The sequence below is a fragment of the Talpa occidentalis genome, unplaced genomic scaffold (assembly GCF_014898055.3).
Source record: "Talpa occidentalis isolate TD23 unplaced genomic scaffold, MPIMG_talOcc4v2.1 talOcc4.15, whole genome shotgun sequence".
Classification (NCBI taxonomy): Eukaryota; Metazoa; Chordata; class Mammalia; order Eulipotyphla; family Talpidae; genus Talpa; species Talpa occidentalis.
Window position 1 is genome coordinate 56659428 of NW_023601543.1, and position 132271 is coordinate 56791698.

At 41.9% G+C, this 132271-nt stretch overlaps 1 protein-coding gene and 1 pseudogene across 1 annotated transcript; one reads left to right on the plus strand and one right to left on the minus strand.

Moving 5' to 3' along the window:
* Window positions 1–28185: 28185 nt before the first annotated feature.
* On the minus strand, window positions 28186–32849 carry PAGE4 (PAGE family member 4). The gene is made up of 5 exons (XM_037513062.2): window positions 32730–32849; window positions 31699–31778; window positions 31093–31213; window positions 29463–29585; window positions 28186–28313 (listed from the first exon to the last, which is right to left on the minus strand). The coding sequence occupies exons 2-5, from the start codon at window positions 31768–31770 to the stop codon at window positions 28297–28299; spliced, it is 333 nt and encodes a 110-aa protein (XP_037368959.1). The 5' UTR covers window positions 31771–31778; window positions 32730–32849; the 3' UTR covers window positions 28186–28296.
* Window positions 32850–47175: 14326 nt separating this feature from the next.
* On the plus strand, window positions 47176–119183 carry LOC119245668 (splicing factor, proline- and glutamine-rich-like; annotated as a pseudogene).
* Window positions 119184–132271: the final 13088 nt, after the last annotated feature.

Genomic DNA, 132271 nt, shown 5'->3' on the forward strand with positions numbered 1-132271 from the left:
GACAACTGAACTTTAACTCATACATGTGCCAATCAAACTAAAGCTTTTCCTCGAAGAACCTCTCAACTATGAATACAAGCCAGGGGGCCTTTCAGACAACTCCCAGCAGTTTGTTCTTATTTTTAGGAGCCTCATAAAGGTATGTCTCTTCCATAAAGTCTGTCTCTCTCACCATTCACAAACCCTAGACCGGTGACCAAACAAAAGCCATCTGTCACAGGCTGGTGAAGGAACCCCTTTCCCTGGGCCATTAGAACCCCTTCTCAATGAAATTTGCTTTTACTTTGTCTCAGAATAAATTGACCAGATAGGAAAATGTCTCAGTCTTTTGCTTAGGACCCAGACACCAGAGGCTTAGGTTCAAAAAGGGAGGAGATGAGAGAAGAGTAGGGTCTGCAGACCACCTATCACAGGGCATCAAAATAAAAAGTTAGAACCGTAATTTTCATGGGCTCTGGGTGTGGGAACAGGACAGGCAGTCTCCGCCCATCCCACTGGGGCCTCCTGGATATGCGCCCGAAAGAATCAGCCTGCTGAGCACCATTGGGGTGACCGAGGCAGCCTGCGCACCAGCCCTGCTGCCTGCTTGCCACGCGTTCTCAGGCCCCCAGAGTGTGTCGCATCAGTCTGAGAATGGGGAAGACACACTCTTCTCTGGTATGCTTGTATGTGCAATATTTCCAGATGTTAGCTAAAGGTTCAGTGGGTTGTGAGGGCCCTGGGCAGCCCAAAGACAAGTATACTGAAGGTGCCAAGTCATGCAGATGATAACAATTGGTACTTTACCAAATGAGGTCCTAGCCAGCCCTTCTCCACCTCTGCATTCATATCATTCCTGCCACTTTGCTACTTTACATTCTGTCTTTTTAAGCTTTGTTTGTCCAAGCTGATACCCCTATATAACTTACACTCTGAGTTTTCTACCATTTCCTAGACTCCTACTAACTAACTACCTGTGAGGGCTCTGTCTTTTCCAACAGATACATTTCTAAACACCCCGCTTTGGAGTCCAGACCTGGGTCCTCTAGTCTGTCCTTTCCAGGTGCACAGCCCTGATGGGACCTGACCCAGTTTAGACTGAGGGCTTACTAAAGGTTAGCCACCCACCACCACCACAGGCATCATTTTTGTATGCTTTTCTGACATCTTTCAAAGTTGGAGGGCTTGGAAAGGCAGAGTGTATCCCAAGGTTGGGCTCTGTGTACAAGATTAAAGACTGGAGAGAACCCTGGTAGCCTGCTCGAGTGGTTAAGGTAATGCTAGCCACCGTAACAAATAACCCCTGGAACAATTGCAGTGGCTTAACACAACAGAAGTTTAATTCCTGCTCCATAAACCCAATGGTATTCTTACCTGGTGGTGGCCTCCTTCTATCTCGGGATCTTACTCTTCTCCAGGGTCCCAGTGTTCCCTCCATTTACCGGGCAGATGGGGGGACAGTGGAGAAGGCACACACAGCCCATCATTTGGCTACATAGCAAGTCTCCTATCCCACTAGCAAGTGCAGGATACCTGGATGGAGTTGGGGTAAGGGACATTAATAACAGTGATTCCCAACTGGGCAGTGGCCTCCTGTGCAATTCCACACCATGGAAAGAGAGCCTGAATGTTCAGCGACCTCTGAGCCATCTCGGCCACATGCCCCTTGTTCCTTTTCAAACAGTTAGCTCCTAAATAAACCACAGCTCAAAATAAAATTGTATATTTCATCAAAAGGCAATGAGGCAAATGCCCTGAAAATAAAGAAATAAATGAAACACTGTTAGTATCTGAGCTAAAACCTTTTAGTATCTGAAAATTGGCCCCAAATGTAAACACACCTGAAAAGTTTTAAGACTTTTTTGATGGGGCATAAAAAAAAATTGCAACCTCACTCTTTATGACATTTAATCAATTGGGCACAAAGGCTGAAAGGGAAAAAACATTATTCAGAATAAAAATCCCCAGGGCCTCCCTGGTGGCGCAGCGGTTGAGCGCTGGGTTGAGAAGCTGCCCGCAGCCTCTGCTGCGCCGGTTCGATCCCCGGCTGTTCCCCGGCCACCGGAGGAGGGTCCCACATGGTGCACAGACCTCTCCTGCCGCCCGCTGCTCCCCTCAGCAGTGTACTTCGGTCCTTCTGCCTGCTCTGCTCCCTGCTCTGGCTCTGGTGAATTCTCTCACCCTCCCGTGCTTCTGACTGTACCCAGTGCATGTATAAAAACAAAAACAAAAACAAACAAACAAACAAACAAATAAAAACATGCCTCTAAAAAAATTAATTAATTTAAAAAAAAAAGAATAAAAATCCCCAAACTCCTTCTTGATGTACACATTTTTCAAATATTGGGAAAACATTGGAAATGAAATAATTTTTGAGTGTGTGTGTGTGTGTGTGTGTGTGTGTGTGTTTTAGATGATGCATGCTTACTTCTGCTTATAAACTGCTCTTCTGGATCTGGCAAGACTTCCCAGCAGGGGTCTGCACCTCCCAGGTAGCATCTTTGGGGAACATGAAGCCGAAGCCTGTTCCTGAGGGGCCAGCTCAAGGCGGAGTTCCAGGAGCCTGTAGGCAGCATTCAGGAAGACTCCATGCCGGTCCTCCCCGTGTCTCTCCAGCATGTGGTCCCCCAGCTAGCACAGTAAATACCCTCCACCTCAGCCTCACCAGGGAGTGGTAAACACTAGATCTTTTCATGCAAAGATATGCCTTCATTCACACAAGTATACACACCACCGTGTGCTCTCCTGCTCCAGAGCGCTGTTTCCTCCATATGTAAATCTTGAAATGAGATTTTTGTTTATATTCACTGTACAGAATCCATTGCCATCAAATAGTGAGCATTGTAGAATTAAATGACTATTTCCTGGGCAGGGGGTAAGTCTAGGGGGTTGCGCCACAGAATTTAAATGGAAAATAAGTTCCCATCAGACATGTGGCTTTTTTTTCTACTTCTTTCATTTCAGTCTGGAGCAATCAGATCTCTGTCCTCCCTGATGGCTATCTACAGCTTCTCCCAAATGTCCATTTGCCCCGGCCCCCTTCTCTCCCTCGGGTGTCTTGCCCAGATCCTCTCAATCTCTGCTTGCTCTTTTGGAGAAATTGAAGCGTCTCCTAGCTTATCCCTCCAAATGTGTACACCACATCACCCTTTACTGAAACCTCCCTTCAGATCTGTGATAGCCCATTAATAAGATCGAGGTTGATGACTTTCTACCTAACTGCTCCCTCCTCCAAAAAAAATCTGTTAATAGTGCCGAACTTCCTTAGGATGATATGGGATATAACAACTAATTATCTCCTCTGCTACCTGTCCAACAGAAACATCCTGGTATTTTCAGCTGACTTTTAGGGGAGGCACTATGTTTGGGGGATTGTATCTGCAGAAGCCAATCGATTGCTCATGGTCAGACACTGAGTGGGGAGGAAATACAAGTTATGGAGCAAGTGAAATGTAAAACGCATAATGCAGTTTCTCAAAGGTTGGTCAATGTGCTTACCATTGTGAATGAAGATCAGTGACTAACCCTTGAAACTGATCAATCCACCAGGCAATTCAATCCCCCACAGTGGTCTGCTTACTCCAGCTATGGGAGTCAGACCGCGAGTGTGAATTCATTTTAAGACTGGTTGGTGATTAATATAAAACCAAGGTCATATACATTGTAGAACTGACTGAGAATATTGAAAGACTATGACAAGGGCAGCATATTTCAGTTGGGGTATGTAAAAAAAAGAAAATGTTGAAAGAAGATGTGACCTTAAATAGGACATTCACCTGGGTGAATCCTAGCTCCTGGGTCTCCTCTAGATTCTGTGACAGGCACACAATCCTGTTCCTGTGGCAGAAAGGGCCCCGGAGTCAGCCTATAAAGGTGTGAACCAGGCCTGCACAGCAGAGATTTCCTGGGCTCCATCCTTCTGGCTTGAGCTTGAAACAAAAGAGCTTGCTGGGAATGACACTAATGAGAAGCAAAACAAACTGAACAGGAAAATAAAGCTCCCGTAGGGAAGGGGCAATTCTGGGCTAGAGCAGGCACCAAAGGGCTCCTGAGAGCAGACTGTATTGCAGGCAGATCTTCCCAACTTCACATTCCACTCAAAGGCTCTTGGTTACTTAAATCAGCCATAGGTGGAGGATTTACACCAGGGAAGTAGGCAAATGCCACAAATCAGGGTTTTTCTTTCCCGAGAGCTGCTTTACCAGCACACCTCTGCCTGTGAGTATGTGTCTAGGGGAGAGAGGGGCCTCCCCCAGGCAATCCCTTTGCAGCCACTACCTGGAGTGGACTTGTGTTGATGCATCCCTGCTTATTTTCTTTGTGATTGTAACACCCCCTGTTCTTTTCCTTGGCCCTGATTATTTATACATTCTTATTTTATTCTCTGGGTTTGGATTGGGCTCACTCATTCTGAGACATAGCTGTACAATCTAAATCCAAACTGGCTAGCACATCAGAGCATTTTGCTACAGAACAAGGAAAACTGTGGTTCCACCACCTCCCATCACCCTTTTGAATATAGGTCACACCTACTGTGTGCAGGTGCTTTAGATGGATTTTCTCCCTCAGTCCACAAAACCACTCTAGATACTGGGTATTAGCATCACCCACTTTACATATGGGAACACTGAGACTGGAGTTTCTAAGAGAAGGCCACACCAAGCCAGATCCTCAGCCAGGATTTGAACAGCTCTGTCTGCATCACTCTAATTTCCATGTTCATAATTACCCCATCACTTTGCTCTCAACACTTTTATCAATCATCGTGGTAAAGCACTGTGGGGGGAAATAGAGAGTGTTCAGGGACCGCCACCCTCCTTTGCCCAGCCTCGGTCTCATTATACTTCAGACAGTGTGTGGCGAGAGTGCTGAGGAAAAAGAGCCAGCTGACGCGTGGGATTGCCAAGCAACAGCTTATGAAACGAACTCAAACCATGGCAACCAAACACTGAGGCCCCAGCAATAGCCTCATTTCATTTACAAGAGTAAGAGGAGGGCTTTGTCAACAACTGATGAGATAAATGAGAAGACTACCTGCTACGCAAGTACAAGGAATTGTCGTTATCATCATCGCTATTTTTAAAGCACACAACACCAAATAATCTATAAAAACAATTCCCTGGAAAAAATACAGGTTTAAACTCATCGTTGCCTCACATAGGAACCATGTACACCCATTTTTTTTAAAAATGTTTATCTCTGATATCCAAAAATCTCAAATGAGTGTCCTTTATTTTATAGAGCTATTCATTTTGGGGTGGAAAGAAGGGCTAACCCATGAATACCCCTCATTTAAAAATCAATTTATTTACAAAGTGCCTTCTAATTAATTCCTCACAATCACTCTGTGTGCTCGTTATTATTTTTCCCTCTCCACAGGCAGGAGAAGCATGATGAGGGGATTGTAAATGAGTTTTCGTAGGGTGCACAGATAATAAGGCACAGATCCAGGGTACAATCCTGCAAAAATGTTGTAAGTCTAGGAACCCTCTGAGAATCTGCTCATATCTACACCCCCCTCCCTTGAACAATGTGCAAAAAGCATCTCATCCACTACAGTTTGCCTGGAATTCGGCAGTACTCATGTTTCTCCCTGATGTACATCCAGACAATCTAGCTGGAGGAACAAAATTCATTTGTTTTTCACCACGATACACAGTGTTCTTGGTGCATTTTTATTTGTTTCTTCAGTGGTTACGTGAATCCTCCTCCCGATTCAGAGGGTTGTTAAGCTGGAAGCCACGGAGAGTTAGTAAGTGTGGCGGAGGAGAGTGGCCATCACAGAGCTGTTAGTGATTTCAATCTGCCCCAATTTTGGTCTTTCCAAATTCTATCCTGACATCATCCTTCGCTCTCTCCTTGAGCAGGCACTCAACGGGGAGCAACTGTCTCTGCCTGGGAGTGTTGGTTCATTTTGTTCACCTGTGGTGACCTGGACATTGTCAACTTGCTGTCAGGACACTTCACGACTCTTCTAGTAATGGGAGGAATGGGGTCTTCACTGGCTGGTGACTGCCAAGCCCACAAGGTAGTGTCTTTTCTCAGGGAAACGGAAGTGCTTTACCCACACCAGGAAAAACTCTTAAGTCTTTAATAATACAGGTCTTTGGCTTCAAACCCTTGCTAGTTGGTGCTGGACCTTCTAGAAACACTGTAGACTCATTGCTTTGCTCAACCCTAAGGTCCAGACTAAAATCTAATTTAGTGCCCTTCTGATCCTCCAGGTCATAGCAGGGTGATATTTGTAAATGACAGGGGACCAAATCCACTGTGGGTGGTAAGTGAGAGGGAGATGAGGGGTGGGGGTGGGGAGAACGTGGAGGAGAGAGAAAGGCCTGGAATGTCAGTATCTCTCTGCCTCCCTCTCAGCCCTCCCTTCAGCTGGTGGGTTCTTTATCTGTTCTGAGATGAATAAAAGTCCTTCGGACAGACCACATATTCTTGTGTGCCCTAGACAGGCCACGTCCTTATCTCTTGGTTTTCAAAGGACTTAAGCTCCTACAACTCAAAAGGCCTTTCTTTCAATTTTGCTGTAAATTTTCTGAAATCTCTTCTAAAACCCAAAAGCTAATCTTTCACTCTTTGATTCTATTTGCAGTTCTGCTAAAATAACTCTACCCTGGGGCAGAAGCCTTGGACCTGCCCTGTCTTAGGCAGAGCCAGGAGTACAAGGACAAGCTGAAGCCGGGGGGTGAAAAAACAAACGTTAATAATTGACAATGTCACACCTTCACAGAAAGAAGGAGAAATAGGTTTGTCATAAAGAGGTAAGGGTTCAAGAGAACAGAAAACCAAATTAGAGCCTAAAAGTGAACCTCTACCTCTTATTTCTCTACAAGGAAGCGCCATGTGGAAATAGGAGATTTTAATCTAGTTTTTGCTCCCACTGGGTGTTCCATCTCCGGGCACACCATTATGATCTAGAAGATATTGTCTTACACATACATTATGTGCATTCTCTCATCTAAACCTGTGAGATAATGCTGGTCTGTTTATAGCAGACGAAAAAGTGAGAATCAGAGATAAGAAGTAACTTGCTACTCACACATAGCTAAGAATTGAAACTGGAATTTACTTTCTGTTAGACCAATGCTAATAATCTTCTTAACAGTTTTTTTGATCTAGGTTTCTACCAGGGTTGAAGGGGGTAAGAGACAGTCCTGTTCAGTCCTGCATGCTCAGTATATGTGTCATACTGGAATCTGGAGCATAAGTCCTGTTGGTGGGCTGAGCCCTGAATCTAGTTTTCTACAAAGTCAAAGACATTACAAGCACAAGAGGGGTCACATGCTATTGGAAGGTGGTGTCGCCTTCCTTTAGGTATTCAGGGATATGTTAAAAAAAAAAAAAAAAAGCTAATAGAGCGGCCCCGAAACTATAGTCTTTAGAAAGGATGGCCTTTGGTTGGCATTTGGAAACTTGGCACTTGTAAGCAGAATACTGGCTGCCTAAAGATATCCACATCCTGAGCCCTGGAGCCAAGGAATATGTGAGTTTACATAGCAAAAGCGATACTGACGACGTGATTACGGTTAAGGGCTTTTAGATGGGGACATGATCCTAGATTTTCTAAGTGAGCCAAATCTCATTACATGAGTCCTTCAAAATGGAGACCCTTTCCTAGTTGTGGCCAGAAAGAGACAATGGAAGAGGAGCCCAAAAGATGTGACTTGAGAAGGGTTTGACTCACTACAGCTTTGTAGACAGAGGAAGGGTTCAAAAGCTAAGGAATGCAGAGGCCTCTAGAAGCTGAGAATGGCCTTTAGTTTACAACCCACAATGGAACAGGGACCTCTGAACTGACTTCAGTCAACAACCTGTTTGAGCGGGAAACGGATCCTCCCCCAGAGCCTCCAGAAAGGAATGCAGACCTGCCGGCACCTTGGTTTTAGCCGGGTGAGACCTGTGCTGGAATTCTGACCTCCGAACTCTAAGATAGTAAATTTGTAGAGAGTAAACCTCTAAGCTTGTGGAAATTTGTCACGGCAGCATTAGAAAACAAATATAGCATTTGACCTGTTCCCTAATTGATAAGGGTGGCTCTCCGTGCCAAACCTGTTTGTCCCAACACAGTGCTTTTCCTTTTGAGAGTCTGGAGTTTGAGTGCGTGCTAGGCAGAGAGTACTTAGTGAGCATCCCCCAATTAAAAAAAAAAAAGAATCTGTGGGCATTGAGTGAGCTTCCTTGGGCGAAAACAATGCCCACATACAGTTCACTTCTACTCCCAGGTGAGGGTGGGCTTAGCGTACTTCCTCACAAGTTGGGGAGCGCTCAGGGAGGCCTGGGCAGGGACTTGTCCCCACCCATCCCTGTGCTTTCCTCCCTTACTGATCTGACTGTAGGCCTTGTTGCTGTAATAATCCCTGGCCGTGAGCACAATTATATACTGAGTCCCTTGAGTCCTTCTAGCAAATTCACTGACTCTGTAGGGGGGGCTTGGGGACTCCCCTGAAATGATGAGGGATGACAGACCATATTTTCAGTGGCCGGTGACTTCCAAAATGCTACGGTAGATGTAATTGAAAGGTAGGCCTGTGTATCCCATGTCAGTGACTAGTAGGGGCATGGGGCCCTGCGTGACTGGCATCCCTGTTGCTGAGCAACAATGCTATTTTCCAGAGCCAGGAGGGAGGCTGGGGTCCAACAGGAAGTGTCCCATGCACCCCAGCGGAGGCACACCTGCTCCCTCTGGTGGTCTATGCCTTTCAACAGTTGCAACTGTAGGTGGGAACTTACAGTTACCAGGATAGAGCAAATGACTAGAAGCTGCTGTTTGGAAAAATCCAATTCCAATAAGCATTCAGACCCAGCACTCTTGACAACATGGTGGGAAATTTTGCATTCCCTCTAGCGATATGTTCTGAGCACAGAAATGTTGCAAGAAGGCATCTGGTTGAACAGTACGCTCACCTGAGCGCTTGACTGTCATTTCCCTCCAAATGGAGACACTGAATGCGTTTGCTCAGGCAGAACCCTTTTAGAGACGAGTCAGGAATCCTTTGTGAAGTTGCAGTCTGGGATGGGTGGAGGCTGTTCTCTTTCTCTTATCCCCCTTTTCTAACAAGACTTGCCCCAAACCACATATTTTAGGCTTCTCTTGAGATAAGGGCCCTAAGCGCCCGTGAAAATTTACAACTACATGAGAGAAGTGGTTAGATTCATTTGTTCGTTCATTCCATCATTCCTTCATTCATGTGTTGAGCTAGCTGCTGGGGAATCCAGTGGGAAAACAGACAGACATGACCCCTGTCCCTGTGGCATGCCCAGCCTGAAAGGACCCTCCCAACCTGACATCGCCATGGTCTGCCTCTGGCTAATCAACAAGGAATCTGACCACAGAAACAGACAGACCCAGATCCCCAATAGTACCCAAGCCACATCCAGAGCCAATTGCTAGACAGGAAGGGACGTGAGATTCTGAAGCACACAGGGTCACTATCCTCTCCCTGAGACAGAGCTCTACCCAGCTCCACTCCCTGCTCTCCCCAGCCCCTTCTGAGCAGCCTCTCCAAATTTTCAGAATCCCGCAGGTTAATAGTCCTGCCTCCCTAGGGTGGTAATCAAAACTCAAGCTAGAGTCAGGTGTTCCCATCGAGATTTAGGGGCAGGAGAGAAAAATAAGTGTGAAGACAATCGTCCAGTGGAATCCATGCCTGGTGAATTAGTAGAGCATGACCCAGAGGTTCCGAGCTTTCACAGACAGAGTTGGCTGTGCCAGCAGCATGGTCCTGGGTTCAGCCCAGGACCTGTTCAGCAGTGCCTGTCTCCAGAGCAGGTGCCATTGCTGGCTATGTCTAGCACCCAAGTCGTTTCTCTCACCTGTTGGATACTTCCTTGAGCTCTACCTAACAACTGTTCTTTTTCAAATTCCTTTTATGCTTAAAGAAGCTAGAATGGGTTTTGTTACTTGCAAGAAGGTTTATAGGTGAAGAGAGACCTGATAACCAACAGGAGCCAGTCAATTGCTGTTTCTCTTTGACACTGTCAGAGCTGAGGGTCTAGGAGCAAAGGTGACTAAAGAGCAGGGGACTTTAATTCTTATTGATATCTATCGATCTCTCTTTCTGTCTATCTATTTAACACCTATACATTTTATTTTATTTATCTTACTTTTTTATTATTTTTAAATTTTACATATATTTTTACATAATTTTTCATTTTTGCACAATGTATGCATTTTCATATTGGTTATAGTTCCCATACAATTCCCACCACTCCTTGTTTTGATCCTGCTCCCTCCTCCCCCACCCCTGTAGTGTGTCTCTGGTTTATAGTTGCTTGTTGATTTTGATTTTTATTAGTCTTTTTCCTGGTTCCTTATTTAGGTTTTCTAGATTCCTGCTATGAGTGAAACCATCCAGTATTTTTCTTTTTCTTTCTGGCTTATTTCGCTGAGCATGATCCCTTCCAGCTCCATCCATGTTGCTGCAAACTGCATGTGTTTATCATTTTTGAATGCTGAGTAATATTCCATGGTGTATATGTACCTCATCTTCTTGATCCAGTCATCTATTTTTGGGCATATGGGTTGTTTCCATAGCTTAGCTATTGTAAACAGTGCCGCTATAAATGTAGGGGTGCAGGTGCTCTTTGGAATTAATGTTTCTGTGTCCTTTGGGTAAATCCCTAGGAGTGGAATTGCTGGATCATATGGAAGCTCTATGTTTAGTAGGTCAAGAAATCTCCACACAGCTCTCCATAGTGGTTGGACCAGTTTGCACTCCCACCAGCAGTGCAGGAGAGTTCCTTTTTCTCCACAACCTCACCAACTTTTGTTGTTGCTAGTTTTTTTAATATGTGCCATTCTCACTGGTGTAAGATGGTATCACATTGTAGTTTTGATTTGCATTTCCCTGATTACAAGTGATGTTGAACATTTTTTCATATGCCTGTTGGCCATTTGCATTTCCTCTTCAGAGAAGTTTCTTTTTAGCTCTTCTGCCCATTTTTTGACTGGATTATTTACTTTATTTTTGTTGAGTCATCAGCTCTTTGTAGATTTTTGTGATCAGTCCTTTATCATTACTGTTGTGTGCAAAAATTTTCTCCCAATCGGTGGGACACCTATAAATTTTAAAAGTCATAGGTCTGCCACCCATCCAAGGCCTGAACTCGTGTATTCCCCTAGGAAGAGGACTGAAAAATAAGCTTATTGCATAGATGTTCTTGCGTGGCATATACTGACCACAAGATGGCGAGAAAGGTCATCACATCAGGCCAGTCCTCTTCCACACCATCATCACTCTAAAGAAAATTATTTATTGAGCACCTGCTGTGTGAATATTTATTGAACACCATCATTACACTAAAGAGAATATTTATTGAACACCTACTGCTCCAAGGGCCGGAATGTGTTCAGTCATTTAATCTCCACAATAATCCTTGGAACAGGTGTCATTTCATCTGTGAAGAAACTGGCATGAAGAAAGCTCTCCGGGTGTCTCTGCCTGTCTCTAGCTGGTCTCTTGTCTATTTAGATGTCATTCACGGTGTCTATTTTCTATCAGTCATCTATATCTACATATCACTTTCTCACCTATAGCTTTTGCTTTAAATGCTTCTTTGTTATAAAAGTAATTCATCATTATGGTAAAAATATTAAAATGATGATTGGTAAAAATCTTAAAAAGTCCTTTCCTCCCTGCCCATCATCATACTTCCACCACCTAATGACAATCACAATTAACAGTTCTTGTGTGTGCGTCCATAAATATTCATAGGAAATGAATATTCAAGCCTATTTTATATGTGTACCTTTTTCACATATATCTACATATCCTACACCCTCACTACGCTATAGCTTGCTGCTCTGCTTCACATTTCATCTCAGACGTCAGATGGAGGCTGGGACCACTCTTACCAGAGGAAGTCATTTACAATCTTGGGTAGGATGCTGACTGCACCCCTCTGTGCTCGAGAGAGCAAATAGGGTAGGCTGGTGTGCTGGAGCCCAGGGTGACAGTGAGTGTTGGAGAGGAAGGTGGGTGACGGGTTTCAGGGAAATGTGACGGGGAATGAAGTAAGTCTGTGAATGGTTCTCAGGTAGCCGGCTCTCATCTCCTGTCTACTCTGGCCTCTAGCCCTGATCCCAGTGAAAACTCAGATTTGGATACAACCAACATTCACTGTGCCTTGGGATGGTCCTAGCTCTTACTTTGCACCTGCCTTTTTTTAATTTTACTGATTTGCCATTTGTTTATATAACTATGTAATTTGGAGAGTACAACTTCACGCCTCAGCATGGGCACATGCTTCTCTCACCCTCCACCAAAGCCCCACAGTCAGCACCCTATCACCTTCCTTCACTCCATCCCCTATGATCTACACAGAATTCCTGCAAGGTAGGAATTATCTCCAGTTTACTAACAACAAAGCTAAGGATCAAAGAAGATCACCCACGGGCTAGAAGTAGACATGTAGCTTTTAAGTGGTAGAACCAAGAGTCAGCTCAGTTCTTTTATTCTCCACTTTCCTGGGGTGCAGTAGGCCTGGCCCCATCCCTGCCCCAGGCTCCCCTCCCATCCCAGGTTCTGCCCTTCCCGATCAGGATGGAGCCCCACCTCCACTGGGAGGCAGGCCTGTGCCCCACAGGGGCAGAGCTCCCCAAGCCACTGGGCCTGGAGACATACGTCCCTGTGCCCATCTTGTTGGTGCTCTGCGGAGACTGCCTGCCCCTCATTGCTTCTCAGGCGGCCAAGGCCCCTGCCAGGTTGAGGCTATGGCAGCCGGCCTTTCGGCCAAGCAGAGCATGAGCAGCCCTGGGGTGGCGGTCAGTGGCAGGGGCAAGGCCCAAGTCAGCCATGCCTACAGTGATACCTCCCCCAAGGCTGGTGGAGCAGCCTGGACTGCAGGACACCATCCCAAGACCCTCACACCCTAGCACAGACCCTGCTCAGGCAGCAGGTGGGACAGGGAGGAGGCGGCTTCTGTCTGTGGAGCTGCCAGCAGGGCCTGGGGCAGGCGTGGGGCTGAGGGCCTCTGGGAGCTCCTGTGCTGACAGTGGCTGGCTGTGGGTAGCAGCACCACAGGCCGGGAACACAGAGTCCAGAACAAGGGGCTCACCTGGGCAGAGCTGGGGCAGGTTGGGAAGGAACTGCAGGTGCGGTTCCAGGGAGGGCAGCCCGGAGCAGAGCAGGCATGAGGACAGACAGGGCTCAGCTGGAGGAGCAGCCAGCCAGGCCCCGGGGTCAGAGAGAGTGTGTTGCGGGACTGGAGATGACTGGCCCGGGCTAGTACACACTGTCGGCTTGAGGGGCTGTGCTGCCTCATTATACCCTAGCAGAGGTCTCCTGCGTCAGCACCAGACATCACCTCTCCACCTACCCCCTCCTCCTGGGGTCCTGGGGACATGCCTAGGCCTCCTGGGATTAGCAGCAGGTGTTGGTTGTCAGGAATCAGGAGCCCTCGAGGAGGGCAGGGTGCCTGGCTCCCATGGGGTTCCTCTGTGCTGTTTCTCCCAGGGTTCAGGGAGGGCTGCTGCCCCTCAGGTGAAGTAGGCAGACAGGGGACGTGGGGGACTGTCATAGTCTCCATGCCCTGGGTTTTATTCCATACACCAGGAACGATGGGTGGCAGGAGGGACAGAACTAGTGGGGCTGAGGTCTCAGCAGCCCTGGGGCCAGTTCTTGCTTTGGTTCCTTGAAGCACCCCAGCATCCTTCCAATAAATCCCTGCCCTTCATGGCCTGTGAAAAAACACCGAAATTGATACCTGTTGTCGTGAGTACCCAGCTGAAGGGGCCCTTCTCATCCATCTCTCCTACACTCAGATGACAGAGGTGGATACTGAGCGGAGCGTGGTGTCCAGGTCGTCCTGGAATCCTTGCACCCACAGCAACCCAGGTACCAGTGATGGACTGGGAGGGGTAGGTTCCCCTGATTGCCCACCAAGCAAGTGGTCACCAGGATGGAAGGGGCCCCTGGTAATGCGAAAGATTTTGATATATAAATTTGACATTCAAAGAAACAACAAAATGAACATGATGGAAAAAATAGAAAAACGTAACCACCGATTTTCATCATGAAATACACATAGCCGATGGGAAGGGGCATTCGTAAACTTTTCAAGAGTCACAGCATCTAATCTCTCAATGCAGCCCTGGACTGAATGTCTGTTCATGTCTGAATGTCTGTTCATGGTCAAGGAGCAGAATCCCACGAGGTGCTGCCTCTCTGGATGGACACTCACGGGCACCTCTGAAGTCAAGATGGCTGCATAGTAAGTGACCACAAGCTTTTCTTTAAAAAATACTTAAAAATTTTCATAACAAGTGTTTACTATTTTAGAAAAACACATATAACATGGTCCAAATTAAAAAACATGAAGAGTGTAAAGGGAAGATTTGCCCTCCTGTTCGCTTTCTAATCTCACCCATTCTTCTACGCAGAAATAGAAATTTCCCCTTGAGCCCTGCAGCCTGCCCACATATTACCATGGAAAGGGGTCCCTGCTCCTATCCACGGTCAGTCCCTCACCTGTTCTCAGAACGCACAGCCTTAACTAGGTCTTCCATCCTCCATGGGGCCATTCTCACCAGCACACAGATATGTCTTAATATCACTTACTCAAAAATAATGCCCCCTGGAAATCATGCCATCCCCCATAAAAAATTTCCATTTCTTTTTTCACATTAAACCCATTAAAAAATGTTTCTATAATCACTATCTCTACTTGCTCACTTCCTGTTCTCACCTTCATCCTCTTTATTTAGGCTTTCCTCTCCATAACTATTAAAGTGTCTCTTATGAAAGTCTCTGGTGACAAACTACAGTCAATGTCCTGTGCCTTTCTTGCATAACCTCTCACTAGCATTTGAAATTGTTGGCCGCTTATTATTTCTTTAAACATTGTATTTCCTTTAGATATTCTTGACACCGCAACTGAGTTTCTTCTTGTCTCTCTGGTAGTCCTTTTTCTTCAATCCTATATAGATTCTTCCTCTTGTAAAGTGGGGTCTGTCCATGCCTTTCTTCCCTACATTGACCTATGGCTTCAAATACATCTATAAACTTAATAAATTTCAAATTTATAACTCTCTCTCTCTCACCATCGCAAATGCCTGCGATGGTGCAGGACTATGGTGAGTGCTTTGGCGGTGGGAGAGCTACAGTGACTGCACCTGAGGGGGGAAATCCTGTACTGTCAAAACACTAGCAAGGTTGTAAAATGGTGCTTCAATAACAATACATAAAAATAAAAATAAAGGTGGGCCTCGCTAGTGGTGCAGTGTGTTGAGTGCAGCTTTGTGAAGCTATCCACAGCCTCTGCAGTGCCGGTTTGATCACCAGCCGGCCAGGGAGCAACCCACATGGCACAGCAGACCTCTCCTGTCTCGCCCACTACTCCCCTCAGCAGTGTATTTCAGTCAATTTGCCTTTTCTGCTCCCCAATCTGCTCTGGTGAAACCTTTCACCCCCTACACCTCTGGCCTGTATCCCAGTACTTGTATAAATAAATAAATCTTTAAAAAATAAAATAAAATAAAAATAAAAATAAAGGGGCCTCCCTGGTAGAGCAAGGGGTTAAGACATAGCAGTATGATGCCATCTGCAGCCTCACAGCATGAGTTCAATCCCCGCCAGGGAGCTACCCACATGGCGCAGGAGACCTCTCCTGTCTCACCCACTGCTCCCCTCAGCATTGTATTTCAGTCAATCCACCTGTTCTGTTCCCCACTCTGTCTCTGGTGAATACTCTCATCCCCCACACCTCTGGCCTGTACCTCTGTTCTTGTAAACATAAATAAAGAAATCTTTAAAAAAATAAGATAAATGCCTAGTGAAAATAGGGCAATAAAAAGAAAATAAGTCCACATTTTATTTTTTATTTTTCTAAAAGCTTGAGATATATTTTATTTTAATAACTTTTATTTTCTTGCATCGTTTATTTTTGTATAATATTTGATTTCTCCACTCACGTGTAGTCCCCATAAATCTCCCACCACCACATTACCCGCGAGCGATCACCACAGTCCCTTTTGCTCTTCACACCTGTTTTGATCCCTCTTCCTCCCCTTCCCCTGCTGGATGCCTCAGATCTTTTTTTTTTTTTTTTGACCCTTTGTTCGGTTTCCCTATATGCCTCCTGTAAGTAAAACCATCTGATATTTTACTTTTTCCTTCTGACTTATTTCACTGAGCATACTTGCTTCTAGTTTCATCCATTTTTGCTGTGAATGGCAGCAGTTTATCCTTTTTTGATCTGTTTCCATGTCTTAGCTGTTGTAAATAGTGCTGCAATAAACATAGTAAGCCCATATTTTAAAGGGATGTATTACCTCATCTAACCAATCTATATGAAATCAAGTCTAACCAGGCAAAATAATTCAAGATTAGAAGTTTGAAAACTCCTTGAAGAAGTGTTCATTAAAAATAAAATACCTAAGGGCTTCCCTGGTGGTGCAAGGGGTTAAGGCAGCACTATGAAGCTATCCACAGCCTCTGCAGCACGAGTTCCATCCCTGGCCAGACAGGGAGCAACCCACATGGCGCAGCAGACCTCTCCTGTCTCGCCCACTGCTCCCCTCAGCAGTGTATTTTGGTCCGTCTGCCCGTTCAGTTCCCGGCTCTGTCTCTGGTGAATCCTCTCACCCCCCTACAACTCTGGCCTGTACCCCAGTTCTTGTATGTATAAATAAATATTTAAAAAATAATAAAAAAAATACCTAAGTTGTGAGTTGTCAACTTTGTGGAAGCTGGAGGGAATACTATGTTACCCAACGCATTTGAATCATTTGGTTTCCCTTGAAAGACTCTTGGAATATGTTTAAGAAGAGAAGGTTGGCGTCTGACCAGCTATATGCTCACTGAGCTATAGCAAAGTAGAGATCCATTTCCAGTGTTGCAACCAGAGTGCCGTATGATGACCAAGATTTAGAGCTTGAACTCTATCCCTTGGAGACTGGTGCCTGTTTTTTGCGTGGAGAAGTTGCAAAGAGAAAGGCCTGTAGGGCAGAACGTGACAGCTAGAAGGAACCACAGCAGAGACACGTGCTCCACTACCACTGTGTGGCAGGGCAAGAATGAATATGTTGGGAGGAGCCAGAGGTGAGCTGGGAAGTTCGCCCACACCAGGCCCCTTCTGGCCTGCAGTCCGAGCCCAGAAGGGGAGCGGGAACCCACTGCCAGGGCAGACCTTGCAGGGAGTGCGTCCCCACATCGCCACTTTAGAACAGGGGAATTTCTTTGGTAAAGACTGCTTGAAACCGGCAGAAGGCTCCTGGAGGAGCCAGAGGTGAGCTGAGAAGGTCGCCCACGCCAGGCCCCCTCTGGCCTGCAGTCTGAGCCCAGAGGGGGAGTGGGAACCCACCGCCGAGGCAGACCAGGCACGCAGGGAGTGCATCCCCACATCGCCACTTTAGAACAGGGATATTTCTTCAGTAAAGCCTGCTTGAAACCAGCAGAAATGGCTACTGGAAGAGCCAGAGGTGAGCTGGGAAGTTCGCCCAAGTTGCTGGCCAGTACTAGCAACACAGTGTCCCAATGCATATGGCAATAGAAAACAGACAGTAGGGAGTAGAAAAACCACACGCAACCCAGCAACTCCTCAGGAAAAAAAGCACACCACAAAAAGAAAACCACCCCCCAGATTGCAACGACAGTAACTTGGAAGAACTTCTGAGCCTTCCAGAAAGAGAATTTAAAATTGCCGTGATTAAAAAACTGACAGAAGTCATAAAGGAAAACAATAATAAGGGAAAAATAATCAACTATCAGAAGAATGAAATTGAGTCCCTAAAGAGGGAAGTAAAAGAAATGCAGGAGATCAAAGAATTAATGGAGGAACTAAAGAACTCTGGGAAAAGCAATGAAACAGAATAGATGAAATGGAAGAACAAATAAGTACTCTTGAAGACACAGAAATAAAAAGAACCAAAACAGAAAAGGAAAGAGAAGTACGAAGGAAAAAGAACGAAGAAAGACTTCGGGAACTATCTGACTCCATGTGGAAAGGAAATATAAGAGTTATAGGAATTCCAGAAGGAGAGGAGAGAGATGTAGGAACAGAGATAATATTCCAGGAGATAATTGAAGAGAACTTCCCAAATGTGAAGAAGGAGCTGAAAATTGATATACAAGAAGCAAGAAGAACACCAAACTTCCACGACGAAAGGAAAAATACAGCAAGACACATAATAGTAAAGCTCCCAAGAATCCAGGACAAGGAAAAAATAATGACGCTGGCAAGAGGGAAGAAACAGATAACATTCAAAGGAAAACCAATCAGGCTGACATCAGACTTCTCTGAAGAAACACTACGGGCAAGGAGGGAGTGGAGGGACATAGTCAACAGACTCCAAGAAAACAGATGCCAACCAAGAATACTCTATCCCGCAAAGCTCTCCTTCCTCTATGAAGAAAGAATATGGACCTTCCCAGACAAACAGAAACTCTGGAATTTCATTATGGCTAAACCCCCACTGCAAAAAATACTACAAGGAGTCCTAAAGCCAGAACCTCAGAGGGATGAATAACAATGAAAGAAGGCAAAAAAAAGTTATTAAAAGAATAAATAAATAAAATCAAAGGAAAGACAAACACAATGGCAAATACAGATGCTAACATATCAATATTAACTCTAAATGTAAATAGACTAAATTCTTCAATAAAAAGACACAGAGTTGCAGGCTAGATTAAGAAACAAAACCCAACCTTTTGCTGTCTCCAGGAAACACATTTAGCTACAAAAGATAAAAATAGACTCAAAGTTAAAGGATAGAAAACAATCCTACCAGCAAATGGACCAAAAAAGAAAGCAGGAACAGCTATAATTATATCAGATAAAACAGATTTCAAAGTCAAAAAGATAAAAAGAGACCCCAATGCACTACATTATGATCAAGGGGACAATAATTCATGAAGAAATAACACTCACTAACTTATATTCACCAAACAAAGGAGCACCAAAATATATCAGACAACTATTGTCATCTCTGAAAACAGACATCAGAGAAAACACATACGTAGAGGGAGACTTCAACACACCACTATCAACAATGGATAGATCAACGAGACAAAAAATAAGTAAAGACACTAAAGCTCTAAAAAAGGATCTAGAACGCTTGGGCTTAACAGACATCTATAGAACACTAAACCCAAAAAAATCTGAGTACACATTTTTCTCAGACGCACACGGATCATTCTCCAGGATCGATCACATACTGGGACACAAGACAAACATCAACAGATACACCAAGATGGAAATCATACCAACCATCTTTTCTGACCATGAAGGCATCAAACTAGAAATAAACCATAAAAAGAAGGCAAGGAACTCTCCTACCTCATGGAGATTGAAAACCACACTTCTGGAAGACCACTGGACTAACGAGGAGATCAAAGAAGAAATTAAAAAATTCTTTGAATTGAATGACAAGGAGAACACCAATTTCCTAGATGTATGGGATGCAGCAAAATCAGTAATAAGAGGAAAATATATAGCAATAGAGGCTCACATCAAGAAACAAGAAAGAACTCAAAGAAACAACCGAATCTCGAAGCTCAAAGATCTAGAAAAAGAATAACAAAAAAACCCCAAAACCAGTAGAAGAAAAGAAATAATAAAAACTAGAGCAGATATAGGGCCTCCCCGGTGGCGCAGCGGTTGAGCGCTGGGTTGCGAGGCTGCCCGCGACCTCTGCAGTGCCGGTTCGATCCCCTGCTGCTCCCCGGCCACCAGAGGAGGGTCCCACATGGCGCGCAGACCTCTCCTGCCGCCCGCTGCTCCCCTCAGCAGTGTACTTCGGTCCTTCTGCCTGCTCTGCTCCCTGCTCTGGCTCTGGTGAATTCTCTCACCCTCCGGCGCTTCTGACTGTACTCAGTGCATGCATAAACAAAACAAAAAACAAACAAATAAATAAATAAAAACATGCCTCTATAAAAAAAATAAAAAAAAAACAACTAGATCAGATATAAATGAAATTGAAACTAAAAAAGCAATCTAAAAGATCAATGAAACCAAGAGCTGATTCTTCTAAAAAATCAATAAAATAGACAACCCCCTAGCCAGGCTCACAAAGGAAAAAAGGGAGAAAGCACAAATAAACAGGATCATAAATGAAAGAGGAGAAATCACAACGGACACAGCAGAAATCAAAAGAATAATCAGTAACTACTGTGAACAGTTATATGGAAACAAATTCAACAATCTAGAGGAGATGGACAAATTCCTACAACTCTACAATCACCCAAAGCTAGATAAACAAGAAATAGAACACCTAAACAGACCAATTACAAGCAGCGAAATTGAAATGGTAATCAAAAACCTCCCCAAAAACAAAAGCCCAGGACCTGATGGATTTACAAATGAAATCTACCAAACATTCAGAGACGAATTAGTGCCTATCCTTCACAAACTCTTCCAAGAAATTGAGAAGGAAGGGACAATACCAAACACTTTTTATGAAGCCAACATTACACTAATTCCAAAACTGAACAAGGACAACACAAAAAAAAGAAAACTACAGGCCAATCTCCCTAATGAACACTGAAGCAAAAATCCTCAATAAAATTTTAGCTATCAGAATCCAATAATGTATCCATAAGATAATTCACCACGACCAAGTACGATTCATTCCAGGGACACAAGGATGGTTCAACATCCGAAAATCAATCAATGTTATCCAACACATCAACAAAAAGAAATATAAAAACCACATGATAATATCAATAAATGCTGAGAAAGCTTTCAACAAAGTGCAACACCCATTCATGATAAAAGCCCTTGAAATTCTTGGGATACAAGGAACATACCTCAACATCATAAAGGCAATATATGACAAGCCAACAGCCAGTATCATTCTCAATGGTGAAAAGCTGAAAGCATTTCCATTAAGATCTGGAACAAGACAAGGATGTCCACTCTCATCACTGCTTTTCAATATAATACTGGAAGTCCTAGCCAGAGCAATAAGACAAGAGAAAGACATACAAGGAATCCAAATAGGAAAAGAAGAAGTCAAACTATCACTATTTGCAGATGATATGATAATATACATAGAGAACCCCAAAAACTCCACAGAAAAACTAATTCAACTCATCAATCAGTTCAGTAAAGTGGCAGGATACAAAATCAACACGCAAAAGTCAGTAGCTTTCCTATACACAAACAATAAATCTGAAGAAGAAGAAATAAAAAAAAATCCCTTTTATTATCAAAACAAAAAAATTCAAATACTTGGGAATAAATCTAACAAAAGAGGTAAAGGACCTATACAAAGAAAACTATAAAACACTGTTAAAAGAAATAGAAGAAGACACAAAGAAATGGAAAGACATCCCCTGCTCATGGATTGGAAGAATAAACATTATTAAAATGGCCATCCTACAAAAGCAATATACAGATTCAATGCTATTCCAATCAAAATTTCAATGTCATTCTTCAAAGAAATAGAACAATTATTGATGAAATTCATATGGAATCACCAAAAACCCTGAATAACCAAAGCTCTCCTGAAAAAAAAAAAGAAGGGAATGGAGGCATCACACTCCCAGACTTCAAACTATACTACAAAGCTATAATCATCAAAACTGCATGGTATTGGAACCAGAACAGACACACAGACCAATGGAATCGAATAGAAAATCCAGAAATAAACCCACAGATTTATGGTCAACTAATCTTTGACAAAGGAACAAAGACTATGCATTGGAGCAAAGAAAGTTTGTTCAATAAATGGTGCTGGGGAAACTGGGTCACTACATGCTAAAGAATGAAGCTTGACTACTACCTCACACCATGCACAAAAACCAACTCAAAATGGATTAAAGAACCAGACATAAGACCTGAAACCTTAAAATACATAGAAGGAAATATAGGTGAAACACTATGTGATATGCACATCAAAGACATCTTTACAGACACATCACCCAAAGCAGTGATAGTGAAGGCAAAGATAAACAGCTGGGACTACAACAAATTAAAGAGCTTCTGCACAGCAAGAGAGACAATAACAAAAACAAAGAGAAACCCCACCAACTGGGAGAACATTTTTGCACCCAACACTAATGTTAAAGGACTGATCACAAAAATCTGCAAAGAGCTGATGAGACTCAACAACAACAAAGAAAATAATCCAGTCAAAAAATGGGCAGAAGAGCTAAAAAGAAACTTCTCTGAAGAGGAAATGCAAATGGCCAACAGGCATATGAAAAAATGTTCAGCATCACTTGTAATCAGGGAAATGCAAATCAAAACTACCAAGAGATACCATCTTACACCAGTGAGAATGGCACATATTAAAAAAACTAGCAACAACAAATGCTGGCGAGGATGTGAAGAAAAAGGAACTCTCCTTTACTGCTGGTGGGAGTGAAAACTGGTCCAACCACTATGGAAAGCTGTGTGGAGATTTCTGGACCTACTAAACATAGAGCTTCCATATGATCCAGCAATTCCACTCCTAGGGATTTACCCAAAGGACACAGAAACATCAATTCCAAAGAGCACCTGCACCCTATGTTTATAGCAGCACTGTTTACAATAGCTAAGCTTTGGAAACAATCCAAATGCCCAAAAATAGATGACTGGATCAAGCAGATGTGGTACATATACACCATGGAATATTACTCAGCATTCAAAAAAGATAAACACATGCAATTTGAAGCAACATGGATGGCGCTGGAAGGGATCATGCTCAGCAAAATAAGCCAGAAAGAAAAAGAAAAATACCGGATGGTCTCACTCATAGCAGGAATCTAGAAAACTTAAATAAGGGACCAGGAAAAAGAATAACTATAAGAATGTAAAAGTCAAAATCAACAAATAACTATGAACCAAAGACACTCTATGGGGGGTGGGGGACGGGGAGGGGAGGGATTAGGGTCAAAATAAGGGGGTCTCAATTGTATGGGGAATATAAAATTTAAAAAAATAAAAGAATGAATGTTTTTCCTATGGGTCCCATGGATGCTGATGGAGGCAGCAGGATGTGAGACATTGCTAGAGTCCTGGCCTTGTCAGGGCAAGGAGATCATGGCACTAAAATCTTATGAAAAAATATAAAATCTCATGAGGTATAAGTTCAGTATAAGAATACAAAATTAGGCAAAGTACATCAGACATTCAACTAAGTACACATTCTTTTCAAGCACTTAAGGAATTTTTTACCAAAATTGATGACACACTGGGCCATAAAACACTTCTCAACAAATTTCAAAGAACTGAAATATACAACATAAGTTCTCTGACTAAATAATTGCGCTGAAAAGAATATGGTTTCAGTCGTTGAACAGAGTTGTACGTACCTCCATGAGAAAATATTTGTTAATCATGATGTGCAAATCTTACTTTTTCTTACAGATTTTGGTCTGCTCATTCTGTTACTTTCTGTAGTTCTATTTTCCCATTACATTTTGAAGTCATGTTAAGTTCATATATAAAATTGTTAATTCTCCCTGATGAATTTTTTATAATTATCCCTTGTTTCTAGTAATAATTGTTTATAATAAAGCTATTTTGTGCAGAATATTTTTTATCCTGCTTTTCACTTTCAGCTTTTCTGAATTCTTCTGTTTTAGATGTTTCTTATAAACACATGTGTCAGTTATCTGTGTGGCATAACCAAAAGACAGTTACAAAATGCTCAAATGTTTGGAAGTTGAAAAATACTTATTTCACTTAGCATAATCCCCTCAAGTTCCATCCATGTTGTAAAGATGTGTCAGGACAAGAAGTATAACTTCACTCCTATGTGGAATGAAGAAACAAAGCAAAAATAAACCTTTGGGGGCCTCCCTGGTGGCCTAGGGGGTTAAGTCTCAGTGCTATCACTGTTACAGCCCGAGTTCTGTCCCTGGCCAGGGAGCTACCCACACGGCACAGCAGACTTCTCCTGCCTTGCCCGCTGCTCCCCTCAGCAGTGTATTTCAGTAGATCTGCCTGTTCTGCTCCCTGCTCTGTCTCTGGTGAACCCTTTCACCCCCACACCTCTGGCCCATATTCCAGTTCCATGCAAAAAAATAAACAAAAAACTCTTTTGATTCTGTCAACAGGATGGTGGTTACCAGCAGGGAAGGAAGTGTGGAATGGGCAGGGATCTATTAGGTGGTGGTGCATGGCAACAAGACCTTTAGATGTGGGATGGTGTGGTATCACATTTGTCCAGATGTGAAGCTATACTCCTGAAACTTATATAGTGTTTTAAACCAATGATACTACAATAGAAGGATGAAAAAGGAAGTGCTTAGAAGTAATCCATATTTCAAAGATATCAGAATGAGAATTAGAAAATACTGAGTTTAATAATAAAAATACTATATATCAAAACTTGAGATGAAGTTAAAGCCCTATTTTAAAAGTTGTAACTTAAAAGCATATATTGAAAGGCTGAAAACTCAAGAGACAGTAACCAAAATGAAGATACACCTTACTGAATGGGAGAAAATATTTGCATTCCATACGACCCATAAGGGACTGATATCAAAGATCTATAAAGAGCTTACACAACTCAACAAAAACAAATCAAACAACCCAATCAAAAAAATGGGCAAAAGAGTTATATAGACACTTCTCCAAAGAATGGCCAACAGGCATATGAAAAAATGTTCATAATCGCTTATCATCAGGAAAGTGCACTCAATGGTGTAACACTCTTACCATTGGTGGGAAGGTATACTGTTCCAGCCACTGGAAAGCTGTGTGGCGGTTCCTCAAAACACTAAAAATGGATCTGCCATACAACCCAGCTATTCCACTCTTAGAAATCTTCCCAAAGAACATAAAAACTACTTTGAAAGAAACCTACGACCCTGTGTTCGTATCAGCACTATTTACAATAGCGAAGATATGGAAAACAACCTAACTGCCCCAAAAAAGACGAGTGGGTCAAGATGTGGTATATATACACAATGGAAAACTACTCAGTGATCAAAAAAGATCTCATGCCATTTGCAGCAACGTGGATGGAGTTGAAAGGAATTACGCTAAGCAAAATAAGAAGGAAAATGTTAACTATTGGACAACTTCACTTGTATGTGGAACCTGGAGAAAGCAAACAAAGGGTCAAAGACAAGCCTTGAAGGCTGACCAGATATGAGCCAGCCAGGACGGGAGGGGCAGGGGTGAAAGTGGGGGTGGGGAAGAGCACAAGGGAATATGGTAAAGGACTATGGGTGATTTGGTGATGGGAGAACTATGGTGACCACACCTGAGAGGAAAATTATATATTGTCCAAAACTAAGAAAAAAGTAATTCAGGGGCTTCCCTGGTGGCACAGGCGATTGAGTGCAGTGCTGTGAAGCTGTCCGCAGCCTCTGCAGCATGGGTTCGATCCAAGCCAGCGGTGGTGATACCCACATGGCAAGGCAGACCTCTCCTGTCTTGCCTGCTGCTCCCCTGTGCAGTGTGTTTCAGTCAGTCTGCCTGTTCTGTGCCCTGCTCTGTCTCTGGTGAATCCTCTCACCCTCCCGCACATCTGGCCTCTACGCAGGTCCTTGTATGCATGAATAATCTTTAAAAGAAGAAGAAAAAAGTAAATCATTTAAAAATTTTTAAAAAAATGGGCCTCCCCTGGTGGCGCAGCGTTTGAGCACTGGGCTGCGAGGCTGCCCGCAGCCTCTGCAACACCGGTTCATTTCCCGGGCGCCGGCGGGGGTCCCACACACACACAAAAAAAAAATTTAAAAAAAAAAACTAAAAAGGCTGAAAACTAATGAGCTAAACTTCTACCTCAAGGAGTTAGAAAAAAACACCAGATTAAACAGAGAAAAGAAATGGAGGTGAGAAATAAAATTAACAAAATATAAAACAAAAATACAATAAAATCAGCATAGCCAAAAGTTGGATTATTTTGAAAAAAAACTAGTAAAATTGGCAAACCTCTGGCTAAATTAAGAATGCAAGAAAGAACGCATAAATGATAGCACTAAGAATGAAAACAGCAGTATGATTGTAAGTCTGCAAACATTAAGAGGACAATGAGAGTATATTATGGACTTTGTATAGTGAAAACTAGAGGGCCTCCCCGGTGGCGCAGCGGTTGAGCGCTGGGTTGCGAAGCTGCCCGCGGCCTCTGCAGCGCCGGTTCGATCCCCGGCTGCTCCCCGGCCACCGGAGGAGGGTCCCACATGGCGCGCAGACCTCTCCTGCCGCCCGCTGCTCCCCTCAGCAGTGTACTTGGGTCCTTCTGCCTGCTCTGCTCCCCGCTCTGGCTCTGGTGAATTCTCTCACCCTCCCGCGCTTCTGACTGTACCCAGTGCTTGTATAAACAAACAAACAAATAAATAAAACATGCCTCTATTTAAAAAAAAAAAAAAAGAAAACTAGAGAAGGTGGCCAAAGTCCTATAAAAATAAAATACCAAACTGACTGAAACAGAAAATAAGAAATTAACATCATTAATAAAATATTTGCCTGAAAAGAGAACTGTAGGCCTAGATGGCTTCATTGGCAAATACTATCCAACACTTAAGAAATAATTCCTGGGCCTCCCCTGGTGACGCAGTGGTTGAGCGCTGGGCTGTGAAGCTGCCCGCAGCCTCTGCAGTGCCGGTTCGATCCCCGGCTGCCAGTAAAGGTCCCACATGGCGCGACAGACCTCTCCTGCCACGCCCACTGCTCCCCTCAGCAGTGTATTTCATCAGTCTGCCTGTTCTGTTTCCCGCTCTGTCTCTGGTGAATCCTCTCACCCTCCTGCAAATCTGGCCTGTACCCCGGTTCTTGTATAAATAAATAAATCTTTAAAAAAGAGAAAAAGAAAAAAAGAAATAATTCCTATGTTAGATGAACTTTACCAGGAAATAAAAAAACAGGATATAAACCTCAATTAATTTTATAAAGTCTTTGCTATCAAAGCATACATAAAAAATTATAGGCCAGGGCCTCCCTGGTGGCACAGGGGTTAAAGTCTCAGGGTTATCAAGCTGTCGCCAGCTACTGCAGCCTGAGCTCAATGCCCTGCCAAGGAGCTGACCCACATGGTGTAGCAAACCTCTGGTCTCACCCACTGCTCCCCTCAGCAGTGTATTTCAGTAGATCCACCTGTCCTGCCCCCCCCCCACTTTGTCTCTGGTGAATCCTCTAACCCCCTGTACCTCTGGCCTACACCCCAGTTCTTGTATGCATAAGTAAATAAATCTTTAAAAAAATTATAGGCCAGGGGCCTCCCCGGTGGCACAAGGGGTTAAACATCAGCACTATGAAACAAACTGCAGCTACTGCAGCACGAGTTTGGTTCCCGGCCGAGGTGACCCACATGGCGCAGCAGAACTGTCCTGTCTTGCCCGCTGCTCCCCTCAGCAGTGTATTTCAGTCAGTCTGCCTGTTCTGCTCCCCACTCTGTCTCTGGTGAATCCTCTCACCACCATCCCCACCTCTGACCTGTACCCCAGTTCTTGTATGCATAATCTTAAAAAAAATTATAGGCCAATTTCACTCATGCTCAAATTATGCAAAACTTAGGGAAAAGCATCCAGTAATACATAAAAAAGACAATCTATCATGACTTCAATTGGGTTTATTCTAGGAATGCCACATTACCAAGACAATGGAGAAATAACAGATGATCTGTCACCAACAGATGCAGTACAAGTGTTTGGTAAAATCCTACAAAAATCCACTGGAAGCACTCTCAGCAAACTAGAAATAAAAAAAAAGGAACTTCCTTCATCTAGCAAAAAATATCTTATTAAGGGGCCTCCCCTGGTGGCGCTGCGGTTGAGCGCTGGGCTGCAAAGCTGCCCACAGCCTCTGCAGTGCCGGTTCATTCCCCGGCCGCCGGCAAGGGTCCCACCAAAAAAATAAAAAATCTAAGAAAAACTAGTATACATCCTAGTGTTCAATGTTTTCCCTTTGAGATCAGGAATGGAACAAGGATGTCCACTATCATCACATTTTTAATTTAGATTGTTTTTTACTGAGGTAACATTGGCATACAACACTATATGACTCAGATGTAGAAGTTCACATCTCTTCAGATCGATACTATCATCACTCCTAGCCAACACTGTACTGAAAGATCTGGCTGGTATCATAATGACAAAAATAAAAGGGATAAATATTCACAGGAAAGAAATAAAACTCATTATATGTGCATATGTAGAAAACCCAACAGGATGTAGAGATGAAGGATTAGAATAGGTTTAGCACAGTTGCTGGAGGAAAAAAATTATACAAAAATCAACAGCACTTCTACCTACCAGCTCTAGACAGAAGGCAGGGGTTTTAAGATACCATTTACAACAATATCAAGTTCCTAGGAACAGTTTTAACAAAAGCAGCATGACTTCTGAATAAGATGCAGAGCTTTATTGAGATAATGAGACAAGTCAATGTATCAATATAACAACAACATGGCTTGTTTCGGCTTGTCTTCTTTTAAACTTACTGCTGTTCATCACCTAAAACATAAAAATAATCATTGGAGTACATTCGAACTTTACTTAAATGACCATAAACATACACAAAGGACACCACATTTTTGGTTTTATGAGATGGAATGAAAACCAAAACCCTAACCACTGCATAGACTTCTATGCTAATGGACATTTTCAGGCATACAGATACTAACTGTGTCAATTAGCATCACTCTTTTTGGCAGTATAAAAAATTAGATTTCTCGAGCCCATAACAGATTAAATTCTATTAGCTCGTTTAAAGACAATTTTAAGTAGAGAGTAGAATTTGCCAGTGATTTCAGTTAGATAAAATCAATCAAAAACTTCAAGAAACAGACAAACCCTGTTATTTAAATGCACTGATTTGAAACATTTTTCTAATTATATATACTAACTAAAATACTAATATCTTACTTAGAAGTGTTTAAAGGGAAGGCATAAAAAATAACATTCCTTTTGGTTTGTCTCTTTTGTGCAAAAATATTTCATTCATCTAGTTGAATGTTTATATGGCCTATACATATTAAGGATGCCATTCATTCCTTTTGTGCCTGTTGGCCTGCTATAGACAGTCAAAGCTCTCCCTTCAACTCTCAAGTGTCCCAGTGTAGATAGTAAAACCATACTAGTTTTAAGTCACTACCACAAAGATAACATTAAAATGTAAGGGGACAATACTACCATTTCCCAGACAGGTTCACAGTTCTAAAAGAACAACCAACCAACCAGAAAAGCCAAAACATTCAGATCCATTATTATTCTTTGGTGTCTAAAAGAAAACATGATTTTTGAAAAATGTGATTTTTTTCTGGCACATTACAAGAAAAAAAAAAGAAATCAATACTACTGTGTTGTTTAGACATCCAATCAGTAGTGGGGTATGTTAAGTAGTTTATGTGCTTTAAAAGGTATTTGATGATGTGCATTGGGTCTTAAAGAACTTATACTACAAAATAATAATGCTTGCATGTTTTAAACTCAACAATATGGCTTTGACTTGGTTCATTTTTAACCTGACACTGTCTTTAAATGAAGCATTTGGTGTCTGTTCTACCTTTCAAACAATCTTTGTATGTGCTATTTGTTACTAGAGTATAATCATATTGTGGAAAAGATCAACCCCATGACTTGCATTCTTAATTGCTAACATACCTGTTTCTGAAACTTTAGGTTTCGGATCAGGTGGAGTCTTCTCCTCCACCTCAGGGCCGTCTCCGTGCTCCTCCTCAGTCTTCTTCAGATCCACTTTCTGGTCACCAGTCTCCACATCAGTTTCTTATATAAATAGAGAGTTAATCTAAGCAGTACATCATAACTTAATGTTATTAAACAAGCTCTGTCAGTTAGTATTGTAATGTGATACATAAGAATGCAGTGAGCATTAAAGTTGTGTTTCTTATATATTACCTCCTCTATGAAGTATTTCTTTTTCTAATGATGTTTAAGGTAACTTAGTCATCATCTTTGTAACCTGTATATACTTCTACTGTTGCACTGATCTCAATAGGTCAACTGTTTAGATGAATTTCTCTGACAAAATTGTGAGTTCAAGAGAGAAATTATTTTACTATTTATGTCTTCAAGGTCTAGTATATTATCTGCCATGAAGCAGGCCCCAATAATAAGTGAAAAAAGCCTCTAAATGTGACAAATCTAAACTTAGGAACATAGATAAAACAATTGTTTTGGATTCCAAAAACAAGTCAATCATTTAAGCTAAGCAAAATAAATCAGAAAGTGAAAGGCAGTTATTCAATGGTTTCTCTCCTATGTGGAATACAAATAACCAAAACTAAAGACCTAACAAATCACAACAAGAATAACTTAGACTGCATGAAAAACAGAGTGGTTACCAGAGCGGGGGTTGGGGGGGATGAGGGAAGGGTAAAGGGTGTGAACCTGAGAGGGGGAAGGCCACTGGAATTGTGGTGGGGGGTGAGGCTTATACACACAGAGGTTAAGATGTACCCCCAAAATTTGTCATTTACTAGATCGATAATTTTTTTTTTTAATTTTTAAAAAATCATGAAAGACAAAATAAAACTGAGGAACAGATCCAGATTAGAAAGATGACAACTAAATGCAATGGTGGCCTTGGATTGGATCCTAGATCAGGAAAAAAACAGTGCTATAAAGTGTATTGCTAGGCCAACTAACTATTCAAGAATAATTTCCTGAATTTTATCATTGTGTTGGGGTTGTATAAGAAAACATCCTTGTTTTTAGGAGATATATATGGAATTACTCAGGGAGTAAAGTGGTATTATAAATCTTTTCTAGGTTAAAGTTATTTTAAGAGTATGTGACAACTACATTATAGTTCAGGAAGCTAAAAACACTGAAGACTTTAACAGCAACTAGGAAAGGCTATCACATCTGCATTCTCTGTATCATGAAATTTTTTTACATTTACAATCTAAGAGCTAAACATAATATAGCTAGGTTTGCTTAAATCTTTGATGCAATGACTTAAGCAGCTCAGAAAATAACAATCTAGTGAGACTAAATTTAACTAATGAATTAGTATAGAATTTTGTCTGAATCAAATGCTTTTTCCTTTGATTTGTTAATATACAGCCTGGACAAGGGCTTATTTTTCAAGCATGCCAAATAATTTTAAATATGGATGGACAGAATGCAGAAAGAGTAAAAACAGAGAGAGAGAGAACAAACTCTGCTGTTCCCTTACCAACTAGGTTTCCAGCCTATTTTCAGGGAACATTTTATTTACTCCTGTTACTAGGGCTACATCAGAAATAAAATACAAAATGTTCCTCCATACCCTGGTCACTCTGAACAGCAACTGCTTCTTTCTTCTCTTGTTCAGGTTTAATAGTTGGAATCACAGTTGGTGGCTTCTTGCGCTGAGATTTTTTATTGCCTGCTCTCTTGGAGGCAGAGCCCTGTAAATAAAAAGTACTGCATTTAATACTCTGATGATAGAAAGCACAAATATACATACTACACGGACATAGTGTCACCACCTAATCACAAATCTGAGGAGGTTTTTCCTGTACTCTTCTCTATAAGTAGTCTATTTAATAAAGTTACTCTTCCTATACAGAAAATACTCTTAAAAATTATCTTCAAGGATTAATAATTCCAGAAACCATTATGACATTTTCTGGACTGTGTGTTATTTGTTTAATAATAAACACAATAAGGAAGTCAATGAGATGATTTCTAGGTGCATATCAATATACATGTCTAAGCAATACCAGGACCTAAGTTTCTTTGCTCAATGTCTCATTTGTGAGGTTCATTTTCCAACTATTTTCAGCAAGGAAGCTCTTTATGCAGCATATCTACCTTGGTTGATCAATTTTTTTTCAATTTTTTCCAGAAACACTAATTTTTGCCAATGGAAGTAAGAGGTTAAAGCACTCACAACCACACGTGCATCAGGATTAGTCTCTCGACGCACTCTTCCTCTAGATCTAGATCTTGATCTTGCACTCATCTTTCACACTGAAAATAGAAAATCAGGAATTGGAGAATGTCATAAAAAAGAATTACTAGTCCCTCTTTATCCACAAGGGACAAGTTCCAAAACCCCCAGCAGATTTCTGAAATTGCATATAGTACTGAACTCTATATACTGTTTTTTTCCCAGACATACATACCTATGATAAAGTTTAATTTGTAAATTAGGTTACCATTAATTATTAATAAAATAGAACAATTTTAGCAATGTTCTGCAATAAAAGTTACATGGATATGCTCTCTAAAGATCTTACTTTAGGTGGTATTTTTCAACCATGGATAACCCCAAGTAAGTGAAACGGAGATTGGGGGCAGGGGTGCAGCTACAATACTGGACAATTTCCATGGCCAACTGCTGATTCTAAATTCTTTCCCACATAGGATGAGAGCTCCAAAATAAGTCTTGAATTAATAACCACCTGTTTTCCAACCACATCACATAAAGCCATCTTCAAATTATTTTAATAACCACCTGTTTTCCAACCACATCACATAAAGCCATCTTCAAATTATTTTTTCAAGGCCAATTTGGCAGATAAGAGACTTTCAACAACTCAAAAATATATTACGACTTTCCTAAAGAGATTTAGTTTCACAATTGTACTTTCCCATACGAGACTGTCTAATGCACTGCCACTTGCGGCTCCCCACCGAGGAGTCCGAATTTGTGCGCTGTTGGTAGTTCCTGGTGCTTCCAAGTCTCAGATACATCAAATAACACCCCCAAGACTTGCCCCAAGATTCCTCCCGGCTGCAGCCCACCATCTTTGTCCTCCTTTGTCCTGGCCCCAAAGCGACGACAACCAAGATGGAGGCTACCACACCTGTGTGAAAGCCGGCCTCGAGGGCCTGCTTCCTCAGAGGCTACAAATCTCACCACTGTGACCCGCTCACATTCACTCACACACTCTCAAAAGGACTGATTTGTGAACCTACCCACTGAGTTTCAGTCAGCGAGAAAGAACAAAGAAACCAAGACTCCACACCGACAGCTCTCAACCGAAAGCCGCGATCACACCGGATATCGGTGATCACACCGGAAACCGCAATCGCCCCACCCCCTGACCACGCCAACCGGAAGTTGTGTAACACCGGGCATGCGCACTGTGTCAGGCATGCGCACTGTGTCAGGCATGCACGCTGTGTCAGGCATGCGCACTGTGTCACACCTATGCCACCAGCGGGATATCTGGCCACCTCCCCCAGAGCCCCACATAGGACTTTAGAACCTGCTCCCATCGGCGGATCCCAGGAATTGCCCACTTTCCTCTCTTGCCCCAGCCCTGCTATGTCAGTAAGGGGAATGGTGGTGGTATCTTCTGTGAGAAGGATGAGGACCTTGAGTACCTTACATGAATGAACCATGCATTGAAAACCTGTTGGCTCCCCTCCAAATACATAACCGTAAGAGTTGCACATTCTGTAACCCAGCATTTCTACTTCTAGGACTTTATGTGATGTGAACAAAGAGTTAAATACTTGCTACTTACAAAGCAGCTTAATTTATAAAAGCTTGGGCATGAACTTGTTAAATAGGTAAAATGCAGTGCCTTTAATAATGAGGTATAGTTGCTGGTCAAAACCAATGCTGAATAAATAAAAGTAAACAGACAACTATAAATCAGAGACATTCTGCAGCGGTGGGTGAGGGAGAGGAATCGAGAGCGGGGTTGAGAGGAGCACAGGGGACTATGGTGCAGGTGAAATGGTGGTGGAAATTCTATGGGGACTACACCTGAGAAAAGAAAGCAAACACTGTTAAAAAAAAATGAACAATGATGTAAAATATATATAAATTTAAAAAAATGCTGAATAATGTTTGCTATCATAGTGGTGTTGCTCACATTGAGTTATTAACCAAAACAGCTGGTTACCTAGCCCTGTGTTTGTGCATGGTGATCCCAAAAGAAGAGGGAGGCTTTGGGAAAGTTTACCAGCTCTACCACACCCTCAATCCTCTTCTGAGATAGTAAATATGTTTTGTTTCCCTCAAGCCAGCACATTTCAGGGCTCCAAAGACACATGCTTCTCCCAGGATAACCCAGCAGACAAAATGCAATCCTCAGGCTTGTCATCTCCTACATCTAGTGCACCTTGAAGGAATTCACCATCACCTAGGCAGCCAGAAAGGAGAGGGGTCAGGAGAGGTGTGGAAGAGGACAGCAGCCATTGCTGTGGCTTTCAGAATACAAAGGTAGGTGCGTACCTGCAGGGCAGAATGGAGTTTTCCTGCCTTTTCCTACCTCCACCTCCTGCCCCGACCAAAAAAAAGCTTTTCTGCCCTTCCATGTCCAGGATCCTTCTAAGACCCTGTAGGTTACCTTTAGAGAAGCACACATTCTTTGTGCATTGAAAAATTTCCCTTGTGGTAAAAGTAGAATCACCACATCTCACCCTCCCTTTCTCCCTCTGTAATACAGACAAGCTACAGAATCCATTAGGAGTCACATGTAAAGAATATATAATTTCTCTTTGATTTCACTAATCAGGGATAACCACTTTTAATATCAAATCAGGAGTTTCCTACAAAACAGATATTTATGTGTATGAAATAAAGATTTATTGAGAAGTACTGAGTTCTCACACTCTTCAGTCAGCATGGACTGTGGGCTCTGATCTCAGTCTCAGGTTTCTCCTCCAGTAAAGCTCTCTCATTGGCTCTTAGTCATTTCCTATTATCCCTTGGAAAGGCTATCTGCTGCCCAGATGTCTCCCTGATCTTGGTTGTTTGTCTGGTGGCAGCAGCTGTGTTCTCTCTGTAGCATCAAGTTTCTTGAGGACACTGTGAAGAAGTAGAGGATTCTTTCCGTGTGAGAGCTTGGAGTCTGAACTGAAAAAGAAACTTTGATTTTCCCACTGCCACGAGCCTTTGCAGGTAATTTCTTCCTTAGGCAGAGCAAGCAGTCCAACCAAAGACAATCAGGTACTACAAAACCCTTATTTGTATCATTGCAATTATTGTAGATATTATTTTTACTCATTTTATGGAATATTTGCTCCTTGCAAATAATTCAGTTACTACCTTGTCATTATTATTCAAATCCCAATGTAAGTCACCTAATTCTGGGTAGAAATAATACCTGGCAGTAATAGTATTGCTGCTAGGACCTCTGAGTGGAACCCCAAGTCTGCCCCTCCTGTTCCTCCTGTCTCTCACAATAGCAAAGAATAAAGAGACCCTTTGTTCACCCATTTGCCATGTTCAGAGGTGGTAATCAAGAATCAGACTGGTGACAGTCTGGAGAGGAGCAGGTATTAGATTGCACACTTGGCCAAGGCCCAGGTAGTGTGTGGCCAAAGGTGAGCTCTGTGCCAACTGTCCGGAATCCCAATAGGAGAAATGTGGGCAATGCTACCTGAGCCAGCTGTGAGTGAATGTGCAGACATGAGGCCGTGGTGAAGTTATGGTGAGGTGGTGTAACCAGAAAATCCTGGGGTCAGGCTGCCTGTCACTGCCAGAAGCCAATTGAACAGAGACAGAAATTGAATCTATAATGCACACTTCGTTGTCAGAAAGCCAGCGATCTGAGAGAACTTTTACCTCCAAAACCTGTTTTGACATCTCAAGCTGTCCTTTTCCTAGGGAACTAAACAAAGACAGCTAACCATAAGAGAAACTCCCACCACAACAGCCCATCACATGGTGTCCTGGTCTTTGTCATGTTCCCAGAGTTTGTTGTCACTTCCCTGGTCATCTTGACCCAGGTACACCCTGTTTTCCTAGACCTGGGAAAGCATCCTGTTTTCCTGATGGCTCCATGTCTGACACTTCTTCAGCCGCCACTGGGGTCGGACTCTCAGTTCAAAATAAGAGTTTTAGTTCAAAGAAAACATTATTAACCACACAGCGTGTGCCTGCAGCCTATGCCACGTGTCCACGCAGATTCCTACACTGGGCAGGTGCCCTTCCTTTCCTCCCTAGCCCCGGTCAGCGGCAAGTGTGACTGTGCCCATTTCCAACACCTGGGGGTTGGGGGAGATTCAGGGTCAATTGTTGACTGCAAGTGTGTGCTCCAGAGGGAGCACAGCACAATGATGGAGAGCACTCTGTTTTGCCCTGTCTGGCCTTTTTCTGTGGGTCTGGGGGTGGACCAGACCTAGGAGAGTTACTGCCCCGAGCCACCACCCTTGCCCACATTTGGGGGAAGTTCCAACAGCCAGTCCTGGAGAGAGAGGAATAGAAGTTACAGTTAGAGTGTGTGAAGGGTGTCTGTGTTGAACCCCAATAGTTTATGTAACCCATCTCCATGCCTTAAGAGGAAGGAGCAGCAAACAGGTTTAGGCGTTCATGAGGAACTAATACTCTCGGCATCTCTCAGTAGTGCACTGAGCATCCTTTCCCAGCAATCTCCCTTTTGGAATTCATCCTACAGGTATAATCATCCAAGTAGACTGCAGTATATAAACGACAGTTGCAAAAGTGAAAATTCAAAAGTCCTTGTGTGTTTAACAATGTACTTGCTCATAGAAATTACAGTAAAACTAGATAAGGACTGTGGTGCTTTGGTGGTGGGAGGGCTGCGGTGACTACACCTGAGGAGAGAAATCCTGTACTGTCAAAATATTAACAAGGATGTAAAATGGCACTTCACTTAAAAAGTTTTAAATAAAAAATACATTAAAAAACTCAATATTACCTATCATTATTTGGGGAAAAAATGAAAATTGGATTAATATATAAGTATCCTGGATTTTCCAACACGCAAAAGTCAGTAGCCTTCCTATACACAAACAATAAATCTGAAGAAGAAGAAATCAAAAAAACCATCCCTTTTATTATCGAAACAAAAAAAATCAAATATTTGGGAATAAATCTAACAAAAGAGGTAAAGGACCTATACAAAGAAAACTATAAAACACTGTTAAAAGAAATAGAAGAAGACACAAAGAAATGGAAAGACATCCCCTGCTCATGGATTGGAAGAATAAACATTATTAAAATGGCCATCCTACCAAAAGCAATACACAGATTCAATGCTATTCCAATCAAAATCTCAATGGCATTCTTCAAAGAAATAGAACAATTATTGATGAAATTCATATGGAATCACCAAAAACCCCGAATAGCCAAAGCTCTACTGAAAAAAAAAGAAGGAAATGGAGGCATCACACTCCCAGACTTCAAACTATACTACAAAGCCATAATCATCAAAACTGCATGGTATTGGAACAAGAACAGACATACAGACCAATGGAATCGAATAGAAAATCCAGAAATAAACCCACAGATTTATGGTCAACTAATCTTTGACAAAGGAGCAAAGACTATGCATTGGAGCAAAGAAAGTTTGTTCAATAGATGGTGCTGGGAAAACTGGGTCGCTACATGCAAAAGAATGAAGCTTGACCACTACCTCACACCATACACAAAAATCAACTCAAAATGGATTAAAGAACTAGACATAAGACCTGAAACCATAAAATACATAGAAGGAAATATAGGCGAAACACTACGGGATTTGCACATCAAAGACATCTTTACAGACACATCACCCAAAGCAGTGATAGTGAAGAGAAAGATAAACAGCTGGGACTACATCAAATTAAAGAGCTTCTGCACAGCAAAAGAGACAATAACAAAAACAAAGAGAAACCCCACCAACTGGGAGAACATTTTTGCACCCAACACTAATGATAAAGGACTGATCACAAAAATCTGCAAAGAGCTGATGAGACTCAGCAACAACAAAGAAAATAATCCAGTCAAAAAATGGGCAGAAGAGCTAAAAAGAAACTTCTCTGAAGAGGAAATGCAAATGGCCAACAGACATATGAAAAAATGTTCAACATCACTTGTAATCAGGGAAATGCAAATCAAAACTACCATGAGATACCATCTCACACCAGTGAGAATGGCACATATTAAAAAAACTAGCAACAACAAATGTTGGCGAGGATGTGGAGAAAAAGGAACTCTTGTGCACTGTTGGTGGGAGTGCAAACTGGTCCAACCACTATGGAGAGCTGTGTGGAGATTTCTGGACCTACTAAACATAGAGCTTCCATATGATCCAGCAATTCCACTCCTAGGTATTTACCCAAAGGACACAGAAACATCAATTCCAAAGAGCACCTGCACTCCTATGTTTATAGCAGCACTGTTTACAATAGCTAAGCTTTGGAAACAACCCAAATGCCCAAAAATAGATGACTGGATCAAGAAGATGTGGTACATATATACCATGGAATATTACTCAGCATTCAAAAAAGATAAACACATGCAATTTGCAGCAACATGGATGGCACTGGAAGGGATCATGCTCAGCGAAATAAGCCAAAAAGAAAAAAAAAAATACCGGATGGTCTCACTCATAGCAGGAATCTAGAAAACTTAAATAAGGGACCAGGAAAATGAATATAAGAAAGTGAAAATCAAAATCAACAAAAACTATGAACCAGAGACACTTTTGGGGGGTGGGGGGCGGGAGGGGAAGGATTGGGGTCAGAATGGGGCGTTTGCAATTGTATGGGGGAATATAAAAATAAAATTTAATATTTGAAAAAAAAAAAAAAAAGTATCCTGGATTTTCAAAAGTTTTCATTATACCATATCACTTTTACAAAAGACCGTTGTTACCTAAAAGAAATCCAAAAGATTTTCACTTTTATGGTGAAAATAACATTTAGCTCTTCTTCACTTTAAGCCATTTTCGTGTCACTGAAACCTTTAAGGAAAGGTTTCATAGGAATGCTCTACTTTCAGGTAGCAGAGGAAACCTGTCTATTGACATAGAATGATGTACATTCGGTAATATTTAATGCTACAAAAATGTTGTTAAACACTACAGTATGATCTTGTTTGTTTTAAACAGACGTGTATGTGCTCATGCGTGTGAGAGAAATATTCATGTTGATTGCTCATTGTCTTTTTACTATTATAAGTAAATTGGAATGAACATCTTATACTTGCACTGTAGCATGTTTTTCTCATATTTTCTTAGGCTGTATCCCTGGAAATTGAATTGCTGGGTAAAAGAAATGTGGAGGAGTTAAAGGTTTCTGTGTGTCTTGCTAGGTGGCTAAAATATAAGAAACCATTTACCCCTCAGATTATATACAAGAAAACCTGTTTTCTTCCCCCCTTGAAAATGTTGGGTGTTACATTCGTTCTTTCCCTGCTATTTTGATGAGAGAAAATACACTAGTATTTGAATTTGCATTTTGATAAATAATAAGGTTGAACATTATATCCAAGTAATTCATGCTCATAGCAAAAAAAATCATAAAATAAGGAAAATTGAGAAACAACCTTGGAATTCTAGGATTCATTAAAACTTCACAGCTATTTGTCATTTTAGTGTTTATATTTCCATCCATATGTCTTATATTTCCATCCATATGTCCTACACATTCATCCTAGAGTATTAGCCATACAGCAGTAAACATCTTCATGGATCGTTCTTGTCCCCTTCCTTCATTTTTTCTCAAGGAAAAGAATTTTCTATGTTAAAAAATAGGGACTTGAGAATACTTACAACTTGTACATTGTCGCACCCTCTGGCAAGGCATCCCAGAAATTAAAGCTCTGTCATTCTGATCCTACTGCCTTTTTTCACTATGAAATTGCTAAGTTTCCCTTTCCATTGTCTTTTCTTTTTTTTTATTTTTTTATAATAAATTTTATTTTTATATTCCCCATACAATTGCAACCTCCCCATTCTGACCCCAATCCCTCCCCTCCCGCCCCCCACCCCCCAAAAAGTGTCTCTGGTTCATAGTTTTTTGTTGATTTTGATTTTCACTTTCTTATAGTTATTCATTTTCCTGGTCCCTTATTTAAGTTTTCTAGATTCCTGCTATGAGTGAGACCATCCGGTATTTTTCTTTTTCTTTCTGGCTTATTTCGCTGAGCATGATCCCTTCCAGCGCCATCCATGTTGCTGCAAATTGCATGTGTTTATCTTTTTTGAATGCTGAGTTATATTCCATGGTGTATATGTACCACATCTTCTTGATCCAGTCATCTATTTTTGGGCATTTGGGTTGTTTCCAAAGCTTAGCTATTGTAAACAGTGCTGCTATAAACATAGGGGTGCAGGTGCTCTTTGGAATTGATGTTTCTGTGTCCTTTGGGTAAATACCTAGGAGTGGAATTGCCGGATCATATGGAAGCTCTATGTTTAGTAGGTCCAGAAATCTCCACACAGCTCTCCATAGTGGTTGGACCAGTTTGCACTCCCACCAACAGTGCAGGAGAGTTCCTTTTTCTCCACACCCTCGCCAACATTTGTTGTTGCTAGTTTTTTTAATATGTGCCATTCTCACTGGTGTGAGATGGTATCTCATGGTAGTTTTGATTTGCATTTCCCTGGTGACAAGTGATGTTGAACATTTTTTCATATGCCTGTTGGCCATCTGCATGTCCTCTCCAGAGAAGTGTCTTTAGCATATATCCACAGATTCTCTTACATGCTTTCCTCACCCTCCTCTTTTTGGGTGTGGGTTGGATTTCGTGATGTAGATCACGAAATCCAACCCACACCCAAAAAGAGGAGGGTGAGGAAAGCATGTAAGAGAATCTGTGGATATATGCTAAAATCATTAGAGTAACTAATACATGTTTGGGGGCAAATACTTTGAAGTTATGCAAATACCATTTTTCTCAAAGCTTAAGCCTCTGGTTTTCGTGTTCGTTGGTGCATCTCGCCTAAGCAACCATTACTGTGCTGTTCTAATAGTGATTTTCTTTTCACTCGTTCTTTGGAATTCTTCTGTAAGGAAGACTTGTCCCTTGTCTCCAATGTGTGTCATCATTCAATCTGTCTTTATGGATGGATTCGTGGATGGTTTTTGTGGGGAGGTGGTGTCTATTACAATTGTTTTATATTTTTTTGGTTCAAATTGTTCTAGTTTGGCCTTTGGGACTTCTTTCAGGCTGGATCATATGTACTTTTGACATGACCTCCATCTTTTGTTGTTTGAGTTTTTGTTTTTATTTTTTAGCTTTCCCTCCCTTTCTAGCATTACATGTTCACCTTTTTCCCCAGAATCAGTCATTTCCCCAGGGTTTCTGCTTCCTGTTAGTGAGAAGTGGTATTTAGAAACTAAGATCTGAGTGCTGTGCTATCTGATTTGGAGGATTATTATGAAGTGACAGTAATCAAGAAATAGATCAATGGGATAGACTAGAATCCAGAAATTTGGCCCACACAAATATGGCCAATTGTTTTTTGACAAGGTGCAAAGGTACCTTAATACACTGAGATGCTTTTGCACCTTTGTCAAAAGACAATGGAGACAGATGGATGGCAATATGCGACAAAAATGAATCTCTACTTAAACTTTACACTGTATACAAAAATTAGCACAAGATGGACAGTGTATCTCAGTGTAAAATGTAAAACTACTATAAAACTTTAACAAAATTAGGAAAACTTGGGTTTGTCAATGAATTCATAGACAGGATGCCAAAGGCACAATCCACACAAGAAAAAATTGATTAAAATAAATCTTCAAATAAATTTAAAATCTTTGCTGTTTTATTTATTAGAAAATTAGTGATATAGCACTGTATGTGATTCAGAGACATAGGATCACACCTCCTTGTCATGAGTAAGAACTGGGGTGTAGGTTAAAGGAGCAGGGGTGAAAGAATTCAACAGAGACACACTGGAGAACAGAAAAGGCAGATTTATTGAAATACACTGCTAAGGGAGCAGTGGGTGAGAAAGGAGAGGTATGCTGCACTAAAACCTTTGCTTTTTGAAAGGCGCTGTTTAAAAAATGAAAATGAAATCTTCTCTAACTGCAATATGGTATCCTGGACTAGAATGAAATCTGAATGAAGTCTGTATTTTAGTTAGTAGTAGTACAAGCATAGTACCAATGTTAATTTCTTAGCTTTGATGCAAATGAGCCATGGTTATATTAGATGTTAACATTAGGTGAATCTGGGTAAAGAATATATGGAGGGGCCTCCCTGGTGGCGCAAGGGATTAAGCACTGCACTATGAAGCAATCTGCAGCCTCTTCAGCACGAGTTCAATCCCTAGCTGGCCAGGGAGCCATCCACATGGTGCAGCAGACCTCTCCTGACTCTCCTGCTGCTCCCCTCAGCAGTGTATTTCAGTCCATCTGCCTTTTCTGATTCCCACTCTGTCTCTGGTGAATCCTTTCACCGCCTTACATCTCTGGCCTGTACCCAGCTCTTGTATGCATAAGTAAATAAGTCTTTTAAAAAAAGAGTATGTGGAAACTCTCTGTATTGTCGTTGCAACTGTTCTGTAAATCTAAAATAATTTCAAAATAAAAAATCTTTATTAAGCAAAAATCATAGCCAAACCTAATAATAAAAAATCAGAACTGTTGTGCTTGAAGTCAGAGAAGAGAGGCTCTCAGAGGCTCATCTTTGTCCCTGCACTGTCAATCTCTTAGGCAGCCTCTGGAGGAACCCTTTACAAAACAGGATTCCTTAGAGTGTGATTCCTAATAATCATGAATGCATGAATGATTATTAATGACTAATCCTTAATAAAACCACAGGATAAACGGAAGCCTAACTCAGGTCTGAATAAATGAAAATCTATGTTTCTCTTTATTTTTACAGTCTTTTGCTTTACATGGAAGATAATTAATTTGTTGTTGTTTTTTTTTCATGCTCAGCATCTCTGTCTTTATGCTGGGATCTGATCTGTACAAGTTGAGTTAATTTTTTTTTTTATTTTACATATTTTACATCATTTTTATTTTTGCACAATGTATGCATTTTCATCTTGTTATAGTCCCTATACAATTCCCACCCACCCCCCTTGTTTTGATCCTGCTCCCTCCTCCCCCACTTCTGTAGTGTGTCTCTGGTTTATAGTTGCTTGTTGATTTTTATTTTTACTTTATTATAATTAGTCTTTTTCCTGGTCCTTTATTTAGGTTTTCTAAATTCCTGCTATGAGTGAGACCATCCGGTATTTTTCTTTCTCTTTCTGGCTTATTTCACTGAGCATGATCCCTTCTGGCTCCATCCATGTTGCTGCAAATGGCATGAGTTTATCTCTTTTGATTGCTGAGTAATACTCCATTGTGTATATGTAACACATCTTCTTGATCCAGACATCTCTTTTTGGGCATTTGGGTTGTTTCCATAGTTTAGTTATTGTAAATTGTAAATAGTACCACTGTAAACATAGGGGTGTAGATGCCCTTTTGAATTAATGTTTCTGTGTCCTTTGGGTAAATACCTAGGAGTGGAATTGCTGGAGCATATGAAAGCTCCATCTTTAGCAGGTTGAGGAATCTCCACATAGCACTCCATAGTGGTTGGACCAGTTTGCACTCCCACCAGCAGTGCAGGAGAGTTCCTTTTTCTCCATATCCTCACCAAAACTTTTGTTGTTCCTAGTTTTTTTAATATGTGCCATTCTCACTGGTGTAAGATGGTATCTCATTGTAATTTTGATTTGCATTTCCCTGGTTACAAGTGATGTTGAACATCTTTTCATGAATGATGGCCATTTGCATTTCCTCTACAGACAAGTTTCTTTTTAGCTCTTCTGCCCATTTTTTGACTGGGTTATTGATTTTGTTTTTGTTGAGTTTTGTCAGGTCTTTGTAGATTTTTGTGATCAGTCCTTTATCATTTGTGCTGTGTGCAAAAATTTTCTCCCAGTCGGTGGGGTGTCTCTTTGTTTTGGTTACTGTCTCTTTTGCTCTACAGAAACTCTTTAATTTGATGTAGTCCCAACTGTTTATCTTTGCCTTCACTATCACTGCTTTGGGTGATGTGTCTTTAAAGATGTTACTGAGGTGTATGTCATGTAGTGTTTCACCTATATTTCCTTCTATATATTTTATGGTTTCAGGTCTTATGTTTTGTTCTTTAATCCATTTTGAGTTGGTTTTTGTGCATGGTGTGAGGTAGTAGTCAAGCTTCATTCTTTTGCATGTAGCAACCCAGTTTTCCCAGCACCATTTATTGAACATAATTTCTTTATTTCATTTCATATTTTTTGCTCCTTTGTCAAAGATTAGTTGACCGTAAATCTGTGGGTTTATTTCTGGATTTTCTATTCGGTTCCATTTGGTCCATGTGTCTGTTCTTGTTATGGCTTTGTAGTATAGTTTGAAGTCTGGGAGTGTGATACCTCCATTCCCTTCTTTTTTTTTTTTTTCAGGAGAGCTTTAGCTATTTGGGTTTTTGGTGGCTCCATATGAATTTCATCAATATTTGTTCTATTTCTTTGAAGAATGTCATTGAAATTTTTATTGGAATAGCATTGAATCTGTAAATTGCTTTGGTAGGATGGCCATTTTGATAATGTTAATTCTTCCAATCCATGAGCAGGGGATGTCTTTCCATTTCTTTGTATCTACTTCTATTTCTTTTAACAGTGTTTTATAGTTTTCTTTGTATGGGTCCTTTACCTCTTTTGTTAAGTTTATCCCCAAATATTTGATTTTTTGTTTCAATATAAAAGGGATGGTTTTCTTGATTTCTTCTTCTTCAGATTTATTGTTTGTGTATAGGAAGGCTACTGATTTTTGTGTGTTGATTTTGTATCCTGCTGCTCTACTAAACTGATTGATTAGCTTTTCTGTGGAGTTTTTGGGGTTCTCTATGTATATTATCATATCAGGAAGATAATTAATTTTAATTGATATGCTCTGCTCTCTGCAAAGTCAAAACTATTGCTGGCCAATATTCTGATCTTAGAATGTCAATGCACTCGATTCCTTATTCAAGGTATCTTAGAAGCGTCAAAGATAAGCAATTGGCTTATGATTAAACAATAGAAGAGAGGACTAGACTTTGATATTGAGGGTGTATGTGTGTATTATAAAATCCTACCTTATGTTTGAATTTCCATGAGAGATCGTCCATGTCCTTAAAATGATACAACAGTAAATTTTAAAAGTAGATAGCTACAGACAGAGAGAAAATATTTTTCAAATCATGTGTCTGAAAAAGTGCTTATTTCCAGAATATATAAAGTACTCTCTAAACTCAATAACAAGAAAAATAATGACTGTTACAAATTGGCATGTCAAAAAAGAAAAAAAAACAAAACAAATTGCCGTGTCATGGTCACTAAACCAAAGAGGGTATACAGATGGACACCATTGGCCACTTAGGAGATGCAAATTACTACCACAAGAGATATTATTATACACCTATTAAATGACTAAAAGAAAAAGGCACTGATAATACTGATAGCAGGCTAGGGAGGGAGGAGGTGGGGGGGGGCAAGGGCACCATGCCCAGTACAGGAATCTACACACGCGCACACACACACACACACACAGAGAGAGAGAGAGAGAGAGAGAGCACAGGCTGCCCGGTAACGCCCAAATGATTGCCTGACATTGATGACATCAGAAATGAACCAAGCTCAGCAGGCCAGGATGTACAGAGGTCAAGATAACCGGGAGACTGATAACAAACTCTGGGGGCTGAGTGTGACCAATATCAAGAACATCAACTGTCATGGGCTGTTCTGATAAACGGATTGACTCAGGACTGTTTTAGTTCAACTCACTGTTAAACAGCCAGCTAGAGATGAGATATCAGAATGGTTTCTTCAAGGTGATAGATCAATGGCCACAGTTCTCAGATCAATGGCCAGTGATCTGAAAAATAAAAGCACTTATAGATTTGATTCCTTTCTGTGGTGACAGGCAGCAGAACTCAAGCCTATTCCCCTAACAATACCAGGTACTGGTGAAGATGTGGAATTACTGAATTTCTCATTTGTTGCTAGTACAAATACAAAATCATACAAGCCACTCTGGAAAAAGGGTTTGGCAGCTTACTATAAAGTTAAAAATACACATACTGTGTAACCTAAAAGTTCAGTTCAGAGATGGAAAGCTGGAAAGCTGGAAAGATGTTGCCTATCCCATACAAGAAAAAAAAAAACTGGATTAACTGCAAATTAATTGCAAATTAATGACTTTTCTTGGACTCACCAGGGAACTAAGTTCATAGGGGAAATATAACCCCCAAATCTGGAGGGAGACACAAGACTAGAGAGCCAGTATGAAGATTAAACGAGAAATTTTGACGAATTCCTGGAACCGAATATGTGTTAGTGTGAGAATGTGAAGCTCGCAAGGGACTCAGCCAAATCTCTTTGGGTTTTTCCCTCCAGGCATACCACTAGGCTCACACAGAGAATTCAGAGGAAGTTCCCCTGTTGTGCTGGCAAGGGGTGAACAGCAACCACTGCCAAAACTGTCCCAGATCTATTTCCCCTACGTCTCTTACAGAACAATAGAGTTAATGTGCAGAGCTGGTAGAATTCTGCTGCAACTAGTGGAAGCAATGGAGGCCACCAAGGAAATACCACCCAGACCCATCTTCCTTATTTTATTTCAGGAACAAAAAAATTCACTCTTCAGGACCAAGAGCATCAAAGTTGTAGTAAAAGCACATGGGTGGGGTGTGTACAGATGGGAGAAAGGATGGGGAGGGGACAAGTATGCACCTGGAAGAAGGTTAGGAACCTTGTGAAGGCCACTCCACCAAGAAATACACCCACACTGCTTGCCTAAGAAGGAGGATTAATCAATACACCAGAGAAAAATCTCTGCCCATCTCCGATTCCATTAGAGCCTTTAACATGTTAACCAAAATTATTTTCGATTCTAAGAGTTTTATTATGTGTTATGTCTCCATTTTGTTATGATAATTATCTCTTCAGATTATCTGTTTCTTGCCTTTTTGTATGCATCATAATTCTACATTGAAAGTCTGACATGTTGTAAAAGACAGTGTATACTGAAGTAAATAGTTTGTATGTTTGGAGAAGAGTGGTTACTTCTAGGATTTTAGTATGGGTTCATCTAGGATTTAGTATTGATCTAGGATTTAGCTATTAAGAATTCAACTAAGTTTGAAGTTCTTTCTTGCTTTGGTTACTCTGTCTTTCAGTTACCACAGTCTTCAAATCTTTCTAGTGATGCCTTGTTTTCATCTCCCCACTTGGTTTTGGGTCTTCCCGTTGTGTTGTACCCTAGATAAAGCCTGTCTCTCACAACTTTCTTAGTCATATTCTATGTTCTCTTTTTATTCATGAGGTCTTAGCATGCTGAGAAGTGTGGAGGAGTGTTAACCACCAGATGTAGTGAGTCCTTGAGTTCCTTACTCAAGAAGGAGACGAGAACTCCCATCATGGTGAAGCTGAGAGTTATTGAAGCAATAGAGGGAAAGAATGCTCCATGGAGGCTTCAAGGGTGAGTCTCTGTGAGGAACAACATCTTCTCCTTTATATAGGTCACAAGGAGCCTAATACAAGGGATGACGTTATCTTCTATATGTGGGGACAGGGAAAGGGAAGAAGTGTTGGAGCTGCTTTGCGCAGCCGCAGTAAGAGAACATACTTCTTCAGGCATCACAAGTACAAAAAAAAGGAGGACAAATGCCACCTAGAGGCGGAGATCTTAGATCGTGATGAAAATAAGGTCTGAGCAAGTTCAGGGTTCTTCTCAAGACACGTGTGCCACCAACTGGGTCCGACTGGTCCTGTCCACCAGCCAGCAACGGTTCTGCTTTGTCGTCAATGGACTGCTAAGACTACTGACTAAAACAAAGAAGTTACTAGGGACAGAGTAAGGCATGATTTGCTGTTAATTGCTAAGCTATGCTTTTTATTTACCACTGTTAGAATTCTTGTTTTCAAGACAACAGGCAAGGAGAAAGAAGCAAGCACAACCAAGAAGTCCCCTGTCTCAGGAGTACATTCCCTGATGTTCTGAGTAAGCCTCAGTCTTACACCTGTGGCCTTCACAAGTCTTTCTGCCCCTCTTCCAGATGTGATGTTGAGTCTGGCACTTAGTACTCCAGCTAGAGAGGTCCTTTACCCTGTTTCCTTCTCCCAGCTGCAGTAAGTTGCCGCAGGTGTACCTGGGCAACAGTTTTTGTGTCCTTCCCCTGCAGATGGAGACTTTGTTACTTGGGAGAGATGCGGAAGGTGAGTCTGGGCAGAGTGCCGGGGTGTCCTCCATATTATCCCAAATGCAATGGGTTTCCACCTCTGCAAATTAGAGCTTTTGTTTTTGTATGGGAGATTGAGGTGACTGGTTTGGACAATGTTTCAGCAGTGACTACTTCCTTGGTATCCCCATCCTCAGTCTTCTCAAGGTTCTCTCCGACTTTCCCTGTGAGCGCCTGGAGGGACTCTAGAGTAAAACCTACCAGCAGGAGTGAAACTCCCGAGTCCGCAGCCCCTACAGGTCATGCTCTCACACTAGCCCCCATTCAGCCTTTACCCATTTGTTAGCATATGACATTCAGAGGCATCTGTTCAGATCATTGAATCCTCAGGTGCTGTGTCTCCATCTAGGTGACTGTCTCTCTAGATTTCAGTGAGCTGTTTTCCCAGGAAATTTATTTCATTGATAATTTTAAGGAAAAAAATATAATTTGCAGTTTTTCTCACTTTTTTTCTTTGTGAGGACAGAGGTGACGCTCTGTCCAGCAATCTGTATCTCTACCCCTAAATCAGCTGTCCTCCTACCTGTAGCCTACTTATTTCATTACATCTGCAGACAGCATGTAATTAGGTCATGGTTTTTAATTTTAACCATCTCTGTTGTTTAACTGATGTGCTTAGACAATTTCAATTTAGTGCATTATGGATATATTTAGGTTTAAACTTACCATTTTATTTTTCATTCCTATTTCATCTTACCTCCTATGTTTTGGGTCATTTGCAACATTGTGTATGCCAAACTTTTGTATATCTGTTGTGATTTTGACTATATCTTTATGTATGTCTTTTTAGTAGTTGCTCTAGGAATTACAAAATACATAACATTTCACTTTCTACTTGGAATCATTATTTCATCACTTCAGTTCAAATGTAGAAACTTTGCCACCTTTAGCGTCCCCGCTTATGCTATTATCTCGTAGGCATCTACATATATTAAAACTGCATCAGACAATGTTATAAATTTTACTTTGACATGCCAAATATATTTTGAATAAATGAGAAAAAGAATAGTTTATTATATTTATCCAGATATTTGCCATTTCTGGTCCCTAGGTTTGAATTTATGTAGGATCAGTGTTGAGAGTGTGAGACCTCAGAATACTTTATCTGCATTTGGGCTGTAAGAGCTCTCAAATCTTTGAGGTTAGATTTGTATGTTTTAAATGTGAGGTACACGGGGATTTGTATTCAAGATGTAAGGTCTCTGACATTTCCAAGGGTCTGTGTTCCAAGTTTAAGTTTGAGGTATTTGGAGCCTATGAACACTTAGAGAATTTTGTCTGAGGTTTGTGTTTGTGTTCAGAATGTGAGATCTCTTAACTCTTTGAGGTTTGTTTCCCAAGGATTGAACCTAAATAATAGAAAATAAATAAATAATAAATCTAAATAATGTTAATGTGAACATTATCTCTGAAATTTTGAAGATCAGTGTTGTGAGGTTTGAATCTGTAAGATGTAAAGTCTCTGAAATGTTAGAGGCTATCTCTTCCAAATTTGGGCCTGTGATCAAGGAGTGAAGCCTTGAAATTTTTAAGTGTTTGTTCCCCAGTTTTTTCATCTGCAGTGTTTAGAAGTCCATGTTCAAGAGTGATGTCTCTGACCACTTTGAGGAGCAAGATTCTACAATTTAAGTCTGACATACTTAGGAATTTGTGCTCAGGGGTGAGCTCTCTGGATTCTTTGAGGGTCTATCCCAAGGCTTGAACCTGAGGTCATTGTGGTCTCTGAATGCTTTAAGAGTCCGTGACTTATGGCCGGAATTAGCGATATTTGGGTGTCTATGTTGAGAGTGTGACATATCTGTGTTCTAAGCTTAGGTGGTTTCAAACTCTGATTAATGTGAGTGTTCAGGGTGGGAGGTCTTTGAGTATTTTGGGAGTCTGTATTCAAGATGTGAGGTCTCTAAAATTTTAGAGGGTCTGTGTCCCAGGTTTGGGTCTAAGATATTTGAGGCCTATTTTTTTTTAAGATTTATTTATTTATGCATACAAAGCCGGTATACAGGCCAGAGGTGTGGCGGGTGAGAGAGATCACCAGAGACAGAGTGGAGAGCAGGACAGGCGGATCTACTGAAATACACTGCTGAGGGGAGCAGCAGGTGAGATAGGAGAGGTCTGCTGCTCCATGTGGGTCACCTCCCTGGCCGGGGATCAAACTTGTGCTGCAGTGGCTATGGATTGCTTCACAGTGCTGAGACTTAACGCATTGTGCCACTAGGGAGGCCCCTGTCCCAGTGTGTCAGTAGGAGGCAGCTAGGAATCTGTACTAGGTGTAAGGCCCCTCCCTGAACTGTTTTGGGGTATGACTTGAGGTTTAATTTTGAGGCTTTTGGTGATCTCTGTTTAGCGAGAGATGTCTCTAAAATGGATGGAGGTCTGTTTCTGAAGGTGGAAGTCTGGTTTCAGCTTATTCAGAGTGCACAATCTCTGACCCTTCAGAGGGTGTCTGTGTCCCAAGTTGGAATGTGTGGTGTTTCAGGTCTGTTTTAAGAGTGTGAAGGCTCTGAAAATTTGAGTCTCTGTTTGGAGTTTGATTCTGAGGGGTTTGGAGGTTTGTGTTCTGGGTGTGAAGTCTTAGAATTTTTTTTTTAATTTCTGAATTTTCTAAGGTTTGTGCCCCAGGAATATTTGGTGGTCCTTTGCTCATAGTATGAGATCTCTGAAGTCTTTTGAGGATTTGTGTTGTAAGATTTGAATCAAGGTCATTGCAGGCCTGTGTTCAGGGTGTGGGGCCCCAAAACTTTTGGTATCTTTGTTTTAAAGTTTGAGTATAAGTTTTTGGAGGTTTCTTTCCAGGGTGAAAAGTCTCTGAACTCTATGGGGATCTGTTTCCAAGAGTTTAAGTTTCTTTTATTTGAAGTTCTGCGTTCAGGTTTGGAGGTTCTTGGAACACTTTGAAACTCTGAATTGCCAGGTTTTCCGCTGACATAACAGGGGATGTGGGTCCCTGCTTTAGACAACTGAAATTGTGGCACATTTCTGCTTCAGGCTTTTAGTCTGAAGTGTTTGGAGTCAGGGAGCAGGGTGTGAAATCTCTGAATAGTTTAAGAATTTCTGTTGCTATCGCTGGGCTTGTGGTATTAGGAGATTTGCACAGGGGATATGAAATCTCTGAAATCTTATACTGCCTGTGTTCGTGTTTGGAAGGAGGTATCAGGTGTCAGTGCTCAAGCTGTGAAGTGTCTGGAATTTTATGGGGTCTATTTCCTAAGTGTTAATCCTGAGATATTTGGAAGTCTGAGCTCAACATGTGAGGCCTCTGAAGTTTGACTGAGGGATGTTTATGGTCTGTTAAGTGTGAGGTTTGTGAAATATTTCATTGTATGTGTTCCAAAGCTGAAGCTGAAGAATTTGTGGTTCAGAATGGAGGCTATGATGTCTGTGATATAACTAAGGGTTTGTCTTCTATCGTTTAAGTATAAAGAATTTTGGACTGAATGTTCAACATACGAAGTCTCTGAACTCACTCATTAAAGGTCTATTTTTGTTTTCAAAAATTTTATAGATTTAATTTCAAGAAAATAGAAAATTCTACTATTAAAGACTAAGAAAAATATAAGCAACCTGAAAAACAATTTTTGGTGAATATATATTAACTTGTTAACATGGTTGACAAAAATTTCTACAAATCCAAAATCAGCAGTTGTGGCCCAAAGCTTGGGCATCACGAGAGATGTTCTTTCATCTCAGAACAATCATGGCAGTTCTACGTGCATAACTGCACCTGTTGGCAAGAAAGACAGGGGTCCAGTCTTCTAAACAGCAATTTCTTTCCTTATATAATTGACCCCCAAAATGTTCATAATCGTAGAAACTTGACATTGTCTGTTTAAGCTCATTGACACATTTATGCCTATCATCACATATACCACACCACATTGACAACCTCATAATAGGCTAATTATCGAAATGGACCAAGAACAGTACCCATTAGAAGAAACATGAATCTGAATCACATAATTATAAAACTATATTACAAATTCATTGTGTGTTAAGAAACCCTAAGCAGCTGTGTTTGGGAGAAAATAAAAATGAGAAACTTAATTATTTACCAGTACCTTTGTCTCTCTTGCTGAAATTTCTTATCAAAACATCTCATACTGGCTATTACACTCTTTTTGTTTTCTCTCAGACAACTATCATTATCAGGAATTATACTATAGACAAGGCATAAAATAATGAAAAAGGCATTATTTCTATCCACAAAATCTAATCTATTTAATTTGCAATCTAAAATTACCCATTTGTAATTACTACAAAATAAACTCACAGTATTGTCTCTGATCATCACAGCTATTTGACTGATATAATTATCTCCACTTAAAGACTAGGAGCTGAGGCTTAGAATGTTTAATTGCACCTCTTAAAACCCCACATTTATTTAGCTACAAAGTCTACAAAATATACCAAAAATCAATGAAAACTGCTTAGCTACAAAGTCTATGAAATCTATTTAAAAAGGCATCAAGTCTTCCTAATGTAGCACATTGTGTCTTCCTCTATCATTCTGACTTTCCTCAGGTCAAAAGTTTCATTCACCTCTCAGAAAGCTTCAAGAAAGGACAGATGATCAGGATACACTGCTGTTAACCTTCTGCAGAGAACTCAGGACAGAAGAATGGCTGCAAAGGCTCTGAACTAAAGAGATGACTGGGTATAGATGAAGGTATCATTTCTAACATCAAAAAATTTAATGTTTCCCATCTCAACAGCTAGAAAAATCCTTACATGGCTAAGGCCAGGCTTTGCAGGAATTCTGGTTTCTGGGATGGAGTGGGAATAAATGAAATATAAATCAGAAAGACTGTACAAAAGTTCAGTGATACTAAGAGTTGGTTCTTCAAGAAGATAAACAACATCAGTAAACTTCAAATTAAACTAATAATGAAAAAAGAAAATAATAATAAACAGAATTAGATATAAAAGGGGAAATTACTACAGACAGCATAGAAATATAGAGGTTCTTTAAGAGATTACTATGAACAGCTATATGCCAACAACTTCAACCATCTTGAAGAAATGGATACATTTTTAGAACAAAACTGTTTACCAAGATTGAACCAGGAAGAAACAGAACATGAATGGATTGGTCATAGGCATGGAAATTGAAGGAATAATTTAAAATCTCCCCCAAAAGAAAAGCCCAAGTGAATTTTAAAACTTTGTGTTTTTTTTGTGTGACATCTTAATGAGGGTGCCGTGGTAGCTGCTGCTCTCTGAGCTTTGCAGTGCCACCCAAGGATGATAAGAAGAAAGACGCCAGAAAGTCAGCCAAGAAAGACAAAGACCCAGTGAATAAATCTGGGGGCACATCCAAAAAGAAGAAGTGGTCCAAAGGCAAGTTCAGGACAAACTCAATAACCTACTCTTGTTTGACATCAAAGCCACACATGACAAACCCAGTAAGGAAGTTCCCACCTATAAGTTTATAACCCCAACTGTTGTGTCTGAGAGGCTGAAGTTTCATAGTTTCTTGGCCAGAGTGGTCCTTCAGGACCTCTTTAGTAAAGGATTTATCAAACTGTCTTCAAAACAGAGAGATAAAGTAATTTACACCAGAAACACCAAAGATAGAGCTACCCCACCTGCTGGTGAGCATGCATGAATGGTAAACTTGATTAAATTCATAAAAAGAATTTATAACATCAAACCCTCAAATCTTTTTAAAAATAACTTATGCCCATTTGACTCAATATATTGCAAAAGAAAAAATCCAAGAAGAGGGAATACTTCTTAAAACACTGTGTGATGCCAACATTACCTAGACACCAAAACCAGAGTAGGAATGAGAGAGAGGGAGAGAGAGGGAGAGAGGGAGAGAGAGAACACTATGGAACAAGATCTCTGATGAATATAGAAGCAAAAATTTTCAAGAAAATGCTAGCAAATCAAATTCAACAATACAATAATCATACACCATGGCCAAGTGGGATTTATTCTAAGGAGGCAAGAATAGCTTAACATATGCAAATCAGTATATGCAATACATTCCAGCAACAAAAGAAGGGTAAAAATCATATGATAGTATCAATAGATGCAGAGAAAGCATTTGACAAGATAAAACACATATTTATGACTAAAAATTCTTAACCAGGTGGGAATAGAAGGAACCTACCTCAACATAATAATGACCATGTATCACAGACCTACAGCCAATATTTTATTTAATGGTGAAATACTGAGAAAGTGTTTCCCTTAAGACCAAGAACAGGCAAGGATGTCCTCTATCACCACTTGTTTAATTTATTATTAGAAGTTTTAGCTAAAGCACTCAGAAAGAAAAAAAAAATAAAAGGAATCTAGATTGCAATAAAACCTAAGGATTCCACAAATAAACTACTAGAAACAATAAGTGAATACAATAAAGTGACTGTTACAAAATTAAAACACAAAAATCTACTGCATTTTTACATATAAATAATGAGTATGGAGACAAAAAAAAAAAAAAACCTGAGAAAAAATCCATTTATTACCACATCAAAAAGAATTAAATACCTAGGAATTAATTTGACCAGAGAGGTGGAAGGATTTATACAATAAAAATTATAAGACTATTAAAATATATAGAACAAGACAAAAAGAGATGGAAAGATATTCCATGTTCACAGATGGGAAGAATTAATATAATCAATATGACTATATTACGAAAAGCAATATATCAATTTAATGCAATCTCCATTAAAATTCCATTGATATTCTTCAAGGAAATAGAACAAAAAGTACTAAAATTTACGTGGAACCATAGAAGACCTCAAATAGCTAAAGCAATTCTGAGAAAAAGAGAAAATGGAGGCAGCATGGTGCTTGATTTTAAACTATATTACTACAAAGCAACAGTAATTAAAACAATACAGTATTGTTAAAGTGACTGTCTTACCCAAAGGAATATACAGATTTAATGCTATCCTTACCAAGATTCCAATGGTATTCTTTAAAGAAATAAGAGAAAACATTACTTAAATTTATATGAAACCACAAAGGCCCCCAAATACCCAAAGCAGTCCTGGCAGAATAAAGAAGAATGGAAGCATAATGCTCCCAGACTTCAAATTATACTACAAAACAATAGTAATTAAAATTGTATGGTATTGGAATAAAAATAAACACACAGATCAATAGAATGTAACTGAGAGCTCAAAAATAAACTTAGATGGAGAGTTAATTTATGACTTAGGATCCAAGAATATACAACAGAGAAAGGAAAGTTTATTCAATAAATGGTGTTGGGAAAATTGATCATCCACATGCAAATGAATAAAACTAGACCAGTACTTCACACCATACCCAAAAATAATTTAAAGTGGATCAAAGACTTGGATATAATACCTGAAGCCATAAAATACATAGAAAAAAGCATAGGCAAAATGCTTCTAGACATTGGCTTCAGTGATGTCTTTGGGACATCACTATAATAGGGAAACAAGGGAACAAAAACAAAAATAAACCAATGGGGCTATTAAAAGCTTCTGCACAGGAAAAAAAAAACTATCATTAAAACCAAAAGAAACTCTATGAAATGGGAGAAAATATCTGCCCATTATATATTCAACAAGGAGCTAAAAAATCAAAAATCTACAAAGAACTACAAAATATACAAAATCTACAAAGAACTCATACAACTCAACAACAACAAAAGCAGCCCATTTTTTAAAATGGGGACTATATTTGAACTTACAATTTTTCCAAAGAGAATATACAAAAGGCCTACAGATACATGAAAAAATGCTCATCATTACTTCTAATGAAATATCATCTCACACTTGTGAGAATGATATCAAAAAGACTTTCAACAAGTGTTGGAGAGGATGTGAATAAAGAAGAACCTTTGTACTTTGTTGGTGGAAATGTAAATTAGTGCAGTCATTTGGGAAAGTGACCTATCTTAAAATGCTAAAAAATGGAAATACCACATGATCCAGCAATCCCATTTTTGTGTATATATCTGAAGAATATGAAATCATCAACCCCTGGGGGCCTCCCTGGTGGCACAAGGGGTTAAGGGTCAGCACTAGGAAGCTATCTGCAGCATGAGTTCCATCCCTGGCCAGGGAGCTACCCACATGGCGCAGCAGACCTCTCCTGTCTCCCGCCTGCTCCCCTCAGCAGTGTGTTTCAGTCAGTCTGCCTGTTACAATAGCTAGGATATGGAAGCAATCTAAGTGCCCACTGATGGTGATTGGATAAAGAATCTGTGGTGTATTCAAACAGTGGGCTATTATTCACATATAAGCAAAGATGAAATGCTACCATCTGTAGCAAAATGGAAGGAACTCATGGGGATTATGTGAAGCAAAGTCAGTCCGAAAGATAAAGACAAATATTGGACAATTTCTCATGCATGAGTAATATAAGGAAACAAAGCAGAAAGTGATAAAGCAAAATAATTACAGACATTGCTAACTGAACTGAGGTTTCTGAGTTCAAGGGGGGAGAGAAAGGGTAAGGGAGTTTAGTGGGTAGTGGGAAAGAAAGAAAAGGGTGGGGGGAGAGAGGCAGAGAGACAGAGAGAAGGTGCGAGGGAGGGAGGGAGGGAGGGAGGGAGGAGGGTGGGTGGGAGGGAGGGAGGGAGATCTCTAAACTCCTTGAGTCTGTTTTTCAGTTTTAGTTGGAGGTATTTGGAAGTATTCAAATTAAGAGGTCTCTGAACCCTTTGAGGGTTTATGTCCTAAGTTTGCTTCCGTGTTACTTGGTGTGCTAGTTCGGGGATCTTTTTCGAGGTACTGAATCCTGAGATTTAAGTTGGAAGCGTTTGGAACTCTCTATAGAACATGATGTCTCCAAATGCACTAAGGGTCTGTGTCTTAAAATTTTAATCGATATATTTGGGGATCTGCATTTATCATGAGGGCTCTGAAACCACTGAAGATCTCTGGTACAGATTTTGAATCTGAGCTTCTGGGGTCTGTATTGAGGGCCTGAGGGTCCTGAACTCTTTGAGGATCTGTGTTGTCAGGTCTGAGTCTCAGGTGTTTGGTGGTGCCTGTTGAGAATATGAGGGACCTGGCTCTTTTTCGTAGGACTGAGTCTGAAGTATTTATAAATCTTTATTCCGAATGTAAGATCTTTGACATCTATGAGAGTCTATGACTTATGATTATTTGTTGTAATTTCCTGTCTGTGTTTAGAGTTTTAGTTTGTTGAAATATTTAAGTGCCTGTGCTCTCTAAGATTTGAGGTGTTTTATGTCTGTGTTCTGGTGTAAGCACTCACAAAACTTTTAGTGTCTGTGTTTTAATGTTTATATAACAGACATTGGTTATTTTTGAAAGGATTAACTTCTGAACTTGATGAAGGTCTGTGGCCTTAGGTTGTAATGCCAGGTGTTTGCCAGGCCGTGTGCTGAGTATGAGGTCTACGGCTTCATTGAGGACATGAGGACTGAGTTCCAATCATTGACCTGCCAGTATTTGGAGGTGTGTATCCAGGTCGTCATGACTCAGCATTGTCTCCCAGGGTTGGAGTGTGAGGTATCTGGTGTCTCTTATCAGGCTTGGAGATGCCTGACTTCTTTGAGAATTTGTTTCCTAAGTTTGCTTTGAGAGTTTGTTTGTTGTTGTTTTGTTGTCTAAATTCAGAGTGTGGCATCTCTAAACTTTAGAGGGTCAGTGCACCAAAATTTGTGTATGTGGCATTTGGGTATTTATGTCTGAACTCTTTGAGGGCTTGTGTTCTAACTTTTGAATCAGGTGTATTTGGGGATCCCTGAGCAGAATGAGAAGTCTCTGAACTAATTAGATGTGCTCCAAGGTTTGAATAGGAATTATGTAAGGGGGGAGGGGCGGGCTGTGCTCAGAGTATGAGATCGCTGACTTTTTGAACGCCTTTCTTCCTAGCGTTACATCTGAGATATTTGACGTTTTGCATTTAGAGTGTGAGGATTTTAACTCTTTGAGTGTTTGTGACATAAAAGTCTGAGTTTAATGTATTTGTGAGTCTTCGTTTAGGATTTTGATCTCTGAAATCATTGAGGATATGTGGTCCAAGATTTTTTAAGGTAACATTGATTTACAGCACTGTATATTATTTAGAGGTATAAGTTCATGCCTCTTCAGATGTAACCACACCCCACCACCATCAAAGCACCCATAGTCCTCCACCACAGTCTACTGGCCCCCTCCCCCTTGACTCCCTCCCCTCCCCCTTTATTAGTTTCAGTTCTGAGTCTGAGGTCTTCGAGGTCTGTATTGATAGTAAACAGTCACAAGTATTTTAAGGTCGGTGCTTTAATGTTTGAATAGGAGCCATGTAGATTCTGTGTTGGGAGTGTGAGATATCTGAATTGTTTGAAGGTTTGTGTCACAAAGTTTGTCTGAGGTGTTTGGAAATCTCTGTTCTGGTTGTGAGATCTACGAACTCAAGAAGGTCTATATTCCAAATGTACTGTGTCTGAGAAAAGTGGTGGTGTGCATTTAAGTTGCAAGGTAAAGTTTTCTTTAAGAGTGCATTCAAGCTTGGCATCTGAATTCTTTGGAAGTTTAAACTGTAAGGTCTCTGGACTCTTTTAGGGATTTTTATTCTCAGTTTGCTTTTGAGATTTAGTGTCTCATTCAGAGTATGAGGTCTCTGATTTCTTGGAGGATTTCTAATATTGGAGTATGTGGTTTTTGAGGATTTGGATTTAGATTTAGGATGTAAAGGTGACTTAGTCAAAGACCCATATTCCAAGGTTTGACTCTGATGTATTTTCGGGACCGTGTTCAGGGAATGTGAGGTGTGTGGACTTACTAGTGCCCACTGTTTGAGTGTGGCGTATTTAGGGGTCTGTGTTCCAAATAGGAAGCCTCAATTATTTAAAGGGCTTTTTTAATAATATTGAGTCTGAGGTATTTGTAGTCTGTTTGGAGTATAAAGTCTTTGAGCTCTTGGAGAGTCCATGTTCCTGAGTTTGAGTTGAAGATATTTGGGTCTGTATTCCTAACTTTCAGGGTCTGTGTTTTAATATTTGAATCTGAGGTGTATGGGTTCTGTGAGCAGGGGTGAGGTCTCTCAACTTGTTGAGGGACTGAGTAAGAAATTTAAATCTGAGTTATTTGTGGTCTGTATTAACTTGAGAAGTTTTCTGAATTCTTTCAGCCTTTGTGTTACAACATTTGAGTCTGAGGCATTTGGAAGTTCATGTACTGGCTCTGAGGTCTATGAACACTTGGAGAACTGAGTTCCAAATATTGAGTATGAGGATGAGGTATTTAGAGGCTGAGTGATCACAGCACTCTTTCGGGGATCTGTGTTCAATGCAAGGAGTCTGAGGTGCTTGGGTTGGTGTTCAAGGTGAGAGGGCTTTGAAATGTTTGTGAGTTTGTTTTCTAAGTTTCCTTCTGAGGTTTTTGGTGTCTATGTACAAGGTGTGAGTTTTCTAAATTCTTGAAGTTTCTATGTGCCAGGATTTGAGTTGGTGGCATTTGGGAACTTGTGTGAGGGTGAGAAATTTCACAATTCTTTGAAAGCCTGCCTTCTAGTCTTTGACTCACATATATTTATAGGTCTGTTTTCAGGGAGTGAGAGGTGTGTGAACTCACTGTCTATGTTTCAAGGTCTGAAGTATTTTTGGGTCTGTGGTCAGAATGAGAGCTCTCTGGCCTCTGTGAGAATATTTATCCCAAAGTTTGGGTATTTGGGGGTTTGTGCTCAGGGTCTGAAGTCTCTGAAATCTTATAGAGCCCATGTTCCAAGATTTCAGTTGGAAGTATTGTCCTCATTGTTCAAGCTATGAGCTATGTGAAATTTTATACAGTCTATTTCCTGAGGGTTGATAACTGAGGTATTTCAGAATCTGGGTTCAGTATGTTGTCTCTGAAATTTTAGAAGATTGTGTCCCAAGCTTTTGGGTGTAAAGTGTTTAGGCATGTTTGCAGGTTGTGAGGTCACTGCAATCTTTGTGTGTCTGCGTCCCATGACTGAATTTTATGAGTTTGTGGTTCTGAATTCAGTGTCAATTCCCTTTTTCATTAAGAATCTGACTACCCTTCCAGCGCCATCCATGTTGCTGCAAATTGCATGTGTAATATAAAAATAAAATTTATTATTTAAAAAAAAAAAAGAATCTGACTACCAACACATGAATCTGAAGTACCTGGAAGTCTGTGCTCAGCGCATGTGTTCCGTGAGTTCAGTGAGGGTCTGTTTTTTGAGGTTTTGTTCTGAGGTATTTGAGGTCAGAGATCTCTGAACTTTTTGAGAGTCTGTGTCCTAATTTGACTTACGAGTTATTTGACATCTCAGTTCAGGGTGTGAGACCCTTGACCTTTTTGAGGTTCTGTGTCCCAAGGTTTGAGTCTGAAGTTTGGGAGTCTGTGTTTAAATGGTGAGTTCTGAACTCTTTAAGGTCCTATGTACTGAAGTTTTAACTAATGTGTCTGGAGCTCTGGACATGAGATCTCTGAAATTACTGAGAGTCTAGCATACAAATTTGGAATGTAAGCTGTTTGCACATCTGTGTTTAAGATGTGAGAGCTCTGAACTCTAAGCATCTCTGTTATGAGATCTGAGTATTTGAAGGTGTGTGTTAGAGCGAGAGTCTCTGGCTCTTTTAGGTTGTTTTTTTTTTTTTTACACAACTGTTTCTGAAGTACATCGGGGGGGGGGTGTCTTTGTTTAGAATGTAGGGTCTTTGACCTATTTGAGGATCTGTGTCCTAAGATTCTTAGCTGGATGTATTCCCAGATCTATGTTGGGGTGTGAGAGCTCATGTATTTTGTGGGTCTATGTCAAGATGTACAGTTTGGGAAGCTTTGGAATTCTTCAAAGATCAGTGCCCCAAGCTTAAGTATGAGGTATTTGAGAATTTGTATTTAGACTGCAGTGTCTCTGAACCCTCTGGAGGTCTGTAATTTAACTGATAGATTTGAAGATCTGTGTTTGGAATGTGAGGCCTCTGAACTCAATGAGAGTTTATGTTGCAAGGTCATCCTGAGGTCTTGAAGTGTGTGTACATGGTGTGAGGTCTCTGATTTCTTGAAGATATTTTTCTTAGAATTGACATTGGGTATTTGGGGATCATCTTTCAAGTATAGTGTCTTTGAGGTCTTTCAACTTTCTGTATTTGCTCATCTGTGTTTAAGACGTCAGGTCTCTGAGCATCTGTGTTCTGTGTTTTGAATCTCTGGTGGCAGGATCTCTTGCTCATGTTATAAACACTCAGAAATCTCTTAGGATCTGTGACTTAAAGTTTGAATGTGAGCAATTTGGGTTTTGAGTTTGTATTCAGTCAGTGAGGTCTCTGAACTCATTGAGATTAGGTGACTCAAGTTTGAGCCTCAGATATTTGAGGGGCTCTATGTTCAGGCTTTCAGGTTTTAGATCTTTTTATGAGTTTTGTCACAAGGCTTGAGACTGAAGTATTTGGAAATGTATGTTCCGGGTGTGAGGTCTATGAACTCTTTGAGGGTCTATGTTCCAAATATTGTGGCTGAGGTATTTGGAAATGTTTCTTTAGACCGTGAGGCTGCAGAACACTGTGGAGTTTGTTTCCAGGTTGGAGTCTGAAGTGTATGGGAGGGTCTATGTTTGAGCGTGACATTTCTGAATGCTTTAAGGATCTCTGTTCCAAGATTTGAGTGGGTGGTATTTCAGGATTTGTGTGGAGGGTGTAAAGTCTCTAAAGTCTTCATAGACTTCAGAGGTGTTTAGGGTACTGTGTTCAGGGAATGGGAAATATTTAACTTTATATGTGCTCCAAAGATTGAATCTGAAGATGAGCAAACTCTGAACTCTTTCAGTTTGCTTTGCCCAAGATCTTATTCTGATGTATTGGTGTGTGATTTCAGGATTAGGCATTTCTAAACACTTTGGTGATGTTTGACCAAGGTTTGACTCTGAGGTAACAGAGTATCTATGTTCAATGCCTGTGGCCTTTGAACTCACTGATGATCTATTTTTCAAGGATTTGCTTCTAGATGTCTGAGGTTCAGTGGTCAATGCGTAAGATCTCTGAACTCTTTGATGGCCTGTGTTCCAAAGTTGGAGTCTGAGCTATGTATTGGTCTAGGCTAAGGATATAAGGTCTCTGGACACTGTGTAGGTCTGTGATTCTCAGATTTGAATATGTGGTATGTGGGAATTTGTATTCAGAGTATGAATTCTCCCAATTGTTCCAGAGTCCATGTCCCAAGGTTTGAGTTGAATGTGTTTGTTTCTGTGTTCAGTGTGTGAGATCTCTGAATGTGTTACAGTCACTGTCCCAAAGGATGAGCCTGGGATATTGGATATAATGGCTGGGCAGTGAGGCATTTGGAATTTGATGAGATTTGTTTCACAAGGTTAAAGTCTGAGATATTTGGGGATCTGTGTTCAACGTGGGAGGGCTCTGAAACTTTAGATGGTCTTTGTCCCAGCATTTGAGATGGGTATTTGGGGTCTATATTCAGTGTGTGGTGAATCTGAAATCTTTGACAAACTGTTCCATAATTTGAGATTGGTACTTGGGAGCCACAGGATCACAGTGTGAGATACTTGACCCTTTTGAGGGCTGCATTCCAAGTTTTGAGTTCCAAGTATTTGAACTGCTGTGTTCATGTTTTGAGGTCTGAAATCTTTGAGCATCTGTATTCTAACATTTAAATCTGTGGTGTTTGGGGGATTGGGGTTTAGGGTGTGAGTCTAGAATCTAAGGTCCTGTGTTCCAACATTTGAATCTAAAGTATTTCAAGTTCTGCATTCAGGGTTTGAAATCCCTGAACGTTTGTGTGTGTGTGTGTGTGTGTGTGTGTGTGCACGTGTGCACACACTTACACACACCAAGGATTGAATCTGAGGTGTTTCAGGCCTGATTTCAGGGTTTAACTCTTTGATGGCCCATGTGCTAAGGTTTAAGTCACAGGTATTTGGTTATGTGTCATGAGGGTGTAAGGGATTTTAATTCTTTGAAGTTCAGTGTACTGAAGTTTGAGTCAGGGATAATTAAAGGCCTGTGCTCAGACTGTGAGGTCTCTGAATTCTGAGTGTCTGTCACAGGGTTTGACACTAAGATACTCACTGAGGGTCTATGCTGCAAGGATTTAGTCAGAGGTTAGAGGTATTTGGGAATCTGTGCTCATGTTGTGGGGTTTCTTAATTATGTGTGAGGTAGTGAACACATTGTGGTCTATGTCCCAAAGGTTTGAAAATGAGCAGCACGAATTTGATCCCCAATTGGCCAGGGAGCAACCCACATGGCACAGCAGCCCTCTCCTGACTCCCCCGCCACTCCCCTCAGCAGTGTATTTCAGTCAATCCGCCTGTTCTGTTCCCCACTCTGTCTCTGGTGAATCTTCTCATCCCCGCCCCCCCCCACACACACACACACTTCTGGCCTGTACCCTAGCTCTTGTATGCATAAATAAATAAATCTTTTTAAAAAATAAGAAAATGATCTGTTCTGGTATCAGCATCTTGGGTGTGATGTTGCTGAACTTTTAATTTTAATGGATCTGTTTCCTAAGGTGTTAATGTGAGGTATTTGGCATGTGTGTTCAGGATGGGCAGTCCCTGAACCTCACCAAGGTTTGCATCTGAGGTATTTGGGGTGTGAGTTCAGGTAGTAAGGTTTCTAATGTTTTGATCATCTGTGTTCCAAGATTTTAGTCTGATGTGTTTGGGTCCTAATTTAGTGTGGGTCACTAAGTTAGATGATCTTCAATTCAGAGGTATATGGAGTGTGAGTGCTTGTGTCACAGTTTTTGGGTCTGAAGTAGTTGGATGGGCTGTCTTCAGGATTTGAGGTCTGTACTTTTTGAGGGTCTGTGTTCTAAGATTTGAGTGTGTGGTATTTTGGAGTTTGTGAAGCCTCTGAACTGCTGAGGGTTCTAGTTCCAGGGTTTAAATCTGAGATGTTTAGGAGTCTGTGTTGATAATACGAGAGGTCTTTGAACTCCTGAAGGTTTTCTATTTCAAATACTGACACTAAATTTGGAGATATTGTTTTCAGAGTGTGATGTCTCTGTACTTTTAAAGGGTCTATGTCCAAAGATGAGTCTGTGTTCCAGATATTACATCTCTTAGCCCCTTAAGAGTGTGTATTTCAGCTTGTGAGTCTGAAGTATTTGGGGTCTTGTGCTAAGGGTATGAGATTATTAAACTTTTGGGGGATATGTGTCCCAAGTTTGGGTCTGAGATATTTGGATCTAAGTTCATAATGTGAGATCCTTGAACTCTTTAAGCGTCTATTCTCCAAGTTTTGAATCTGAGGTATTAGGATATCTGTATTCAGAATCTTAAATTTCCCAATTTAGGAGAATCTGTGCCCTAAGGCCTGACTCAGGTATTTGGAGTATTGTCCCTGGTATGGAATTTCTAAATGCTTTGATGGTTTGTGTGCAAATTTGGAGGCTAAGAAATTTAGGGTCTGACCTCAGGGCATATCACCAAAATCTATGAGGGTATGTTTTCCTTGGCTTGAATGTGATTTTTTTGGGCTGTGTCTGTATGTAGGGTAGTCAGTCTCTGACTTCGGTTTCATCCGAAGTATTTGATGTCTGAGTTCAGAGTATGAGGTCCTTAAAATCTTTGAGTAACTCTTCAAATTTTGTATCTGAGGCAATTGGAAACCATGTTAAGGGTGTTAGGTCTGAAGTCTTTAAGAATCTGTATTCTATGATTTGAGTCTCAGGTATTTGGAGTTTCTATTCAAGGTATGAGGTTTCTAAACTCTTTGATAGTGTGTCCCTTGTTTGATTCCAGGTATTTGAGCATTTGTGTACAAGGTATGAGATCGCTGAACACTTGGGGGTCTGTGTCACAAGGTTTGGATCTGAAATGTTTATAGGTATGTATTCAGAGTATGCATTCTCTGACTACTTTGTGGGCCTCTCTTCTAGGTTTGAAGTTTCTCAAATTTTAGATGATTTGTGTCTCAAGTATAAGTCGGGATTTTGGATCTTCTTTTAGGGAGAAAGGTTCCTGATATCTTTAAAGTTCTCTTTCAGTGTTTGAATCTTAGATATTTGGAGGGTTTATTCTAAGTGTGAAGTCCCAGAAACCCATGTCCCAAGGTTTGAGTCTGAGGTAACTGGAAATCTATATTCTGGGCATAACATCTTTGAGTTCTTTGAGGGTCTCTGTTCCAAGGGATGAGTGTGAAGTTATTGGGAGCTTCGTGCAAGAAGTAAAGTTTCTGAGTTCTTTGAGGGTCTGTGTTCTAAAGTTTGAGTTTGTGGTACCTAGTGGTCTTTTACAGGGTATGACCCCTCAAGTCTTTGAGGTTGTCTCCCAGGAGTTGAGTCTAAGGTACTTAGTGATTTGTTCTCAGGGTGTAAAGTATTTGAATTCTTTCAGGTTTTTGCATTTCAATATTTAATTCTGAGATAATTGGAGAGTTCTCAGGGAATGAGGTTTCTAAATTCATTTAGGGCCTCTTCCAATGCCTATGATATTAGGGACTGAGTTTAAGGTGTAAAGTCTGTGAACCTCTAGATGTTCTATGCCCCCAAGTTTGAGTAGTAGGTATTTGTGGGTTGATATTCAAGATGAGAAGTCTCTAAAATCTTTGAGAGTCTATTTCTACATTTTAGTCTTTTTAAAAATATTTTATTTTATATAATTCTTACATCTTTTTTCATCTTTGCACAATGTATGCATTTTCATTTTGGTTATATTCCCCATACAATTGCACCCCCTCCCCCTTATTTTGACTCTAGTCCTTCCTTTCCCCACCGCTCCCTCCCTCTCCCCTCCTAGTATGTTTCTGGTTTATAGTTGCTTGTTGATTTTGATTTTTATTTTGTATTGATTAGTCTTTTTCCTGGTCTCTTATTTAGGTTTTCTAAATTCCTGCTATGAGTGAGACCATCTGGTATTTTTCTTTTTCTTTCTGACTTATTTCGCTGAGCATGATCCCTTCTAGCTCCATCCATGTTGCTGCAAACTGCATGTTTTTATCTTTTTTGATTGCTGAGTAATATTCCATTGTGTATATGTACCAAATGGCACACATTTTAAAAAAACTAGCAACAGCAAATGTTGGCGAGGTTGTGGAGAAAAAGGAACTCTCCTGCACTGCTGGTGGGAGTGCAAACTGGTCCAACCACTATGGAGAGCTGTGTGGAGATTTCTTGACCTACTAAACATAGAGCTTCCATTTGATCCAGCAATTCCACTCCTAGGTATTTACCCAAATGACACAGAAACAGTAATTCCAAAGGGCACCTGCACCCCTATGTTTATAGCAGCACTATTTACAATAGCTAAGCTATGGAAACAACCCAAATGCCCAAAAATAGATGACTGGATCAAGAAGATGTGGTACATTTTATTCTTAAGTATTTGTGGGTCTGTGTTCGGTATATAAGGCCTCTGGACTCTTTCAGAGTCTGTGTGTCAAGTTTTGAGATGTAAGCACTTGGCATATTCTGGCAGGATGTGAACTTTTTGAGGGTCTGTGTCTCAAATTTGAGCCTAAGATACTGGGCAGTCTGTGTTCAAGGTATGAGGTCCCTGGAAATATTTGAGGGTCTGTTTTTGAATCTCAGGTATTTTGTCCATGTTCAGCTTGGGAGCCCTCTGAATTCCTCGAGGTTGTATGTCCCAAGTTGAAGCTGAGGTTTGAGGGGTCTGTATTCATGGTGTGAGGTCCCTGGACCCTCCGGGGTTGTGTTCTTAGCTTTGATTGTGAAGTAATTAATTCATGGTGTGTCTTCAGGGAGTGAGGCTTCTGAACTCATTTAGGGCCCTTTCCAAGATTCAAGTCTGAGATATTTAAGGACTGTGTTCAGGGTACTGGTCTCTGAACTTATAGAGGGTCGTGTCCTGGGTCTCAGGTATTTGTTGAGTTCATCTTCAGAATATGAGGTCTCTGAAATGTTTGAGAATCTACATTCCAAAAGTCTTAGTTTGAGGAACTTGGGAGCCTGTGTTCAGGTTGGAAGGTCTCTAAAATCTGTGTGGGTCTATGCCTCAGACTTTGATTCTGAGATATGTGTCTTTGTTCAGAGGATGAGCTCTGTGAATTTTTTGAACACCTTGGTCATGTCCCAAGATTTCAGTTCGGTGCAACTGAGTCTTTGAGGGTCTGTCCCAAGGTGTGAATCTGAGGCTTTGGTGGTCTGTTTTAGTGTGTAATACCAGTGAACTCTTTCAAGGTTTATATTCCAAGGATTGATTCTGAAGCTTTGGGAGTGTGATCTGAGCTTTTTAGGGTTCTGTCCTCCAAGATTTGATTCTAAGGTAACTGGGGGTCTGTTTTTAGGAAATGAGATTTTTGAACTCATTTATGGCTCCTTCCAAGATTTAAGTCTAAAGTATTTAAGGACTCTGTTCAGGGCCTCCCCGGTGGCGCAGCGGTTGAGCGCTGGGTTGCGAAGCTACCCGTGGCCTCTGCAGCGCCGGTTCGATCCCCGGCTGCTCCCTGGCCACCAGAGGAGGGTCCCACATGGCGCGCAGACCTCTCCTGCCGCCCGCTGCTCCCCTCAGCAGTGTACTTCGGTCCTTCTGCCTGCTCTGCTCCCCGCTCTGGCTCTGGTGACTTCTCCCACCCTCCCGTGCTTCTGACTGTACCCAGTGCATGTATAAACAAAACAAACAAATAAATAAATAAAAGCATGCCTCTATTAAAAAAAAAAATAAAAAAAAAAAGGACTCTGTTCAGAGTGAGCTCTCTGAACCTTTAGAGGGTATACGCCCCAAGATTTGAATATGTGGTGGTGTTTTGGATTTGTATTCAGTATGTGTGGGCTCTGACATCTTTTGACATTCTTTATTCTAGGGTTTGGGTATGGGGTCATGGGGGGAAGGGGTGTGTTCAGTGTGGCAGAGGTGCCTGAACTCCTTCAGGGTGTTTGTCCTAAGTTTGGTTCTGGGTATTTGGAGTCTAATTTTAGTGTATGAGGTGTCTTTGAATGTCTATGTTCCAAGTTTCAGAATTGAGGTACTTGGAGGGGTTCGTGTTAAGGTATGAGGTCTCTAAACTCAATGAGGATTTGTATTTTAAGGGAGAGTCTATGGTACTTGCTGGTTTGTGTTTAGGCTGTGAAGTCTTCGAAATCTTTGAGGTCCCTTATTCCAAGGTTGAATGTGAGCTTGGGTGGGGTGGGGGGCAGGTGGCTCTCTGTGTTCAGGGCATCAGGAATTTGAATTCCTTGGGATTCTGTTTTCCAAGATTTGAATTTGTGGTAACTGAATAAATGTCATTTCCTAGTGAGAGTGTCTCTATATCCATAGCCAGGGAGAGGAGAGAACTTCTTTTCTATTTTTACAGCTCAAGCATATTACCAAAATAGTGTCTATAAATTAAAATGTCCTAAATAAACCTTGTTTATTATAGTTCTCCATTGCCTTTTCCAAGAAAATTAATGTCTGTCCTAAAGATATTATAATCATTCTTTTAAAATGCAGCACATAATTGGCAGGAAAAGTATTTCTGGGAAAAACATATTGTTTACAGTAATATAGATATATCTTCCATTAACAGTTGTTTAGAAAGACTCTTGTGAACATCATATTTTCCTTTTTTAAAAAAAAAGATTTATTTATTTATGCATACAGGAACTGTGGTACAGGCCAGAAATGTGGGAGGTGAGAGGATTCACCAGAGACAGAGTGGGGAACAGAACAGGCAGACTGACCAAAATACACTGCTGAGGGGAGCAGCAGGAGAGTCAGGAGAGGTGTGCCATGTGGGTTGCTCCCTGGCCAAGAGCAACTCTTGCTGTAGTGGCTGCGGATAGCTTCATAGGTTGTCTTAACCCCTTGCGCCACCAGGGAGGCCCATTTTCTTAACTAAATTATACCGCAGCTCTGAGTGCATGAAAAAAAAATAGACTATGTTTAAAGAATGCTTCAGATGTCTCATCCTGTACAAAACCTTCATGGTCTTATAGTTGCTAAAATGTTACCTAAAATCTTTCTGGAAATACAACCTGCTTACACCCCCACCCCTCCCTGCCTGTAGTCAACAGCAGAGTAAATTGTTCAGCCCTCTTCATGCCTATAGCATTATAATAGCACATACGTGTAAGGACAGGAACAGGGCACTGAGCAGGATTTCTGATCCAGCAGACCGGGTAAAGGAGGAGTCAGAGTCCTCGGTGGCTTTTGCAGGTCTTTTATTTAGGTTTACCAGACATACGGCAGGCAGGGGCGCTGGGGGGCCGGGAGGCTGGCAGGCCTCCCAGCCCCCAGCAAATCCTCACTCTGTCTGGGCTCTCTGGCGTTCTCTCTGCTTCTCTTCTTCTCTCAGCTTCCGTCCGTTCTTGGCTTCTGCTGGCATCCCCACGATGCCGCCCTTATAAACTCAGTCTCTCAGCCCAGGTGTACCCCTTTCAGGTGCCCGCCATCAGGCATGCATTCAGGACCGCAGGGTTCCCTCATCTATCCTAACGGCGGGAGGGCAGAAAAGCCTGATACTTTTACCTTACCCTACAATACGTCATGTGAGATTTCATTTCACACTGTCTGCCTCCTTCCACTGAGGGACAGGGACTGTATCTTTTCTCAGTGTCTTTGGTGTCTACCATGGTGTTTGACCCACAGTGGGTGGTCAATATTAATGCCACTACTTTTTAAATCTGGTATTCTAATAACTCATTATGCCTTTGATCCTCTCTGCCTCCGTCCACTCTGCATGTTGTTGACAGTGGTGATCTGGTTTGAGAAGAAACATTACTAAAGCGGGAGCTGTGATGTACCCCTTTGGGCCCCCTTCCATGTGCTTTTGACAGACAGCTCTCAGCTGTTTCAGGGATTCTCAACTGTACAGGGAAAGTCATACTCTCTACTCGACCATTTAATGACTGATCATATGGGAGTACAAAGGCAAGGCCAGCTAGAACCGACCTGGAATAACTGATTTAAGAGCTCCCCAGGGATTTAGCCATGGCAGCAATTGGTCCTGTATCACAGTTAACTTCTTTTCAGAATTGTTGACTGAAAAGTCTTCATTCTGTTTTCTTAAGTATCCCTTCTAATGTCTGCATGGTCTCAGGTGATAACCCCTTGTATGTGTCTGATATCAGTGATTCGCTCCCTATCATTCATTTTCTTGTTCTTTCTAGCCAGAGGTTTGTTAATTTTGTTGATCTGTTCAAAGCTCTGATTTTGGCTTTGTTAATTTTGTACACTGCCTGCTTCCAATAAAGTTGATTTCTGTCCTTTATTATTTCCTTCTGTTGGGGCCCAGGGGAGTTGAGGGACCCCTGAGGTTATTGACTTCTACGTAGGAAATAATTCATGCAGGAGTGAGTTAGAAATGAATCTTTAGTGAGAGTACATGCTGAGAAGTGAGCGCCGGCAGGTTCCAAGGAAATCCTGCTGACGTAAATACTTGCTTAGTGTGAGGGCAGGGGCTCACGGATGGGATCCTCAGTGGGTTTGACCACTTTTTGGACAAAGGGGGCAGGAATTTACACGCCAGGATAATGAGATTTGACCAAATTTGTTTATCAAAAGCACCTGACCCTTAACCTCCTGTACACTAAGATAGAAGTTTTACAACTAGTGCCACCTGGTATGAGATAAACTAATAAAGTTTGAGTCGCTTTGTTCTTAAATGTGCACAACTGGAAGGGGAGGGTAAGAGGCTGCAGCTATTGTGCTAACTTCCTGTTCTACCTCACGTCCTTCTAGTTACCAGGTATTAACTTTGCTCCTCTTTTCCCACCTTCTTTAGAGGTAATCTTAAGTCATTGATTTTATATCTTTCCAATATCATCATTTAATTTTTATCATTTATCATGTAAACTCTCTTAAGTATTCCTTTAATCGCTTGGATTTTGATCTACTTTCATTGTCATCCAGCTCAAAATATTTTCTAATTTCATAATTTTCTGATTTCATTTTTAACCCATGAATCATTGAAAAGCATGTTGTTTAACTTTTGGATATTTGGGAGTTCCAATATATCACACTACAATTGATTTCTAGTTTAATTCAGTTGAATCATAGAATATACTGTGTATGATCTTGGTCCTTTAAAATTTCTTGAGATATGTTTTAAGGTCTGGGCTGTCATCTATTGTAGTAAAGTGTGCCACTGTAGTTGCAAAAACTGTCTCTTATGCAGCTGCTGGATAGAATGCTCTCTAGGTGTCAATTCAGTCAAGGTGGTGGATAGTATCTTTACCGATTATTTTGATCTAAACACTTTGTCAACTAGAGAGGGGTGTTAAAATCTCCTACTACAATTCTGTCAATTTTTGTTTTATGTACATTGAAGGTTTTCTGTTAGATGCATATATATTATCTTTCTAAGGAACTGCCCCCTTTACCATTATGACATTTTCCCTTTACCTTAGGTAAAAATATCTTCAAGTTTATGTTATCTGATTTATAATATCCACTCCATTCTTAAGTAATTTTTGTGTGTGAATAGCATAGCTTTTCCCATTCATTTACTTTCTACTACTTATATCTTTGTATTTAAAATATGTCTCTTATGTGTACATTTTGTGGGATCCTGCTTATTATCTACTATATGCATGTCTGCATTTTATTGTTTATACCTTTAACATTTAATGTAATAATTGACAGGGTTGTATTAAGGGCTATAGGGTTTTTTGAAAGGGAGGTTGTTCTCTTTACCTCCTTGTTTTTGTTTTGTTTCTTTTTGCTTGTTTATCTGTTATTGCCCCCACACCCTTTCCTGCCTTCTTTCGGATTATTTAAATATTTTTGATCTGGTACAGAAATCTCAAACCAGGAGTGGTATTTAGGGTAACACTAAATAGGCACTAGTTGCCCTGCACCAGTGAGAGAAAGCATACATCAAAATAAAAATGATCACTTCATCTTTAGGGACGTTTGTTTTGTTCACCAAGATGCTTTCCCAACTCCCAGAACAATTCCTAGTGACATAGTAGGCACTTAGTAAGGATTTGTGGAATGACTGAGCTCTCACCAAGCAATCCAACTTCTAAGGATGGGGATGGCAGGTGGGGGAGAAGAGAGAGAGAAGAGGAGAAGGAGGAGGGGAGGAGGAGGAGGAGGGGAGGAAGAGGAAGAGGAGGAGAGGCGGGGGAGGAGAGGAAAAGAAGAAGAGGAGGAGGAGGAGAGGAGGAAGAGAGAGATTGCACTATGTACACAAGGATAGAAGGAACAAATAGCCTATAAAATACTTTAAATGTCTATTAATAACCAAGGCCCTTTGGAAGGTAAATATGTGATGGGGGTTTATGTTATAACATGGTGTCCATGGTGCACATGTTATTAATGAGGAAAATCAGTGGGAAGTGCTCACAGTGGGACCTTTGTATATGTGTGCACATGTGATGTGTACGTGCAGAGAAAATGTCTGAGATAAAACATCTGTAACTGACCCCAGTTGTTACCTACGCGGTGGAGAAGAGTGGGGCAGGTGAGAATGACCTGTGGAGTCCATATGCTTCGATATTGTTTGAAGCTTGCACACAGGCTATTGTCATGTGTGAAGTGTCAGCATAAAGGAAAAGCATATACTAAAAATAATAGCACTGCAGGGCTGCATAAGATTAGGCATACAAGGAACATAGAGGAACAGGGTGTCAAACTCCTGGGACATTTCATTGTAACTGTTGATCCTGAGAGAAATCCCTCAACTTGACTTTCATTTAAACCATAAGCCCTTTGAGAAAAACCCCTATTTTGGAAATGTTAACAAAACAGTCCTCTTCTAGTATTCTCTATCAACAGACAGCTCCATTACTCAACTTATTTGCCAATGTAGAATTCAGGTCTCAGCATTTTATACCTCTTTTCCCTTCACCTTAACTTCAAATCCCAAATGCCTGTTTAATAGGCCTGGCTTCTTCCCATATCCACTGTGTCCACTTTGTCCAAAGCATCTATCACTCTTTCCCCTTGCCAAAATAGTCAAATAGAATTCTAATTCCATTTTAGTTTATTTCCCTCAATAATGTGTTTCTTGCATTTCCATTGACTTTCCATATTTCTTTTTATATTGAGCCAATTGAGCCCTTTAATTCATACCTCACTGCTACAACAACTGGTACCATATTCTACTTCTACCTGTGGCTTTTCAGATGTTGTTGGGAGGAGAGTCAGGTATGACTTTTTCATTATGCACTGATGTTTAATTATGCACTGATGTTTCTCTTCTCAACCTACAGCTTTCCAGAAAGCAAGAAAAGTAGTCCAGGTGCTCACATCATCACCCTTGCTGGGAAAGTAAAAAGTGCTCTATGATAGAAACTAAGAGTAAAAAAATCTGGAATTGAGGCCTCACAAGACCAGAAACTGGAGATGGGGTCTGAATGATTAACATAGTCATTAAATCAGTATAGAAATGAAAATCCTTAGGTTCCAACTGCTATGGAGAGTATCCGGAGGCTCAGACCAGAGGTGGGGAGATGGAGATTGAGGGACATTACAATCATGGGTCCTTACAAATCAACCTACTCTCACCCTAGAAGAAATTAATCTAACAACGGATAACAATTCCACAAAGGAATGAAACCCTCCCTGAAAGAACACTTTATCCGTACAATTTTTCCCTTAGTAAAATGCAGCTCTTCTCCAAACACTGCCTGCCTATGACTACACAGGTGCTTCTTTTTTTTCTCCTTTTCCTAACAAAATGGTGCTTTTAGAATGTAATCTTCACTTGCCTGTGTCTGTGTAAACATGCTCCTCTCCTGGGTAAACTCACCATGTGCCACAGAAAGGGAAGTTCTGCCAAAACTCTTCTCAGAGGTAACCCAAGGACCCACTTTCTGAGCCCAACAGCTCATGACAACATCACTCTTGGTGAGGCTTGAACCCTAAATCTCAGCATTGCTGCTAAAACTGCTTTATGCATTCTGGGACCTAATCAAATTGTTACAGGGCAAAATAAGAGGCACCCCAGGACCCCCAAATCAGCCTGCTCTAAATAGTTTCTGCCATCTGCCATATAAAGACAAAATACACTGTTAGTGCTTAAGACCTTCAATAGAAAAGACCTTTAGTACAATTGGTGTGCAATAGAAAAAAGAGAAAGAATATAGTTGAAATGATTTTCCCTAAGAAACATTCAAAGATACAAATCCCTTCATGGGTAAATGCCCAGCTAAAGAGGGTTGGCCCAAAAAGGGGCCACTGAGGCCTGAAATTTTGTCACAAGTCTAAGGTACCTTCTGATGGGAACCCCTAGGAAAGAGTAGAAGGGGCCAGACAAGTCTGGAAAGAAAAGAGCAAAATCAAAACACGTCAAGATACAGGCTGCCACTGTCAGCCTCAGGTCTCTCACCCACATCTCTGTCTCTTTCAAATGTCTCCTTCCATGTCCCCCAAGTCCTTGGTGCAAGCCCAAGGACAAAAAACGAGCACGGTTTCCTCACATGTCTCTGCCCTACATGCCTCCTCCAAGTCTTCTTCCCAGTCTTTTCCCCAAGTCCTTCACCATGCCTTTCCTAACTTCTCCTCACATCTCAGCTCCACCCTTCCTTGGGTGGGGCAGGAAACCTAGAACCTCCCCTTTCTATGGCTATCACACTATTACAAAATAAGCCACTGGAGCCAAAACTGGGGTAAAGTCTAGGATAATAAAGCCTTGCTAGTGCACTGTCTCATCTTAGTGATATTGTAACAGGGTGGTCCCCAAGGAAAGGGAAGGTTCCAGGTTGCCCACCCAAGGGAGGGTGGAGCTGAGCAGGGAGGAGGAGAAGCTGGAGAGGAGACTGGGGAAAGAAAAAAGCAGGGGGGAGAGCCAGCGGCAGACCTGGAGAAGGCACATGGAGCAGAGAGATGTGAAGAAGCTGTGCTTGCTTCTTGGTCCTGGACTGGTTGAAACAGACGTGGGTGAGAGACCCGTGGGGAGGTGAAAATGGCAGCTTTTATCTTGATTTGCTCCTTTTGTCCCGGATGTGCTGGGCCCTTCTGCCCTTTTCCTCTGTGTCTCCACCAGAAGGTGCCTTAGACTTGTGGCATACTTTCAAGTCTCAGTGGCCCTGCTTTGGGCCAACCCTGTTTGGCTGGGCATTTCCCCACCAGGGCACAGGTAACTTTGGGTGCTTGATTTGGAAACTTTATTATTTCCCTTGTCTGTATTGCACATTAATTGTATTAAAGTTCCTTTCTATTGAAGGTCTTACACACTAGAGTATGTTTTGTGTTAATGCGGCAGATGGCAGAACCTAATTAGAATGGCCAGGTTTGGGGGTTCTGAGGTGCCCCTCACCCTGCCCTGTAACAGATTTGGCGACCACAAAGGGATGGAGCCACCCATGCTTGGTCAGCCCTGAGATGCGGGTTCAGTGAGCAGGGTCATTCCGCACAGCTCCCCTTCCAGCAGCACAGCGAGTTTACCCAGGAGAGGAAAACATTTGCACACACACAGGAGGTGACAGAAACATTTTCAAATGACAGGTTTATTAGGAAAAGGAAAGAAGAGGAAGCTGACACAGACACAAGTGGGCAGGAGAGAGCTGCCACTGCTGCTTTGCAAAGGGCAAAAGTTTTGTGAAAAGATCAGTAGATCCACCTGTTCTGCTCCCCACCTTGTCTCTGGTGAATCCTGTCACCCCCTGCACATCTGGCCTGTACCCCAGCTCTTCTATGCAAAAAAAAAAGAAAAGAAAGAAAGAAAGAAAAAAATATCTGCATAGTCACAGGTGGTAAGTTTGGGAGGAGAGCTGCATTTTGCCAGTGCAGAAATTGTACTGATGTAGTGTTCTTTGGGGGAGAGGTTCACTCTTTTGTGGAATTGTTATCTGTTGTTAGATTAATTACTTCTAGTGTGTGACTAGGTTGATTTGTAAGGACCCATCATTGTCTATAAGGCCTCAATCTCCATCTCCCCACTCTGGTCTGAGCCTCCACACACTCTCCATAGCAGTTGGCACCTAAGGATTTTCATTTCTATACTGTTTTGATGACTATGTTAATCACTTTTACTTCCACCTCCAGCTCCTAGCATTTCATGAACCAAGTTTCTGGCCTTGTGGTGCCTCCTTTCCAAGTTTTCTCCTCTTTTCCTCCATCACACCCAGGGAAGCATGGAGCTGAGCATCCAGGAGAAGCTAGAAAATCTCTGGGAAAAGAAAGGAAGATGAGAGATTGTAACAGGGTGGTCCCTAGGAAAAGGGGAGGTTCCAGGTTCCTTGTCCCACCCAAGGAAGTGTAGTAGAGCTGAGCAGGGAAAAGAAGACTGGAGGGAGGAAGAAAGATGGAGAGCAAGGAGGAGATCTGGAGGGGGCACATGGAGCACAGAGACACATGAAGTAGCTGCACTGGCTTCTTGGTCCCGGACTGGTTGAGACAGATGTGGGTGAGACCCGTGGGGAGGTGACAATGGCAGTTTTTATCTTGATTTTGATTTTGCTCTTTTCCTTCCAGACTTGTCTGGCTGTTTCTGATCCTTTTCTGTGGGTCCCCATAGGAAGGTGCCTTAGACTTGTGGCAGGCATTCGGGTCTCAGTGCCCCTGCTTTGGGCCAAACCTGTCTGGCTTGGTATTTACCCACGAGAGGGTGGGTAACTTCAGGTGCTTGATTTGGAAACTTTGTTGTTTCCCTTCTCTTTGTTGCACACTAATTATATTAAAGTTCCTTTCCATTAAAGATCTTACACATTAGAGTATATTTTGTCTTGATGCAGCAGATGGCAGAAACTATTTATAACAGGCAGGTTCTGAGGTGTCCCTCTTCCTGCCCTGTAACAAGAAGACTTAAGAGAAGACCTGGAAGAGGCACACGGAGCAAAGAGCCATGTGAAGAAGAAGCCACCCTTGTTTCTAGGCCTTGGACTTGTACTAGGGACTTGGGGGACCTGGAAGGAGACACTTGAAAGAGATGTGGGTGAGAGACCCATGGGGAGGCTGACAGTGGCAGTCTTTATCTTAATTTTGGGTTTTTTTTTATTTTAAAGATTTATTTATTTATTTATACAAGCACTGGGTATAGTCAGAAGCGCGGGAGGGTGAGAGAATTCACCAGAGTCAGAGCGGGGAGCAGAGCAGGCAGAAGGACGGAAGTACACTGCTGAGGGGAGCAGCGGGTGGCAGGAGAGGTCTGTGCGCCATGTGGGACCCTCCTCTGGTGGCCAGGGAGCAGCCGGGGATCGAACCAGCACTGCAGGGGCTGCGGGCAGCTTCGCAACCCGGCGCTCAACCGCTGCACCACCAGCGAGGCCCTTTATCTTAATTTTGAATTTGCTCTTTTCCTTCAGGATTTGCCTGGTCCCTTCTGCCCCTTTCCTATGAGTCCCTACCAGAAGGTGCCTTAGACTTGTGAGAAGCTTTCAGGTCTCAGTGGCCCTGCTTTGGGCCAACCCTGTTTGCCTGGGCATTTACTCATAAGGGGATGGGTAACTTTGGGTGTTTCTTGGGAAAACTATTTTAACTATATTCTTTCTCCTCTCTCTATTGCACACTGATTCTCTATTGCACACCAATTATATTAAAGCTTTTTTTTTTTTTGGATTGAAGGTATTATGCACTAAGAATTGTTTTGTCTTTATGCAGCAGAACCCATTTAGAGCAGACAGGTTTGGGGTGCCCTTCATTCTGCCCGCTAACATACATACATTACTTAAAAAGGGAAAATAAAATGAAACTGTGTACAGGCCCTACAAAATGGACATCCTCACCAACATTTCCACTCAAGACCATAAGGACACATGAGCCTTCACCACTGATATTAGAACTTTGACATTGTCATGATCTTTGGAGGAAACGTGGGCTATTTACCTCTATTTTTTGCACAATGTATGCATTTTCATCTTGGTTATATTCCCTATACAATTCCCACACCCCTCATTTTGACCCTAATCCCTCCTCCCCTCTCCCGCTCCATAGTGTATTTCTGGTTTATAGTTGCTTGTTGATTTTGATTTTTACTTTATTATAAGTAGTCTTTTTCCTGGTCTTTTATTTAGGTTTTCAAAAGTCCTGCTATGAGTGAGACCATCCAGTATTTTTCTTTTTCTTTCTGGCTTATTTTGCTGAGCATGATCCCTTCCAGCTCCATCCATGTTGCTGCAAATGGCATGAGTTTATCTTTTTAGATTGCTGAGTAATATTCCACTGTGTATATATATCAGACCTCTCATGAGTTGCCTGCTGCTCCCCTCAGCAGTGTATTTCAGTCCCTCTGCCTGTTCTGTTCCCCACTCTGTCTTTGGTGAATCCTCTCACCCTCCACACCTCTGGCCTGTACCCCAGTTCTTGTGTGCACAAATAAATAAGTCTTTTTTAAAAATTTTTAAAAAGAAAGGGAAAATGTGAGGAGGAAAGGGAATTTCTGGAAAAGCAATGAATTTTTGTAAAGATAAATGGGCCCTTAGGAGAATAGTATGTGATGTAGTAGTCTTGTGACAGTGTCTCTTTGGGTGTGGTGCCCTTGAACTTCTCTCCCAGAAAAGAAGGTAAGAGTAACTCCCCAGGAAAGTATTTATGACAATTGAGTTATTTTGAGTTCCCTAGAGAGTCTCTGCTTTTAAGCAGACAAGGATTTCAGGAGCCCAAATGGCTTCAGCTCAAAATAATTCTTTTACCAAAGTGACTTGTTTTGGGATGGCATACATCCCTGCTCCCCTTCATTTCCTTCTTGGCTTTTGCAATGCATTGCTGAAAACAGTGCCTGGCCCATGTTAAGCATCAATACGTTTGAGCTTTTATCCTGATGTCTCTTGATTTCTCTCTTCTGCTTTTATTGCATCTCCCTCCCTCTGTCCAACCTCCTCATTGCTCGGGTCCTGCCCCCCACACTTTCATGTCCCCCACTTATCCCACTCAATTGCTACAAGTTGACCTCTGGTGGCTCTGTGTCCTAGGATCAGTAACTCTGCCCTGCCTGCTGTGATTCTCCCACCAGGGCAGGATTCTTGTTTAATAAACTTGATTTCTGTAAGTTCCTCTAAAATACAAATCCAATTTTTGTTTCCTCTAAAGAAGAGAATGGTTGGTTGAACACATGAATGTACTTCAAGGATGACTGACTAAGGCAGAGTGCCCTGCTGGGCTTGTGACTTCAGGTTAGGAGTGAACCAGGAACATAAGACTGCAGGTGCACTTACAAGGTCAGCCCCTATCACAGAGTGTGACTACAATTGACTGAGCTGTTTGATCCCTGTAGGGATGTGGGGGGGGCAAGGAAGAGTCAAGGATAATATCATTTATATGAGGATCAATACTAGAAGGTGGATCATGGCTCCCATCAACATCCAGGGCCATGCCCCACCTTTAGTTGTGAAGGTGGGCCCAGCAACCTAATGCCAATCATTGGCTAATCAGAGCACAATATGCAAGGGAGGGGGCAGGCAGGATTTGAGACAACTGAAGTTCCCTGTAACTGGGCAGAACTGCGTCATCAAAATTCTCTAAGACTAATCAGAGCCCAGAAAGGCCCTTGATTCTTACTTTCCTCATCTCAGAACCAATGTCTGATCAGAGGCAATGTCTTAAGGCCAGTTGAAGTAGACAAATGGGTAGGCTAGAGGACTGAGAACCATGATGGTTCTAAATGGAGATGATGATGATGGAGAATACAGAGCACATGGATGGCAAAGCTGGTGATTGGGTGTCTGCCTAGAGCTCAGGGGGAAGCTGGGAGCACAAGGGTGTTTGATTCCTGGCCCCATCAGCCCTCCTCCCTGACCTACAGTTTACAGGTCGCTGTCCCTCCTTGTGTCCCCCTGTTGTCCACTTAAACATGTTTTTTTTTCCTCTGTCCCCTCAGCCCTAGAGTAATGGCCAGGAGTTTGGAGGCCAGCCTGAAAATATCAGATTCCTGCAGGATGGTCCAAAAGAAAAATGTCTTGTCTGGCCCTTTAACCAGCTAGAATATGTACCATTATTGGACATCACTTGGGATTAGGGGTCATCTCAAAAGTCCAGGGTGCAGACATGAGTGGTGAAGAAGGGCAGACATGGGTGAGTCACAGCCATGGTTTGAGCCCAGTATAGAGATGAGAATAACGAGGCCCAGAGTGTCTGGACTCAGATCCAGGAAGGTGGTAGGTAGGAAGAGACACCTCACCCAGGCTCCACCCTCCGTCTTGCAATAGCTGCAGAGTGGAAGGTGCTAGAAGGATCTGAAGGGAACCATGGGATGCCTATGGAGAACATTGTAGGCAGTGGGTCAGGTGGTGTATCCCCTCTACCCACCTCCAGAGCCCTGGATCACTATGGAACACTCAATTTTGTTATCTGCATTAAGATCTTGGGCTCCTCCCCTGCTCCAGGTGGCATACAGCCAACAGTCCAGAAGGGGGTGGAGGGTCGAGGACTGAGTCCTCTAAAATCTTTGGGGCTGGAAGACAGAAAATTCTCAGAGACTTGCCACTCCATGAAGCTCCAAACCCGGGAGTTGGTGGGGGGGCTATGACAGGTGGAGAAGGAGGCATGGCCCAGGGTGTGCACAGATGTGAATACCCGTGTAAACCTTTTCTGGCCTGCATGTTCCCCAAGGCACAACCTTCTTCTCAGGGGTCACCCACCCTGTAGACTCAGCTTCTGGGAGCTGCATGGCGAGGACATTCCAGTTTACTTGCAGCCTTGCCTCCTCCTCTGAGAACAAAAATGTCTCATCTCTTACAGTCACATCTCGTGTGAAACAGGTCCCAAGCCCAGGGGTCTCCACTTCTGCAGGCCAGGAGCAATGTTTGCAGGAATGAAAGAGGTCTGGTTCACTGAGACCTCTCTCACCCCACATTCTGAGGGGCCCAATGTGATCCCCTCCTCCCTCAGAATCCCCAGAAGGCTTTCTCCCATCCTGACCAGTATTCAGTCAAGTGCAGAGAGCCCCTCTCACTGTTCTGACAGACTCCAGATACACCTTGAGGCCCCTGCCCCAGGATTGGGCTTGTTTTTGCTACCTCACATAGCTCCTTGTCCACACAAGACTCTTTGACTCAAGGAATCCCCTCTCGGACCAGAACTCAACAGTGATAATGGCCTGATTGTTCTGCTTGTCACCCAGAAGACAGGAGACCACCTGCATGTTTGTGCACATGGGGTGATAAGCAAATGATGAATTTTCATCCATATAGCTTGGGGGACAGTGGGAGGAGGTTACCAGGTGGGCGGTCAGGGAACAGCCTGCAAGATGCATTGTGCAGTGAAACCACCAAAGGACAGACTGTGTCTCCACTTTGGGACAAAATGGAAAGGGAGTGGGTGGTACAGGTGTGTACACACAGGTGGGTGCATAAACCATCTCAGGAGAGACTCAAGAAACTGATCACCATAATGGCAGGGCAGAGGCAAGAAGCTTATTTTCACTGTATTCTTTTGGTGCATTTGGTGCTGTGTGTGTGTGTGTGTGTGTGTGTGTGTAGTACCTATTCAAATTATTATCATTTTAGCTCTAGCAATGATAAGGTTTAAACATAAATATGAAGAAACAAAAGAGCCTCAGATCATGCCCCACAAATATTAAAATCTTCACATAAATCCATGTGCAGGCCCCAGAAAGAATCTTCCCAGGACTGTTCTGGAATCTACTGGATAACTCCTACCCCCATCCAACTAGGGCACAGGGAAGGTCAGAGATGGGTGGAGCCAGGATGGATGAATAGATGGGGGTAGCAGAGTCCAAGACAGTGTGGGAAGGGCAGCCAGCTGCTGGGCAGACACAGATATCCCTCAGAAGGACAAGGAAGGGCTTTTGCCTACACGGAGACAGGCTTGTCCCATGGTCTTGGGGGTATTGATCTCTACAGGAGTGAGATGAGGATGTGGGAAACACAATTAAGGAACCCTCTTTGTTGTGGTCTGGTGAGGTCCCAGACCTGTGCCAGGGGCTTCATAAAGCACTGTACACTGAATCCTCAGAGCAATTGCTCTAAAGAGAGTGGACTTCCCTGAGTAAAAATGAGGACAGTTAGGCTCTGAGTGGTTAAGGCATCTAAAATGGCACAAGGCAGCGAGGCAGTGGTCATCATTAAGACATTGTCCATGGGACCTGAAGACAAAAAACTTCATGCTCTGCTACTGGAGGGGGGGGTTGGAGTGGGGCACAAAGTGGGGTCTACAGCAAAGAACTACGGGTGCTTTAGTGGTGGGCGTGTTATGGTGACATACATCTGAGGAGGTATGAACCCGTTCCTCTAAATCATATGCAGTGTTGTAAACCAATGTTACCTCAATAAATAAAACAACTTAATGGTGAAGATTAAGACACCCAGTTTCCAGACCTCATACCTTAGGATAAAGACCCCAGAACAGTTTAGAGAGTGCTAATACGCTACAGAAGGAGACCCCCATAAACTTCACATTACAAATACAGAGCCACGGGCCCCCCTCATGGCACAAGGGGTTAAGCACAGCACTGTGAAGCTATCTACAGCCTCAGCAGCTACGCACATGGTGCAGCAGACCTCTCCTGTCTTGCCCGCTGCTCCCCTCAAGCAGTGTATTTCAATCTGCCTGTTCTGTTCCCCAATCTGTCTCTGGTGAATCCTCTCACGCCCTGTGCCTCTGGCCTGTACCCCAGTTCTTGTATGCATCAATAAATAAATCTTTTTTAAAAGGATTAATTAAAAAAACAAATACAGAGCCACAAATAGCACAGAGACCACATGCTCTAGACTGGACACAGATGCCTCAGTCGCTCACAGACTTCACACACAGAACAGAAAGACCTGTACTCTTCATGCCCTCAAATAGCCACTAACATTTGTGTCACACATACCCACACAACTCAGAGGCCTCCCTCCTGGGACAAATACTCCCTTAAAGTTAGGTCAGTTGATACTGAGGATATAAACTCCAGACTTCACAACCTGGACAAGAGATCCCCAAACAGTTCAGTGGCCTTCAAGCCTACATGAAGATGCAAAATGGGTCAGAGACTCAGAATCCTAGACAAAGGCACCCCCAATCCCCGCCAAAGACCTCAGAGAGCTAGTCAAGCACCACTCCTTCCAAGCAGCTCTGACAACCCACACTCAGGACACAGAGACCTAATATCTTAGACTCAGAACATCAAAGAACTCAGAGACCTCAGATGCTTGGAACAGACCTCCCCAAATCTCACAAATCTCACACACTAAACAGACTCATCAAAAATTCAGATACCTCATACCCTGGGCACAGACTCCCAAACGGTCCCAGAAAACATATACTGGAAACTAGACCATCAAATATTTCAGAAATGCCATAATCCATAACTTAGAGCCCTCAAACCCTTTATACCAACCCCCAAAAATTGCTCAGAGAATCCACATTCAGAACTCAGATCATCTATGAGCCACAGAACTCACATCCTAGGAGTCAGACCACCAAGCTGTAAATAGATTTTACATCCTAGACACAGAACTGTGTATAGGCTGAGGGAGGTAGCTCAGCAACCTCAACCACAATCAGTAATGAACTTGCCTGAGTCTTTGCACCCTGCACACAGACCCCAAAGCATCTGATAGACTTCACATCCTGAACACAATCTCTCAAACAGCTCATCATCCTTACACCCTGGGATAATGACACCTATACAATTTTGAGGTCTTAAATCAAAAATACACACCCAGAAGATGTCAGAGACCTCAAAACTTGGGTTACAGTCATCCCCCCCCCCAAAGAGTTGAGGAATATTACACACTGAATACAAACCTCCAAAACACTGAAAGACCACACAGGGAAAGAAGCAAATAGTTCAGAGACCTCAGATCCCAGGCAAAGACCCAAAGACACATTTACTGACCTCAGAGCCTGAACACAGAGCCCTCTATAGGTGAAAGACCGAAAATGCTGGCAAACAGATCCACAATTAACTTAGGAACCTCAGACCTTGGACCACTTTGTCAAATGCTTATAGACAACTTGCTAGCAGACTGAGGGACAAACCGAGACCCCCAAACCTTGCACGCTCTAAATAGGCATCTGCGGCATAAAAATAGAAGAGAAAAAATGTAGTTACCAAACGAAGTACCCAAGGTTATCGGCCAAGTGGGGCCACTGAGGCCTGAAAGTTTTTTTTTTTAAAGATTTATTTATTTATTCATACAAGAACCAAGGTACAGACCAGATGTGCGGGAGGGTGAGAGGACTCACCAGAGACAGAGCAGGGAACAGAACAGGCAGACTGACGAAATACACTGCTGAGGGGAGCAGCGGGCGAGACAGGAGAGGTCTGCCGCGCCACGTGGGACCCTCGCCGGCCAGCCGGGATCAAACCGGCGCTGTAGAGGCTGCGGACAGCTTCGCAGCACTGCACTCAACTGCCTGCGCCACCAGGAGAGGCCCCAGCCTGAAAGTTTGTCACAAGTCTAAGGCACCTTCTGGTGGGGACCCATAGGAAAGGGGCAAAGGGGGTCAGTCAAGTCTGGAAGGAAAAGAACAAAATCAAAACGCAAGTCAAGATACAGGCTGCCATTGCCAGCCTCCCCACGGGTCTCTCACCCACATCTCTGTCTCTTTCAAGTGTCTCCTTCCATGTCCCCCAAGTCCCTGGTGCAAGCACAAGGCCGAGAAGCAAGCATGGCTACTTCTTCACATGTCTCTGCCCCATGTACCTCCTCCAAGTCTTCTTCCCAGTCTTTTTTTTTTTTCCCCCAAGTGCTTTTCCCAGTCTCCTAGCTTCTCCTCACTGCTTAGCTCCACCCTTCCTTTTAATCAATTACTCTGGCTGTAAAGTCCCTACTTTCCTAGGGACAGCAGTGCTGGCAGGCTTATTTGTACTAAATGGCTTCTGTCCTCTGAGAAAACATTTAAAATATTGGGCTGTCAGAAAAGTCATGATACATTTCTGCATAGAAAAATACGTCATGACTTTTCCAACAACCCAGTAAATCATTTATCCAAAAGTTATATAACAAAGGGGAAACCAGATTCTTCATCCTCAGTTTTTTCCAACTAAAGAATTGTAGGGCCTCCCTGGTGGCACAGTGGTTGAGCGCTGGGTTGCGAAGCTGCCCGCGGCCTCTGCAGCGCCGGTTCAATCCCCGGCTGTACCCCGGCCACCGGACGAGGGTCCCACACGGCGCGCAGACCTCTCCTGCCGCCCGCTGCTCCCCTCAGCAGTGTACTTCGGTCCCTCTGCCTGCTCTGCTCCTCACTCTGGCTCTGGTGTATTCTCTCACCCTCCCACACTTCTGACTGTACCCAGTGCTTGTATGTATAAGTAAATAAATAAATCTTAAAAAAAATGTAAATCATGATATTCAATGTCACATCATTAAAAATAAGACAGAAACATCTGGGCCTCTCGTGGTGGTGCAGCGATCGAGAGCTGGGCTGTGAAGCTGCCCGTAGCCTCTGCAGCGCTGGTTCGATCCCCGGGCAATGGCAAGGGTCCCACATGGCACTACAGGCCTCTCCTGCCGTGCCCGCTGGTCCCCTCAGCAGTGTACCTCGGTCCTTCTGCCTGCTGTGCTCCCAGCTCTGGCTCTGGTGAATTCTCTCAACCTCCCATGCTTCTGACTGTACCTAGTGCTTGTAAAAATAAACAAATAAATAAATCTTTAAAAAAAAGAAAAGAAAAGAAAAATCCGTGAAAGCAGAAGTGGTACTTCAAATCTTTTTTAGTCTGCCAGAACCTTCCTGATTCATTCCTGAGCACTTATTTTATATTAGCTACAATTTCCTTTACAACTACTGCTCCAGTCTAAAACCTTCAGGGAATCCCCAGGGCAATAAAGTAATGTCTCAGCATCTTCAATGTTCTGCAAGTCCAGTCACAGGAAAGGCCCAACCTGTCCTCTAATCTGGCTCTCCACCCCTCTTCAGAAACAGGACTATGCATGATATCACTTTTTCTAAACTGTATCTTGTTATATAGTTCTGTATTTAATGCAATCGAGAGACCAAGAGAATTTTAGAACCAGGGCTTTAAGCCTCATCTAACTCAATGTGTACATTTACGAGAAGATACTGGTGCTAGTCAATGTTACTTGCACTAGGTCATACAACATAGTAGGGATCACAGTACAGGCAGAACTTTGGTTTTTCACTCCTCTTAGAGCTGCTGGCTCCTGAAAATATCACCTGTGCTAGGCAAATACCTGTTGATGTGGTGTATAACTTGCAGTGCGTTGACCTGGCTGCCATCCTTGTTGTGAATGAGTGAAATGAGAAAGGTAAGAAACACATGCACATCACTTGAGCAATTCCAACACAATAAAACATGGCAGGGAACTTGCTGAAGAAATCTGCGCATGGTGGGATAGGCTGTCCATTAGCACCAGAGGTGAGAGAGAGAAAGGGAACCAGGAGGAAAGTGGGTGCATTTCAGCCCTATCAAGCATGTCTCCTCAGTCCCCACCAGGTAGGAGTTGAAACTCAATAGGAGTGGGCCTGTGAGCAAAGTTTTCTACCCTCATTGCCCAAGCTGGTCATCAGAAGACACTAGCAATCCAAATTGTTGGAATTTGAGGAGACCTTAATGATTCTTTATTTTAGGTGAGAAAATTGAAGTCTAACAGTGTAGGAACTGGCATACAAGCAATCCTCCACAGAAAAAAAAAAACACTGAACAACCTCACGAATTAGTCAGCAGTGTATTTCTTTGTTTTTTTTTTTTTAAAGATTTATTTATTTATTTATGCAAGCACTGGGTACAGTCAGAAGCGCAAGAGGATGAGAGAATCCACCAGAGCCAGAGCGGGAAACAGAACAGGCAGCCGGACGAAGTACACTGCTGAGGGGAGCAGCGGGGCACAGCAGGAGAGGTCTGCACACCATGTGGGACCATCACCAGCGGCCGGGGATCTAACCGGCGCTGCAGAGGCTGCGGGCAGCTTGCAGCCCAGTGCTCAACCTCTGCGCCAATGGGGAGGCCCTCAGCAGTGGTTTTTAAACTGTACTTACAAGTGCCATTTGGGTCACCTTCAGTAGCTTCTGGCCTACTTCCCACCGCTAGAGAAAGTCTGAGGGGGTGGGCTCTGCTTCTCCCTGCTCCCTTTTCACATCAACCAGAGCAGCAAATGGGGCTTCTCCCAGGACAAAGAAAATAAAAGTTAAAAAACTTTGGACTAGGTTTAGGGCAAGAAACTAGAGTAATGAAAGGTTTGGGGGAAACTACACATCTCTTTCCAAACCTCTGGTTCTTCATTATGTTGGAGGACACCCCACCACCACCCCCTCACACACACACTGATTTATACCTAACCCATATTATGGATTGCCTGGTTTGGGGTGGGAGCTGGTGAGAGATCGTATCTTGTTTTCAGTTGCCAACTCAGTACTACAACCTCCAGATGTATTATGGGGCAGGAAAAGGGGCACCCCAGAACGCCCAAACCTACCTGCTCTAAAATAGGTTCTGCCAAGGACCTGTATGGCCATCAGTTGGAGCCCAGATGGGGATCTGTCTGCTGCCAGGGCAGATGGCAGGCGCAGGGAAGTGGCCTTCTGACTCGCCATTTTGGAATAGGGATCTTTGCTTCAACCGAGACTGCTTGGAACTGGGAAACGGCTGCCCCCACAGCCAGAGGTGAGCTGAAAAGCCCCCACATGCCAGGCCCTGTTTGGTAGGGAGTTGGAGCCCAGCAAACGATCCAGCCATACCACCTCTAGGGCAGTCTGTGGGACCTCAAGACACACATTTGGAATTAACAAATACAGAAGGAGGACATAGTCTGTGACAGCGACCATTAACATATTCATAGTACCACTGCCCTACTGGACTTCTGGCATAATACTTGACTCAATTGGACCACCAGTTTCCGACATCCCAAAAAGAGCACACCAAAAAGATGCCGGCCAGTACCAGTGACACAGTGTCCCAACATATAGGACAAATTAGAAAACAAGCAGCAAAGAGAAGAAAAACTACAAGCAACCAAGCAAGTCCTCGGGAAAAAGACACACCACAAAAAGAAAATCACACACAAGATTACAACAACAGTAACTTGGAAGAACTTCTGAGCCTTCCAGAAAAAGAATTTAAAATTACCATGCTTAAAAAACTGAAAGAAGTCATAAAGGAAAACAATGATAAGGGAAAAATAATCAATGATCAGAAGAATGAAATTGAGTCCCTAAGAGGGAAGTGAAATAAGTGCAGGATTTCAAAGGATTAATGGAGGAGCTAAAGAACTCTGAGAAAAGCAGTGAAAGCAGAAATAGATGAAATGAAAGAACAAATAAGTACACTCGAAGTCACAGAAATAAAAAGAACCAAAACAGAAAAGAAAGAGAAGTATGAATGAAAAGGAATGAAGAAAGACTTCAGGAACTATCTGGCGCCATGAGGAAAGGAATATAAGACTTATAGGAATCCCAGAAGGAGAGGAGAGAGACAGAGGAACAGAGAACATGAAGAAGGAGCTGAAAATAGACATACAAGAAGCAAGAAAAATACCAAACTTCCATGAGGAAAGGAACAATACAGCAAGACACATAATAGTAAAGCTCCTGAGAATACAAGACAAGGAAAAAATAATGAAGCTGAAAAGATGGAAGAATAAACAGATAACATACAAAGGAAAACCAATCAGGCTGACATCAGATTTCTCCAAAGAAACACTAGGGGCAAGAAGAGAGTGGAGGGACATAGTCAACAGACTCCATGACAACAAATGCCAACCAAGAATACACTATACCACAAAGCTTTCCTTTCTCTATGAAGAAATAATAAGGACCTTCCCAAACAGAAACTCCAGAATTTCATTACGACTAAACCCCCACTCCAAAAAATACTACAAGGAGTCCTAAAGCCAGAACCAACAGAGGGATGAATAAGAAAGAAACAAGACAATAAAAAATAAAAATATATAAATAAATAAATAAAACCAAGCAAAGACAAACAAAATGGCAAATACAGATGCTAACATATCAATATCAACTCTAAATGTAAACAGACTAAACTCTTCAATTAAAAGACACACAGTCACAGGCTGGATTAAGAAACAAAACCCAACCTTTTGCTGTCTCCAGGAAACTCATTTAACTACAAAAGATAAAAATAGACTGAAATTAAAGGGATGGAAAACAATCCTACAAGCAAATGGAACAAAAAAGAAGGCAGGAACAGCTATACTTGTATCAGATAAAACAGATTTCAAACTCAAAAAGGTAAAAAAAGACCCAGATGGTCACAATATTATGATCAAGAGGACAATACTTCAAGAAGAAACAACATTCATAAACATATACTACCAAATGAAGGAGCACCAAAATATATCAGACAACTGTTGTCATCTCTGAAAACAGACATCAGAGAAAACACATATGTAGTAGAAGACTTCAACACACCACTATCAACAATGGGTAGATCAACGAGACAAAAAATAAGTAAGGACGTTAAAGCTCTAAATAAGGATCTAGACATCTATAGATGGGCTTAACAGACATCTATAGATCACTACACCCAAAAAAATCTGAGTACACATTTTTCTCCAGTGCACACGGATCATTCTCCAGGATCGATCACATACTGGGACACAAGACAAACATCAACAGATGCACCAACATTGAAATCATACCAACCATCTTCTCTGACCATGAAGGCATCAAACTAGAAATAAATCATAAAAAGAAGACAAGGAACCCTCCCACCTCATGGAGATGGAAACCCACACTACTGGAAGACCACTGGATTAATGAGGAGATCAAAGAATAAATTAAAAAATACTTTGAGTTGCATGACAAGGAAGACACCAATTTCCTAAATGTATGGGATGCAGCAAACGCAGTAATAAAGGGAAAATATATAGCAATACAGGCTCATATCAAGAAACAAGAAAGAACTCAAAGAAACAACCTAATCTCACATCTTAAAAAACTAGAAAAAGAACAAAAAAACCCTAAAAGCAGTAGAAGAAAAGAAATAATAAAAATCAAAGCAGAAATATATGAAATAGTGACTAAAAAAAAATCCAAAAGATCAATGAAACCAAACGTTGGTTCTTTGAAAAAATAAATAAAATAGACAAACTCCTAGCCAGGCTCAGAAAGGAAAAATGGGAGAAAGCATAAATAAATAGGATAGCAAATGAAAGAGGAGAAATCATAACAGACACAGCAGAAATCAAAAGAATAATCAGAAACTACTATGAACATTTATATGCAAACAAGCTCAACAATCTAGAAGAGATGAACAAATTCCTACAACTTTACAATCACCCAAAGCTAGATTAAGAAGAAATAGAACACCTAAACAGACCAATTACAAGCAGTGAAATTGAAATGGTCATCAAACCCTCCCCCAAAACAAAAACTCAGGACCAGATGGATTTACAAATGAATTCTATCAAATATTCAGAAATGAATTAGTGCCTATCCTTCATAAACTCTTTCAAAAAATTGAGAAGGAAGGGATAATACCAAACACGTTCTACAAAGCCAACATTACACTAATACCAAAACTGAATAAGGATAACACACAAAAAGAAAACTACAGGCCAATCTCTCTTAATGAACACTGATGCAAATCTCCTCAATAAAATTTTAGCTATCAGAATCCAACAATGTATCCATAAAATAATTCAACATGACCAAGTAGGATTTATTCCAGGGACACAAGGATTGTTCAACATCTGAAAATCAATCAATGTAATCCAATACATCAACAAAAAGAAATATAAAATCATATAATAATATCAATAGATGCTGAGAAAGCTTTTGACAAAGTACAACACCCATTTATGATAAAGGCCCTTGAAATTCTTGGGACACAAGGAACATACCTCAACATCATAAAGGTCATATATGACAAGACCATAGCCAATATCATTTTCAATGGTGAAAAGTTGAAGGCATTTCCATTAGGATCTGGAACAAGACAAGGATGTCCCCTCTCACCACTGCTTTTCAATATAATACTGGAAGTCCTAGCCAGAGCAATAAGACAAGACAAAGACACACAAGGAATTCAAATAGGGAAGGAAGGAGTCAAACTATCACTGTTCACAGATGATATGATAATATACATAGAGAACCCCAAAAACTCCACAGGAAAACTAATCAATCAGTTTAGTAAAGTAGCAGGATGCAAAATCAACACACAAAAATCAGTAGCTTTCCTATACACAAACAATAAATTTGAAGATAAAGAATTCAAGAAAACCATCCCTTTTATTATTGAAACAAAAAAATCAAATACTTGGGGAATGAAGGACTATGCTAAAAACAAAGAAGTGAAGGACCTATGCAAAGAAAAGTATAAAACACTCTTAAATAGAAGAAGACACAAAGAAATGGAAAGACATCCCCTGCTCATGGATTAGAAGAATTAACATTATCAAAATAGCCATCCTACCAAAGCAATTTACAGATTCAATGCTATCCCAATAAAAATTTCAATGACATTCTTCAAAGAAATAGAACAATTATTGATGAAATTCATATGGAGCCACCAAAAACCCCGAATAGCCAAAACCCTCCTGAAAAAAAAAAAAAAAGAAGGGAATGGAGGCATCACACTCCCAGACTTCAAACTATACTACAAAGCCATAATCATCAAAACTGCACGATTGGAACAAGAACAGACACATGGACCAATGGAACCAAATAGAAAACCCAAACATAAACCCACAGATTTACAGTCAACTGATCTTTGACAAAGGAACAAAGAATATGCAATGGAACAAAGAAAGTTTGCTCAATAAATGGTGCTGGGAAAACTGGGTCGCTACTTGCAGAAGAATGAAGCTTGACCACTACCTCACACCATGCACAAAAACCAACTCAAAATGAATTAAAGAACCAGACATAAGACCCGAAACCATAAAATATATAGAAGGAAATATAGGCGAAACACTACATGACATATACTTCAGTAACATCTTTAAAGACTCATCACCCAAAGCAGGGATAGCGAAGGCAAAGATAAACAGCTGGGACTATATCAAATTAAAGAGCTTTTGTACAGCAAAGGAGACAGTAACCAAAACAAACACCCCACCGACTTGGAGAAAATTTTCGCACACAACACTAATGATAAAGGACTGATCACAAAAATCTACAAAGAGCTGAAGAGTCTCAACAAAAACAAAGTAAATAATCTAGTCAAAAAATGGGCAAAAGAGCTAAAAAGAAACTTCTCCAAAAAGGAAATGCAAATGGCCAATAGGCATATGAGAAAATGTTCAGCATCACTTGCAATCAGGGAAATGCAAATCAAAACTGCAATGAGATGCCATCTTACACCAGTGAGAATGGCACATATTAAAAAAACTAGCCACAACAAATGTTGGCGAGGTTGTGGAGAAAAAGGAACTCTCCTTTACTGCTGGTGGGAGTGCAAACTGGTCCAACCACTATGGAAAGCTGTGTGGAGATTCCTCAACCTGCTAAAGATGGATCTTCCATATGACCCAGCAATTCCACTCCTAGGTATTTACCCAAAGGACACAGAACCATTAATTCAATCATTAATTCATCTGCACCCCTATGTATATAGAGCACTATTTACAATAGCTAAGCTATGGAAACAACCCAAATACCCAAAAATAGATGATTGGATCAAGAAGATGTGGTACATATACACAATAGAATACTACTCAGCAATCAAAAAAGATAAACTCATGCAATTTGCAGCAACATGAATGGAGCTAGAAGGGATCATGCTCAGCGAAATAAGCCAGAAAGGAAAAGAAAAATACCGGATGGTCTCACTCATAGCAGGAATTTAGAAAACCTAAATAAGGGACCAGGAGAAAGACTAATTATAATAAAGTAAAAATCAAAATCAACAAGCAACTATAAGCCAGAGAAACACTATGGGGGAGAGGGGTAGCAGGGATTACAGTCAAAATAATGGGGGTGGGAATTGTATGGGGACTATAACCAAAATGAAATTGCATACATTGTGCAAAAATAAAAAAATGATGTAAAAATACATAAAATGAAATATAAAAATAAATACATAAATGAAAGAGGTTCTGCCATCCACTGCATCAAGACAAAATATAAGACCTTTAATGAGAAGGAACTTTAATACAATTAGTGAACAATATAGAAAAGACAAAGAATATAGTTTCTAAACCAAGCACTCAAGGCTACCCATCCCCTTTTGGGTAAAGGACCAACCAAATGGAACTGGCCCAGAGCAAGGCCCGAAAGCCTGCCACAAGTCTAAAGCACCTCTGGTGGGGCCCCATACAAGCGTGTCAGAAACAGCCAGACAATTCTGGGAGGAGAAGAGCAAAATCTAAATCACGATAAAAGCTGTCATTGTCACCTCCCCATGGGTCTCTCACCCACATCTGCTTCACCCAGTCCACGACCAAAAGGTAAGTGCAGTTTCTTCACATGTCTCCACTCCCTGTGCCTCCTCCAGGTCTCTTTCTGGCTCCATCCTGCTTCCTTCCTTCTTCAGACTCCTCTAAAGCTTCTTGTCCTCCCTGCTCAGCTCCACCCTCCCTCAGGTGGTGCAGGGAACCTGGAACCTCCCCTTTTCCTGAACACCACCCTGTTACAATCCCCCCTTTTTAATTTTATACCACGATATCTATGGTGGCACAGATTTTAGGGTGCAGTGTTAGGAGACAGTCTTTTTCAGGTTTTCAGTGTATGCAAAAGAAGCAACAATCAGTCATTAGCATTGTCGATGAGTGCCCAGTATGATTCTTCCATTACTGGAAAATAGTCCATCAGTCCATGCCAAAAGAAAAAAAAATCTGGAGGTGTAAGCCAAAATGAAACAGCAAATATATCAAAATTACAGGAAGAAAAATCTTAAAACTGGTTTAGCTTATCTAAAAACAATTCTTTCTACGGGACAGGGGGGCGGGGGGAAAGGGCGGGGAAAGGAAGGACTAGAGTCAAAATAAGGGGGGGGGTGCAATTGTATGGTGAATATAACCAAAATGAAAATGCATACATTGTGCAAAGATGAAAAAAGATGTAAGAATTGTATAAAATAAAATATTTAAATAAAAAAGAAAGAAAAAAAGAAAAACAAGTTCTTTCCACCTTGATCCCAATTTTTTTCCAACAGTATAGCAAAAATTTGCAAACTAAATCTACTTTTAAACCATTTTACCTATTTTTGCATTAAATCACAGGACAAAATAACCAAACAGAAATTTTAGCTGGCTTTGTTGGAATACTCCATATAGGATCAGAGTGAAATCTTGACATCCGGTCTGTGTAGGCTTTAAGAACAAAGTCAGTCTCGCCAGACTCCAGCGGGGATTACCACTTCTTGAGGGTACCAGGATTCTTTTTATTTCCGGGTAGTCCAGTCCTGCCAATGGAGGCAGCTTCCTCACCTTCCTTGGTGGTCTCTGGAACCCTACAACAAAATAGCAGGTTCTCCTCTTCTTGGTTCAGCTCAAATTCAACTTTCTGGAAGAATTCCAATCAAAGCCATGCAATGAAATGCATTTCCAATTTTCTAGTTTAAGCAGACAAAATTCCTATTGAAGTTATGCAAAAATCGACCCTGACATGAGTAGCAAAAATTTTTCTACCACTATTTTTCGTACTGTGTTGGTATCAAGGGGAGAGAAAATGCAAACACAAGTTAGCTCTGTGGGAAAAAATACAACATTGCTGCAGATCCTGGTCAGTCAAAACAAGAAAACTTTCTTTTACTCAAAGCAAAATGCAAAAAAATACCAGCATTATGTCAAACAAAACTTAGTAAAAATCAAGTTTATCTCCAACAGTCTATTCAGTCCTTTGAAGGAAATTTTCACTGTCAAAAGTTCCATCAATTGGAATCCGTTGAGACCTTTTGCCCCTTTTTTTCTCCAGAAACAATTTCTGCAGATATCAAACCATTGAAGTATTCAATATTGCAGGAAAACAATCAACATTGACAGTTTACATACATATCAGGTACTGAAAGGTTTTGTACACCTTTCAGAAACCCAATGTTAACATTTCTGTACGTGCCAAAGTTTTACAATTTTCCCAAGTGACAATGCTTTCCTTCTAGTTTTACTTTACTAGGTAAACCAAATAGGACACCCTGTTACAGATGCATTTGTTCACTTTTTTATTTATTTATTTTTTTAAAGATTTATTTATTTATTTATACAAGCACTGGGTACAGTCAGAAGTGCAGGAGGGTGAGAGAATTCACCAGAGCCAGAGTGGGGAGCAGAGCAGGCAGAAGGACCGAAGTACACTGCTGAGGGGAGCAGCGGGCGGCAGGAGAGGTCTGCGCGCCATGTGGGACCCTCCTCCGGTGGCCGGGGAGCAGCCGGGGATCGAACCGGCGCCGCAGAGGCCGCGGGCAGCTTTGCAACCCAGTGCTCAACCGCTGCGCCACCGGGGAGGCCCTCACTTTTTTATTAATTAAATTTTTTTCTTACATCGCTGTAGTCCCTATAGTTAATTCCCCTGCCACTGTATCATGCACAAACGATCACCATATTCCCTGTGTTCATCCCTCCCCTGTCTTGCCCCCCTCTCTTGCCCCCTCATTTTCTGCATGCCTCAGTTCTGTGGTCAGCTTGCTAGTTCTTTTTTGGGTGTGATTTTTAATTTCTTTTATTATTTTTAATTTTTATTTATTTTTTACTTACATCGATGTAGTCCCCACAGATTCCCCACCACCATATCACCTGTAAACCATCACCATATTCCCTTCTGTTCATCCTGCCCCTATCTGGCCCCTCCCACCTCCTCCTTCGCTGTATGCCTCAGTTCTGTGGTCAGCTGCTAGCTTTGACTTTTCTTGACCTTTTGTTTGGTTTCTCTATACTCCACATGCAAATGAGACCTGTCTTAGGATCATAGTGGCATTGCCAGTGCTAACACCATTTCTGGGGGGCCTCCCTGGTGGCTTAGGGGTTAGGTCTCAGTGCTATTACTGCTATAGCCTGAGTTCGATCCCCAGTCAGAGAGGTGACCCACATGGCATAGCAGACCTCTCTTGTCTTGCCCACTGCTCCCTTGAGCAGTGTATTTCAGTAGATCTGCCTGTTCTGCTCCCCACTTTGTCTCTGGTGAATTCTCTCACTCCCCGTACCTCTGGCCTATACCCCAGTTCTTGTACACGCACAAAAAAATAAAAATAAGTAAAGCCATTTCTGGAACATCACATTTTGAAACTGCCTTCAAATCTCAAAGCATAAGCATTCCAAGTATTTACAACTGTGGCAAAAGTGTGTCTTTTGAGAATGAACTTTCATTTCAGGAGCTATTCAGATAATGTCTAGAATCACATCTGGTCCAAAAGGTCAGGAATACAAAAGTTAAATACCATCGGACCCTCAACAGGCCATGGCTGAAGAGGAGCAGGGCTTAATTTTTGGTGTATTTCTGAAAAACAACTCTAAAAGAGAAATATCAACAAGGTTATGATCTGGCTACAGCTTTTGAAAATAAACGTAACTTCTTAATCAGACCAACTTGAAATCAGACCAGCTCACTGTTAAAATTGAATGAACAGCCAATGAGCATTAGGCAGTAGAGAAAAGTCTTTAACATGAAAAACAATACTCAGAACTCATTTAAAAATTAAGTTTTTTAGTAAACAGAAAATGCAGAGAACAGAAACCATCAAAGAACCTACTATCCATAGTGAATCCATTAAAAATAATATTCAGAGAATAAAGATATTTTGAACTGAAAACTAACTTCTAAACTTAGAAGATGGGGAGATAAGTTTGAAACAATATTTTAGAAATTGGAACGAAAAGACAGGGAAATGGAAAATAAAAAAGAAAATTAGACTATTGATCTTTACGTCTTCACATTCAGCAAGTAGTATTTTTTAAGAAGTAAAACAAATGCAAAGGAGAAAATGATAATAATAGAATTCCATAATGAAATTTCTCAGAAATGAAAATTTCAAAAGGAAACATCCCCCATACCAAGGAACATGCTAGTTTAAAGAACTACAAAAGAAATTAGTTTAAAAAATTCTAGGGCAAGAAATGTAAAGATAAATAGAAAATAACAATCAGTAGTTCTAGAATGTTGCAAGGGAGGAAGAAGAGAGGGAAGAAGGAGGGAGGTGGGTGGAAGGCAGGCAGGCAGGCAGGCAGGCAGGCAGGCAGGCAGGCAGGCCACAAAGCTCAACCCGTTGGAAATCCGAGTTAGAATCCCATCACCAGTACTTCTTATCTACAGGCCTGGAACATTATCTCAACATATATGAAATTAAATTTCCTCACTGGGAAACTATGCTCAGTAATTCTTCCCCTGCAGCCCTTTTAGGGGAAATGGATATACTCTGGATGAAGCGTCTGGCTCGGTCCTAGGTCATAGCACACACTTGATAAACGATGGATATATTGTCTTGAATATAATGGTGATGCTTCTCTAAAACTACCTGCAGTTTGCAGCTATCTATTAGGTTTGTGTTCCCCATGAAAACAACGCTTTTTTGGCAAACCTTTCAGATGCAAAAAAGTAAAGTGGACTTCAGGACAATTCCTTTCTTCCCTCCCCTTTTTATTGCTTCTCCATCCCCGCAGCTTTGCTTGCCAGGTACCTCCTTTGTGATTACCACTGGCTCCATTTAGCATGAATGTCTTTGTTTGGGAATGGACTACAGCCAGAGCCTAACTGCTTTGCCCAAAGCCACACCCAATTTAGATCCTGAATGCAAATTTTTCTGAATCCAAATTAAGGCATCTTGGGACTCTACCACCTGCTACTTATGCTACCAAGGTATTTTGGGGAGCTTGAGTTCATTGAGCGCCTGCTCTGTATTCTTAACCAAGCTATTTCAGTTTAACACTCATAACCCAAAAAAAAAAGGCAAGCATGATCACTATTCTCCCTTTACAAATGAAAATGCTGATTTTAAAAAAAGGTAAGGAATTTTCCCAAGGACCCACATTGGTAATATTATAAAAGACATTTATCCAAACATAAAAGCCTTCAGTCATGGGAATTAAAATACGAAGGTGGGATAAAGGCTACGCTTACCATCCCCACCACTGAACTCCCCAACTCCTGATGTGTGGGCATCTACATTGGGTCCTGGGCTCCTGCCAAGAAAGCCCCCTTTTGGCTTCTTCCTGAACAACTGCAGGAGGAGGACTCACAAAAGGTGTGGAGACCCTGATTATAGTCAGCAATGCCCAGAGCCTAAGCTTTTTTACAGAAGGTTCCCTCTCAAGTCACAGAACATTCAGGGCCAGACACCCCATCCCCAGCACTGGGGCACCTGGTTTCAGCCAGAGGCACCAAGATTCTACAGAAGAAGTAAATGATCAAAAATTAAAGGTACCACTCTCCCTCGTGCTTTGATTGGCTCTTGATTAAAACAAGAATTTGGACTAGAATTCAAAGATTCCTCCAGCTCTAATTTAGTACTGTAGCCATGTGTAGGGTGTCAGGACAGATAGGGGCTCTGAAATCAGACAGAACTCTGGAAATTTTGTTATTTGCTGGCCCTGTGATTTTGAAAGTCACTTATTTTCCAGGCCCCAGTTTCCTCCTGTGCAAGAGAGACTACATGACCTAATGTACATAAAGTGCTGGCTTAAAAGAAAAAAAGTACATAGTAAGCAATTTAAAAATGGTAACCAATATGCGTTTTTCAATGAAAATTTAAGAGACACTCAGGAAAATTAATACCAAGAAGTGTCCCAGTCACTCCATCAGGCAGAGTTTATATTCAGTCCGCATTCCCTACAGGGTAAGCGTTTACTTTCCCACCTGATTCCTAGCTCACCAGTGGACCATACTGTTTTGGCGTTGCCTCTGGGAGGCCCAGGATGAAAGCCTCGCGTGCTCGCCCTTGCTCCATCTTCAGCCATTGCTTCCGATACACATCTCAGGCAGATTAAATTTCTGTAAACACTGTCCTCATCTCACTCATGTGCTGCATGGCCTTCAACCTTTACTGCCTGTTTGGGGGCGACTGTTTTTCTCTCCAACTCCTCTCAACTGTTAAAGATCCAGCTCAGTTTTTGCCTCCTCTGTAAGGTCTCCTTGAGCTGGTATTGGACTCTTCCAACAGTTAGTGTGGGCACCGTAACACACTACCCTCCCATGTTCACTTCCCCTTTAAATGGAGTTGTAGTCATTCCCATATTAGACCTTAAAGCTTTTTTTTCTCATTGTTATTGAAGTACCATTGTTTTACATCCGTGTTAGTGTTTTGACAGTATAGGATTTCTCCCCTCAGGTGTAGTCTCCCTAACACCCCCACCACCTAAGCACCCAGAGTCCTCCACCATAGTCCAGTGTGTCCTGGCCCCACAGCCCCCACCACCTTTGAAAGCCATAGATCTATGGTTAATTTTCAAGGTTTGGTTTCAAAGTTTGTCTTTGTCTGACCCTTAGTTTGGTTTCTCTATATTCCACATAAAAGTGACACTATCTAGTATTTATCTTTCTCCTTCTGGCTTATTTCATTTAGTGTAATCCCTTCCAGCTCCATCCATGTTGTTGCAAGTGGCATGAGTTTATCTTTTTTAAATTGCTGAGTAGTATTCCATTGTGTATATGTACCACATTTTTTTGAACCATTCATCTGTTCTGGGGCATTTAGTTTTTTTCCACATCTTGGCTATTGTGAATAGTGCTGCTGTAAGTATAAAATGCAGATTTCCTTTTGAATTACTGTTTTTGTTTTGTGGAGGTAGATATATCCTAGTGGAAGTGCTTGGTCATTCAGTACATCCATTTTTAGTCTTTTGACCGACCACCACACAGCTTTCCATAGGGGCTGGACCAGTCTACATCTCCACCACCAGCGTAGGAGGGCTCCTTTTTCCCCTGCATCCTCGGCCAGCACCTGTTGTTTCTGGTCTTTTTGAGCTGGGCCATTCTCACAGGTGTGAGCTGTTATCCTCACCGTGGTGTTGGTGTGCTTTTCCCTGATGATACGTGATGCTGAGCACTTTTTTCAGGTGTCTGTCAGCCACCTGATGTCTTCTTTGGAGAAGTGCCTATGTAACTCCTCTGCCCATTTTTTCATTGGGTTATTTGTTTTCTTTTAGTTGAATTGTATGCGTTCTTTGTATATCTTGAATATCCATCCCTCTGAGATGCATGGTGTGCAAATTTTTCTCCCAGTCAGTGAGGTGTCTCTTCATTTTAGTTATGGTCTCTTTCACTGTGCAGAAACTCTTTGGTTTGATGTAGTCCTGGTTGTTTATATTCTCTTTTGTTTTCCCCATTGCTGGGGACAAATCTGCAGAGATATCTCTGAAACTTGTATCATGGAGGTATCCTATGTATTTTATGGTTTTGGTAGACTTTGAAGCTCTTTAAGAGACCGTGTCCTATAAACCTATATGCCCTTATGTCAACCAATACAGAACTGAACACCTAGAATATGAGCAATAGGAATTTCACTAGTTAACTGGTTGTTTTTCCCTCTCTGATTTCAGTGATACTATCTGTAAATGGCAGGACTGTGAACAACATCTTCTGGCTTTGATGCTCAATAGATCCATGGGGAGAGCCCCAAACTTTTATCCAAAAAAAAAAAAACATAATAAATCTTAGCCATTGGCATAAATTGAATTATGTTCTGGATACAGCATTAGTGATTTCATAATACCTGTCTCTCCGGAAACTTGAGAAAACTAAGAGCAACTGTTTCTCCCTCCACCTAAAGTAAGAAATAGAACCCCTGAGATGAATTGTCACACCACCCAGTTGGGGGAGCAACCTCAGGAAGCTTCCACAGGATTTAGTATGGAACTGCTGTTTTAATGTTTTACTAATCATCGTTTTTACACAATAAGTAAGGTAATGGTGAATTCCAGCTGCAGGAGAGATGAGCCCTCTGCTCAAACCTCTTCAAAAAATCACTGCTCTAATGTAGGAAGTTGGAATTCCTTCCTAGAGTTTGAGGACATTTGTTTAAAAAAAAAAAAAAAAGCACCTTTCTTCTGCAGTTCCCCTCGCCTCCCCCATTGGATTGGACACAGAACAAGTACTTATAAGGTCTTGGCCACTGAGTGTCGACGAGAGAGAACTAGACAGGGGTACAGGTATCTAGAGAAAAGTGACTTTCCTTTCTTAAATTTAACCCCAAAAGGGCCCCCTAACTTCAGCCTGTTTCAATCTAATCATGAGAAATTTCTATTTTATTCTAATCCTGTGAAAACATCAGACAAACCCAAGTTGAGGGAAATTCTGTAAAGTACCTGCACTGCTCTTCAAAAATGTCAAGGTCATGAAAGATAAGGAAAGACTAAGAAGCTGTCACAAACAGGAGATGAAAGAGACATGACAAGGTTAAGGTGACAGATGCAATGTGGACTCCCGGACTGGATCTTGGAACAGAAAAAAACTTTAGTGAAAAAATTGATGAAATCTGAATAAATTATGTAGTTTGTTTAATAGCATTGTATAAATCAATGCCTTATTTTTGATAAGCCTTCTATGTTTATGTAAGATGTTAACATAAGGGGAAGCAGAGTGAAGGGCATGCAGGAACTCTACTATTTCCACAAACTTTTTGTAAGTCTAAAATTATCTCAAGGTAAAAACCTAAAAGGGGGAGTCTGAGACACACTGTCCCCAACATCAAAAAGACAAAGGTTTCACTCCAGACATCCTCTTTCCTTCCAGTTTCTCACTTCCTTTGTGAACTTAACAGTGACTCTTAAAAGCTCTACCTACAGTAACAGCAAGTCAGTTCAGAAATGTGAAAAAAAAAAGCTGTTGAAACTGCATTTTCCAAATCATTGAAACAAAATTTTTTGAAGAACTATTTCTAAGAAAAGTATCCATTTCCTTGCCTCCTTATATAGAGCATGGAAAACATCACTTAAAAGATCTTCATTGTCCACAAGTATTAGTATGAAAACACCCACTTTTGTACAGTATACTTTGCACTAAAGGAGCTCAGGGGCTGGTCCATGGGGAGAGCCAATTGTGGCGTTGGGTATTTTGGTTCCACTCTGTAGACTGTGCTGTCTCCTCTCCCTGTGCCAAGTGACCCCAGTGGTCCTTTAGAGAGAGAAGTGGGAACAGCAGATGGGTGGCTTTGAGAAGGGGTGTCAGCTGGGAAAAAAGGTGTGGTATCCCAAGGCATCCTTGCAAATCACTAGAGCACAAATCATTTCCAATGATCTCCAGGTTTTATGATGATGATTGCCGTCATCATCATCATCATCATCATCATCATCATCATCATCATCATTATCATCATCTTTCTGGGCAGTGATGTGTTAGCACCAAGGGCCAAATGAATCTACGATACAATGAGCACCACAGGATATGCTTTTGTGTCACTGAAATTCAGGGATGACTGGGGTCAAGGCTTTGCCAAGTAAAGCAGCCAGAATACCACAGTCCCCGTGGGCTGTGCCATTGGCATCCACAGACACCATACATACCCTACCACACTACTTCCTCAGACTTGGTTAATTTATTTACCAGGGGCTGAAAACTTAGTCTTGAGGGTCACTTCTAGCACTAACATTCTAGGATTCTGCTCATTGAGATGTGATTTTCTTTTATATGAAATCTGCCAATACCATCAAAGAATAATTATCACCACTACATGGTGCAAACCTCAGCCTTGGTAATCAGGCAGGATCCTCTCATTTGGAAGCGCATCTCCTCAGATCCCACCACACCACTTTGAAGAACTTTGGTAGAAAGTGGCAGCGCAATGACTGCACAAATGACTCACTGTACCTCAACTCCAAAGCCTCCTCTTGTGGAAGTTTATAGGAGCTGTAGGCTCAGGTGCCCATCCAGAAGAAGGGGTGCCCATTCAATGAACCCCAGATGAAACTGTGCCAAAGCTGCAGACTTTGGAGAATGCTTGAAGAAATCGTGTTGATTTTTTTCTTCCCTCCGTAGGAAGTCTTGACTTGCCTCATTCTGATTCTGCGTGTAACCCAAAGCCAGATGGAGAATGACAGATACAAGCTCTTTGACCTCCACATCTAAACTGAGTAGCCAAAGAGGGAGCTCCTAGGAGAAGTGGTCAAGCAGGAAGTCAGCAGTGGGCAAATTTGCTGAGGTCTATACTATAGGCTGCCTGGAAGAAGGGGGAGGGGAGGGGAGAGGGGAGGTCCACCCCACTTCCGGGCACCAAGTTTAGGAGAGCTTGGGGCTGCACTTCTCACCACCCCCAGACAAATTTGACTCCTTCACCCTGGCTTCAAGACCATTGCATTACTAGCCCACGTTCATGTGATCTTGAGGCAGAGGGATGGAATTCAAGGGATATGGGAGCAGGTACAGCCAGACCTGGGCTTGCATTTTAACGCTGCCATTTACGAGCTGTTGCACTTTATGTATGTTACTGACTACCACTATGACTCAGTCTCTTCATTAAAATGAAGACAACAATTTCACTCAGCCACAAGGTTATTGGAAAGATTAGAAATAATGCACACAAAGCTCCTGATAACAGTGCTTAGGACATGGTAGTCATGGCAACCAATAACTGGTAGCTGTTTTTCTCCATTTCCAGTGAAAGAAGCCAGACACAAAAGGCCACATATTGTAGGTTCCATTTATATGCAATGTCCAGAATAGGCAAATCCATAGAGACAGAAAGTAGATTAGTGTTGCCAGGGGCTGGGAGTAGGGAACGGAGAGTGACTGCTAATGGATATAGGGTTTCTTTTTGGGATAATGAAGCATTCTAGAATTAGAGAGTGGTGATGGTTGTGTGACATAGTGGTTATACTCAAAATCACTTAATTGTACACTTTCAGAGGGTATATTTTATATGTGAAGTGTATCTTAATTAAAAATTCTTAAAAATAAATCCTGTTCCTCAGTTTATCGATAGGAAAAGAAATGGAATTTCTAAAATGGGGATAATAGTAGTACCTACCCCATAGGAAGTTTTGTGAAGATTAAATGAGATAGTTTGTTAGAAAACTTTAAACTAATGTTGGCACACTACATGTGCCATGCCCACCATAACGATGATTAGTTACTGTTGTTAGCCCCATCATCATTTTTCTTACAGGAAGCATGGTCTAGTAGTCAAGATTATTGCAGTTTAAATCCAACAGACCCAGTTAAAATCTGACTTCACATTTGCCAGCAAACAGTATAGTAATTAATGGTTTAACCATTATATTCAGATTATCTTGATCAAAATCCTGGCTCCACATATTTACCAGGTCTCTGAAATTAAGCAAAAAAAAATTAAAGATTTATTTTTATTTGTTTATATAAGCACTGGGTACAGTCAGAAGCACAGGAGAGTGAGAGAATTCACCAGAGGCAGAGCAGGGAGCAGAGCAGGCAGAAGGACCGAAGTACACTGCTGAGGGGAGCAGCGGGCGGCAGGAGAGGTCTGCGCGCCATGTGGGACCCTCCTCCGGTGGCTGGGGAGCAGCCAGGGATTGAACCGGCGCTGTAGAGGCTGCGGGCAGCTTCGCAACCCAGGGCTCAACCGCTGCGCCACTGGGGAGACCCTGAAATTAAGAAAATTTTCAACCTCTCCATGACCCAGATTCTTCATCTGTAAAAAGGAGGTAGTAATAGCTTGTACCCAATGAGTTGCCATGAAAATTAAATGATGTCTCTGCTAGTATGCTTCTGGCTTTAAGTTTCAGGAATCTGACTCAAGTTGCCTTAAACCAGATAGATGGGAAAGAAAAAAAAAAGGATAAAAAAGAGAACATAATAGAGAATACTTAATACAAGTCAAGAAGGAGAAAGAAAGGAGAGAGAAAATAGAGAGGACTGTTTTCACCACCCATTAGTTGTGGGATGTTTCTCGGAGATGTCTCTGTCCAAATTTTCCTGATGCATTTTTTTAATATTGTTATCACTGTTCTTGGAGTGTAAACTGCTTCAAATTTTTTTGGTCACAGGCAGAAATTAAGTAAACAATGCTGCCTGTGTTTCACGTGCTTTGCTATATTAACTTTGTTCTCCAGGAGTGTAATCATCATTCAGGAGATTCTGCAAAATAATTGCCCAGTCAATGGTATCATTCAGAATAGCATTTTGAGTAAGCCAATATGATGCCAAAATGCCCTCTAACAGGCAATTAATGCAGTAGGAAGCCAGAACCAAGTTCTTGAATTGCAGATAAGATCCCATCACCCCAACGCTCTGGGACTCCCATAATGTTGGCTTCAGATTCATCACCAAAATGGGAAATAAAACAGAAAGCAGGTGGCAGCCTAAGTATAGGAGAGCATCTTAGCACCATATTTATGATTATAGAATAACAGGATGGTTATGTCCTTCATAAAGATGAATTCTCTGGTTTTTCAGAGACCTTGAGACTCAATGAGGGGACGCCTTTCCCAAGGTCAGACCAGCTGGGCTTCGCCAGGGTTGAATCAAGTTCCCAGCCTGGGCTCTACCACGGCATGACACAGACTGATGCAACTGGTTTCTCTTTCCTCCTTTGGTCCATCACAGAAAATGATTTCAGTACACACACACACACATACACACACACACACACACACCCTACCCCCTACCCCCAACACACACACATTGAGAGGAGGAGGTCACCTGGAGATATCTACTAATTCTGTGTCCTGATGATAATTTCACAAAAGTTTTTTAAAGATTTATTTATTTATTTGTTTGTTTGTTTATTTATACAAGAATCGGGGTACAGGCCAGGTGTGTGGGAGGGAGAGAGGACTCACCAGAGACAGAGCGGGGAGCAGAACAGGCAGACTGAAGAAATACACTGCTGAGGGGAGCAGCGGGCGAGACAGGAGAGGTCTGCCGCACCATGTGGGACCCTCGCTGACCAGTCGGGATCGAACCTGCGCTGCAGAGGCTGCGGACAGCTTCATAGCACTGCGCTCAACCGCCTGCGCCACCAGGAGAGGCCCTAATTTCACAAATATTTACATAGCCCTTCATCTAGAGGCTACTGCTTATCTAAAAATGGTAGGTCAAGGTTCTAATGGCTTTATTTTGGGCCTAATTTGGTAAGGATCAAGTTAGCAGATCAGTGTGAAGGATGAAATGGGAGTGTGAATATTCATTAGCCTCTGACTTCTAAGCAAGATCAAGGGTCGAGGACTTCTACTGAGTCTGGAGATTATTTCTCCTAAGTTGCCAGGAGGAAGGCACGCGGGTCCAGGCTTCAGAAAGCACTGACCCACATGCCATTTCTGAAAAGCCTGAGATCTCAACAGTCATAGTAAAAGAGGAACATTGCTTTGCATTCCCTGTGACCACTGCCTGGTTCCCATTCAGCCACAAGGAGGTGGAAATCAATGGCCATCCTGTGAGCTCAAAGCTACCTTGCTGGTCGCTTCCCCAGGAGTCTTTGCTGCCGTAATTTTGTATCTCATTAAGATGGGTCTGATCAGGATTTAAATTAGCCCAGCTTTCCTCTCTCTCACACATCGAATTCAGAACTTTGATGAATATTTCAAAAAGATTTTATAATTTTCAGTGACAGCATAAATAGCCTTTGCCCTTTAAATCAATGACAGAAAGAATTTCTTCAGACACAGAAAAAATAATGATTGTTTTGGTTCCTAGATTGCTTGTTACACAGTCACCTGGAGCCACAATACCCGAAGTTTTGCCAGAACAAATTGCCAATAACTGCTCACATGACCAGAAGAAAGCCCTGCCTCTCTTTCCCTGTTTTCCCCCCTGGGGGTTATGGTTGCAACCCCACAATCCTACTAGCTCCAATTTCTTCCTCCCTTCCCTCCTTTCTTTCTTCCTAACCTAGTTCTATTTATGTAATAAGAGTAAGACACACCTCGACCGCCTTCTTCCCGCTGCCTCCTCTGTCCTGCGCTCTCACTGCTCCGGGAACTCCTCGTTGGGGATTCACAGCCCCGAGGTAGAGGCACAGTCATGACTCTCCCTAGCAGTGGTTTCCCTGAGCTACACTCTATAGTCTTAACCTCGCCTTATTCTTCTAATCATTTTTATGGCTCTTCCCCAAAGTTTGGCCAATGCAAACAAATCCATCACTTGTACAGATGAAAATTCTCAAGTCTGTAAGTAATCTTGCATCAGCAACTATAAGACAAAGTACCCAAAACATTCCCAGCATGCCCAGTATAAGCGTCCATGTGTGAGCATGCGGGTGTGCGCGTGCCCACACTGGATGGCCAGTGATTTCATGGACAAGGTTAAAACTCTAGAGGAATTCAGTTGCCCTTGATGTCACCCAAGTAGAAATTCAAAGAGAAACCCAAGTTCCGCCTCCCCAGTCTTGCCCAAGCATTTCTCATTGGAAACTCAAACCAGATTTTGGTTAAATTAGATGCCAAAACACCTTCACAGGTATACTTCCTGCTTATTACTACCAAGCCCGAACTTGCCACATTACGCGGCATTGGGTTGGGAGCACATTCCGGCTGAGCACTAGCCTGTGTGGAGAAACAAGCTAGGTGCTCTACTCTCCTTCCGGGTGTCTGAACAGATGCCCTGTTGATAAGCAACTCTGAGACTGAATTTAGTGTTACCTAAATGTCAGGTGGGATCGTTCTGGAAAGTAAGCCCTCGCATGCTACTGAGGAGAGGAGGTTGAATTTACTGTCAAAAAGTATACATGCTCCATTTCCTCTTCCTTGAAAGGAAATCTCAGAGTTGAGATGCCAAAGTGGCTTCCAGCAAATGGGAGGGCACAAAAGTTCCTGCTGCCTCAGTAGGAGTATTGCCCTCGGTGTGGAGACAGAATTGCTGTGATAATGACAGCTACCCAGCTCCCCTGCTGTTGATTTTGATTGTGGTGCCTCATAGACATAAATCACTGCTATTTGGCCGGGCCCACTGTGCATTTTAGCACATTTAGATGCTGCATCTTTCAAGTGATTTTATTTCAGTGGTGACGGGTGAGGTAAGCAACTGTCCATGGGACAGCAGCTATGAAGAGCTGGCCACCTTGGGTTCCTTGTGGCACACATGTAGCCAGAGCCCTGCGGGCAGAGAGGCACAGCTATCCATGGGAGCTAGCAGGGCTTTGCTATTTGTCCACCCCTTAAAGTATGTATGCTTTAACATTACAACTTTTCTAAGACAAAACTTGCAAGCTGATCATAGATCTGAGGCATCCAGCAGGGGAGGAGGAGGGAGACAGGTCAAAACAGGGGAGGGAAGAGCACGAGGGACTGTGGTGATGGATCACGGGTGCTGTGGTGGTCAGGGAACTACCGGGACTACACCTGAGGGGAGAAATCAATACTGCCCCAAAATGAACAAGGATGTAAGAAAATAAATAAATGTAATAAAAAATATGCCAATATTTCTTTTCCATTTGTATCTGTGAGTTCTGGTGGAGAGGGGAATCATAAATCATTCACCTATCTATATGAAAGCTGATAATGGCTTTCTCCTTTCATTTCAATTGATAGACACAACACGTAAAAAGGAAATTATTGTCCATCGTATACATTGAAAGCAATTTCAAGAAATCTTTTGGCCCCTGGTGTCGCAGGCAGTTGAGCGCCGCGCTGTGAAGCTGTCCGCAGCCTCTGCAGCGCCGGTTCCATCCCGGCTGGCCGCGGAGATGCCCACATGGCACAGCAGACCTCTCCTGTCTCGCCCGCTGCTCCCCTCAGCAGTGTATTTCAGTCAGTCTGCCTGTTCTGCTCCCCACTCTGTCTCTCACCTTCCCACAAATCTTGCCTGTACCCCAGCTCTCGTATGCATGAATAGATAAATCTTAAAAAAAGAAAAAGAAAAATGAAATTGGGGCCTCCCAGGTGGCACAGCGGGTTGAGTGCAGTGCTGTGAAGTTGTCCGCAGCCTCCACAGTGAGGGTTCGATCCCGGCCAACCGGCAAGAATCCCACATGGTGCTGCAGACCTCTCCTGTCGCGCCCACTGCTCCCCTCAGCAGTGTATTTCCCCCTCTGTCTCTGGTGAATCCTCTCACCCTCAGGCGCTTCTGGCCTGTACCCTAGCTCTTGTATAAAAATAAATAAATCTTAAAAAAAAAAGAAAGAAAGAAATCTGTTGGTCAAAGAAGAAAGTTCTTAGCTACCGCTGAGCACTGTGGTAACTGGCAATTTGTGTTCCTGCAGAGATGTACTTACCACACCTGCCATTGTGCTTCAGGCACAGCCTTCCTGGGAGAGCACTGATACAACCGTGTTTTTATTCTGCCTCCGAGTGCAGGACCCACCACCCCCCAACACACACACACACACACACACACACACAAGCGCACGCACAACACGTCACAGTCCGTAACTACATCACGTACAATCTGGGCATGGGATGAGAGCAGATTATGCAGAGGCCAGCTCTGCTCAGAGCCAGGAAGAGAGGCCAGATAGCTGCTGGGAGTTGTCCTGCCACTCCTGATGTTCTAGACACACCCAGGGGGGAATGCAGTAGCAAACATGCACACTAGCTTCTCTGGGCATGTCAAAGCATGAATACTTGTGCTTCTCAGAAGAATGAAGGAAAAATTATTGTACAGTTCCCTTGGGAGGTTTGGATGAGATCATGAGTTAATGCCCCATGATTTGATCCATGCCCTTATAAAAAGAGGAAGAAAACTTGCTTCCTCTCTCTCTTTCCACCATGGAAGGCTACAGAGAGAAGGTGGCTGCTTATAAGCGAGGGAGACAGCCCTCACCTAACCACTGAATTGGTCGGCACCTTGAACTTGGGCTTCTCCTCTAGAACTATAAGAAATAAATTCCCATTGTTTAAGCCACCTAGTGTATGTATTTTGTTATGGTAGCCCAAGCTGACTAAGACCAGCATGAACTTACAATAGCTGAGCCATGGCGTCTGCTTGTTTGTAATCCTTCTTTGTTCTTACCCTGGGTTATGCATATAGTAGGTCTCAATAAATAGGTAATTAATTTTAACAAATAAAAACTGTTCTTCCCTTAGTTGGCGTATTAGTTTCCTATGGCTGCCATAACAAATTACCATAAACGTGGTGGCTTAAAACAAGAGTCTATTCACTCTGGGCTTTATAGGCCTAAAATCTATAATCAGGGGTATCATCAGGGCCATGCTCCCAGTAAAGCTTCTAGAGAAGAATGCTTCCCTGATTCTTTCAGCTTCGGGGGGCCCCAGATGTTCCTTGGTTCATAACAACATAACTCCAACTTCTGCCTCTGTTTTCACAAGCCCTCCTCCCCTGTGTCTCTGGGTCTCAAACCAGCCTTGCTTTCTCTTATCAGGCCATCAATCACTGGGTTTAGGACCCACCTGCATTGTGCTGGCACAATGGCCTCCCACACTGACAATTAATTCTTGGACACAGCAAGTTGTTCAAGAATTTGACTCAGGGTCTCCTTGGTGGTGCACGGGGTTAAGCACAGCACTATGAAGCTATGCACAGCCTCTGCAGCATGAGTTCGATCCCCAGCCAGGGAGCAACCCACATGGTGCAGCAGATCTCTCCTGACTTGCCCACTGCTCCCCTCAGCAGTGTATTTCAGTCAATCTGCCTGTTCTGTTCCCCACCCTGTCTCTGGTGAACCCTCTCACCCCTGACACCTCTGGCCTGTACCCCAGTTCTTGTAGCCATAAATAAATAAATCTTTAAAAAAAAATCAACTCAATTCTGACACTGTTTACCCAGAGATACCTTTAGGTCCACAGGTTCAGGGCTTGGTCTCCCAAGAGTTCCCTCCACTCCAGACACTAGCCCAAGCCCCACGCAATTACCTGGTTTTCTGATGAACTGGGTACACACAAGAGTTCCCACCACCTGCCCCTTGGACTTCAGGTGCTTGTCACAAGCCCAAATTATTACCTGGGCTTCTGACCAACTGGCTATAAATCAAAGCTTCCCAGGATCCCCTCCTTGGGTTCAAATAATTTCCTGAATTCAGGAAGCCCATTTACTCACTATATTCCTGATTTATTACAAAGGATGCTAAAGGATATGAACAGCCAGATGAAAGGACTCAGGCATGGGGAAAGGCACAGAGCTTCCATGCTTCCTCCAAGTGCACCTTTGTCCCAAAATCTACATGTGTTCACCAATCCAGAAGACTTCCAAGCCCCCACCTCTTGGGTTTTGATGGAAGCTAACTCATTGGTCACTGGCAATTGATTCAATTTCCAGCCCCTCTCCAGAGGTCAGGGATATGGGGCTGAAAGTTCAACACTCTAACTATGTTGTTGGGTTCCCCTGGCAACCAGACCCCATCTTCAGTTGTTTTCCCAAAATTACCTTTAATCACATAGCAAAAGACATCTTTATCACTCTCAACACTTAGGAAAGTCCAAGGGCTTTGGGGGGAAGTGTGAGAGAAGAGCTGTGGATGAAGACCAAATATGTATGAGAAATATATTTTTGGTTATCTAAATGATATACACATATATATGTGATTCTTGTAAATCACTGTATCACACCACCCTAAATCCAGGGTGACCTCATCTTAAACAAATTACCTCTGCAAAGACCCTGTGTCCATATAAGTTCATATTCGCAGGTACTAGAAGTTAGGATTTGGACATATCTTTTGGGGGGACACAATTCAACCCACTACTCTCACCATGTTCAAAATTTCTTTCTTTCTTTTTTGCATATAAGAACTGGGGTACAGACCAGAGATGGAGGGGTAAGAGGATTCACCAGAGACAGAGTGGGGAGCAGAATAGGCAGATCTACTGAGATATACTGCTGAGGGGAGCAGCAGGTGAGACAGGAAAGGTCTGCTGTGCCATTTGAATTAGCTCCCTGGCCAGGGCTTGAACTCAGGCCATCATGGCTGTAGCGCTGAGATGTCACCCTTAGGCCATCAGGGAGGCCTGTGTTGAAGATTTCTTAAAGTTATATAATATACTTCAATTAAATAAAAGACTTCTTGTGTTATATTGACTCATTACAGATGGTAGCCATCATGAGATCACTTTCTTTTTCTTTTTTGTATGCCTCTGGGACTAGAACTGCAGGCGGGAACAGTGAAAACATGAGCCATGCTCAGAGGTTTTGACTTAGAAGCAGAGGGAAAGGAAAACTACAGGACCTCTCGGTCTGGGTGCTGTGCTGGGTTGGAAACTCCACATTTGCTTCTGTTTGATGCCAAAAAGTAAGGATCACTGTGACCAGGCTGCAGAAAAGAACATTGAAGCTCTGAATAACCCACCCAAGGTGCACCAGCAATCTGTGTGCGGGCCCAGTTGCAGACTAGGTCTGTGTAACCACACAACCTCACCCTTGTGGGGATTGCACACTGAGCTCTCCAGTCTCAGGGTCAACATCCTTGATACATGAAGGGAAGAACGGTGTCGTTATACAAATACAGGGTTGACTTTTTGTTGAGAACACCTGGCAGCGATGTGGCAGCAAAGAAGAGCTGGGGAGGACCCAGACCTCCACGAGCTCCCCCACCAGCTGTGTGGTGCCCAGTTCCCTCTACAGGGAACAACACTTTCCAGTTCCTAAATAGAGATAAAGATTTAAATGAAAATCTCTCAGAGAAGGTAGCACCTGCTCTAAAATACCTTCCAACAGCGGACCAAATCCTTTCTGGGAGCAATATTGATCAGAAGGAAAAATAGGAGAGCAAGGGGCAGCTGGGGTTCCCCTTGAAGAAAGGGGGTGGCCTGGCAGCTGATAGCTTGGGATCAACCAGGCACTTTCTTTTGCCTCAGATTCCCATCCATAAACATTTCTGCATACCAAAGATATGGGAACTAGAATGGCCTCCTGGAACTGCTCAATGCTGGCTTGAGCAATGTTTTATTGTACATGGAAACACAAACACGTTGATCTGAAACACACATTCAAGTTAGGCCACCAAAGAGATCAGAAAGAAAAAGGAACTTTTTTTTTAATCCAAAGTGTTTGTTTGTTTGTTTTTTATTTTACTGAGACATAATTTATGTAATGCAAAATTCACCAATTTAAAGTGTACAGTCAGTGGTTTTAATATATTCATGATGTTGTGCAATCACTGCCACATCTAATTCCAGAACATTTCCATCAGAGAAGGGAACATTTTGAAAAAAAAATTAAATATGTAAAATGGAATACTAATCACTGATCAAAAAAGATAAACTCATGCCATTTGTGCAACATGGATGGAGCTGGAAGGGATTACACTCAGAGAAATAAGCCAGAAAGAGAAAGATAAATACTGGATGGTGGAATATTGAAAAACCAAACAAAGGATCAGACAAAGATAAACATTGAAACCAACCGTTGAAAGCTGGCCATAAATCTGAGGTATGGGGAGGGAGGAATAAGAGGGTCAGCACAGCGGACTATGATGGAGGCCTATGGGTGCTTTGGTGGTGGGAGAGCCACAGTGACGGCATCTAAGGGGACAAGTCCTGTACTGTCAAAATGTTAGGGGGAAAGGATGTCCTGAGCAAACTCCATACAGGCTTTGTGGATGCCACCCCCACTCCATCAAAACACTGGGAACTACAAATCCTGTGATCCCCAAAGGGAAGTTGTGAGGACCTAAAGGCAGAGTTAAGCAGCCATTTTCTCTATTTGTAAATAAAAAACAGCCATGTTATTGGGGTCTGGGGCACTTGGCTCGTGCTCTTGGCAGGCAGGTTTGGTCTCAGTGGGTCATTTGGGATTCCAGGTCAGCAGAACAGGAAGGACACATTTAAGAATTTATTTCCCTCTTTTCTCCCTGAGTTGTACATTTCCTCATTTCCCCTTCCCTTGTAAATAAACCTTTTGTTAACTTTTTGTGTGTGCCTGCAGTGTAAGTCCTTTTAAGCATGCGGGTGAGGACCCACAGTCAGGCAACCCATTTTATATCGGGGTTGCGCTGTAACAAAAACACTAACAAGGACGTAAAACAATAGTACTTCAATTAAAATTTAAAAAGAAAAAAATTAAGTTCTCTAAATTCCTGCTATGAGTGAGACCAACCTAAATAAGGGACCAGGAAAAAGGCTAATTATAATAAAGTAAAAATCAAAATCAACACCTGACTATAAACCAGAGACACACTATGGGGTGGGGGAAGGGGAAGGGGAGAAGGGATTAGGGTCAAAATAAGGGGGGTGGAAATTGTATGGGAATATAACCAAGATGAAAATGCATACATTGTGCAAAAAACAAAAATTATGTAAAAAATATATAAAAGAAAAGAAAAAAGAAAAAAAATAAGTACATATATTTTCTCTAAATACAAAAGTGCTGAGTGAGGTATACAGAGATACCAATATCTATGAGTGAGGTATATATACAGTGCCAATCCTAGACTATGATTTTTTTGTTTCCTTTAAGATTTTTATTTTTTATTTATTTTTATTTTTTATTTTTAAAGATTTTTAAAGATATTTATGCCAATTGTATGTATTTATATACAAAGATACTTATATACAATGCCAATCCCAGAATATAAGTCATCATATTCTTTTTTTTAAAGATATTTATATTTATTTATTTTTGCATAGAAGAGCTGGGGTGTAGGCCAGAGGTATAGGGCAGCGGGGGAGGGGTGTGTGTGAGAGGATTCACCAGAGACAGAGTAGGGAGCAGAACAGGCAGATCTACTGAAATACACTGCTGGGGGGAGCAGCGGACAAGACAGGAGAGGTCTGCTGTACCATGTGGGTCAGCTTCCTGGCCAGAGATCAAACTCAGGCTGTGGCAGTGATAGTGCTGACCCTTAATCCCTAGGCCACCAGGAGGCCCAAGTCAACATATTCTTTAGGCAGAAGTAGGACATCAGAAAAAAAAAAAAAAAAAAGAAGTAGGATATCAGAGCAATATAGTTAACATCCCAGTTTGATAACATGTTAGATAATATTAATAAATATTATTTACAAGAGAATAACTATACATGGAACATCAAGAAGAAATATAAGTAAACTGGGCAAAAGCAAACAGGCTAAAATAAAGCAAGAGGGATTACAGTCAGATATGTGAAGGGCTTCCTGACCATCAAAGGGATAAAATGTTGATCTAGGGAGGTTAGGAGCACATCAGCCAGAGATAATCAGAAACACGAAACATGTATCCATTTAGCTTCTTAATTGCATAATAGAAATAATGTTCTCTTCCTCAGAATCTTTTATTTTTTTTAAAGATTTATTTATTTATTTATACAAGAACCGGGGTACAGACCAGATGTGTGGGAGGGTGAGAGGATTCACCAGAGACCGAGAAGGGAACAGAACAGGCAGACTGACGAAATACACTGCTGAGTGGAGCAGCGGGCAAGACAGGAGAGGTCTGCTGTGCCATGTGGGGTTCTCACCAGCCGGCCGGGATCGAACCTGCAATACAGAGGCTGCGGACACCTTCACAGTGCAGCGCTCAACCGCAGGGAGGCCCTTCCTCAGAATCTATTAAGAGAAAAAATATCCTTTACTATATATTGGCCTCCCAAAAACAAATATTAAGCCATATTTATTTTTAACATTTTTGCGTAATAGTGATTGGTATTTTCTGAGTGTTATAGCAATAATTGTGATTATTTTATAGATAATATTTATAGAACATGTCTTAAGGTCCACACTCTTTACACACATAAATGCTCATACTCACCTTTAAGGTGATATGGAGACTGAGATAATGTATTCTGGCGCTCAACCTCCATCACGTGGCTGATCAATGCTATGGCCAGAATTCAAGGCAAGTTTGGATGATGTCAAAGCCCAGATTCTTTCCACTGCACTAAACTGCCTGAAATGGCCAAGCTTTACATTTATTGGTTGCATTTCTTAAGCAATGTGTGAGCTCCTGGAGGGCAGAACTTCTGCATTTGACTTCTGTCTTTCCCACATTTGCTCCTTCTCGACAGCTAATCATCCAGCCAGTCTAGTTGACACCTCCTCTTCCTAGATAAACATCAAAGATGTTCATTTCCCTCCATCCTCAACTCCATTGCCTTTCAGCCAGCTGCTAGCAGCCTTCACAGGGAGTGTGAAGAGCACCAACTATGTTTCTCTGCCTCCAGGTTTGCCTTTCCAAAGTCAAAGTCCAATGTTGAAGCTAAAGACAGCATTCTAAAATGCAAATCTGACCAGCTCCACTCTCCCCTACAACTCTTCGGTGACTTTGCTGTGTCTCCCACTACTCTCTGCACTCACAATATAGTTCCAGGCTTTTACACTGCTGTTCCCTTCACCTGGAATGGCACCGCCCACCATCCTTACCAGGTTCACCCCCGCCCACCTATTGTGTCCAGTCCTCCTTCCTTGATTGCCGAGGCTGCATTTAGGATCCCCTCTCTATACTCCTATAGAGAGCTGTTCAAAGGCAGCGACCACAACTTTTCATAAATGTTTCATGAATTTAATTTAACCAGAAAATATAAATGCTTTCTGATTTATCCTCAGCAATAAATTATAAACTGGGAATGATAAATTCCCTGAAATTGTTTGAATGGAAGAATGTATGGTAAGGGTCTGGACTCCAAATCAGTGCTTAGTAAATGCCCACCAGTTAAATGAATGCGTTGATGAGACTGTGTAGTTTCTGCTCCATATTAATTGAGTTGTAACTAAAAGGATTCACTTCTCTCTTTGTACTCAAACTCACTGAGGACAGCACAGCGGGACCTTTACCCAGGCTCCCAGAAATAGAGGATGGGGATGCACTTCCTTCGCAGGCAGGAGGAGAATGTTCCATAGTCACTAGGTAATTCTCCTTGCTGTTGTTTGTGCCCAAAACTGCTTTCCTTGAACAATTCAAGCTTTGGGTTAGTCACCATTAACAAATGTGCTAACTCCCTATGACAACAGATTCATTCTGGCTTAAGCTCATGAATACAAAGCAAGGGGTACGGGTACATCGTGTGCACTTTAATGAGGTCACAGCACAAAGATGAGGCAGATAATTTAATTTGCTTTCTCTGAAAGGTCATTTCTCCTGAGGAGAAAACAATTCTCCCTTAGGGTGTCAGCACCTTTCCTGGCATCTTTCCCTTCTGTTTTGCTTTTCTCTGGCTTTCCTTGTTCCTCAGGGAGATAAGTGTTTATATTTTAAAGATGATTAGATGATGATATTGGGAATGTGTGAGAGTTAGTAAAGGTAGGCAGAAGACAAGTACTACTTTTAAAAGGAAAAACGAAAGTGTATATGTGCCCCTTGATTTTATAAATGGTTTAGAATGTGTCATGAAACAAAGGAAAGGAGGGTCCTCCCCTGGTGGCTCAGGGGTTAAAGTCTCAGTGCTATTAGGCTATCGCCAGCCACTGTGGCACGAGTTCAATCCCCAGCCGGGGAGCTAACCCACATGGCTCAGCAGACCTCGCCTGTCTCACCCACTGCTCCCCTCAGCAGTGTATTTCAATCAATCTGCCTGTTCTCCCCACTCTGTCTCTGGGGAATCCTCTCACCCCCGCACCTCTGGCCTGTACCCCAGTTCTTGTATGCATAAATAAATCTTTAAAAAAAAAAAGGAAAGGAGCCTGCGTCATGGACCATTTTGTGTGAAGCAAGTAGCCGCCACATTCCCTGAGTCTCTTCCCTGCTTCTTTTTTTTATGATTTATTTATTTATGCATACAACAGCTGGGGTGCAGGCCAGAAGTGTGGGGGCTGAGAGGATTCACTAGAGACAGAGTGAGGAGCGGAGCAGGCAGACTGACTGAAATACACTGCTGAGAGGAGCAGCGGGTGAGATAGGAGAGGTCTGCTTCGCCATGTGCGTAGCTCCCTGACCAGCCAGGGATCGAACTCTTGCTGCAGAGGCTGCAGATTGCTTCATAGTGCGGTGCTTAACCCCTTGCACCACCAGGAAGGCCCTTTCTTCCCTGCTTCTGCCTTGACCACCCTTCGGTCCCAGACATGTCTCGGGATCAGTTCCAGAGCTAGGCGGTGACAGTGGCAGTGGCAGAGATGGCCTCCACGACTTCTGCTCCCCGCCACTTGGTATGGGACTCAATCAGAACTGCGGACCCATGGGTCCGGACCAGGACGGCCCCAAATCCCCAATCTCACTGACCGGGGCTAGGGAGGAAGAGAAGGGCGCCTGCCCAGTGTAGGAATCTGCAAGGACACGTGGCATAGGCTGCAGGCACATGCTATGTGGTTAATAATGTTTTCTTTGAACTAAAACTATTGTTTTGAACTGAAAGTCCTACCCCAGTAGTGCCTGAAGAAGTGTCGGACATTGAACAATCAGGAAAACAGGATGTTTTCCCACGCCCAGGAAAACAAGGTGTACCTGGGTCAAGATGACTGAAGAAGAGCAACAAACTCTGGGGACATGACAAAGACCAGGACACCATGTGATGGGCTGCTGTGGTGGGAGGTTCTCTTATGGTTAGATGTCTTTGTTTAGTTCCCTAGGAAAAGGCCAGCGTGTGATTAGATGTTAGAAAGGGTTTTGGGGGTAAAATACCCATTCTCTCCAATCACTGGCTTTCTGACAATAAAGTGTGTGTTATAGATTCAATTCCTGTCTCTGTTCAGTTGACTTCTAGCAGCAATAGGCAGCCCAATCTGGATTTCCTGGTTATACCACCTCCACTTCCACATCAACAGCCGCATCCAAGGACCTCGTTCCTCAGGGAACTGCCCGGCTCCCAGTGTAGGCGATGCTCCACTGGCCTCCTGCTCAGCGCCTCCGCCACTCCCCGGACATCTGGGGCCCCATGGGGCCAGGACTCACCCACTCCAGGATCCTCTGTCCCCTCAGTACCCCTGCCGCCAAGCGGCCGAGTCACCACCACACCTCCCCAGGCCTGTCCAGGACTCCAGCCTAAAGCTGAGCCCAGGATCCAGCTGTCCCAAAGGCGGCACAATGCCAGGCAGCCAAAGCCTAGCAGTCATCTGGGCCTAGGCACTCCTGGCAGCGGCATGAGGTGGCGGGGAGACCCACGGAGGCCGTCAGCACCACCCACCCTACCACCAGCCACACCACCAGGGGCCCCAATGGAGAGCCAGGGGAAGTTTTTGTCAACAAAGCCTAAAAATTTGGGTTTATTAAGCTTGAATCTAGAGCTTTGGCTGAAATTGCCAAAGCTGAACTTGATGATACACCTATGAGAGGTAGACAGCTTCAAATTTGCCTTGCCACACCTGCAGCTGTCCTCTCCATTCGAAATCTTTCACCCTATGTTCCCAACGAACTGTTGGAAGACGTCTTTAGCCACTTTGGTCCTATTGAAAGGGCTGTTGTAATTGTGGACAATTGTGGAAGATCTACAGGGAAAGGCATTGTTGAATTTGTTTCTAAAGCAGTAGCAAGAAAAACATTGGAAAGATGTAGTGAAGGTGTTTTCTTACCGACAACAACTCCCCAGCCAGTCATTGTGAAACCACTTGAACAATTAGATGATGAAGACGGTCTGCCTGAAAAACTGCACAGCAGAATGCAATGTCTCAAAAGGAAAGAGAAACCCCCTCCTCGCTCTGCCCAGCATGGCCCATTTGAGTCTGAATATTCACAGTGATGGAAGTTCTTGAATGAAGTGGAAAAACAGCAAAAGGAATAAGTTGGAAAAAAACATGAAAGGTGCAAAAGGCAAATTGGAAAATGAAATGGAAAATGACTATCATGAGCACCAGGTGACTCTTTTGCGTGAAAATCTGATGAGAAGCCAGGAAGAATTAAGACACATGGAAGAAATGCAGAAACGTAAAGAAATGCTATTAAAACAAGAGAAAGAATGACCTATTGTAGACAGGAAGAAGAAATGATTCGTCAGCATGAGATGGAAGAACAAATGAGACATCAGAAGAGGAAGTTATCTGGATAGGCTCCATGGATCCTAGAGAAAGAGATATGAGGACGGGTGATGGAGGAGCAATGAACTTGGGCGATCCTTATGGTTCAGGAGACCAGAAGTTTCCACCTTTAGGTGGTGGTGGTGGCATAGGTTGTGAAGCTAATCCTGGAGTTTCACCATCAGCCATGAGTGGCTCCATGATGGGAAGTGACGTGTGTGCTGAGTGCTTTGGGCAGGGAGATGCGGGGTCTACGGGTGCACAGGGCCCCAGAGGAACGGGGCGGGAACTCTGGCAGGATATGGCAGAGGGAGAAAAGAGTATGAAGGCCCAAACAAAAAGCCCCAATTTTAGATGTACTATCTAGGCTTCCATTCTAGTTTGTTTTCATCTTTTTTTTTGTTTAGATACCAGACTTTTAAATTCTTGCATTTTAATAAGAATGTGCCTTTTTATGGATGTTAGTAGTTTATTGACCTGATATTTGTAAATAGTCCATCTGGTAGTTTGAAAAGGAGTCTGTGTTTGAAAAGGAATTTTTTTTTCCTTTTTATTTCCTTTTTTTAAAACTGTATAATGTCCCTCAAGTTGTGGCACTGTACCTTGTGCCACTGAGTTCCAAAGTGTGCCATTTTTTTTTTTTTTTACTGTGCTTCAAATAAATAGAAAAAAATAGTTATAACATTGATCTTCAACTTTGCCTGTTAGGCTATAGGGATTCTGCTTTGAAAGCATAAGAGTGTCCTAGGTCTTCCAATAGCATATGGCATTTCTGGGAAATACATTTGTAGAATAAATATTGCTCTCTACAAATAAGTACCCTTGTTTTTAAGAAGAAATGCATATTGCAGTAGTTCAATGATATGATTTGTTTGTCATTATAAGAAGCAAGCTGGTGTTAAGTAATTTTAAATGGTTATGTAAGCAAAGCTGAACTGTACATCTCCATTCAGGAATGGGTATTAAGATTATGAAATAGGTATAAGACTATTTGTATGGGGAGAAAGTGGGTATGACTAAATGGATCTTTTATTGGCCCTATGATCTATCATTTCCTTGAAAGTCTTGAAGAAAAAGTGGGAAGATCATTTTGTTACATTCCTCCATTCTTGTTTTTTTTAATAACAAGTCCCAAGCCCTACAAATGGCTTGGATTGAACCTTCACATTTGAATTAAAGATTGTTAAACATGAAAAGGAATGGCAACATACACAGAGTTGATCAAATTGCATTTTAAAAGCTGTTTTTAACTTCAATACCATAGAAGTTTAGATACTGCAATTGCCAGTCTTTGCTTATATAAAGACTGGTTATGTGGAGACAGACGACTGAGCTCAACACAGCTCTTGGAATATCCCCTCTAAAGGACACCGTATTCTTATCGGTCTGCACCCAGATGGTTTCCTCTGCCCTCCACAAGCCTGCATTAGAAACTCTGGGATCTGAGAAATTCGCAAGGTAAGTAGAATAGGACTAAGAAGAAATCCAGCAACTGGACGGGGGTGAATTGAAATGCAGCAGTCAAAGCATGAGGAGCAGAATATATAGTTGGTCCTTGAACAATGGATAGGAGTGCCAACCCCTCTTGCAGTTGAAAATCTTTGCATAACTGTTGACTCTCCCCCCACAAACTAAACTATAGTCATCCCTTGGTATCCAATGGGAACTGGTTTCAGGCCTCACCACGAACCCCAGAATCAGCGGGTGGTCAAGTTCCTTATAGACGCTCTGAGGGTTCCACATCTGTGAATTCAGCCAAGCATCTGCACTTGGTTGGTTGAATTTGAGAATGCTGAACTGGTGGGAAAGAAAAAAACTGTGAATAAGTGGACCTCACAGTTCTAACCCACATTATTTGAGGGTCAACTGTGTTTCCAGAAATTAGCAATGATGAAAAATAATTGAAATACACAAAATAAACAAAATGCTGTTTACTAACATGCATGACCAAGGTGTTCTGAAAGTCCTATTACTTTGAAGAACTAACACAAATTAAACCCATTGGGTTTTTTGCAAATAATATGGGACTATTGTTCTTTTGTGATGCTTTCCCTAAGGAAAAAAAATAAAAGCCACCACTTTTGTTGTTTTTTATGACCCTAATTTAGCTAATTTAATGATATGGCAAAGGCTATGTTAAAGCACAGATGAAGACAAAGGAAATAATCTAAGAAATGGAGACTGTGGACAAGATTGAAAAGAGTGGTTAGCAGTCATCCTTCCCTAATTTTGGTGTGAAAAGGACATTTAAAAGAGTATTCAGTATGAAAGAAAAGTCCAACTTATAGAAAGCTTTCTGTGAAAGACTTAATTAAGAATCTTTACTGACAGGTATAATCAAGAAGAAAAGATATTAAAAAGCATTTTTCCACATTTCATTTTGTCTAATCAGTGAAGTAAATGCAACTTAATTAGTGACACAATGACTGTGGCCAGGCTTTAATTTGGTAGCAGCATTTCCGTGTCATCAGCTCACAGATAGTGGTGGAATAGGAGACAGAAGAATCACGAAAATGAAACATTCACATAAATCCTAAAGCATACTCATAACTGAAAACTGAAAGCCTGTTTGTTTGTTTGTTTGTTTGTTTGTTTTACCCTAGGTCAACCCTGTGAGAAGCAGGATGAGGCACTCACTCCTGACAGTACCTTGGAGTCCTAAGAGTTCCCCCCGCTCAAGTGCCTCCTTTATGTGAGGCCACTGAATTTTTTGTTCTAACCATCAAGAGCCACAGTCTTTTTTACCAGTCTAAAGCAGAAAAACTTTTGATAAAAAATGCAGTTCTACAAGAAGGTGATCAGTTACCCTTAAAGCAAATGCTTAATAGTGAACTGCTTTCACCCTCTATGGATATAGGGGAACCAAAAAATGGCTTCACTAAACTACAAGAATGTGATTAAACCGTAGTCTGTGTGAATAGCGCCCCCTGGTGTTGTCTAGTTCACAACATGCACAGCCCAGCACGCAGGAGCCCTTTCCAGAAGTCTGATGCAAGAATGCTGCTGACATAACTGCTATGGCACTCTCAAAAGATTGAACTAATGCAGCTGCCTTGAAGATAGAGGGTTTATGATAACCAATGAAGATTATGGGGAGCATTAACAGGCCCTCCTCAATGATTTTGAGATTTTCAAATTAATCTTTCAGGAATGGAGCTGACACTACACCTAACAAGACAAGGAAAAGCTATCACTGCTAAAACTACCCTGTTTGATACTATTGATATATAGCTGAATGCATGTCATTATACATTTGTACAAACCCACAGAATGTACAGCACTAAGAATTACTTTGAATGGCTATGTCTTTTTTTTAAAAAAAAAAAGATTTATTTATTTATACAAGCACTGGATACAGTCACAAGCTAGGGAGGGTGAGAGAATTCACCAGAGCCAGAAACAGAACAGATTGACAAAATACACTACTGAGGGGAGCAGCAGGCACAGTAGGAGAGGTCTGTTGCACCATGCGGGACCCTCGCCCAGTGGCCAGGGATCAAACCTGCACTGCAGAGGCTGCGAGCAGCTTTGCAGCCCAGCGCTCAACCACTGCACCACCAGGGGAGGCCCTTGAATGGTTATGTCTTAAGGTAGGTTTATCAAAGTAACATATGTACCACTCTGGTGGGAGTTGTTTATAGCGGGGGAGGCCGTGGATATGTAAGGTTAGGGTGTATATGGGAAATCTCTGTACTTACTGCTCAATTTTGCTATAAACCTAAAGTCTAATTTTTTAAAAATTGTTTAAATACTGTCCCCAAACAGTATTTTCAATCAGGAATCATGTGTTTTATTCTCTTGAAACTTATGGAATAGCAAACTACTATTTTAGTCACAATATCTTATTTGTGTATTATGTTAGATTCTCAAGTCCATTTAGCATTTAATTTTATTTTCCCAGTATGGGTTGTTGTTGCTCATAGTTAAATATTACCAGTCCTGGGCATCCCTGGTGGTGCAAGGGGTGAAGCACAGCACTGTGAAGCAATCTGCAGCCTCTGCAGCACAAGTTTGAACTCCGGCCAGGCAGGGAGCTACCCATGTGGCGCAGCAGTCCTGTCCTTTCTTGCCTGCTGCTCCCCTCAGCAGTGTGTTTCACTCAGTCTGCCTGTTCTGTTACCCACTCTGTCTCTGGTGAATCCTCTCACCCTCCCACACCTCTGGCCTGTACCACACTCTTATATGCATAAATAAATAAATATTTTTAAAAGTTACCAGTCCTGAATGATAGGGGATGAAGCTGGAACCAGTTAGGCTGATGGGACTTCTCTGTGGTTCCACAGTCAGTTGAAACAGCACTTCAACACGAATCCACATTTCTGCCTCCTGATCCAGTGTATTTCCCTTCACAACATTACCTCCAGGTTCTGCCAAACACAGCGTCCAAATGAGATTTCATTTGGGCAGAAAAGAGGCATACATGTGTTTTAGAATATCAAGCCACATGCCAAACCAATCTTGTTCTCCAGGAAGGAGAGGAACAAGCACTTCTATAATTCTGTCATTATGTGGTAAAGGATTATCTCAGCACATCTGGGTTATGCAACTAGTGCACACCTCAAAGAAAGTTTTGGTTCCCTCACCCACAGCTCCTGAGAAAGAACCTCTAAGCCCTCAGAATATACTGCCTCTTTAGAGTGCCTTTGCTTCCATACCTTAGCTATTATAAATAGTGATTATCAGAGGCCTTGGCCATGCCAGATAGTTTATGCTAACAATGTGATTTTGGGGGCGATATGGTAATCAGCTGGAAGACTGGAGACTGATGTCCAATGCCTATGTGACTTCCCAGTAAAAACCATGTACACCAAGGTTCCAGGGAGGTTCCCTAGTTGACAGTACTGCATATATGTTGCCACATATCATTACTCTCAACTCCATTAAGAACAACTAAAAACCTGCACCTGGTCATTTCTGGACTCTGCCCTATGAGCCTTTTTCCATTGTTAATTTAAGTCTGTATCCCTTGATTTCTCTCATATATGGAATATAGAGAAACAAAACAAAGGAACGGACAAAACTAAACCAAAACAAACTCTAGAAATATGACTGAAGAATTGAGACAATTGGTGGGGGGGATGTGAGTGAGGGTGGGAAGAAATGGGCTAGAGGGCCCAATGGTCTACGGTAAAGGATTATGGGTGCTTTTGTGGTGGGTGGGATGCGATAATATACATCTAAATCATATACAGTGTTGTAAACAAATATTACTTCAATAAAAATTTTTTAATTAAAAAATCTTTAACCTTTCACTGTAACATACCATAACCATGATTATAATAGCTTTGCTGAGCTTTGTGAGTCTTCTAGTTAACTATTGAAACTAAAAGTAGTCTTGGAGACCATGACTGGTGGGCAAGATCACTTATAAAGTCAGACTGTTGTTTGCTTAGCAAAATTCAGACATTTATGCACTCCTGCCCCCACCATCCACGCAAACTCAGGAATTCTAGAATGTGCCCTTCAACCAAGACTCATACCAGAAAGTCCAGAGAGTATCTGGGTTCTCACTGCACCCCATGTGTCCATGTTTCCCCGTCCCAGCCACTAACCCCCTGTGACCTCCCTAAGAGGTATCTCCCTCCAGCAAGTTAATCAGGGACCAGTCTCCTGTGGCATCCTGCCCAAGATAAGGAGTCAGTGTCACTATTAAGCAGTTAAGAAGCAAACACCACATCATACCTCCAGTTTTAGATGAATGGTTCTAAGAAGGGCAGTGGCATCCCTACCTAGTGACACATGGGGCTACTAGTGGCCTGTGGACAGGTGATCTGCAGTCTCACTAGTCCCTTTCCCAGCTGCAGCACAGCATGTTGACCAGCTGTCTCATTAGCTCATATAGTGCAGCCTGGGAGCTGTGGGGCATGTGCCCCATCCAGGAATGGCCTTCTTGACTAGGCTGGATTGTAAACCCTTTGTTTTCCCAGCCCCAGCTTGTTAATATGAATGGTCTAGCCCTGCTTGTAGCCCCCAAATATTATCACTGGCAAATGTAAGTACCATTTTGTTTGTTTTCTAACAAGTCATAAAAATGTTACACCTGCGTATCCTGGCCAGACCCTGATGCTGACCTTTCTTCAGTTCATTTTATGGTGTCCACATGTCTGCCTCCGGGGCCTTACCTCTTTTCACCTGATGTTACAGAGCATTTTGGCCTGGTTTCCCATGGACTGTTTCCTCAGGGGACTCTGTCTGGAGGACCTGAGACGGGAATTTGCGTATATTTCCACATTTGTAAAGAGAAAGTAGAACCAAAATATAAAGGAATTTGAGATTTCTGCCTCACAACAATCCCATAAAGCTGGCATTTTTATCCCAATATTTTCATGAGGCAAGTCCCAAGATTCTGGTTAAGCAACTTGCACCATGTGGTACACGCTGTAAGTGCCAGGCCTGGGATTCAAGCCCAGGCCCTATGTGGTTAAATTCCAAGTGCTTAAATATTGCCTCTCACTGTGAACAACCTATGCGAGGTTCTCCATTAACCAAGTGGCCTAGTGCAGGAGGAGATTAGATTCTAGGTCCAGGTGGCCCTGGGGTTTTACTCTTCTTCCTCTTACTGTCGCCCTTCAAGACCTTCCTGGAAAACAGCTGAACCGGGTATCATCTTTGCAACCCCAAAGCAGTTTGCTCATCTTGTGCTACTGTTGTGAAGATATATATATGAGACTTAGCTGGTACTATATCAGATTCCTGGGTTGGGACTTGCCTTATTCACCTTAGTGTCTTCAGCTCCTGGCATTATGCCTGCACACTATTAGTACTCCATAATGAACCTATCTAATAACAAACTACCTTGAACCACACCTAGAACGCTCCAGAACTAAGTATAATTATAGTAAATGGCTTAAGGACTTTGGGAACTAGCAAAGTTTCAGAGGTTGTCATTCCAAGTTGGCCAGCTATTTGGGGCACTTTGATTTATTTGACCCTTGTTTTCTCATCTGTAAATTCTGAACTCAGTGTTGTCATGAGAGTTAAAGGAAGAAGTTATGCAAAAACCCAGCACAATATCCAGCACATATTGGAACTCAACAAAATGAATACTCCTTTTCTCCTGCCTTCCCAGTGAATGTTACTTTAAGGGTACCCTTGGAAGGTAGAAGCCCTTTAGAAACCTATTGTAGAAACTTTAAGGACCCAGAGCTTCCTTGGGTCTCTGCTATTTGGCCACAAGGTCAGTAGTCTAAGGTCGTTAATGTACTTACAGTCTTAACAAACTAATAGACGACCCAAAGATGCTCCAATAACACAAGCAAAGGAACAATTTATTCTGTGAATTTGAGTGCTATCAACAGGCAATGTGAACAGCTCAGATTCAACTGCACACTGGCTTCCTTCTCCATGGCGGGGTGGATTTGGGCGGAAATCATCTGAAGGACTGCCTTTGCCCCCCAAGTATTCACTAAAACACAGCATTCATTTCATGGACAGAGAAACTATACTAAAAGATATTCGTTTAACCTCCTGGAAAATAATTAAAAAAATAAAATAAAACAGAAAACCTCAGACACTATCATGAACTTCCTCTAGAGTAAAGCTGAAAGACGATCTTGAAGTCTCCAAATTTTCCACCTTCTCAGCATATTTAAAGAAAACATTAGTGCTGTTTAAATCATCTAGGCATCAAATAGAAATCAAAGTTTTTCAGTTGCGCATTTCTTCCCTTTTTCAAAAAAAAAAAAAAAAGATATCGATGTAATAATGGTAAGAATTTTTTGGTGTCCATTCTCCAAATATCAGATATGCTTATGTTTCTTAAACATTAGCATTTTGTACTTATGTAAAACAGAAAAACAAAAAGGTCAGAATCCCTATTTTCCATTGCAAAAAGTGATGCAACTGGGGAGTCACAACTTCCTTCATTCATTTGTTTTTCAAGCTGTTTCTCTGCACATAACACTGTGCTCTTCCAGGCCCCAGATCAGGCAAACTTCCTGGAGGAGGTGGTGCAGTGAGGTTTTGTGGGAAAGCTGGTACTGATGGGGTGCAGAAGCTGGGGAGAAAAATGAAAATGAGGACACCTGGCCTGCCTGAATCACAAAAGTTATTTTAGAAATTATGTAGAAGGCATTACATTTAAAATAGTGGACCATACAAATAAAATAGTTTAATCCAATAAGGAAGAAAAATGAGATTGTGATCAGCATGAGGCTGTAAGTGCTGTACACCAAATTCTCAGATTACATATAGGTCCTCCACGAGGCAACAGAGTGAAAAATCACTCCTTACCTTGGTAGCTGGAGAATAACCCTTGTCAGAATTGGGACTGGAATGAGATCTTTCATTTGTCCTGATCTTTTAACCTTTGGGTCAGTGTGTATTATTCCAGGACATCCACACTAGAGCCTATGATTTGCTGAAGTATAAAGAGAGGGATGTTAGCCTCCATTTTACATGTAGAGAAGTCAAGGTCAAAGGAGGCAAGTTTGATGACTTACTCAACGTCACGAAGCAAGCCAGACCAGGAGGTGAGACTCCATACAGCAATGGAGCTGAATTGACAGCCAGCAACTGAACATTTAAGAAGTGGGTAAAATTCTTATTTGTATACTTCAGCCATGATTTTGTGGAGGAGGATACAGAAAGGAAATGGAGTCTGAAATGCTTATAGAGTTCAGTCAACAACTGAATGTCTCGCCCCGCCCAAGTACTGCGAATTCCCAGCACACTAAATTCTCCTGTAACCTGAGCCACTGATTGCTCTTTTTTCCCCCAAATTATGTTTATTGAGGTAAAGCAGATTTCCATCTTTGTATCTGTTCCAGGGGTTGTAATTCCAGAATCCTTTGGAAGGAACTAGGCACTAGGCAAGGAGCCGGGAGACCTCAGATCTATTCTTACTTTGAGACTCCTGTGCTGTGACCCTGGACAAGTCCCTAAAATTACCTAAGATCAACCTTCCCTTAAGTAAAATGGGAAATATATCCATAACTCTTTGCCTCACCAAATGAGTAATATATGCTGACACAAATGACTGAAGTGCAATACAGACACAAGGTAATTCCATAAGACTCCTGCCTATAGGTGCTGCTTTAAGACAGAATAATGCATGTAATAATCAGTGAAACAAAATTCTAACCAGTGCTCTAGAGATGATGCAGAAGCGAGAACACATCCCTTCATTGCAGGACAGCCCTCAAGCTGTGAAGTGATGGGTAAACCCAGGCAAGGTCACCATGGCTGGAGTATCCAGTGATGAAGACTGAAGCCTCAGTCCCCATCCCAGGCGATGCAGAATTGTAGAGGAAATGGAAATGGTGTGTTAGGTCAGCAATAAAGGGGAAAGCAAAGCATGAAGGAAATCCCTTTCCTGTTAGGAGACAGTATGTCAACCCATAAGAGCAGAACTTTGTGAGCTTCCCATCATGCTCCAGGGCCACATTCCCTGAAGACACCATAGACACTTGCTGAGTGACTAAACAGAGAAGCTGTGGTACGAGCAAGGAAAGGGGATGAGAGCACGATGGTGGTCTTCCTGGCAGGTGCCATGGGTGTTTTGTCCTTGACAAGTAACTGCAGCTTCTGATAGCTTTCTCCATGGCAAGGGAAGGATTGCTGCTATGGAAGCAGGAGTGCACGTTAGACAGTTTCACAACAACTCTTCTTAAGCTTTTTTGGTCTTAAACAAAGTCTCTTAGACCTCCAAGGACAAAAGAAAGCATGAGTAACCAATGGGACAGAGGATCTGCATCAGCAGGTATGGCTGAGGCATGGATGTAATTGGAGGAAAGTGTCCAGATGCAAGCTTTTGCTGCATTTGCTGTACTGTGTCTATTAATCCATTGGGATCATAATACTAACAACAGCGAGGTGGAGTGGGACTTCTGAAATGAGAGTGTGAGAAGCTAGATGGACCCTCTCACCAATAGCAAAAAAAGAAAAACATTTAACCCAAGAAAATTATAAATCACGACCATTTAAAATTTCCTGAAGTTAATCTAAGGTAATACAGCGAAGCAAGAGGCATTTATTCAAAAAAAATCTAATAAACTTAGTGAAAGCAGTGGGAATGTATGGCATATGTGCTAGAACCTTCTTTCTTTACAGAAACTCTAACTCCAGGAAAGTGCAACGAAGAAGATGGGGGCCTCCTTTACCCATAATTCCCAACTTTAAGGTTACAGTTTCACCCTGGAAAGGATGAGTTGCAGGCAACTCTTATCCCTATCCCCACCCCCACCACCAATTCTTTGTTAACAGAAGCTCTATTCCATGGCATAGAAGGCCAGGGCTCCTTCCCCCAACCCAGCCCTAATCATAGGGTGGAGCCTGCACCTCAGGCAAGGCAATACTGGGGTACCAATAGGAGCCCCTATACCTAGACTGCACCTAGGAAACTAGAGGTTCTATGCAGGGTGGGGCAAACAAAGAAAATGGTGCCTACAGGCTCTATTAGCTCCCACTTGCAGGGCAGAGGTATCTTTTTGGAAGAAACAGGCCACCATCCTTGCCCCCAGTCCTAGTTCCAGTGCAGGAACAGAGAGGTTCTGCCCAAGTAAAAATAGGCAAGACTAGAGGACAGATAGTTCTACAGTTCTGCTGAGGGGCTGAATTTATTTAGGACAGAGTATGGAGTATAAGAGACCGAAAATTCACCCCAAATTATGGGTCTTTAATATATTTGGTATATGGACTTTGTGCTGATTATTTTGAGAAACAGTGAACAACATGAGAAACTCTGAAAACAGACTAAAAATGAGAAGTTACCCTTTTGTAAGAGAAATGTACAGTAGAGACTGCACATTGAGAGGGAAATATGCATCATACAATTAGTCCAGGCAAGACATTAAACAAGTTAACAAAAACCCAGCAACATCAAGAAGCCTCAGATGCAGTGTGGAGCTAATTAGAATCCAGAGTTGCTACAGTATATTACCTGAAATGCCTAGTGTTCCACAGAAAAATTGTAAGACATGCAAAGAAAATGGTGTGATTCTTGCATACTTTTTTAAGTAAAAAAGTTTAAAAAAATAGCACAAACTACTTTAGGAATCAGATGTGGGATTTAGCAGACAAAAGACCTCAAAACAACTATCATAAATATGTTCAAAAAGTTAAAGGAGACAAAATTTATGCAATTAAATAAGTTTTATGACAATGATTCCTTAAACAGATAGCATCAGTAAAGAGGTAGAAATTATTTAAAAGAATCAAATGGAAATTCTGAAATTGAAAATGCAATAACTGAAATGAAAAAACTCACTAGAGAGACTCAACAGTAGATTTGAGCTGACAGAAAAAAAGAAATCAGTGATTCTTTTAAAAACAGATCATTCAGGGCCTCCCTGGTGGCTCAAGGGGTTAGGCACCACACTATGAAGCTATCAGCAGCCACTGCAGCACAAGTTCAATCTCCGGCCAGGGAGTTACCCAAATGGCACAGCAGACCTCTCCTACCTCTCCCGCTGCTCCCCTCAGCAGTGTATTTCAGTCAATCTGCCTGTTCTGCTCCCTACTCTATCTCTGGTGAATCCTCTCAACCCCCGCACCTCTGGCCTGTACCCCAGTTTTTGTATGTATAAATAAATAAATCTTTAAAAATAAATAAATAAATAAAAACAGATCATTCAACTACAAAGAGCTCACATGACTCAACAAAAACAAAGTAAACAATCTAGTAAAAAAAAAAAGAAATGGGCAGAAGAGCTAAAAAGACACTTCTCCAAAGAGAAAATGAAAATGGCCAACAGGTATATGAAAAAACGTTCAGCATCACTTGTAATCAGGGAAATGCAAATCAAAACCACAATGAGATACCATCTTACGGCAGTGAGAATGGCACATATTAAAAAAAAAAAAAAAAAAAAAAACAGGAAACAACAAATGCTGGTGAGGATATAGAGAAAAAGGAACTCTCCTACACTGCTGGTGGGAATGCAAACTGGTCCAACCACTATGGAAAGCTGTGTGGAGGTTTCTCACACTACTGAAAATGGAGCTACCATGTAACCCAGCAATTCCACTCCTAAGAATCTACCCAAAGGACACAAAAACATTAATTCAAAAGGATACCTGTGGGCCTCCCTGGTGGTGCAGGCAGTTAAGCACAGCGCTGTGAGGCTGTCTGCAGCCCCTGCAGTGCAGGTTCGAACCTGGCTGGCTGGGGAGATACCCACATGGTGCGGCAGACCTCTCTTGTCTTGCCCACTGCTCCCCTCACAGTGTATTTCGGTCAGTCTGCCTGTTCTGTTCCCTGCTCTGTATCTGGTGAGTCCTCTCACCCTCCTACACATCTGGCCAGTACCCTGGTTCTTGTATGCATAAATAAATAAATCTTTTAAAAAGGATACCTGCACCCCTATGTTTATTGCAGCACTATTTAAATAGGTAAGATATGGAAGCACCCCAAATGACCAAAAATTGGTGACAGGATCAAGAAGATGTGTTGTAACATACATAATGGAATACTACCCAGCAATCAAAAAAGATAAACTCATGCCATTCCCAGCAACATGGATAGAGCTAGAAGGGGTTATGCTCTGTGTAATAAGCCAGAAAGATAAAGGAAAATTATCAGATGGTTTCACTTATAGGAGGAATGTAAAGGAACCAAATAAGGGATTAGGAAAAAATAATTATAATAAATTAAAAAACAAAATTAGGGCCTCCCTGGTGGTGCAAGGGGTTAAGACACAACCTATGAATGTATCCACAGCCACTCCAGCACCAGTTCGATCCCCAGCCAGGGAGCTACCCACATGGTGCAGCAGACCTCTCCTAACAGGCCTGCTGCTCCCCTCAGCAATATATTTCAGTCAATCCACCTGTTCTTCTCCCCACTCTGTCTCTGATGAATCCTCTCACCGCCCCCACAACTCTGGCCTGTACCCCAGTTCTTGTATGTATAAATAAATAAATCTTAACAGGCTACTATAAATCAGAGACATTCTGCAGGGGAGGAGGAGGGAGAGGGATCAGATCAGGAGAAGGAAGAGCACAAGGGACTATGGGGATGGTGCACAGGTGAATTGGTGGTGGGAATTTTATGGAGACTACACCTGAGAGGAGAAAGCATACATTGTACAAAAAGAAAGAATGCTGTAAAAAAAAATTATATATATATATATATATATTATATATATCAGATCATTCAAGATTATACAATTTGAGGAACAGAAAGAATAAAAAATGAATGAAAAAATGATCAGAGTCTCAGAGGCCCACTGGGCACAATGAAATGTACCAACCACACATAAAGTGGAGCACTAGAAGGAGAGGGGAGATGAAGAGAAAAAATCATTTAAAGAAATAACAACTGACATCTTGCCAGCTGTGCCACAAACCATTGATCTACCACATCAAAAAGCTCAACAAATTCCAGAGGAGAAACACAAAGAAATGCACACCTAGGCACATCACAGTAAAAACACTGACAGTCAAAGTCAAAGAGAAAATCTTGAAAGCAGCAAAAGAAATGAGTGCACTCCATTCTCATGATA

Excerpts from the sequence above, each read along its gene's own strand:
- PAGE4 (XM_037513062.2), bottom strand. The coding sequence starts at position 31,770 with ATGAGTGCAAGATCAAGATCTAGATCTAGAGGAAGAGTGCGTCGAGAG. Across the intron at positions 31,214-31,698 it reads ATCCTGATGCACGTGTGGTT|GGCTCTGCCTCCAAGAGAGC; the intron begins GTGAGTGCTTTA and ends TTTTATTTACAG. Across the intron at positions 29,586-31,092 it reads TGCTGTTCAGAGTGACCAGG|AAACTGATGTGGAGACTGGT; the intron begins GTATGGAGGAAC and ends TATTTATATAAG.